The sequence below is a fragment of the Aythya marila genome (assembly GCF_965140915.1).
Source record: "Aythya marila genome assembly, chromosome: 1".
Classification (NCBI taxonomy): domain Eukaryota; kingdom Metazoa; phylum Chordata; class Aves; order Anseriformes; family Anatidae; genus Aythya; species Aythya marila.
This window is the reverse complement of record NC_139042.1, coordinates 122,817,522-122,927,793: the sequence shown is the minus strand read 5'-3', so window position 1 is coordinate 122,927,793 and position 110,272 is coordinate 122,817,522. Positions and strand designations below refer to the sequence as shown.

Genomic DNA, 110,272 nt, shown 5'->3' with positions numbered 1-110,272 from the left:
CCAAACTTAGGGAAGAGCAGCATTAAGAGATGTATTTCAGCAGATCTGCTGGGTTTGCAACGCTCTGATTTTAGGAGAGCTTGTTCCCTTCACCCCAGGGGAGGGAGGATGCATCTCCTGGGTTTGTGTGCATGCTGCCAACGTATAGCTGGGGAAGCAGCTTCTCTGAGGAGGAGGAAGAGGCAATTTCTTGTGAGGGCACCTGCTAATGTGCAGATTGCTGCCTACCACTTGCCTGGGTACCTTCCTGAACAAAACAAGTTTGTGCCATTGACACGGGGAACGCTGCTGCCCCGGGAGTAACCTCAGCCCCAGGTGCGTGTCACTGGGGTCTCGTAGCACTGCCTGGGGAGCCGGGCTGGGGACAAAGGTCTGACTGTTGGTCACTGGGGAGAGGAATGCTGCTCTAGTGTCAACAGCGGGGGCTGGTTCTGGCTTTCTGAAGGATAATAGCCGGGTTGTTAAAGCAGAAATCTGTGCTGTCTGTTTGCTTGCTCAGACCTAGAAGACTGATGTGTTGTTCTTCCCTCCTACAAAGCCAGTTTGGGAACCTCTTCCTCCCAGCACAGGAGACAGATAGCCTTATGCAAATGCTGGTTATAGCTGCCCATTAATCATCCAGAAAGGGCTGTCAGACAGGGCAAGGTTAGGCAGTTTAAGTCTCCAAGTTAGGCAATTTAAGCCCCCGAGCTGCTGACTCTGAAATTTCAAAGTGAAAGTTTAATTTGAGGCAATCTTTGATGGAACAAACCGTAACCCATTCTTGTCCTCGCTATGTGCTCAGAAACGGAAGATGTTGTAAAAAGAAATGTGGCGTTTTTTTCTGTGCCTTTCTATTTCTTACCCTCCCACCCGTGCATGTGTGTCGGTTTTAATTGGAACTTCCCAGCTGTGTTACAGAGGGAAGACATAAGCACAGCACTGCCTTCTCGGCACAAAAGTTCTGTCTAAAATATCGCTGTCCTCTCCAACACAGAGGAGCGTGGAGCTGAGGAACGTGTTTTCATGTTATGCATCTCTTATACACCCTGACGCTGACATTTTCCAAGAAGCTGATCGTGAGAATTACACCAGTGAACACAAAACCTTCATGAAACTGCAGCCAAAAAAAAAAAAAAAAAAAAGGAAAGAAAGTGATGAAGGTGAAGAAAAGCTTTCTGAGGCAGGAGGATGACTTAGTCTCCAGGCAGGGAAAACATGGGAGGGTAGCGGATCCTACTGTGGTGATTCTCACCCATTTCCAGCCCAGGGCAGCTCACCACCCCCCTGTTTTGAGGTGAGGGCTTGCTCTGGCTGCTGCTGCTTCCACCTTTCCTTCAAGCTGAGGTGAGGCCAGGCACAGGCAGAGCTGATGAGGCAGCACCAGGCTCTCCTTCCAGCCCCCAGGGTGGCTCCACCGGTGCATCCGTCTGCAGTGTCCCTCAGGCACCTCTTGACACCATTGTTAGTGGTGTGGGACACGAGGCTAGAATGGTCTCCAACATTTTGGGCCAAATCCCCAGGATAGCTTTCATCTTTTTCAGCCTGCTGACCGCCTTCACCTCTCTTGAACGTTTCATCAAGTTCTGCTGCTTGTCAGCTGGCTGCAACTGCATCTTCTCCTGGTTCTTCTCCTTCACAGATACCTTCCCCAGCTTTCCAGTGACGTTGAAATAAGGCATGAACGTGCTGTGAGGGAACTCTCCTGGAACAATTACTACTTCTGGAGTTGTACCACGAAGGGCATGTCTGGTTCTTGTGCCCATGCCTCCTGCAGACCACTGAATGTCTTCTTGCCCTTCCCCCCCTCCTTTTTTATTATTTTTTTTTCTTCCTGACCCACTTTCAGCCCTTCCTGCCCACACCGTTCCCTCGTGCGGGCAAGAGGCAGTGTGTGATGTGGCCAGCTCTGGGGCCCAGCAAAACCAGTAACCCTTTGGGCCTTCTGCAGCCTCAGCCAAGGAAGCCGATGTCTCTTCTCCAGACACTCACCAGCTTTCAGACCATGTGGGACCAGATCCTGCCATCATGTCTGGTGGGATTATCACTAATAAATCCAGAAGTGGTAAGAGCTGAAAGGATTCTGTTACCACAGATCCTTATTTTTTTTTTACGTCAGATATCCTTAATAGCTCATTTTTTACCTTACAAACGTATGGAGAGGGGGAGTTTCCAGCCTGAGAACTACTCTGTAATTAACGTGATGTTACCCCGGGTGAATGGGACCTGCCCTGGTGCCCCCAGCGCTGCCTGTGCCCGAGCCAGACCTGTTTTTCCAAAGTGGCAGTAACCTGATCGTCGCCCCAGAGTTAACCAGTGCTGAAAGGGGACGCCTGGTTCGCGCAGTGCACCAAGGGCAGCTGTAAATCAGGTGTCACCGAGGGCAAGAGGATGTTTCTTCAAGTTTATTTTCCACCAGATGGGATGGCCTAGAGATATTCTTAGCTTCTGGTAATGCCTAGCTAATCTGCAACAAGTTTGGTGATCAGCAGAATGCTACAAAATGAATCAGACTAAAAAGTGTTATTCCTTGCCAAAGCAGAGAGGAAGTGAAAACTGTATAAAGTCTGCATTTTAAGTTTAAACTATCGCAAACATCACGGGGCATAAGTGATTCTGAGATGTCCTTTCCTCAGTTCCATTCAGAGGCTGTACGATGAAGGACGAGCTTTCAGTAGCAGCCCGTATTGGAGCATTAGGAGTAGACTTTGCAGCTAGTTTGGTTACTGATGAGTGTGGATACTATGCTGCATCTTCATCTGAACCTCTAATGTTGTTTTTTGGTGTTGGTGGTGATTGTTTTGTTGTTGTTTTTGGTTAGACTGGGTATAGGGCTTGACTGTTCCCAGTTCCTCCAGACATCATCATTTTTGCTAGCTCCCACCAACCACCGAAACTCACTGGTGATGTCAAAGGACTATCAAAAATTCCCCTTTTACCATCTTTCCTGGAAAGCAGTCCACACATAGATGATAAAATATGCAGGTTCCCTTTTGGGAAACCAAACAGTGGTGAAAGCTGCCTTCCCTTCTCTTCTCTTCACAGTCTCTCTGCCCTTCTCAGCCTCTTATCCCCAAGAGTTACTCAGCCTAATCCCAGCCTCAAGTGAGACCAGACACTGAGGGAAAGGCTCGGAGAGTCTGCTCCAGTTTCTTCCCTTTGCATCCCCCCATGTCTACTGTAACGACTCTGAAAGCAGCAGGAGCTGGGCTCAGGGAAGAGAAGTAGGTTGGTCTGGAGGAGTTCAGTAGAAGAAAACAGCAGTCAGAAAAGGGGCCATCGCCACACCGGTGTGGTTCTTCTGAGCTCAGAGGAACCTCTTAGCACAGAGCAGAGCGGCAGGAGAAGCTGCGTGTTGCAAACGGGGCCAGGAAGGGGACCCACAGGTGGGACCTGTCTGCACCCCACCAGTGATGGGTCAGCTGCGGATCTGCGTGGGAGACTGCTGCACTCTGACCTCGGGATCATCCAGCTACCAGACCATGGACTGTGTTATATTTTATTTTAAATCAAATTAAATGTTTCCTTAATGGATGGTGTAGGAGGTCTCCCCTGTTCCCCAGTGACTTTAACCAGTCAAAGGCATGGCGGGGGGAGCTGAGATGCTCCATGCTTCCTCATTCCTGAGAGTTCACTGCTTGCACTCACCACCCCTTAGCTGAGTTCAGTTATTTAAGCAGGACAGCCTGGAAAATGCATCATGCAAAGGGCAGGAGCTGTGCTGAACGCTGCGTGGGTCCTTCGGGCACCTGGAGTTTGTTTTGTCTTCGTAGGTGCGGCGACCATGGCATCCCAAGGCCAGGTCATATTCTGGAGGTATGGCATTATCTGCGTCTGCTTCGGGACGGAGAGGAGGGAGGGAACTGCTTTTTCCAGACTCCTTGACTGCATCACTCTGCTGCCAGGAGCTTCCAAGAGTGCATTTCTTTGCAGCTTGACTATGTACTGCTACTGAAATACCAGAGTATTCACACCGTTGGGTGTGAAAAGATGAGTGCCTGCCCCTTGCTGCCCTGAGAGCAGTCCTCCAGCCCTGCCCGCGTCCCTTTTCTGCCCTGTGTGCAGCAGGTCACTGCAAGCAGCTGGCTCCTTCGAGGCCATTGCCTCCTCGGGCTCATCTTGAACTGCAGAAACGGCCCAGGGAGGGAGGAGACTTTCTGGAAGCTTCAGAGGAGCAGTGGGAGGATTTTGTTGACTTCAGGGAGGAAAAAAAAAAAAAAAAAGAACAGGAAGAAAAAATATCACAAAATAGAAATGATGGGCTGAGAAACGTAGAGTTCTGCAATCATTAAAGGCTCATGAGAACCCCAAATCCCATCCTTTTTGGCTACCCCTCTTCCTCACTGCACTGCTCTTGCTGGGAGGGTGAGGGGGTGCAGCAATTTTCCCCTGGGCTCAGGCAGCTTACAGAGCAGACAGCAGCCTGCTTGCCAGGTTGATATTTGTCCCTGGCTGCCTGCTCTCAGGGAAGGCAGCAGCTGGCAATCGGTCCTGGGTGCTCGGCCACCCAAAAACAAGAGCTGCAGCCCCCTGGTTATAAACGCAGCCTGGTGGAAACCAGGAGCAGGTGTGCCACCCTCCTCTCTCCCCTGCTCCAGCCCGTCTTCCCCTTCTCCCATCCCTGCTGCTTCATGCAGGAGGGACTTACCCGCATGGTGCAATTCCCTCGAGCTCCTTATCAGCCCTGCCATCGTGGCGTCTGAGGAGATTCAGGCAAGATTTCAGATTCAGGCAAAATTTCGTAAGCAACTGATGCAGGCTCATGGTAAGCGAGGGAGGAGCAGTGCAGTCTTACGCACACCACAGGCTCTCTTGCAGGAAGCTGCCGGATGCATTGGGAAAGTTGTGTTCTCCTCCCGAGGCTCTGATGCAAAAGCCACTGCTCCCTCTGCGCATGGGGCATCCCAGATTCAGGCAGCTCACAGTTTCCAGACCACCTTGCCTCCACCTCCTGCCCACCAGCAGCTCTGCGGAAACGTGCCGGGTGTGAGGGAGGTGGGCTGCATGGTAACGTTGTCCTTTTTTTTTTTCCCCCAAATAGCTTGACCATGGTCATTATCGTCCTGGCTGCGGTGATCGCCCTGATCATCGGGTTTGGTGTCTCAGGTATGTGGCTGCTCAGATTTCTTGCTGGTGCCAGGGGCAATGAAATCCTGCCCTGGCATCTCCAACCTCCATCCCGAGCATGGGTTGAGGTGTGGCACCGTGTGGAAGTGCCAGCTACCAGCCTTTAATTAAGGCTTGATTTATGGCGATTGCGTGCAAGGCGATCGAATGAGGATTTCATGCGTGACTTCAGTTCTGACATTCCTTGGCAAAGTATCTCTCCATGGCATTAAACCACATCCTGGCTCTTGCGTAGCCCTCCTAAAGTACAGAAGAAGGGAAAAGCTACAACACGTACCATTTCAGAAGCCACCTGCAAAGCATTGCTGGTCACGCTTGAACCCAGCCTTGCCAGTGCTGTGGTGCTAACTCAGGGCATTGTCCTCTCCAAGAGGACAAGAGCCTGAGAGCTCTTGAATGGTCTAAATAATGTTGAGATTTATGCACACGGGCTGAAGAACGGCGCTTGGCACTCAGAGCTCGGTGAGGAAATCTTTCTTGGCTCTGAATTTCCGAGAAAACTTGTCACAGGCACGCATGAGCCCCGTCTGCTTGGGGGCAGCTCTGATTTTGCTCCAGGAAGTGAATTCTTGACCTGTGCTTTCGCAGTAGAATTACAGACAATTTATTTTTTTCTGTTTTGGTTTTGTTATCTTATAAAAAGGGGGGGTCAGCGTGGAGCAGCCTGGGCTGCTGGAGGTTTGGTGCTGCGTTAGCTGGAATTGCTACCACCCTACCCTGCTTTCTCCTCGCAGGAAAGCGCTCCATCAGCGTCACCGCCTTGACGTCCCCCGGGAACATCGGCCAGAGCGGCCTCTTGGGCTGCACCTTCGAGCCCGACATCAGGATGGGCAGCATAGCCATTCGGTGGGCAAAGGCTGGAGTGGCCGGGCTGGTTCACGAGTTTCGAGGGGGGAAGGACCACCTGCAAGAGCAAGACGTGGAATTTCAGGGCCGCACGGCAGTGTTTGCGGAGCAGGTGATGGGTGGAAACGCTTCCCTGGAGCTGAGGGATGTGAAGCTGTCCGACGCCGGCACCTACAGGTGCTCCGTCACCACGTCCCGAGGGAGCGGGGTGGCGGAGCTGCAGTACCAGACGGGAGGTGAGGAAATGCTGCCCAGACATACAGAAAATAAACTCCTGCTGTGAAACGTAGGCTGGCGTGGCCAGGTCTGGCCAGTAGAGCAGGCTGCCAGGAGAGGTTGTGGAGTCTTCCTCCTGGAGATCTTCAAAAGCCACCTGGACGTGGCCCTGGACAACCTGCTCTGGGTGGCCCTGCTTGAGCAGATTTTTGGGCCAGATGGCTTCCAGAGGGCCCTGCCAACCTCAGCCATGCTGTGGTTGTGTGACCTGCCTGAGGTTACTCAGGCGCTGGAGCCGGTGTGAGCAGTGGCCACCACGGGGCCCTCCACACCTGTGTAGGACAGGGCTGATGGTGGCCATGAGGATCTCCTCCCCAAGAGGCTGGTTTCACCAAACCTCGCCAAAGGAATTGCACATGTCTTGGAAGGGGGGGAAATCCCAGCTGAAGACTGCTTGTGAGGTTTGGAAACATTAGTTTTGTGAAGTGCCAAATTCGGTTGTGTGGCTTTACCGTTTCCGTCATCCCATGGCGTGACACAAGCTGAAAGCTAACACTATTTTTTCCCACCTCCATGAAGTCCCAAAGGGCAGGAAGTGCTGCGTGGCTTCGTCAAGCTTTTTGATCGTGTCCCAAACTTCTGAGTGTCCAGAGCAGGAAAAATAATTACATGTAAGAGAATAGGATATTTTCTTCCTTTTCCAGAGGTGTTAATGGCCTTACTCTCTCTTTCCACATCCTTGTTTCAGAGAAAGATTATTTTAGCACTTTTAGGCATTTGCTTTTTTTCTTACATTTCCCAGACGTAGTCTACTGGCTACTTAACCGACTGCAAAAGCCTCTATTTTTAGAATGGGCATTGCCAAATGATTTTCCAAAGATCCGGATATCATGCCTGTTAAAGCCAGAAGTTAACCTTTTCTTTCTAGACTTAAGATAAGTCTCCAGCCAGAACTGCTGCATGGTAAAAATTCTAGCATATTCAGAACCTTTTCCTGTTTTTATAACTTATATATTAAAAAAAAACCAAAAACAAACACCACCAACAACAAAAAAAGGAAACTCTCAAAGCAACAAACTGCCCATATCATAGTTATATGAAGTATTACATATTTGCCAGATTGAACCAACCTTAAAAAGTGCACTGACACAGCTGAATTTTCACTTATGGGTGTTTAATTCTCCTAACACCTCTGGCCTTGGTCATCCCATTCCCTGCTGGCACAGAGCAACGTGCTTCTAAGCCCAGCGGTTTCACCTGTTTCTTGTTGTCTCTGGTTCTTTCTAGTGAGCTGGTGGTGAGTTACGCCAGCTACATGATGCAGACAACATGAGTCTGTTTCCTTTCTCTCCCTGTCTCTCTCCCCCAGCCTTCAGCACCCCAAATGTCCAGGTGGAGAACAGCAGCAGTGGGGACACACTGCAGTGCGAAGCGCCACGGTGGTTCCCTCGACCCACCGTGCACTGGACAGCCTACAGCCACACGGGCAAGTGCCTGCCCCGGGCTGCCAACACCAGCTACGAGCTGAACGCCGAAAACATCACCCTGAAGGTGGTCTCCCTGCTGCATAACATTACCGCTAACGCCACCTACACCTGCGTGATTGAAAACAGCATTGCCAAGGCCACAGGCGACATCAAGGTGACAGGTAGGGTTTAACACCACCCAGAGACCACGTGCATGGCAGGGGGGGAGAAAAATGCATCCGTGTGTGCTGGGGGGGCTCCTGCAGCACTGCCTTTCCTGTGTCGGTGAGAGGTTTTGGTAAAGGAAGGGAAGGCAGGGGATCACTGCTTGCTTTCCACTGCTGGATCCCAAATAGTAAAATGTGATCTGGCGGATTGGTCAATATTCTCTTATCCAGATAGGGAGATGCCTAAACCTACTGGATATGTCTGTAGATTGCATTAAATCTGCCACTAAATCCAGGCACATCTCTCTCCGGGGTGTTTGGTCCTTCTGTGCCAGACCTTCTCCACGGTATCAATCATTCCCTTGGCACGGGGACAGGACGGGCAGGGAACAGGAAGGAAGCAGGGACACACTTCACAGGAATGCATTCCTTCGTATCTTAACAAAAGCCAAACAACCCCACTCAACTTTTGACATTTTCTTTGGCCAGTTCAGTTTAGATCACTTTTTTTTTGTGACACACCAGAAGGCTGTTAGTTGGCACTGGTGACAATTTCTCCGACTGCAGCCCACTCCCTGTGTTTAGAAGTCCTAATTCACAGGAAAACAAACTTACCAAAAAAAGGCTTAGCTGGAATTTGTGGCATTCCACCAGTTGCAGTCATAGCTGAAGTGTTAATAGTAGCACGACTCAGGATTTAGCAAATGAACTAGATCTTTCCAAACTCATTCAGGCGTGTCTGCACCACACCGGTATCACTAGACTAATCATTTTTCCTGGCATTGGACTCATTTGTTAGTTCGGTTCCTACAAGGAAAAATAAAATATCAGTGCTTCTCTAGAAACATTGGGATAGACTTCACAATCCTAGCCGATCACCTTAACAATCAACTACCATCACTTTCACAGGTATATTAAAAAAAAGTAAGTAGTCACTTAGGTAAAATATCTGTGCTTTAACAGCAGGGCAATTGCAGAACAGAATCTGATCTATAAACTATGTGCAAACTGGGATTTGAAAGGGAATGTGCTGGGTTTAAGGCTGTTATTCAGTTATTTGTCATCTACATCATCCTAAATCTTCAGCCTCTTATTTTAAGGCAAACCTGTGTAGGCAACACTTACCAAGAGCATGGATAGGATTTGTAGTACCACTCATTAATAAGACCATCAGACACTTAGTACTGGCAATATTATATTGCATACATGACTAAAACATTTGGATTTATATTTCCAAGCTACGTATCTGTGCTCTGTACTGGTATTATCAGTCAGATGTCTCAGTCGTTCTGAAGAATTAAATAAGTTATATATAAATATAATTATACATTTAAATAATTAAATATAGGAACACTGCACTGGAGGGAACCCTTTGGATACTTGACTTCAGCTTTGCTACCTCAGGCACATATACCACAGAATCCTAAAAAATATTTAAAATCTATTTTTTCATCCTCTCTCCCACTAATTGGAAAACCATTCAGGGTCTTGCTGCTGTAAAATGGGTATTTGCAATCAGTTTTTAGTATCACAGGATATCCTGAATTGGAAGGGACCCGCAAGGATCATCGAGTCCAACTGTTGGCTCCACACAGGAGCACCCAAAAATCAAACCATGTGTCTGAGAGCGTTGTCCAAACACTTCTTGAGCTTGGATATCTTTTCATATTGTACGTGGAAAGGGTCATAGCTCTGCTGCAGCGAGGGCTTCATAGCAGCAAGTTCCAGCAAAAGAGGCAGTGTCCATCAGTATTCAGAAAAATGAGGAGGAAGAAATGCACTCATGTTGCTTTTCTTCCCTGTTCTCCTTTCTGGTAGCCTCTCACTCTTCTTCCGCTCCAGATTTCAGCATTACCAGGGGGACCAACCTGCAGCTGGTGAACCTGAACGCAGAGTCAGCGTCCTCCTCCCTTCCAGCCTGTCACTGGATGCTTCTGCTGCCCGCGTGCCTGCTGTCACTGTAAAACAGTTGGAAACGCTGCTGGACACAGGAGGTGAGCTTGGAAAGGGAAACCCATAGGCATAAATGCTTGGTGCCACACATGGTGGCTCTTGCTGAGCTCTGTCACAGCAGCAGGCTTAACTCAAGCCTGGCAGAACGGGAGGATGTCTTCCTCCTGCCTACAGCTCAAAGTTAGGTGGGACACATGGCTTGTCCCCACCACAGGCTCCCTGATGGCTTTTGTCATCGCTTTCTGCAACTCCAGATGTTCTGCTCTTACACTGTCTACACCATCGCTTATTCTTCCCTTCATTTTCCCTTCGTAATTCTATGATTTTATTTTCCTTCCCTCCTCAACCTTCTCTTTGACCCTAAACGTTGACTTCTGGCTTGCTGCTCTGAGCGCTCTCTGAGCCTCAAATACAGTTCATGGCTGCAAGGCCAGGTGCAAAAACAAACAACAACAAAAAAAAAAGAGCAAGTGGCTTCGGTATTGATTAGCATTGAAGCAAACTGGTGATGGAGAGCTACAAAAAAATAGCCATAAAATGATCATCTCTGTCCTTCCATGCAGTCATTACAGCTACCCTGATGCAGAACATGCTTCATGCTTTCCTCCCTCTTGGGGTGAGAAATTTTTAAGACCAGCTCCCAGTTCTGAGAGCACGGAGTGGCACAAAGCGAAGCCAGTTGATTTTTCCTTTGTATTTCTCACTCATGCCAACAACAGGATACTTTGGCTTCTGAACGAGACTGTGATAAAGGACAGTTGCATAAATAAAGGAAAAACTCTGATCATGGGAACGAGATGTGTTCTCTTGTCTGAAGTAACACAGTGACCAGAGCTCCGATTGTGGACAGAGATAAACAGGAAAAGGGTTACCTGTAACGGGCCTGGGAAATGGCCCTTCAAACCCAGAACACTAAAAGCAGGCAAATCAAAGAGCTTTATCTGTCTCATGTTTTGTGATTCCCTGAATATATTAATAAAACTGCAAGCCATCTATTTAATCTCCTCAGAAAACCATAACGAATCTCCTCTTCTGAAAAAGGCATTGTGATGGATTAGAAAATACCCAACAGGCTAACTGGTGGATTAGAAAACTGCTAACACTGGAGTAAGCGTTAGGTTTTCAACCTCGCAAAGGTAAACAGCCTCTGAAGTCCTTTATTAGGCCAGATGATGACATTTGTAACAGGAATTAAAAGAGGAGCAGGAGAGTAGTAATAGTGGGAGCAGACAGATGACTAAAAAAAACGAGGAGGAAAAGAGGGAGCACAATTTTACTGGAAAGTTCAAGTTCAAAAATAAACCCAGTTATTCAACACAGTTAAGACTACATGTACAAATTTGCCTTTTTGTTTTTTAAAGTCTCTTGTCTAGCACTTCCTATCTATTGCTGAAGCACCGTCTGTTACTACTTAATTTTACAGGATACTTTCAGTTGCACTTTTTGATCAGATTTTGATCTCTGCATCTTAGGTCCTTACAGTCAGTGTTTTCCTCAGGCTGAGATAAGCTTGTTTTTGTTTGGTTTTGTTTTTCTTGGGGGAGAGAGGGGTGAGCTTCAGCAAAATCTTTCACCATTTCCCAGAAAGCATCTACAGGAGGTGGGAAAAAAACAACAACTGTCAGAGCAAAACTTGTGCAAACTTTGGCTTTAAGCTGTTTTGCAGCCTCCTTTAGGAGGGAGTCTCAGAACTTTGCTGAACGAACAGAGGCATTGGTCAGGTCTTGGGCCATTTGTGCTTTGTTCTGGAAGTGCCCAGCAGGCCTTGAGAGTGAAGACAATTTATACATGCTCAATAAACCCATCACCTGGAGTTTAATTGTAAGGGAACACACGAAACCCAAAATAGAGTGGCTGTTCACGTATGCACTACACACTGAGTAAGGTGGGGCAGTAACTGCGTGTAGGATTTACTAACCTGTAGCACGGGATGAAGGATCTGGCTGTTATTTTGCCAAAAACAAGGCAGTACACTCAGCCATCACTGCGAGCAGGTATCGAGTGCTGATCTCCCTCCCGTGCGTCGTACCAGCTAGGCCGCCGTGCTGCTACGGATACAGGCACCTACCCTTGCAGTCATCCCCTTCCCAACCAGTGGCAAACAAACCTGTAGTGTGTCGTGAACTCCTACCAGAGCTCACTGCATCCTTCTTGTGACCAGCCCCAGGTAACGTTCAGGCCACCATTTAAACTGTAAAACAATGCTTGTGTAGTGCGGTGATTTAGTGCCACCACTTAGTCTCCAAACAGTAATTTGTTCGCTTCCCTTTTCCTCTCGGAGGAAGGCAATCCTTTAAAATAATTTTAATCATTTCAGGCAGGTGAAGGAGAATTTCCCCTGTGGCAACTGCAGTTTCCCATGAAGATAGCAAATGATTTGCAAAAGGCCTGGCTCTGGCTCCTAAACCAAGGATCTGCATTCTGCTTCAGTTCTCCATACAGCAAGTAAAAGAACATTGAAACAGACACTGTTATTTGAACTGCATTTTAATAGCTTTATTTAGTAGATACTACCACATAAAATGCACACATTGTGTGCCTTAGGCCCAGAACAATGGCCACCAAGCAGGAGACACCAAACACCTCTCCCCCAAAACGCAGTCCAAAACAGCCGTTGCAATGGTCCAGAACTCAAGAATTGTGTAAGTCACAGCAGCTTCTTGATTACACCCTTCATGCTGTGCTCGCCAGCCTGTGCTCCCCCTGGAAAGGGGCAAAGAATAAAGCTCCTAATCCCAGGGGGTGTTTCCATAACTCCCCTCCCGCTGGGGGAGATGTTAAGCCGTGGCTCCCTCTTGGCCGTGCCTTGGCATCCTCCCAATCCTCTCTCTGGTCAGATAGCACAAGGCTTTTTGTTCCACTTCTTCCACGTTCAGGCACAACAGGCTCTGGCGAGGTCCCGTCTGTGACACAAACTCCACTTCACCGCTCCGAAAATTTCTCAGCTGCAGGGGAGCTGAAGGGGAAGGACACAACCTGTAACAGCTCAGCGGATGGCTCCTGCCACGTTCGAGCAAACAAATGTAAAAGCTGCTGGGGGAGGGAAGGCCTCGCAGCAGCTGCTTAGCATCTGCTAGACCACAAAGGATGGGAAGATTAATGAATACAGGATTAAAGCATTTAGCCAGCATTCCTGCAGCTTAGAGGAAACAGACGTTTGCACGGTGGATTTGCTGTGAACGATGCGCGTCTCACAGAGCTGCGGCACTGAGCTTTGTGTCTTTTCTCACCATCAAGCTGGCCGTACGGTGTCACAGCCAGAGGACAGACCCAGGAGCACAGCATCCTCTGGTGAGCTCAACAAGCAGCCCCTGGACTCACACCCAAGTGCTGGGTGTTAGCATGAGTGGCCTGAGGAGGACATCCCCTTGATAAAACAACTGCAGAGCTGTGGCATGACGTGCTCAGACGCCGCCAGCCCTGAACTCAAAACTCTTCAGCACTGTACATCCTGTGGCCACGGTGAGGATTTCCAGACCTCCTCTTGACTCTACCTGACATCCTGACTAAGGCTGAAAGCTGCTTAGTTTGAAAGCTCACCCAGTAACTCTGGCTGGCCAGAACCCTTCCCATCCCAGGGCTGGAAAACTTGCTGTGAAGGTGAGGGCTTTTTTTAGGTATGAGGCAAACTGCTGAAATAAACTTGTTACCTCAGCTCTGGGGAATGGGAGAGTGGAAAGGGGTTGCTAATAAAACACGTTCTCAGCACCACCACATAAACACACACGCCTCTCATTGGCACCTTAGAACAATGACTATCCTGGCTGTTTAACCAACATGTTTTCCCAGAACCACACATAAAATGTTAACAGAATAGTTCCAAGTTCCTCACCACGACTGCAAGGCTAATTCAGTGCTATTTTTAAGCTTCTGTGTAAAGTAAAACCAATCGTATATAAAAGTCTCTTCATACAACAATATTCTACATTATTTCTGTATTTTTGTAACCATAGCTCTGCTGAGACATCTTTGCCCTGTGCTGCAGAGCTCACAATTCCACGGAAATCCTCCAGCGATCCTGTTCTACGGGCAGTGAAGGCGGTTCTCCTTCCCCGGCATGGTGAGCCGGCTCCTCCCTTCCTTCCCACACCCACCCAGCGTCACAAAAGCCAGCGGTGTTTGCTCACCAGGCTGCAGGATCTTGGAGGGCTTCCTGTCTAGGCTGAAATCCAGCAGGATGGGGCGGCAGATGAGAGGACTCCTGCAAAGGCTCCTTAGGTAGCAAGCGACGGGATCCTCGGGATCCTCGACACACTAAGGGAAGTGTGAGCTGTCAGTGAACGTGCTGAGGGAGGCAGGGAGCCACTAGAAGACCCGTGGCAAAGAGGAACCCAGTCCAGCTGAGGCTCAAGCCCCGCACGCCGCAGCCAGTGCCTGAACAAACCACTCACCCCCATCCCAGGAGCTTCCCCGTACTGAACGGACACTCTGCCCCTGCTCTGCACGCAGCTCTGCACGGCTTCCCAATCAGGAAGGCTCAAGCCCAGCATCGCCGCCACGTGCTGGTTCCTGCACAGCACCAGGGCCTCGCCCGTCCCGTCCTCCACCAGCACCCTGCGGAGACAGCGGGCAGGCTGAGGGGTGTCACATCCCAGAAAATGGGTCTCAGCCAGGAGAGAGGAGTGTTTGTTCACAGCCAGGACGTGAGGAATCACAGCTCTTAGCTTCGCTGTCCTGTCTTCAGCCCGTCCGTGATCTGCCTGTTCCCTCACGTTTTGTGTAAATCTTTCCCTCCTGCCCTCCTCTCCCCGGACCCAATCCTTACCGTGCACTGGCTTGCCTCACTCCCGTGTGCGATGGGCAGGGCGGGCTGTGTCGGGTGCACTTCCCCTGAAGGAAGAGGAAAGCCACAGCTATGCACGGGTGGGCACAGGAGAGAAGGGGAATGGCCGCTGGTTCTCTTAATCCCCCTAATTAAGGATGCAAAGGATTAAAGGATTTCACTGAATTTCCCGTGGATGCCTTGGGAAAAGTCTGCATGGGGTGAAAAAACATGCTGCAAGGTGATGAACCCCAAAAGCAGCACACAGGGGAAAAGCAGAGCACTGAAACGGGATTCTCCCCCTGAATGCCCTCACTTTACCCCCACTCCTGCCTGATATCAGATGCATCCTTCCTATCAGCTGTCATTTTGGTCCCTTCCCAGTCTGCACGTCTTTTTCAGACCCTGGAAAAAGAGGTGCTGGAATTGGGATAGGAACTCCCCCCTTCTACCCGGTAGCATGGGATGGATGAGTAGAAAGTCTGCAAGGCTCCTCCCGGATTATCCCCAGCAGCTTGAATACCTCTTTGAAGATGCTGCTGCACAGCGAGCAAACCCACTGCAGGGACAGGGTCAACACACAGGACAAGTGGCATAAAATCCGCGCCTGGGGCAGGTTTTGGAGGTGAAGTTGCAAGTTGGACAGAAACACTAGTGAGGGGGATGAGGCTTTTCCTGCAGGGCTAGAAGAAAAGGGAACACGACAAACGTGAAACAGAGAAACCTTTAACGGGACACTGAAAGGTGAGAACAGACCCTAAACTCACCTGGAAGGAAGAAGTAGGTGAGAAGCTGGCAGAGAGAGGACGGTGACACAGCTGGAGGCAATGTACGTGCAGTAAACGTTGTGGAATCTGCAATATGAGAGGGTAGATGCCAGAAACAGCTCAAAGAAAGTAAATTGACCAGTTTTTTGAGACGGCTGGTCTGGTCTTAATTGCAACATGGTAAAAAATCATTTGTAGTGAGGGCTGGGGAGACAGAGAGGCATGCAGAAGGGATCAGGAAAGCCCAAACCAGAGGAGAAATGGTTTCAAAGACAGTAAAAGGGAGGTCAGATCCAGAGCAGGACCAGATCAGGGACCTAAAGACAGCGGTACCTGGAGATTTTGCGCTCCAAGTTCTGGAAGAGGATCTTGGCTCCAGGAAGCAAACCCCACAGATGCTGCGTATAGGTCGCAGCGATGTAAACGTCCAGCACAGCCGGGGAGCCTGAAGCAACGGAGATGCTGAGCTTCACGCTGTGATCGCTGCCTAGCAGACTCCCTGAGGAGGCAGAGAACAAAACACACCATGAGCTCACGCACAGGCAGCTTAGTCTGTCACTGAGCTGAACCTATTTTCTCTCTCATCACAGTGAGGCTACTGTTCCATTTCCCAGGCAGAGGATTCCCACAGCCACCACGCACACTGTGCGATTTCCCTTCTGACATACAGTGGGACACTTCCCCCTGCCCTCAGATACACAGCCAAGTGCAGTGGGTCTCTGAAACAAAAACAAGCAAGAAACAATCCGTTACCGGACGAGGCTGTCATGAAATCTTACCTTTCTCCTTGAGAAGGCTGAGAGTCACAGAAGGCTTCTCGTTCTTAGGAGAGGCACACAAGATCCTCTCCACTATCTCACCAGAGAAAGAAACCAGGGAACCTCTGAAACTGAGAGCAGACCAGAATCATAGCATTTCCGTCTCGCCTGAAGACAAAGGCAGAGGAAAAAGTCCCGACCAAGATTGCAACAAGAAAGGTCAGTCGGGGTTAAGTGCAGTGCTGTTACTTCAGCCCAGCTTCAGGGGAACTCGCCCTTGGGCACCTGAACGACTGGATACAGGGCAGCTTGCTGCAGCCTACCCCACCCAGGGACAAGAGGCACCCCATAACTTGCTTTCTGCTTTTTCAGGTGAAGAAATAACAGAAAAGGGGAGAGAAATGACAGCTTTCCTTCCTGTTTCACTCCTGATTATTTCTCTTAGAGGAGGAAGTCAAGCAAAGAAAAACCCAGCTAACCATAGCACACTGGTAAAGGTTTTGGGGTGTGTGCGTATCACCCCAGATTAAACGTGCTTTGAAAAGGAAAGCTTCCAACCTCATTATTTATTTGAGCCCGTTGCATTAAAAACAAACAAAAGGAAACAAAAACCCTTCCACATTTTCCCTGCTGCACCTGTTTCCACTTCTGACAGGAATTTATTGTGGATCGTTGGCACCTACTCCACACCAGCAGCAGTGCAAGCTTTTTCTGGACACCATTTTGCAGACACGTAGCCTGCAATCCCTTTAGCTTTGATGATCAGGACAGAGTCAGCCTGGGCTACTTGCACATCGGAGTATTTCTAACCAATACTTGTCGGGCAGATAATTCGTTAGTCATTAATTATTCATTTATTAATGTTGTGGTGTCTCCAGCAAAGAAAAAAAACGACCCATTCCATAAGGCACAGCCGCATCTAGCACAGGGCAGACCAACAAACCTGGTGCTCAGTATTTCAGGAATGGAGGCAATTCTCTGGTCCATGCCCGTCAGCACTGCCTTGGCTGCCAGCTGGAATTGGGAGAGAGAGCGACTCAGATAGGTTGCAGTTTATCACAGCCAGAGCAGTCAAGAAACTCTGCATGTTTTGAGGTACTTTACATCAAACTGATGCTTCCTCCCCAGATTAATTCCGAGGCAGGCAAATACAAAGCCCAGCGGTAGCCCCTGATGGAGCTTAGAGCAGAAGGATCTCAGCGATGAGATATTCTACACTGATAAATCTCTGAGCCACTTCTGGAGAGACCCACACGTCACCCACGAAAGCCCAGGGCAGTAAGGCAGCGCGTACCTGGCGCTCGGCGGGGCTGGAGAGCCACGTCTCATGCTGTAAGTGCCAGGTGTCTTGGACAGGCAGGCATAAGGGGCAGGATGACCTGCCCCAAAACTCTGCTGGCACAGGTGGAAATCTGAGCTTGTCAAACACTTCCAAGTCCTGAGGAAAGAGTGATAAGGCAACGAAGGTGACTATCAAGGGAAGAAGGTGAAAGCTACACAGAAAAGAGGACTGCTGATGAACAGTGGTTTCAAGAAAGAAAAACAACCACCACTGAACTCAAAGCTCTGATAGTTTGAACTAGACACAGAACTGAGGCAGCTCCTTGGCAAGCCAGATGGGAATTCCAAGCCTAGAACAGAGAAGTCAGAGGGTGACTAAGCTCATCTCCCACATGCAATTTAGCAAAAACTCTCCAACAGGAAACAGCGAGACAACCTCCCCCTTACCGAGCAGCGGGGCGCGATGAAACGATACAGCCCGTCCAGGTGCAGGAATGGAAACCATCGCAGCGACTTCCCCATGAAGAGCAGCAGCACCTGGAAGGAGACGGGGAGAGAGAAAGGGAAAAGGTGATGAGAGATGCTAGGAAAAAGGTAGGAAATGGAAAGTAGAGCAGAAAGGGAACGGGCCCAGCAGAGAGTGTCTTGGTTGAATAGAAGGAACTCCCTTGGAGCAGCACAAGGAAGTTACCTGTATAAATACACAGCTGTACCCAAGACAAAACACTCTCCCATTGTTTAGCAATCTAGAGCTTTAAATTATCACATATCCAGCTCCCAGACATATCAAACCACCCCCAAAGCCTTCTCCCGCCTCACTTCTTGCTGTTTCACGCCCTCTTCTCCATCACAGCTGATCTCCTCCAGAGCTGGTAGATTCCCAATCTCTCTGGGGTGGTTCCACAGCACAGGTCTGCCCAGCCACAAAACCGTGGCTTGAAAACTGTTCTGTAGCTCGTGTCCTTCTCCACCTCCTTCTCTGGGTAGTTGGTAATTGCGCAACATCAGACCCTCTTTCTGGGTCACCAAGAATAGCTGAGATACACAGCTGCTTCTTCCAGTGCTGCTCGGGCCCTTCTGACACCTCTCTTCTCTGTCAGGATCCGGCTTGGGATCTTCCAATTTCAGTATTTTTGCCTCTGGGGTTTCCAGCTCAGATGCTGAGCTGCCATTACTCCTTTTCCTCAAAGAGGTGCTGTTTTCACCCCTGCGATCTTTCTGGATTTGTCCTTCCGCAGCACGGAGAACCTGAACGTCCTCGAAGTAGAACTGCACGTAGACACTGAAATGACAAATGGGAGCAATGAAACTCCCTGCTCCCCACAGGTGGCTGCCTAAAACAAATACCCATCTGGCAAAAACACTTCTGGGGAGTGCTCAGCAGGTATTCAGAAAGAGCAGCACGAGAGGGTGAACCAGAGGGCAGCTACCAGGCCGGACGTATTTTGAACAAAATGGAAATGGTGGATTTGTTGCTGATAAAAATCTCCTTTCCTGTAAGTAGCAAAGGATGGTTGCTTTGGCACTGAAATGCTATGCTGATAAGCAGCTCTACCATGACCCAAAATAGGTGTGGAACTGCAGAGTAATGGTTTTACCAGGGCACTGAATAGAGGGACCCACCTGCTTTTTTTCTCCCGCACGTACTCTGGATTTGCCAGCTGCTCCCAGGAGGGAAAATCACTCTGAATGAATCTTTCCACGACAAGCTGATAGTTCTCCACCTGCAAGAGCGATCCTGCAAAGAAAACAGAGAAAGGAGCTGAGCTAATGAAAAGGGAAGACAAAAACAGCAAGCTCAGTTTCCTCATTTACAGTCACGAGGCTGGGCAGTGACAAGTTCAGCATCTCCACACCAAATCTTCTCTTCCTTGTTTTGTAACCGGATGGCAGAACAGCAAAAGCCCAGCACCCTGCAGTTTGGCTCTGCGGGACATACCTACGAGAGCTGTGTTGGCAAAGGGGCTCCCATCCCTGTGGGATATCACACAGGGAAGGCTGCTGCTGTTGTCCTGCAGCTGGAGCAAACTGCTCCTGGAGGAAACTCTCAGCACACCTTGCACTATCTGCAACACAAAAGAAGATAAATCAGAGCGTGCACAGCAGCAGCCCAAACCCAGCCCGTGTTCAACACCACACAGCCGAGAAAAGCGGCCTCATTCCCTGGCACGAGGAACAGGGGAAAGGACAGCAGCTGTAAGGAGAACTGGGAAATCTCGGGGCGCAGACGGTAAAGGGAACTAGGCACTTACCGCTCGGGGCTGGAAACTTCCTGCCCAGAGCGTGCAGTAGGACCAGGCCAGCCTGCGATTCAGCTCCTGGGTGCCCATGTGTTGTGCCTCCACGGGGGAGAGCAGCTGCGAGGGACAGAAACCTTCCCAGCTCTTCTGTTCTGCCACGCCACGCAGTGCTGAGAGAGATGGGATCTGGCACGGGGGATCCAGGGTCAAATACTAAGAGAATAGGAAAAAAAAAGATAAGTAGTAACAATAATAATGATAAGAGCAGAGTTTCTTCCCATCAGATAAACAGAAAACAGCTCACAGAGCATTTACCTTCCTCAGTGGACACTGGTGTGTTTTTGCTAGGATTTCGTTACAGATATCTCTTGTTTCCTCTCTGCCGGGTACCACAGCCTGCAGAAGGGGGGCAAGGAACTTCTCTGCAGCTCCGGGGTTTTGGTGTACTGAGCTACGCAACAGTTGCTGGTGCCCAAAGAAACAAGAAAACCTGAAAAAAAAAAAAAAACGCATTAGTAGACCTCACTTTTCAGTGGGTTTTGCATGTAAGTCAGGTTAGATGTTAGGAAGAACTTCTTTACTGAAAGGGTTGTGAGGCATTGGGACAGGCTGCCCAGGGAAGTGGTGGAGTCACCATCCCTGGAAGTCTTCAAAAGACGTTTAGATGTAGAGCTTAGGGATATGGTTTAGTCGGGACTGTTAGCGTTAGGTCAGAGGTTGGACTCGATGATCTTGAGGTCTCTTCCAACCTAGAAATTCTGTGATTCAGGGATTCTGTCTGCTTGTTACAAGTAAATGTGCGGACAAGAATTAAGGAAAGTGCAAAAAGAAGGCAAAGTGATTAAAAAAGGAACATTTAAGGGTGATGCACATTGAAGCCAGGCGAGCAGACAAGGAACAGGAAGAGATACAGAAATGGACAGACTGGCAAAACCTCAAAAGTCAAGCGGACGAAAAACCCACATGAAGATAACCTCCCTCTAAGTCACACAAATGGACCTCCACGCAGTCTTCCTAAGCTTGATAATGATTACTCATGTTAGGCATACTTGGTTTTCTTTTACAGGATGCAAAAGTCACAAGACAGAACAAAACAACCACAGATTGCTCTTGTTCTGATATTTTCCTTGTGCTGGGTTCCTTTCAGAAGCCTACCTCACCGCTTTGAACACCTGAAAGTGATGGCACTTCCAGTCAAAACAAAGTCTTAACAACAGAAGGTGAAATCAAGTCAAGAGAGGGAGTAACTAACTCACTGCAACAACTTTCAGGCAGTAGCAGAACTTAGCAGTGACATTTGAAGCTAATGAAAACTAAAACTTATAGCTAGCATCATTCCCGGAGCAAAACCAAAGCTGTTTTATTGGAAAGCGTGGCAAAAAATCACAATGCCAGTAAAAGAGAGGAAGACAGAGCATTCTACAAACTGCTGTTTGTCTGGGTGATCAACCCTAACTATTCCAGAACAAACTGCTCCTGTGAGGAACTAGGACGTGAGAGTCTTTATATCGTCTGTGATTTGGTTCTAGCAGTTCCCAGCTCCAGCCTCAGTGCCCACGCTCATTTACCAAGCAACCCAGGTTGGAAGGTGCACGTCCCTACAGTGCCTCTGTGCTTCAGAGCAAGGCTGTGTAGGTGGGAGTCGGTCAGCACGTGCTCTGGAGCACTGCAGCTTCCAGAGAGCAGTGGGCTTACTGCACGTGGACCTGAAAAAAAGCCCGTCATTTCCTCTGTAAGGTACAAGCACCCAGCCTTGATGTGAAACCTAATAAATGGTTGGCTTAGGCCAGTTAACCAGAAGCAATTGGTGCTGCCATCAGTCTTCAAGCACGCAAATTTTGCAAACGTGTGGTTTCTATGATGCCCAGGTAGCTCAGCAAGCACATTTGCACAACGCCTGACTTGAGAACTACGCTCACCTCTGCTCAAACGTCTCCAGGAGGCTGACCAGCCAGAGGTAGCACGGCATGTCGAGACTATAGCGGAAGAGCAGCTGTAAGTAGAGGTTTCCTGAAGTGGCCGGCGGCTGGTAAGGGGTGCTGAGCCTTGAGAAACTCTTCAGCGTGACGGTGCTGTTCAGGCAAGCACCAAGTACAATGGAAGGAGAGGACACCACAGGCTTCTGTATGAGGTGGACATCGATGAGCTGAGAGACAGACATCACAATTTAAGATAGGAAATGAGCAGGCTGCCACGAAGCCATCACATGGAGCAGATCTCCATGCTGCAACCCCCCCATGGGTGGAGGAGCCCCCGGTGGAGCAGGTGGATGTGGCCTGGAGGAGGCTGTGGCCCACAGGATTAGGTTTTCTGACAGGAGCTGCAGCCCATGGAAGAGCCTGGAGCAGCCTGGGAAGAAGCGGAGGTGATGGGAAGGTGGTTTGAGTTTGTTTCTCACTTTCTCACACTATTTTTAATCAGCAATAAATGGATTTTTCCCAGTTTGAGTCTGTTCTGCCCGTGATAGTAATTGGCAAGTGATCTCCCTGTCCTTATCTCAACTCAAGAGCGTTTTCCCCCCATTTTATTTTCTTCTCCTGCCTGGCTGAGGAGGAGGAGCTATAAAGCAGCTCGGTTGACAGCTGGCCAAGATCAACCCACCAGACCTCACAACTTTACCTCCACGCATGCCCCTGGCCGCAGTCCACGCGCGGAGTTCAGCAACTGCTGGTAAGCGAGGCACAAGCAGACTTTGTTATCGAGTTCATAGAGACCAGCTTGGGCATTGAGTATTTTGGTGACGGTTCCCTAAATAAAAAGCAAACGGAAAGTTACAATTCAGGATTGTATCCCAGAGTATAAGAGACTCATAGGACTGAGTGACAAGGAAATAAATTCATGATGACGAGATCTTGCAGGCCAGGAGCTGAAGCCCTGGTGCATGAGTGGGTGAAGGCTAATGCTACAAATCCTTACCACGTATGAGATCATCTTGGACTTTCTGGTTGATCCTAGCCTCTCCTCTTCAACTCTCAGTTCTACGGAATCACTGAGCTGCTCTGTGGCCCCAAGGGAAGCAGGCAGAGAGGATTCTCCTTGCCAAGCACTGTCCAATGACTGCTCCTTTACGTGCTCCGCAGAGTAAGGCAGAAGGCAGGAAGAAACACCAGTGACAAACATCCTTTGCCCAGATTTCTTCAGGCCGGACACACTCAGGCCTGTTATTGTGTACCTGCGACCCAACTGGAGAGCATGGTGCCATGCCAGCTGGCTGGGCGTCTAGAGCAGAGAAAGAGAAAGCGGCATCAGCATCTCCTGCATGGGAAACATGTTATTATTGCCAACCCCACCTAAAAAATCTCTTCTTTTGAGAGGATCACCTCACACTCTTACTAAAAGGGTGATATCTGCAAGATGTTCAAGGGCAGAAGGGAGAAGGGTTGTACGTCTGCAGGGCATAGCAAGAGACTGTGGTACGTGGGCTATTGTAGGCTGCATGGAGTAAGACAAGAAGTGTCACTAGTAAAAGGACACGTCAATCAAACTGAGAAGTCAAGGGCAAGCTTCCAAGAATGGATTGACCAACAGGTACACAAGTGAAAAAAAACTGTGGGCAAACTCCAAGGGCTTACCTGCACCAGCACAGGGACGCTAACAGCTGAGGTGAAGCACTTCAGAAAGAGGAAGAAGAATGTCTTCTGGTGAATACAAAGGAGAGGGCTGCGCCTGGCCAGTTCACCTGCCACGTTGAGCTTTGGCCTCTTCTTACATGGAATCCTAGAGGACGATTGAGGAAGCACAGGACATCAGAAATGGAAGAACTCGAAGCATCTCAAAACCAAATTACACCAACACATAGCATGCACCTTCCGGCCATAAAGGATCTAACAAAGTCATGCGGGCCATTTCTCAGAGAGGTTTTCAAAACAACACGTGGCTACAAAATGCTTACTCTAACTTATCATATACTAAATCCCTTCGACATTTTTAAAATCCTTAATGCTTGAAGACAGCAGGATCATGTTGAAAAGATTCACGTTCCAAGACAAGAGCCAGATTACAAAAAGCCTTACCACAAACAAGAGGCCAATTATAGGTTGAAAGGGGAAAAAAGAAAGTCACAAGCAATTCTGCAGCAGAAAACAGAACTCGGTTTCGTAGATCCATGCAATATGAAACTCTGAAGTCCCTAAGCCTATAAACAAAAGCGGCCTGAAAGCAACATCAGTCTTATTGACAAACTTGTCAGACTAAAAGAGCAGCAAAACTGAAAGCAGATGAGAGGAGAAAAGGGTGGCATATATTTAGTCATTTCACAGTTTCATTTCAGAAAATGAAGGAAAAAGAAAACACACCAACAAACATTTTTCTTTTAAAGAAACAAATACTTACCATTTTCACTTAAACATCTACTGAACTTCAAAATAACCCTTCCACTTACCCTGAACAAAGAAAATGTTGATTCTTAGACAAAGAATATTATGTAATTTAATAAGTTTTTAAAAATAAACGCCAGGACCTCAACGTACACAAGTCCCAAGAACAATATTTGATGAACTTTATTAACATCTTTAAGGAAGGAACATGGAAAAGTGGTCAGATATCAGGGACCAGCAGAGAAGCTTGAGGTTAACCAAAGTCTAATAGCGTATACACTGAAACATGAAAAAAGTTTTCTTGTTTAAAGTTGTTAAGCTAAAACAAACACTTATGCTCAAATAAGTTGTTCACAAGCAGAAAGCCCATTAAACCAGAAGAACCTAAAGCAACCTCACTAGTCCATTTTTAGTGTTGCATCTGGAGTTGTCTGCTCACGAAGATAAAACATTATCTAGCACAACCTGAAGTGATGAACCCGAGTAAGACTTGCAATTCCTTTGGCTACTTTTTCCCCTGTCAGAAAAGGGGAAGAGCATCTCTGGTCATAGGCTTGCCAAGCTGGTGAAGAGGGCTTCAAACTGGAGTTGCCAGGGGAGGGGAACCTCACTCCATCCTGCTCCTCCCAGTTTGACACCAGTGTCAGTGATAGTGGTTGTAGTTTAGGGTCCTGAGGGCAGTGAGGAGGGAGCACAGCAAGCTCATTACCTTGGGCTTTGGGAGAGCAGATTTTGGCTTCTTCAGGGATTTGCTTGGTAGAGTACCATGGCACAAAGCCCCGGAGGGAAGAGGGGTCCAAGAAACCTGGTTAATATTCGAGGATCTCCTCCAAACTCAGGAGTGATGCATCCTGACAAAGAGGGAGTTGTGCAAAAATGCCAGGAGGCCTGCGTAGATGAATAAGGATCTCATGGCCAAACTCAAACAGAACAAGGAGGCCTACAGATGGTGGAAACAAGGCCAGGTAGCCTGGGAGGGATACAGAGAAATCATCCAAACAGCCAGGTTAGGAAAGCTAAAGCCCTATTAGAATTAAACTTGGTTAGGGACATCATGGGCAACATGAAAGGCTTCTGTAGGTACACTGGTGATAAAAGGAAGATTTGGGAAATTGTGGGCCCTCTGGAAGGAAACGGGAGACCTGGTCACCTGGATGCAGAGAGGGCTGAAGTACTCAATAGGGGAAGAGCAATGGACATCATCTACCTGGACTTGTGCAAAGCATTTGACACTGTGCCCCATGATATCCTTGTCTCTAAACTGGAGAGACGTGGATTTGATGGATTTGATGGCTGGACCACTTGGTGGGTAAGGAATTGGCTGGGTGGTTGTGTTCAGACAGTTGTGGACAATGGCTCGATGGCCAAGTGGAGATCAGGAACGAGTGGTGTTCCTCTGGGGTCAGTACTGGGACCGGCGCTGTTTAATGTCTTTGTCAGTGACATGGACAGTGGGACTGAGTGTACCCTCAGCAGGTTTGCCAGTGACAGCAAGCTGAGTGGTGTGGTTGACACGCTGGAGGGAAGGGATCCCATCCAGAGGGACCTAAACAGGCCTGGGAGGTGGGCCTGGGCAAACCTCATCAAGTTCAACAAGGCCAAGTGCAAGGTCCTGCACCTTGGCTGAAGCAATCCCAAGCACAAATACAGAGTGGGCAATGAATGAATTGAGAGAAGCTCTGAGGAAGACCTGGGGGTGTCGGTGGATTAGAAGCTCAACATGAGCCAGCAACATGTGCTTGCAGCCCCAAAAGCTAGCTGTATCCTGGGCTGCATCAAAAGCAGCATGGGCAGCAGGGCGAGGGAGGTGATTTTCCTCCTCTGCTCTGCTCTTGTGAAACCCACCTGGAGCCCTGCGTTCAGCTCTGGGACCCCCAGCAAGGGTATGGGGCTGTTAGAACAAGTCCAGTGGGCCACAAGCATGATCAGAGGGCTGGAGCAGCTCTCCTATGAAGACAGGCTGGGGGAGTTGCAGTATTTACTCAGAGGGTGGTGAGGCACTGCAACAGGTTGCCCAGAGAAGAGGTAGATGTCCCAGCCCTGGAAGTGTTCAAAGTTGGATGGAGCTTGGAGCAACCTGGTCTTTAAGGTCCCTTCCAGCCCAAACCATTCTATGAATTTCATGTACTGTAAGTACCATTTCCACTGAAGAGAACAGCTAACTCTTAGTATCAGACATCTAACTGGCACCTTTATCTCAGCAACCTGATAAGAACTTGACCAGTGGTATATACCAATTTCATATTTGAAATTAATTCTGGATTCTAATGATACTTTTGTTTCACTGTAAGTAAAAAAAAAATAAGGAAAAAAATTGTGCTAAGCAAAGTAGTGAACTTTAGCCTCAGCAAGAGTTCTTTCGAGTGATCATTTTGTTCTCATGCTTTTTCTGTAGTAGATAAACTGTAATTATTTCCTGATGTATTTTGACTACTTTGCCAAAATACATAAAAAAATAATCAAGTAAACTCCTGAAAAATAGCTTATGGATGAAAAGTGGCTTTATTCCGTAACATTTACTCCCATCACTTACCATCCTGCTCCCACCTGTGTTGCAGGAGCATAACGTGGCCCTTCCTAAGCCAAGCACTCTCCGTGATACCTGCTAAACCAGAGCAGCAGCACCACGTCACCAATGACCGCGCCAGGCATTTACCTGGAGGCAAGCAGCGGCTCAGCCGACGCCGGGTAGATGACTGCAGTGCTCTCAGGTACTTTCTTCGGGAGGAGATTTACCGGTATGGGATCCAAGAGGATTTCTAGGTACCCTGCTGCACCCTGGTCTGCCTGCGGTACGTATGCCCAGCTTGGGAAGAGGAACAGGGACTCCAGCCACTCGAGTTCAAAATGCAGGAGCTAAGGCAAAAGACAGAGAAATAAAACCTTGAGATGAATTACAGTGTTTTTCTCAGCATTGCTTACTAATTTGCCATTACAGACATCATAAACTGTACCACTGGGCTTCATTACTAAATGAGAGCAGTGTTTTCTACCCACTTCCCTGTCTTGCACAGAGAACTTCTGGCCTTCCAGATGCAAATCTGGTGCAGATTTGCTGAGCTCTACAACGAGCATTTCCTGAATGATATCATTCCCTCCGCGAGGCTTTCTTATTTCCAGGCTATTTTTCTAAAATTCTCGCTTGCCCTCCTTTGCCATGTTTTGCATTAGAAGTTGATACCAACACAACTAATTCACTTTGGGCTATTCTTCACTTCCCTGGCAGGTACAACAACCTCGCTGCTCTTTCATCGCCATTCTAGGGGTTACCTAGTACTTAGACTCCCCGTCCTATGACCTTTAAGAGGCTTTTTGTATGACAGCATTGTCACACAAGTTATTACTTCCTCAAAATATGTCATCAGTGCATCACTGAACAACCACTACAGTTCTCCAGAAAGTTATTTTCTTCACCGCTGGCTGAAATTCAACAAAACCAGGATTCTACGATCTCCATGTCTCCCAGGCCACCTCGTGCTGTTCAAAGCGTAACAGAACTGTACATCAGGCTCACTCATCTCTTTCTCCAGGCCAGTTTATTCAATATTTGCTCTCCTGGCAATGACAAATTTGACATGTTCCATCCTCTCCCCAGGATGTGAGCTTGCCGTTTTCATGTCAGTTACATAGATGTCTTATTTTTCTCACTACAGACCCTTGCAAAGCATTTGAAGCCTGTGGAGCTCTGAGACAGAGCCCCAGAAGCAGAAATAGACACAGAATCCCTCCGACAAACAACATACCTCACAAGGAATTATCCCAGTATTGTCCTTCACATATAGGCAACCATCTACCAACTTCTCTTTGTCCTCTTGCCTTCCATCTGTTAAATAGCCAACCAAGATCAGGTAAGCCCTCGGCAAAGAGCTGTGCGTGGGTAAAGCACCTTTTCCTTGACGAGCCCATTCTTTAAATTCTTTAGTGCTCCAGGTCAGGTGGCTGCAGCATGGCATGCACTGCTGGCTCTTTAGGTCAGAGATGGAGATGAAACTGGAAAAAAAATAAAAAGGAAGAACATAAAAGCATGAACTCAGCCTGCAAAGTTTAGGGATTACAGTGATCTTTGGAGTGGACAAAGCTTGGCCAAGTCAGAAGAGCCTAAGCCGTTGGCAGGGTTTGATGATACCACATGGCACGAATCAACCCATTCACTGGCATTTATCAAGGATCTCCCTCAGCCCAGCCAACAGGTCTGTTCTGCCCAAGTATCCCCTCCGAAAACAGACACCCTTTGCTGCTACAGACACCTGAGTAGGCAGAAGACCTGGAAAATGTAATAACTGAGAGCTGACAAAAGGGAACGTTTTCAGTTTTTTTTAGTAACGGGGGGGGGGGGGGGGGGGGGGGGGAGGTGGGAGAGAGAAGAGTTATTAAAGACGTTTTTGGCTTGAATGGGAGACTGAGAAAGCCAAACAACTGCTCAAGACACCTTACATGGCAGTAATGAACATAGGTAAACACCAACTAATTCCGTCATTTAGTGTGAAGAGGGCTGAACTGTAGCCAAAGCAAGGCTGAACAACTTCTAGATGAAGGCTGTGCCAGTTTCGGAACAGATTTGCTCCTGTGGATAACTTACACAATACAAAGTGGTGAGATAAGTCAGTAATCTTAGGCTGTGTCTTCACCTGTAAGAACACAGCCAAGTGAGCCCTGAATCTTTCCATCCACATGCTGAGCCTTGGCAGGGCGTGAGAAGGAAGAGCAACGCTGACATCAACCACAGTTGAGGCTCTCCCCACCTGAGCATCTATCATGCTTGGACTAACCACAGTATCGAATATGGAAGAACAAAATAGCATCCTCACTGGACTGTAAGCTGGCTGGCTGTGCTAGAGAATTAACAAAAGTCCTCTCTCCATGCTAACAGCAATACTGTAACAGTTATTACTATTACCAGTCTCCGGCTAGTGATTTGGTACTTGTTTCCACTGAGGCTGGCTGACAATTTCAGGTTGTGAAACTGCAGCTGTATTCGCAACACCCACTTCTTCAGGAGCAGGAGATAACCACATTCAGAGAATATGAATTTGAAAAACTTCACTTGGTAAGTCAGGTATCAATAGTTCAAAGCCAGAAACTAGTCTAGACGAGTGATGGGTCTGTGTAAGCTATAAATAGTACTTGTATAAAAAATTAATCAGAAGAGATAAACACATGCAGGTACTTGTGTATTTGGCACCTCAACTGGAAAAGGATGAGCTGAAAAGGATATAAGCAAACTGCTGCATCCTCAGAGATACAGCAAAATTGAGATTTATATTGATGCCTACGATCTACAAGCAGAACACAGGGTTGTTCCTGTTTTCATTACACATGCAGATTGTTTTTTGGAGAAATGAAAACTACAGGAGTACGCTGGATCCTGGTTATCACATTGATAATGACCAATCCCTCCTCTGGTGCTCCCGAGCTCAAAGGCTGACTGTGGGCACCATATGCTTACAAACAGCCCAGTAGCCTCACAAACAAGGGGTTTTAACAAACCTTCCCCCACCGTGAGTTGGAGATGGCAGAAATAGATCCAGGTGATCCAGACCGTCCAATGTGGACCCTTCTGAGCAAGCTGCATGCTCTTCATGACAGCAGAAATACAAAAGGCTTCTACCCACTAAAACAAGGAGGTAGTCTATCCTAGATTTCTGCTTCACAAACCTCAGCGGGCTAGCACCGACGGGTGCCAGTGCATCCCCGCGGGATCCATCTGTGCACCGTCCCGCTCTCAGCACCATGCCCCACTTGGCTTCCACACCCTCCCCACCGCAGACTAGTGGAGCCGGCGCTTCATCATACCCACAAGAGCAATCGGGGGCAGGTGGAAGCCAAGAGGACGCGTGCGGTTACCCGTCTGCAACAACAGCCCTCCCACCCCCGGCATCCGGGGCAAGCAGCGCAGCGCTGCTTTGGCTGCTGCTGCTGCTGCTGCTGGAGGTGCTGGTGATGCTCCTGCTGGTCGTGGTGGTGATGCTGGTGGTGCTGGTGATGCTGGTGGGAGTGATGCTGGTGGTGGTGATGGTCCTGCTGGTGGTGATGCATGCTGCTGGTGGTGGTGGTGATATTGGTGGTGATGCTGCTGATCGTGATGCTCCTGCTGGTGGTGCTGGTCCTGCTGATGGTACTGGTGATGCCGGTGGTGGTGCTGGTCCTGCTGCTGGTCTCAGTGGTGGTACTGGAGGTGCTGCACCCCCAGCCCAGCCCCGCGCCCCCCGGCTGCACCCGGAGTCTGCTGTGGGGGTGTCTCCACCTCATGCCCGACCTCCTCCCGTCCCCTGTCCCCTGTCCCTCGTCCCCTGTCCCCGTCCCGTCACCTGTATCCGAGCGGCAGCTCCCCGCGCCCCGCTCCCCTCAGGCACCCCAGCACCGCGGCCAGCTCTGGTGATGGCGGCGGCTCCGCTCCGCCCGACCCCTGTCGGCTTGGCAGCGCTCGGCGGGCGAAGTCCTCGGCAGCCTGCAGCCAGCGGAGCTCCTGCGGAGAAGCAGACACACGGGGCCTCAGCATGGCGGGGCCGGGAGCCCCGGGGGGACCCAAGGGACCCGGGGGGACCCGAAGAAACCCGGAGCTCCCTCACCGCCGCGCTGGGCTCCGCCATGATGGCGGCCGGGCTCGGCACCACGGCAACGGGGCGGCGGCGGGAAGCGCGCGGGGCCCGCCGGGACCCCCCCCTACTTTGTTCGCCTCAGCTCCGTGTGTGGAGGCTTGCGGGGTGGGGAAGTTTTTCTGACATTGGTGTTGTTTTGTTTTTAATTTTGTTTTGTTTTTGGAAGGCCCAAGGGCCGTGCAGAGCGATGCCTCGTGCACTCGTGTGGTGGTGTGAGGTGAATGTGATCGCTCCGTGAGAGCTGTGGTTCCCCCCCCCTCCTCGTTCCATCTCTCCCTTTAGGAACTGTTTTTGTGCTGTTCTCGGTCAAGGCAAGGGGACGAGACAGGCAAAACTTGATGAACCTCCTCCATCCCTACCCCTGGAGGTGGCTGCTGCCAGGTAAAAGGCAGCCTGGCCATCTCCAGCCCTGCTGACCAGCCAGAGGCTGAAGGAACGGAGCCATGAAGCTGCGCTGCTCCGGTTTCCTGGTGCTGCTGCTGGTTTCTGTACAGCAGATAAGCAAGACCAGAGTAAAAACAGGAGCGTGGAGGTGTTTGGTTTCATCTGAAACAATTCAAGGAAGGCCCAGTGTTGATTTTATGCACGTCTGGGGCTTCTGCATGTGAAACGGGAATGTTCTTCCAAACCAAAGCTTAGTAGCTCAATCGAAAGACCTCTGAGTGCAGCACAGAGATAACTGCAGAAAATGGGAGGACGGTGCCCTGTCACAAACCTGTCCCCTCTCCCTGCTAACTGGGTGCAGCAGCTGTCCACTTGTGGTCCCTCCTGCTCATGACACCCGTCTCTTGAAGTAGCAATGGCCAACGCTGGTCATCCTCAGCTGGCAAGGGGCAGGAGTAGATACCTAACATGCACAACGAATAAAAGTTAACCCAAGAGAAGAAATGGTTCCGCAACATGAGGGCGAGGTCTTAGGGGCAGCAAATAAAATAGAGGTCTTCATCATTTAGCCACCTACTCCTCGCTGTATATGTTATTTTTCATTATATTTAAAACACTACCTTTAGAAGCACGTATTAAGCAGAGCTCACTGCCTACGCTGCATCGTCACATTACTTCCCACCGCCCCTGCAGCTGCTTCATTGAAATGTACAGGAAAACATGTTTTAAATTAAAAGCTACAGGGCGTATACACTCTAAATATGCTACTTTGGGCTGATAAATGCATTTCTTAAAAGTACGTGTGTGCTTACAATGCAGTTAAGGGGCAACGAGTTCCCTTAGAGCTGCAGGCTGCAGCTCCACACGAACCTGCGCTAAGTAAGGCCGAAAAGGTTGTGTGTCAGGAAATGTTAAGATCACAGCGAGCCTCCTTTTCCGTGTGTTTTCCGGCAGTTTCGGTCACACGCCACCAAGCTCCGATTTTTAAGGAACACGCGTGCAGGCAGGCACCCCGGCGGCGCGCAGCCACCTCCGCTGCCCGCGCTGGACTTTGCCCGATGCCTTCGGAGCTAAAGCTGTCCCGGGAGCCCTAAAAGGGAGCCGAACCCTAACAGGGAGCCGAGCCCCAACACAGAGCTGAACCCTAACCGGGAGCCGAGCCCCGGCTGCCCGCCCCCGGGGGCGGCCCGGGGGGTCGGGGCCGCCCTCCTCGCAGCCGCCGAGCGCTGCCTGCGGCAGGAAGCGGGAGCCGGGCCGGGCTTGCTCCGTGCAGCTCCGCCCGGGTTTGGGCTGGGTTGATTTGAGCTGATCTGGGCTGGGCTGGGCTGGGGCCGCTTCTCTGATCGCCGGGACCCTGCCATGGGGACGTAGCGGGCGGCGGAGCCATGCCCGGCGCGGCGCTGCCCCGCAGCTCTCTATGCACGGTAAGTGCACGGCGGGGCTCGGCAGCGGGCAGCCCCAGAGCTGAGGGGCTGGTGGGGTCCGAGGGGTTGCGGGGGGGGTCTCCGTGTGCCCTGGGACCGCGCCCGGTGTCGGGGCTGCCTCTCCTCGGGGCCCCGCTGGGCGCTGCCCGGGGGCTCGCCGTGCCCCGGGGGAGCCATTTTCTCCCTCAGGGGGGTTGAAGGCAGTGGGAGGTGCGGGGCCGGGGCTGGCGTGCCCGGTGGCGGTTCCGGGATTTCTCCTGACTCAGGGATAACGCCGCTGGATTTACGGGAACGGCCGGCGGGTTCCCGGAGCCCCTGAGCTCCCCTCCCCGCCTAGCGAGGTGCCGGCTCCGGGCAGCCCCGGGGGCCGGAGCCCGGTGGTGCCGCGGTTCCCTCAGGGAGAGGCGGCCGGGAGCCCTCAGGCGGGGACCCGAGACGGGGGAGTGCTCCCACAGCGGGTTTTTGCGATTTCAAGGGAGAAAAGGTTTGTTTGTTTGGTTGGTTGTTTTTTTTTTTTTTTTTTTTTTTTTTTTTGAAGGGATCGGACAGTTTCGTGACTAGGCTGACAGCTGGGGGTGGAGGACAGGCGTGTGGTGATGCCGCGGCGATGCGGGTTTGGCTGTCTCTGGGGAGTTGTCCCGTGTGTTCAGGCTGAGAGCCTGCCTGTCCTGCAGCTTCTGGCCTGCCTGTGTTTAAACAGCATCTCACAGCTTTACATTCTGCCACGGAGCTTGCGAAACCGACCTGCTTATCCCCGAATACCCGAGCTTTCTAGTGACAGAGGCTTGCACTTGTCTCCTCTAGCCTTATAACGCCGGGTAACTCCTTCATTTGCCACCAGACACTCGTGTTTCCCCATCCCAAAGCCACCTTCTTCCAGAAGCTTTCTGCACGTGGAAGCTTTCGGGAGCCAGTTACACAACTGGTGCCGGCGAGGCAGCGCAACCAAAGCTGTGGGCTGGGAGCGCTCCTTGCCTTGACCCCAGCTGTGGGTCATGTACATCTCGGGACCTAGACAGGACACGTGAAGTCACTCGCATTTAGATTTTAAAGGACTTAATAATATGTTAGAGGAAGAGCGCCCTTTAGTAGGATTTCTTTTTCAGGACATTTTTTCCCTGCCTATTTGCATGGGGTCATTTCAAGTTCTTAATGACACCGCACACTCATTCCAGATAGTCCACGTCCTTTCCATAAAACCATACTATTTTTATTAGTGTTACAATTCCCGCTCTGTTGCATGCCCTCCTGTCTTCCATTTACTTTCCATATCCTTCCACGTTTGCCCTCGTGGCTTTTCTTACTTCCTTGATGCCTCTGTTCTGGGGTTCTGATTCTTTTATGTTTCCTCTGATTCTTCAGAATTTCCTGTGATTTGTTCCTGTGCTTTCTCTCTTTCTGCATGTCCTTAGCATAATTTCCTTGTCTGCTGTGTTTTCACCCTGCCCTTCCAGCTTTTACAGCAGAAAAAAAATGGCAGCTGCCTTCACTGAGCCAGTGTGTTTCCTGTCTCATTGAAAAAATAAGTTTATATATAAGGGTGGTTTCATTTGTTAAAGGCAGTCCAGATTTATGAGGCCAGCAGCAGGCCTCTGTTGAGGATTTCAGACCATGGCAAGCCTGGCAAGTAACAAACAATAAAACCACTTTCCCAGCTTCCAGGGATCTGTGATTGTAGAAACTTTGGAGTCATAATGGTGTCTTTGTATTTGGGAGTCCTGTGTGTGTTTCTCCTTCTGAGGGATGTGATGGTCGCTTCTGGAGCCCAGACACACCGCTGGCACCCCGGTGCTGTGTCAGGGAGCCCCACACCTCACCTACCTGTTGGCCACACAACTACCTTGCTGTGTTTGGTCTGAACCTGTCCCCTGCATGTTTTGGGTGATGCCAATTAGTTCTTTCTTTGGAAGAGAAAGAGAACAGCCATCCCTGCTCATCATCTCCAGCCACCATAGTTTATCTTCCCCGTGGCATTCATGACGTGGGGCCCTCTGGATTATCCTGTGCTTGGTTGCCTCTTCTACAGGCCAGTGTTTTTAGTCATTCCTCTTATGGCAGCCATTCTGTACCACTGATCACCATTCTTCTTATAATTTATGTATCAATTTAAAGTAAGATAATTACGTTCTCAGGACTGGAGACCAGTACGGTTATCTGGATTCCAAGTACAAGATCTGAATGGATTTACATGTTGATGTACCAGCACTCTCTGTTTTGTTCTCCAATCCTTTCCTAATCGTCCACAGCACCTGATTGCATTTCTGATTGCTTTGTCCAACCAGACTCTTTCCATTTTTTTTATCTGCTTATTAATCCAATTTTAACTTGTATCCTTGATGACTGTCTACTTCCAGCCAAATGAAGCATGCTGTTATCTGGGCCTGTGCCGATCTGAATTACGTGGTAATTTCAGTTCTCGCAAGTAACCAGTATTGTCAGTTTGGGTGCCTTTCCCTTGCTTTTTAAGTGACTTTTTTATTTTTTTTTTTGCATTAGCGTTATTATTTGGGTTAAACAATCATCATTTGGGCTAAATATTGTTATTTTGCTCCCTCTTATCTATTTCAAGGCATTTTGTGTTACAACCTCGGCCTTGTCCCGTGGATAGCCACCAGCTTCCCTTGAATGCCTGGGAACACGGGCCCTTCTCTTGCAGGCTTGGGAACCTGACAGCAGAACGAGGATCACAAAGCTATGTTTTTCTCTTAAAGCAAACAGGAGTAAGTCAGATCGAATGAATCACACTCGGTGTGTGGCAATCACCTGAAGCTTAAAGAATCCACCGAGTGAATCACTGACAAGGGGCGTGAGCGTGGCTGCAGCTCACCTCATGCAAGGGCCAAGGGCTGGTGCCCAGCTTTGCAGCCATACTATGTGAACACATCTTAGGATGTGAAGTTCATGGTCTTCATTAACATACACATTTTTAAATAAGATTTCTAAGGCTTCCCTTCAGAGTAGTGTAAAAGCTCTTCTCAGTCTCCTGGTTTTAGACAAGGCCTACGATGTAGTATTCCGCTCTCCAATCTTCATAAAACGGAGGATTATTTTAATATTAGCTCTTGTATCCTTCTTCTGACCTTTCCAGGTTTTAGTGAGCAATGAGAAAAGCTTCCTGTAAATGTTGCTTTAATACACATTTCTCAATGCTTAAAGGAGAAGTTCTGGTTTCCCGTGCATCTTCACATATCAAACTGAAAACTGCAGCCTCAGAGAGCTTTTGGAAATGGATGAAGCAACCAAAGAACGCAAAGCTAATCCTGCACCCTGATTTCTTTTCAGTCTTACCTCTCTCTATTTGCTTCCAAACTTCCAAGCCTGCAAATTTTTATGACTCACCGAAAGGGCTAACCGCTGACTGACACGTAGGTTGCTTGTGCATCGGTGTATAATCCTGCTGAGCCCTAAAGCAAAAGTAAGCTTCATCCTTAATAGAAAGAAGTATACAGTATATGTTAAGAAGTATTTGAGAAGTTCTGATGGCTTGCACTGCCTTTTATTTGCAGGTATTTCATCAGCTTACAAGTGGAATTTGCAAAATGGAAGCTTGCCTTGAGAAAAGCAGTCGAATAAGTTTTTGGAGGCAAACGCTTTGTTACACGTTCAGTTTGTTAGATGTGTACAAAAAAGGAGTAAGCCTCCCAGTTTCTGGATTTCAACAGTGCCTCTGGATTTATCAAATTGTTTTATTCTGAAATTTTCAGCCTAATGCTTCTGTCTCAAGGAGATGTAAACTCTGGATGTTATTAATGTGGGGTATTTTAAGCACTTGCCGGGTGGTGAGCAATGCTGTCTGAATGGTTTGGGATACTCATACCCAAGGCCTGATCCCCTCCTTCCCACCCAGTTTGCTTTCTCCGAGTGGCCTTCCCCTTGTGCTGACACCTCTGGGCATCCACTGGCTTTTTGGAAGGGGACAATCTTGTTCCTTACACGATCATCCCCATCATGACCCTCTCCAAGGCCCTCTTGACCATAGCTATCAGCCAGTAAGTGCATGGAGGTGTGAAAAGGAGCGAGGGTTGCCTCCCATGTGATTTGGGGATATGCAGCTGTCACCCAGAGGAATGGGGTGGCTTGAGGAAACGGTGCTTGTTTTCATCCACAATGTTTTGTTTATTTCTGCAGCACTTTCAGAAGTGAAGCCTCGAGTTTCTGCTGACTCTTTTTTCCTGGGCAGTCCCCGCTAACTAAAAACATGAATCACCGGTGTGCATGATGTGGTTTGGTGGTTTGAATTATCATTTGGCTTTGGTAATCCAGGCTGCCCATTTTTCTGAGCAGCGCTGCTTCGTGGCTGCTTGTTCTCTCTCCTGGCAAGCGGAGCTGGAGCTGAGAGTTGTAAATTCAGTGATGGAAAATCATTTTGCTTCTGTTGTACAAAACCTCTAAACTCTGCCTTGGTGCCCTGCTATCTGTGCCTCAAGGCTTCGGTGCTTGATAATTTCGTGTATTTTCTGAACTCTGTTAAGTTTATCACGGGTATAACCTAGTGTTAACAGCTGAACGGTTTGGGAGCTGCTTAAAATGGTGTTTTTTTTTTCCTGTGTGAATGTTTTTTCTGAAAGGCCAAGTCATCGGTTGTGAGTCATCTTCTGTGGTCTGTGACTCTCCATTCCTCAGATTTCAATCAGTAATAATGAATGTGCTGATTCTGGTTTGATTACACATATAGACACACTTTCACTTAATCTAATTAAAAATAAATCAGGAAAGGTGTTTTCGATTTCTTTTTCTTTCTGGAGATGTTTCTCACCAAGCTTGTATGTGCTTTTGGCTTGGTCTTCGATGCTTTCCTCCCTTGTTTACATTACTGGATTGTTTGACTTTGGGGCCAGCTGCATATATTCCCTTGTTAGAGGATTTATCATTGGCTAGAGAATCTTTTTTTTTTATTTATTTTTTACTATGGTCTGTTATTGTCAGACCATCTGTGTAAATGATCTTTTACCCATTTTCCTGCAGGCAATCAATCTTGTAAGACTGTCAGCTGCCGAAACAAGGTTTTTTTTTTTTTTTTTTTCTTTTTTCTTACATAGTGTTGGACTGCTTGCATTTATCCTGCGGTCAGCTAATTACATCTGAAACGACAGCTATTTAAATATGTGATTCTTTTTTTTTTTTTTTTTTTCTTTCCTTTCCTGTTCACCGTTTTAGCATCTGGTATATTGAAGATATGTGTCGCATGACAAAGCGCTCTGAAATTCTTGGAAAAAAATGGGTTTATTGCCTTGTCAGAGTTGCAAAGACTTATTCTTAAAGTTTTAAAAGGCTTTCAGGGACGTTGCTTTCTCCTACAAGGCTTCAATATTGAGAGAGAAACAGGGCAGCATGGAGCTGTCACAGCCATCTCGTTTTTCGTGCCCTTTCTGAAGACTGCAACCACAAAACTGGTATCAGCGTTGTGGTTTACCCTCTTTGGTTTGCTTTTCTTTTGCTACAGCTCTCCTAGCCAAAGAAGCACAAAGAAAACAGAGCTCTGTAGCTGTGCCTCTACAGCCAGGTACCTCACCGCTTTCATAAATGCAAGCTGGGAAGACATTGCAGGGAAGTTAGCGCAATAAAACTCAGTGTGAGGTTGCGTGGACAGGAGAAGAGGTATTTATTTGAAGAAAAAAAAAAAAAAAAGAGTTGATTTTTATGCATTCTCACTGCCTGATGCATAGACTACATAGGCACACACTCTCCCCAACACCGTCAGAAGCACTAACATGTGCACGTCCAGGTGACGTGGCCAGGTCACTTGTGTGATGCAGAGGACGAGGGATGCTGGCCATCAAGACTTTACCACGCTGCTGGGGTTCTTCATGGCACTGCAAACTAGTTTTTGGACAAGTGCTTCATGGCCTTCAGGAGTCATCAGCTGGTATGGGATCTTTGCTGTAGGATCTTGCTGAATTCAAGCTCTGCAAATCTTGGGCCAGGTTGTTTCCTGGTTTTTCTTTTTCCCCCCTTTTTATTTTATTTTTTTTTATTTTTAGTTTTTAAGTTGTCTGAATGCATGTTTGAAATACACACCTAGGGTCTGTTTTTCAGCTGGGCCAACAGGCAACGGATTTGTTCATGTGCTGTGCTGCAATCTTGTTACATCCTCCCGTGCAGGGTCTTTTGTCGATGAGTCATCTATGCTGTGGTCTTAGCAGAGTGTGGACCTTTTGGCCATGGCATTAACAGCACATTTCTCAATCTTACTGCTGGGAATGGTGTCCAGGGAATGGTGTCCTTCATTACCAACACCCGCTGTTCTTTTAACTCCCTCTTTGCTCTGCTGTTGTTCCCAGTGTGTACGCACACTTAGAGTCATAATGCAGTCGCACCAACCTTAATATTTCTGTTAAAATTCTTGACAGCAGTCATCTTCAAAATTAAAACTGGTAAGAAAATCTTAAAGGAGTGAAAAAAAAAAAAAACAAAAAATTTACAGCTTTGTGGCAGACTTTTCAGGCTGGATGCTAACAGTGTCAGTTCAAAAAGAAAAGTGTGTTTGTTGGGGAGAAGTTGAAAACCTAACTTTCCCACTGCTCTTGGGCAGGCTTGCTCAAAAAAAAGTTTTGGAAGCCTGTCTGTACTTCATATTGCTGTGAGATCAGCCTTTTTATTCCAAACTTGCCATCTGGTTTATTTATTCAGTGAAACTGCAAGTACTGGATGCATTCTTCTCCCTGGAACAGTTTCTGGACGGACCGACTTGCTGTGTTCCCTTAATGAAACATTCCTTTGCTCTTGAGTAACTTTCTTGCAAGCTGCAGCATTTTCAAGGCATTCCATCTTCAAACTGAACATCACAGACAGTGGTGGCTCTATATACAAACAGCTTATCATCGTCTGGCATATTGGCTGCTGTGTGGCATATTAATAACGCTGGTGACAGGCATGGCTTTGATTTTTTTTTTTTTTTTTTCCTAAATAATCTCCCTCCCTTGCTCTTTTGTCAGTTGGAGGTCCTGATTTGGTCGAGTCAGTTGAAAGCACTGTCACAATAATCCTTAATCATAAGGGCTAAAGTCAGCTGCGCAGCCCGTCAGGGAATATGAGGCTTTCTAACCCTGTTTTTTTTCTTTCTCTCTCTTTTTCTCGCTCTGTATTTACAGGTAATCTTAACATTCGTCTGTATGTTGACGGAGGAATCTGTAGAAATTGCTCCAGTGCCATATACACTGCAAGCCCGCCGGGTGGCTTTGGATAGAAGAGATTCCTTTAGCCCCTTGAGGAGAGAAAAGAGGGAGGTGCACTGTCAGCTTGGACAATACCTACATCCCAGTGAGACTCACTGCTGCATGAGGTGCCATGCAGGTACGGTACTATAGAATAAGTACATTAATAATGGCCTTTGCCTCAGAGGCATTCCTCTGTCCTGCTCTCTCAAACTCTGTCTTAAAGCTACATCCAAACTCCCTTTCCTTGGTAGAAATTCTTACTCGCTGCCTCTTCTCTTCCTCTGTCAGACTGTGCTGGTGAGAGGAGGAGTACTCAGTCCTTACCCTGTCAGCTCCAGGGTTTCTCTGAGGAGCCAGTGACTCCCAACCTCCCTAAGACAACACATTTGTCTTCCTGTCAGATCTCTGCTAAGTGATTTTTGTTGCAGGTACCTACAAGGCAAAAGACTGTGAACGGGCTGACCAGGCACCCGTCTGTCTTCCGTGTGCTAATGGCACATTCACAGCTGTTGACAACACCATGTCTAAGTGCTTCCAGTGTAAACAGTGTCGTACAGGTGAGCTGCAGCATTTTTTTTGGGGGGGTTAGACTGGGGGCTAATAATACCTGTCATTGTAACGGTGGTCTCAGCTGAAGGTGAGGTTGGAATAGTCACTTTTTTTTTTTTTCTTTCCTCAGAGCTCAGTCAGATAGTAGAGACCCAGTGCACCCCAAAGCACGACACTGTATGTGGCTGTCGGAAGAATCAATATCAGGATGGCGAGGCTGATTTCTTCTACTGTAGGAACTGCAGCTTGTGCCCCAATGGGATTATTGCCAACTGTGAGTATGGCATACTCAAGTATGGCTCGAGTACAGATGTACCTATAAGCAGCTGCCACTAGGATAGACATCTGCAGCTCCAGTTTGGGCTGAAGTCCAGCTCTGCGCATGTCTCTTGAATGCTCCTGAGGTTGTTGTCCTGAAGCTATCCCCTCTTCCTTACAAATTCAGTATATCCTGTCCCCTTCAACACCTCTTACCCTGCCTAGCATGAGTTTTATTGTCTCCCTGGTGAACGCATTCCCTCTGGCATTCAGTGATCTTTGTCAGCTTCCCATGCTTACACCTGTCCTCAAGGGTCATCAGCTTGCACTGTCCTTGAGCAATTTCCTTCCCTCCTGTCTGATGCAGAACTGTTTTAGTCCTGTCTCTTGCTTGCCACAAAACGTATACTGCTTACTCTAGTGTCTTTTCCCTCCCTTCATGTACCCGTGTCCTTCCTTCACTACTCTTGCCTCCTTCTTCCCACATTTTTTTCAGTGTCCGTGCTGTGACTTGCTGAAAAGCAAGAGCTTGCTCATCGCTTACACTCAGGGCACAGCAGATCACAAGAGTGGATGTGTCTGTCCCATGGCTTGAAGTGATTTCTCCCTGCCCCAAACGGACTTCCTCACCAGTCCCAGCTGCTCGGGGACCACATCTTCCTCATTTTTGCCTAACTACTGCGATTTCCCCTTCCTGTCATGCTTGAACTAGGGTGACTTTTCCCCCTTTTGTACTGGAACTATCCTTATCCATCAGGCCAGTCTCAGCTGCACCGTGACTTTATTCCCTTTCCCAACCTCTGCACAGGTCTCTGACCTACCAGGACAGTGATACCCTCACCTTTGTTTTTATTTATTTATTTTTGCCCTCCCCCAAACCCATCCTCAAAAATAGACCGAATCTTCTTTCTCTTCTCCAATAGCAGTTCTCCAGGCTCTAAGAAGAATAATCTCCCGCCCATCTCAAAATGAATTCTTCCCTTTTTGTTTTCTTCTCTTCTCTGTCCAGATTATGGCAACAGTTTCTCCTTTTCTCTGCAGGTTCAAAGAACAGAAACACGATTTGCAGGTGTAAGCCTATGTTCTACCTGGCTTTTGATAACACTTGCAAGCATTGCAACAGGTGAGCTTTTTTTCCCCTGTGTGTGAGCCTCCACTGAGTAGGAGAGAGAGCAGATGCAAGTCCCACAGTGGGGAGGGAATTTTTCTCAAGCTTTTGTCCGTTTCGATTTTACAAAATTCTGGCTTTCTGGGGCAATTGGTGGTGTCCTCCGCTCTGGCCCTCTCCACATGGCATCATGGTGAACCACTGAGGACCCGCAGTCACTAGGCACACCGCATTGCTCTGCTTTGCAGGCTCATCTTGATTTCTCTGTTATTTAGGATTGTGCAAATGGCTGGTGTCTCGTTTCATGCACACTCATATCTCTCCGATTTGCTCTTTCAGCTGCTCTGGAGAAGAATGCTCGCAATGTCACAGCCCAGTGACTACCTCACCAAATTCATCTGGGCTGAGTGAGTACTGGGGGAACTGGGAGACAAGGGAATCTTTCCAGTGTGGGCTTTTGTTCTGTTGACACCTGTCAACCCGTTACTTTCTCTTCCCTTTCAAATCATTATTCTTTTTCTCATTGGCATTTGCATGTGCTCACTTACCATTCTTTCTCCAGTATTTAACTCCTCCTTTCTTGGTCTCTCACTCATTTGCCCTCTTCTTTTTGTCCAGATGGGAACCTCGTCCTTGGCATCATTGTTGCAATATTTGGAGTTATCACTGTCCTCTACATTGTAAATAAAGTAGTGAAGCTGGTTCAGGAAAATGGGATAGCCTCTTCTTTCTACTCCTGTGGTGAGTACAGCAGCATCTGCCGTGACGTTCATTGTGATGGACATCACTCTGCTGGGTGAATGGATGTATGCATATGTGTGTGAGGGAAACAGTGGGATCCCATTACTCTGCCTAGCTGCAGAAATGCAGCTAGAGGAATGTGAAAGCTCAAACAGACAAGCTTGTTGATGCAGTTCTTGCAGCTCTGCTGCTGTGCTGTGACTGGAAGTGCACGTGAGCTCGTTGCTGGGAGATGGGCATTTTGCTATAAAACCTTTTGAGGTCAGGATCGTGAGCTGCTTTCCTGTTTTCTCTGGGAAGAGAGGAAGTGAAAATAACTTCTGCTTTCTTTCTTTTTTTCTTTCAAGTTTCTTCACTGCAAACGAGCAAGGAGCCAGTATCTGAGGTGAGCAAGATGATGTTTATAAGAGCTTCCCTTCCTTTTTCAACCACGTTAACCTGGAATCCGGAGTAATGTTGCTCCCCTTGGGCTGTTTTCAGGCCTTGTGTTTTTAAATAAGTTGAGTAACAGGGTTGTTTAATTCAAAAGTTTTTCATTCCAGAGGGTGGATCCATTAACATTTTACTTCCTCTCTGCTAGGGGATGCTTTTCAAACTTCTGTCTCTGTGTTCAGTTTTTTCCGGAAGCATTGTTTTTTGAGACAGCTGATCCTTAATCCCTTTTTCTCTCTATATGCCCCAAGTTGAGAGAATTGAAGTAATTTTATTTTGCTTTAGATCTTGAACCCAGAAGCCCCTGAGTACTGCTTTACAATGTTTCCTTAGGTCCACTGTTCTTCCCCAATTAAGAGGGCCCAAGCAATAGTCCAGGAAGGTTTTCCACAGGTCATTTGACATACAAATGATTTGGGGTCCCAGGCTTACTTGATTTTTGCAAAAAATTATTTCTTCCAGACTGCCATTTTTATGATTGAAAACAAATAAAAATCTCCTCAGGAAATAAATGGTTAGTACCTTCTGCTCAAACAAGACATGTTGGAAGAATTAAAACCTCATCACCTGCTCCCTACCTATCTTTGCTACATTTTTGTATATAAAGCTAGTGATTCCTTGCAGGAGATGGGTGCTGTGGGTGATTCTGGACTAACGCAATGTCTCTTTCAGGTTGAGGTTAAAAGGAGTGCAATTTCTACCCTTCCTGAGGCCCAGAAGGAAACAGAACTGTTGGTGAATGCGGTGCCACCATCTGCACCCCTGCCACAAAGTTCACATGAGCTACCAGACTGTGTCAGACCCGCCAGGAAGACACAGCTTCCAGACAGTAAGTGAAACTCCCCCATCCCTCCCTAGGCAAACCAGGACTTGATTATGCAGATGTGGCTGGGAGGATGTATGAAAGCGTACCAGGTGTGCGTGACCTGCGTGCATACTTCATGCATGGCACAATACAAATAAACACACCCAGACCCTGCGAGTCTGTGTATGTTCAACATCAACACGAGGCTTTCTTGTTGTTGCCTTTTTTTTGCTACCAGCAAAATGGATTCTTATAGGTGCTATCATGGTGTCAATCTTAATGCCTCTGGGATGGTGACACAGAGCTTTTTTTTCTTTTTTTTTTTTTTTTTTTTTAGGGGGTGGAGGGGCAGGATTGTGTGGCAGCAAAGCCCTGAATATGTATGCTTAACTCTGCTCATAACCCTATACAAGTGCATAGGGAAATACCACATTGTTTTCTGAGGGATGAGAGGGAGTCTGGACATCACATGAGCCTGTGCAACTACCCTGTAGAAGACCTGAACAGGAGGGGGCAATGCACAGTCCCAAGGCACCATCTAGCCTTTCAATGAATGACATTCCCCTATCCTGGTTCTCACACTTCGTTTCTTCTCTTCTCCCAGATCCTGCTATCCTCTACACCGTGGTGGATCATGTCCCGCCATCTCGGTGGAAAGAGTTTGTGAGGCGGCTGGGGCTGAGTGACTATGATATAGAGCGAATTGAGCTGGAGCATCGGCGTTTACGAGATGCCCAGTACGAAATGCTCAGACTGTGGAAACTGCAGATGGGCCGTGCTGCAACTGTGGAGCGCATCAGCTGTGTTCTCAACCAGATGGAGCTGAGTGGCTGCAGTGAAGCTATTCAGGTGGCTTTGCTAAACCAGAACTCGCCTCAACCTTGCAGCATCCACAGCCATCTTTGATCTATTTCTACTTTAGTCCCCCTTGCTGTGACTGTTGAGAGAGGATCACATCTCCCTTCCTTTCCTTGTCTCCCCTTTCCTATGACTCCCTAATCTTCTAACCCTCCTTAAATGGGTTTGTTGGAGACAGCAGCAGATTATGCTGGAGGAAGGCCAAGGTTTGTTTGCAACCACCGAGTTCAATGTCTTTTCAACCAAGAAAGACCTCTGCAACAACTCCTTTCCCAAAAAGGGAAAGCACCTCATAAAGGAAGTGGCGTGCAGACTCGGACCAAGGTGAAAACAGGAGCTCAGAGTGACTTGATAGCTCAGCTACTCTACAGACAAGTTGTCGCTGGAACAGGAGCTTCACCCAGCATACAGCAGGCTAACTTGGAGGGTGACTTGGTTGAGCTGGCTGTTCAAATGCTAGAATGCTTGCTCTCTTCTTGCAGATCTATTTTTCTGCAATATCAGACAGTTAAGCTGGCTCACATTGCAGCCATTTGATTGTGAAATCTGACTGAAGGGAAGTTGTGGGAGGACATGCTTATTTCTGGGAGTGGGAGAGGACTGCACCCTTTTGGTATCAGCTGGTTAACAAAGTGCTGTACCTTCAGCCCTCTCACTGTGGCAGAAGTTGCGGAGATTCAGAAGGGGTGGCTCTGTGTGAAACAGGGTGACATTATCCTTTCCACACCTCCCATTGCCCGCTGGTGCAAGAGGAATAAGGATTCTGAGCCAAGGGGTCAGATGAAATGGTTGGTGCTTTTTCTAATGTTTTTTTTTTCTTTTTTTTTTTTTTTTTTTTTTCTGCGTGTAGAAACCATATAAGACAGCATTAACAAAACACCTGCCTGCGTTTGTCCTAGTGCAGAGTGGAAAAGAATGCATGTGTCCGTGTGGGTGGGGAGGTACCTACGTACCTGGTAGTATGAGTGCCTCTGCAAATCTGTGCTTCCACACAGGTCAGCAGGCTTCTGTCTGCTTTTTTTTTTTTTTTCCCTCTAAATGATTTGCTGAATCTGACCTAACTGCAAATGGGACTGTGTATGTGTACATATATATATATATATATATAAAAAAATATTTTAGTAGTTGTTCAATAAAATCACACTACTTCCTGGCGTCCATTCTGTGAGCGCTGCTTGGGTACCATCTTGAGGCTCTCAGTATTCCTTTCTCATGGGTATTATTACCCTGGGTGAAGTTGAAGCAGCAAAAAGCAATAAGCCTGCATCAGGTGCAGGTTGTCCACACATTTGTGAATGTGGATTTTTTTTTAATCTCTTGTCCTTTGACTAGACAGAAGCTTTCTATTGTAAATACACTAAATGTTTCAAATTAAAATTTGTATTTTTACCTTTGCCTCTGTTCTGCTTTTGTCCATGTGAACTTAACTTCTTTGGCTTGTGGGTAGGAGCAGAGAGTGGGAAATGACTTCTAGAAGTGGTAGGAGTGGGTTGCACCTGAGCTGGGATGTTGCTGCGCTGAAAAAGTTTGTATTTAAAAAAATAAGTTACGGTCTTTTGAAGATAGAGCTTAGCTGCTTTCAAGTCACAGGAAGCCCTGAGGGCAGGAAGTGGGACTGAAAACAAATCCAGTTGTAGGTCTTTTAAAATATTCGTGAGTCAAATGGAATGCCTGCATATTTAAAGTGAATTTTAAAACAATAGGAAGGAGTCTTGTTGATAAGTATTTGGATTTTTAATGAGAAAAATACCTATAAACAATAGTCAATTATACTTTAATATTGCTTTGCAGAGACATGTTTTTATATGATGAACATTGAGACAGTAAGTTCCTCCTGTATCAGTGAGAAAGCTTGAAACTTGGAAGTGAAATGTGTCCAAACTGACAACAGGCAGTGACAAAGCCAGGTTTTAATTCCCAATTTCAGGCTTTGCTTTTATATATTTAAATCAAGTGAGATGGTACAAAAGCCCATTATAATCCACCTTTTCTTTCACAATTTGTGTTCGACAAACATATCAGTATAATAATAGCTAGAAGTACATGCTCTTGATATTATAGAAGTGAAACTAGGAAACTCAGAAAGCTTTTCCTGGAGTGCTACCTAAGGCTTTTTCCCCCACATCAAACTGCATTTAAAACCCAGGTACACTGGAGTTCAGCGTGCCAGGTAAGCCAAGAGCAGCCCACTACCCCACCGTTAGGCTTTCCACACCCCAAATTCAGTACATTTAAAAAAAAAAAAATAAAAAATAATTCAGGATGGTGAGAAGCTTCAGAAGGCTTTGAAGGTGTTTTCAGCGTAACGGAAGTCAGTTTGGCATGGCATGGGTGGTGCAGCTGCGAAAAGAGAAGACTAGAGGGCAGCCTTGAGGAAAAAAAAGGAAATTCGACCTGTTAAACGTGTGTGCTTTTTATTTATTTATTTATTTATTTATTTGTCACAATTTTTCACCGAACATCTCAATCCCCAGTAAACTCCCCCAGACTTTAAACTCCCCCCTCCCCTTTCTTTAACCCATCCCCTCAAGATGGCGGCTGCCCGCTCCTCCCTCACAGCGGACCGCCCCTCCCGGTGCTTTCCCCCCCACTCCCCCGCGGGCCCGCCTTGGTACGGCCCGGCAGCCCCCGGGGCCCGTTGAGGAGCCGCTTGGGCGAGCGCACGGCGCTGTGGCGGTGGGGGGGGGGGGAGCGCCCCCCGTCAGGCGGCCGCCATGTCCCTCAACAAGTCGATGCACGCCCGCAACCGCTACAAGGACAAGCCGCCCGACTTCGCCTACCTGGCCGGCAAACACCCCGAATTCCGGCAGCACGTCCAGACCACCCTCTCCGGCAGGGTGAGGTAGGAGCGGGGGGCCAGGGGGAGAAGGGCCGGGGGTGGTGCCGGAGCCGCTGCCGTTCGTTGTTTGTTGCTTGCAGCCTGAACTTCAAGGACCCTGAGGCGGTGAGGGCGCTGACCTGCACCTTGCTGAAGGAGGACTTCGGGCTGACCATCGACATCCCCCTGGAGAGGCTGATCCCCACCGTGCCCCTCAGGCTGAACTACATCCACTGGGTGGAGGACCTCATCGGCCACCAGGGCGCCGACAAGGCCGTGCTGAGGCGGGGGATCGACATAGGTAGGCGGGGGTTAGCTCGGCCTTTGCTGGGGGTGAAAGGGGCCGATGAGAGCGGTTAGGCATCAGTAGCGATGAGAAACAAACAAATTTGCTTTTGAGAAGCAAATCTGGAAGGTCATGGTGCTGAAACTGGCAACCTAACCCCATTAGTAGTTCATTTGGGCAGTATTTCTCTGCACTCACACATGGATGACTAGCAGGCAGTGCTTTGGCTCCTTGTGGCCCTGAACTCCCTTGAACGGCTACATTTTTTCTCTTTATTGCCAATGTAATTCTTTAATTCTTTAATTTTTAGCATGGTTTCCAATAGACAAGCTCTAAGTTTATCTCATCATGTGGTGCATGCACATCTGCTTTCCTTTCAGAACTCTTAAACTTGTTACCCAGCTTCAACACATTTGCTAATAGGTAGCGTTTTCAAAAACAATTTCTAATGACTTCATTGTAGCAAATAGCTAAGTAAAAGAGAGATCCTTTAACTTACCTAATTATTGGAAAAAGTTTGCAGTCAGTTTTGATATTCTCATTTAGGGAAAGCAGTAGGTCATCCAAGAATAACATAAGAGGTGCTCTGGAAATAATTGTGCATGCTTTTGCAAGCTTACTGATTTTTTCTTCTATGCTTCAGTAAGTCCATATAATAGTAGTCTCCTGCTGTACCTCTGAACTCTGTTTTTGTAGCGGTGAGATATTTATTCTTTTTACCCATGTCCATTAACTTTAATCCTAAGTTTGACTGTCACTGGTAATTGGACTGCCAAGATGTGCCATGAATTTTAAAAGAATTCATGTTGTGCTAGAAAGTTTTTTTCTTTGTTACCAAGTTATGTCTGGATATTTTTTTCTAGATACCTTAATTGAACCCCCCCCCATTTTATTGTTTTAGGCTTTAGGAGAAAAAAAAGTCTCATGTCACTTTTTTGTGTATATGTGTGGTTGCTGTATGCATAAAAGTAAAATTATTCATGATAGATAATAGAAAAATGCAGAAGAATTTTTTTTACTTTCTTTTTTTTTAGTAAAACCATATATTTAACTTTCACTGTATAAATTAATTATTGTCAAATAATAGCTTAAGAAAATAAGTTGATTGTTTACTAGAAAACTAGTTCCAGGTAGGTTTGCAATGTTCTTTACTTATAGACGTATCTTTGACAACGCTGTGTTTTAAACTACTTAAGCTTCATTAAATAACCAAGTAATGGGTGATCAGTGGTCAATGTTTTCTTGAAATTACTCCTTTTTTGTTGTAAAAAGTACATAGTTAACAGCTACGCTGTGTATAACACTGTTTTGCCTTGTTCATGGCTTTTTGCATCCTCAGGGACGGGGGCATCTTGCATATACCCGTTGCTTGGATCAACTTTGAATGGCTGGTATTTTCTTGCAACAGAAGTGGATGACATGTGCTTCAATTATGCCAAGAAGAACGTGGAGCAGAATAACTTGTCGGATCTTATAAAAGGTATGATGTAATAGTATATGTACTAACATACAAATATTGTGTCCTATTTTTCTGCAATGTTCAGGGGCTTATCAGATTTAGTATTCTTGCCAAATAACATGCTCTGTTGTTTTTCCTGACACAGAGTGTTTTCTAAGGTCTGCTTATGCTTAAACCAGAAAATCACAGCTTATGTAGAATGGAAAGTGTGAATAAAGAACTACTCATCTTTACAAAAATTGGAAAGTTAAGCTTTATCCTAGAGGGTTCTTCTCTCTTCATGTTTTTTTTTTTTTTTTTTTTTCTTCTTTCCTGCTATTGAAGTATTTCTTAAGAGTTCATGCTATTTCTGCTGCTAGGAGTTGCTCCCCTCAAATAATTCTCATGATACTGGTACCTACGCTTTGCTTGTACAGAGTAAGGCCTCAGACCTCATTTCTGAACGAGGTCTTAACAATACCTGTGGTAGTAGTAGAATGCAAGAGGATGGAAAAAATTCTGTGGGAGCCCTAGACACTATAAAGCCAGTCCATGATTCATCTCTGAAATAAAAACTTCGATTCTGCTAGTTTTTGAAACATTTTTACCTAAATGTTTTCCTCTTAGCCTGTCCTCCATGTCAGTCTTGAGATCCAAGTCTCGATGTGGGGGAACAATGGCAGTATTCTGTTACGGCTCTTAGGATTCCCAGTGGTGTGGTGGTATTTCACTTTACTGGTAAAATCTCTGGCAAAGGGAGATATCTCAGGTGAAGCTGTAGTGCCAAAGGTGATAAGCTGGAGTGACTGACTGCTGTTGACTAGAGCTACAGGCAAAGCAGTTCCCCTGAGGGCACCTGTAGCAAGCGGCTGCCTCCAAACTACCCACCCTGCAACTTCTTAACTCCTGGGTCTGAATTGTTAAGCTAGAGCTGATATGCTACTGTAGTCAGTAACTTGATTTCCTGATTGTATTGTATTTTTTTTTTATTCCCAGAGGAAAAAAAGTATTGTTTTTTTGTCTGACAGTGAAATACTGCTGTCAGTAACATTCTTCCAAAAATAATCTTTTCTATATGTGCAAAACAGGAACTGATAATCCTGGGAATTAATTATAAATGCTAAAGCTTCAAAAGCAAACAAACACAAAACATGTGGAGTTGCATGTGTATTTTATTGGAATGGGTTGATGTGCAAGATTTATTGTCTAGTTTAAAAAAAAATCAGCACCCTCTATATAATGGTAGGTCAAGGTATTTTAATAAATTTGATCTCTGATAGCTTTTAAATTTGTGGTTGTATGTGAGAGCTCAGTGTAACTCATGCAGTTCCTATTGCTTTAAACTAATGTCTCACATTACTACTGTGTCATGCTTAAAGGCTGTTTATATGCTAATCCTTAACGTAGTCTTTATTTGCATGCTGATGTTATGTTTTTTGTAGACATTGTTAAGTGTCTGTATTGTTAAGTGCAGTTTTAGTATAATACATTGTTTGAAGAAAGACTGAAACACAAAATGCACGCTAGATAAAATACAAAGTTCTGTACTGACTCCATCTGTTTTCTATTAGTGGTTAAAGTACCACAGAAAACTCTTCTAATGGATGCACTGAAAGAAGAATCTGAGATCATTTATGACTTCTGCATGTGCAATCCCCCCTTCTTTGCCAACCAGCTGGAAGCGAAGGTAAGCTAGCAAACTAATGCAAGCACTTACTCTAGTAATCAGCGAGTGGGAGGATAGCAACAATTTAACAGCATCTCTTGGGGAAAGTTCAGTGGAAAATCCCAAACCATTGCAAAATAGCATTGAAGTTTTCTCCTTTCCTACCCCCTTGCCCCAAAGAGATATTGAAAAACTAACCACTACCCCATCTGAAGTGGAGGGTGACTAGTAGACTTTTTTCATGAGTTCTTGCCATCTTATAGAGTAAGTTTAGAAAATAGAGCCTACCCAGCATTTCATTACAGTCACTTCAACTGTTTGTTCTTATCCAGGGAGTAAACTCTCGAAATCCACGGCGTCCTCCTCCAAGTTCTGTAAATACAGGAGGGATTACAGAAATCATGGCGGAGGGGGGAGAGCTGGAATTTGTCAAAAGAATTATTCATGATAGTCTGCAACTGAAAAAGAGGTTACGGTAGGTGTTCTGTTCCAGTTAAAACTTTTATCTGCTGCTTTGGTTGAAATAGTGCGGAAGTGATATTTTAAGTAAGGAATGGAGCCGTGTTATCTGTTTAGTTTCTTTAATGATATGTACACAGCAATAATTTGGTCTCAGTTTATATAAAATTAATTGTTCCTGAACATCAAACAAGTACTGGTTGATATGGGAAATATTTAAAGGCAGGAGATTAAAAAAAAAAAAACAAAAACCTGTAGAAGTGAAAGTTGTAGCTTGCTGCTCAATTAGCACACGCGTTTGCTGAAGATGGTCAGTGTGTATTCTTAGGGGCTTCTGGGATAGGAGGTTTTATGTCATTGTCTAGTAATCTGTTCGTTGCTTAGAAGCTTCTGTCTTTTCATGGTTGAATTTGGTAACTGCAGCTTTACCTACTGAATGGCAGTGTTGTACTGGATGCTATCTTGGGTGAACATAAGCTGAAATAAAAATCACAGTAAGACTCCTTTTGAACAAGAAAAAAATGTAATGTCTTCAGTTTTTTTCCCTTTTTCTTTTTTTTTTCATTCCCCTCGTGAAATATGGGTTAGGTGATGGGAACCCAGATAATGAGTTATGAATGAGCAGAATTGGTGGTCAGTAGGTCTGCTGCTTAGGCCAAAATGATTATCAATAACTGAATATTCCTTTTCACGCTGATTCACCTCCAGAGAAAGTGGAGAAATTAAAACAAATTATTTTAAGGGGCAATATCTTCCACATGAAGTCACTGTTCAAGACATGATTCTTGTTTTTTAGATGCCATTTCAATATTAGTCTTACTGCATTTTCTAAAAATCAGCGTTTCCCTTACCATTTTTTCTCCTATCCTGATTCATGTTGTACTTTGTCCTAGTCACTGTTGAAGAGTGTAATTTTGTTCTTTGGTTTTGTTTTTAAATCTTCAATTGTTCATGCAGATTTCCGATCCAAGTTGTTCTTTTTGTTATTTTCAGTTGATGTATGTTTATAAAACACTTTGTTAATATATTGTCTGCAGATGGTACAGTTGTATGCTGGGAAAGAAATGCAGTTTAGCACCATTGAAAGAGGAACTTCGAATCCAGGGGGTAAGTTCTTATAAAGTCCTGTATATGTTCAGTTCAATATACACTGTGTTCCAATGTGTGTGTGTAATTATTATTGAATGATATTTTTGAATCATTTACAAGAAAAAAAATGTGATCCTTGTTAGGCAAGCACTCAAAGCAGTTGAGATTTAATTGCTGCAAGATCAAAGATGATAGATAAATTGTCCTCTATCATCTTTCTTTTTTTTTCTCCTGTTTCGTCTGTCATTTGTAGAACTGTCTTCATCCTTCCTAGAACTTAAAGGGCTTCTGTTTTAAAAGTCTTAACAAAGTTGTTGTAAACATTTTTTTGCTTTCTTTCCTTTTAGCTAGCATGCAATCTATCTATTTGGTTGACAAAATAAATTGCAACATTTATTTTTAAAGATGTAGTTTTATTTGTTTAATTCGCTAACAGTTGAAACTGGTGTTAGTTGCCAAGACAAAGAACTGGAAAGACCCGGAAAAGGCTGAATGAACTTTAGTTAAAGAAATAAGTCTCATGTTTAGACGTAGAGCTTAGGGATATGGTTTAGTGGGGATTGTTAGCGTTAGGTAGAGGTTGGACTCGATGATCTTGAGGTCTCTTCCAACCTAGAAATTCTGTGATTCTGTGATGTCTTCTTTCCTGTATGTTGAAGAGCTTGCTGTTGTTATGGCCTCTGACATCCTCCATCCATCCTTTTTCTGAGCTAATACTGTAACCTCCCCATTTAAAAATTCCTGCTTTGCTCTGACAAACGTTTTACAACCTAGCCTTTTCTCATTGAATCACCTTCTGAATGTTGGAATAGTTTCAATGAACTGAAGGATCCTGTTCAACCGATATATACAGTTTAAAGTTAATTACCAACTTTTATGTTCTGTCATTGTTTTCTCTGTGGTCAATTCTGGCACCAGATAAAACGAAACCTTGTGCTAGTGATATCTCGTGCAAGAAGGGTGTGCACAGGACTTTTTTATGGCTTGCTGGAGGAAGGATAGTCTTTTATGATTTCCCCTACACAGAAAATGAGTTATGAGATCTCTCCTTGCGTATGTATGGTGGGGAGCAGAAGGAAGGAGAATGTGTGGTGACATCAATTATCAGAAAGATGAACTACAACCCGTAGAGAATCCCTAAACTCAGTGCAAAAAGCAAACACTGAAGTAGGCACCAAATTTGACATATCTGACTTTCTTCCCTATTCTTGCATTGTTTGCACCTCAGTGAAATGAGAGAGATCCTTGCCAACCATTTACAGAAAAGCTGAGGTTTTGCTTTTGTATTCTTGATATTACCAATTCATTTTTTTTCATAATCTCTATTATAATAGCATTGGTATTACATTTGTTTCAACCATGCACATGCTATTTTGTGATTCAGGTTAGAATGTAGCATGTTTCAGGAAGAATTTTGATAGAATTAGAAATATAAACCTTGGAGAAGTTCTAGGATTGAGATTTTTCCTCTTTTTTTTTTTTTTTTTTTTTTTTTGAAGGCAGTTCTCAAAACTAAGATTATTTTGCTGTGCAGAGCTGGGGCTTATGCTCTGGAGCTGATGATACTTCAGAGTCAGCTGGAATTGTTGATATTTATCCTTGCTATTACGTAGCACATTATCAATACCATACATAAATGCCTTACAGCATATGTGGCAAGTCTAGTTAAACACTATAATTGGATCTAAGTTTTATATTTAAATACAGTATAAGTTCAAACTTGATTTTTTTTTTTTTTTGGCAAAAGAGAGAGAAATGTTACTGAGCACATTTCTGCCATCTGCAGAAAGTGAAGGGCTTGGGTTTGCAGCCCTTCGTTCCCTTTGTTCTGTGTTCCTTTGCTACAGCAATGGGTTCAGCATTCAAATGTAGAACAGGAGCAGGTCCTGAACAAGGAGAAAGGATGTGTTTTTCCAGAGACAGAGTACAGATGTGTGCAGGATCACTGCACAGAAAGACTAGTGTTGCATGTTTCTGAACTTGAACTGGGAGCCCTCAAAAGACACAGGTGAGAAATTTTGGTTATGGGTATGAGCCTGGGTACTGACCAGCTTTAAGTGGCACTAACATCTATGAACTACGCCAGAAGGAATCTCCATTCCTGTCATGAGAAAATAATTATGCTAAATTCATTTAGTTTGAAAATGTGCAAAGTAGAACAATGTTTTTCATTGATATAAAATAAAGTTTTATATTGCTGTTTTTGCATAGGTTCCTAAAGTTACTCACACAGAATTCTGTCAAGGACGCACCATGAGATGGGCACTGGCATGGAGTTTCTATGATGACGTACAAGTACCTGTAAGTAGCTTGATTTTGGCTGGCTTGTGATTGTCTGGGCCTCTTATCTGAGGAAGTGCCTCATGGGCTGTGAATGCACCTGCTGGGAAACAAGCTGTTCTTCAGAATGGAATATTGATGGGATGGGCTGTGTGGACAGTGGCATTTCTGTCTTGGCTCCCAGTCTGTTAGCTGGTGTTTCCGACAATTCATGTGTATCTGTGTTTAGGGAGGAAAAAAGAAGCCTGCAGGGAATTCCTGTGTGTTTCAGTGAAAGTAAGGGTCACTTATAAGACAATTCAAAAAGCTATAATTTTTTATAAAACTATAAAACTATAGTTTATAGTTTATATTTTTTTAATAAAAATTATAAAAATTATAGTTTGTAAAAAGTTTATATTTATTTATAAAAATTATAGGTTATAATTTTTATATAGTTTATAGTTTATAATTTTTTAATAAAACTATAGTTTTATAAAAAATATAAACTATATTTTATATAAATATATAAAACTATACTGAGGTTTGGCCTAGATTTGAACTTAATATTTCCCTCTGAGAACTTGTTTTTAAGTTGACATATAGATCGTTACCAAATAGATGGAAACACTTTTAGCTGCTTTAGACCTGCCTACATGATTTTAAATGGAGCCTGTTGACTTTCAGTAAGGGGAGTCAGTTGGTTTTTGATACAAATGAGTGCATACTGGAAAATAAGTATAGGGAATAACCAACCTTAGAGAAGATCTTCCAAGTAAACATTCAGTAAACTTGGATCATGACGTGGATCTTAGGAATAGAAATCAGGTGTGGATTCCCCAGAGCAGCCACACTTTGTCAGTACACAGAGGGATAATAGTTTGAAAGAACCAAAAAAGCTTTTTGCTTAACATCTGAAGATAAAATCCCTCCCTCTGTCCATCATGCCCCTGTCAGAGGTTTCTAATAACTCCTTGTAGTGAAGTGGAGCACAGGCTGTGTCAGTGACAATTTAGTGGCTATACTCTTAATCCACATGTATTCTGAGTACAAGTCATCCCGCTAACACTGCACAGCATGTAACTTTTTGGTGTTAATGCTGGTTTTCTTTCTTCTAGTCACCTCCCTCTAAAAGAAGAAAGTTAGAAAAACCTCGGAAACCAATTACATTTACAGTCTTGGCTTCTACAGTCAAAGAGTTATCCACCAAAGCTGCAACTATGGGCTGGGATGCTGTAGAAGCCATTGCTGTTGTTAGAGCCTGGGTAGAGAAGATTCTTGCTGACCTGAAGGTAAAATATTAAATATTAGATGTTAGAACAACATCTTACTTTAAAGCATAGTATGGATAGTATGAATTTCTGCTGTCTTCTGCAATAGGTTCAGCATAAGCGTGTTCCCTGTGGAAAAGATGAAGTTAGCCTGTTTGTGACTGCCATTGAAAACTCCTGGATTCATTTGAGGAGAAAGAAGCGAGAGAGAGTAAGGCAATTACGAGAACTTCCTCGAGCTTCTGAAGACGTTCTTCAAGCAATGGAAGAGGAAAAAAATGGCCAGAAAAGGGTGAGCAACAGTTCGGACTGTGAAAAACCCAAGACTGAAGACTCTGAAACAGGGTTTATGGCACCCGATGAGGATGTCCACTTGACCGCAGATGACAAGCTAACGGAAGAATCTGCTGCCAAAGAAGAACATAGTGAGCACATGGAGGAGGAGGAGACAGAAGCAAAGCAGGCAGAAACGTCATGTAACAAAGGTTCCAGTAATGCGAAGGAGGAACCTCAGCCTTCAGAGGAAGCTGGCAATCCAGCAGTTGAAAAAGGGCAGAGTCCCAAAGAAACTAGTAGATGTTTTCTTTTCAAGTGTTTAATGAATGTGAAGAAAGAAGGAAATGATGTACTAGTAGAAATGCACTGGGTTGAAGGACAGAACAGAGACTTGATGAACCAGCTGTGCACATACTTACGGAACCAAATTCTTCGACTAGTTGCTAGTTAGCCCTTTTTCCCATTTTGGTAGAATGAGTCCTTAAATTTTGTAAACTTTGTAATAGTTTAACATTTTCAGTCAGGAAAAAAAAAAAAAGAAAAGAAAAAAGTAAAGTGGAGATACTTTAAATATATTTTTTTAAACGTGCAAGGAGTACATGAAATATCACTTCATGTCCAATGAAATGCTGGGAAATAATCTCTTGTGCTTCAGCTGTAAAACAAAATGTTACAGTGCAACGTGTCTATACTGTGACCATTTCGAATATCAACAGTGCTCATTCTGGTCTTTTTTTCCTGATGCGAAATATATATATATTGTTACCAAGTAAGAATCTTTACTGAAGCATTTTCTTCAATCTTTTTCATACTAATGCAGGAAATTGTTACCTGCCTTGGGAATTGCCGTCTGCGGCTGAGTCCTCAGCTGAGGGTTTAAGTATGCCTCTGTTCCCTTAATGCATTTACCTGTTGGGCTACAGAGCAGCAGGATGGATATATCCTCCAACTATCAAATCAGATAAAAAATCACTTTAGAAAAATCACCTTAGAATACATATGATGCATTTTTCTGGTGTTTGGGCTTTGAAACACTGAAGAGCTTACTTTAAGTGAGCACCTGTTTGTATAGACTTCATTCTAATGCCTGAATATTGATGTCTATGGAGAAGTTAAATTAGTTGTACACTTTCAGAATCTGAAGAGATTATTTCTGGCTAGGTGACCTATTAAAAGCATAGAAGGCAAGTCTGTTTGTGCTATCCTGTGCTTATCTTTTCAGCTTGTTTCATGCAAGGATGCTGAGCCTCACAAGGTAAGCCTGTGTGCCTGTGATGCACTTGTTATTCTGAGGAAGACTGCAGTGTCTTGCTTCGTTAATTACCTCCACCTTCCACTTGTAAAACATGAGTAGCTTACACTCCTCAGTAACCAAAGCTGTTACACTTCCAAAAAGAAAACCAATAGCGATTAGGATGGAAGAAGAGTAATAAAAGCGGTGTTACTGGTGTAAAAGCAGGTTAGTGTCATTGCGTCTGTAGCAATACGGGAAGAATCTCAAGTCACACTTGCGTACAGCTCCACAAAAGTGTTAGGGGCATGCCAGGAAGAGGCAAAAGGTGTCAGTGGGACCGAATTTGTTTTTTGGGAACGGACGGGAAGAAAAAAACCACCTCAGGGAGCCGCCCGCTGCGGCCGCTGGGGGCAGAGGCCGCCGTTTGAATGGCGCGGCGGGAAGATGGCGGCGCCCCCGCTAACGGCGGCGGGGCGGCCGCTGCCCCCGGGGCCGGGAGGGGGGCACCGCTCGGCCCTCATGTCCCCGGCCCGGCCGTGCTGAGCCCCCCGCCCGGCCTCCAGCGCTCCCTGCACGGCAGCGGCTCTCCAGGTAGCGGCTGGGAGGGCAGCGGGGCTGCCGGCGGCGCGTTGGGCTTGTGGGCGCCCTCAGCCCATCGGGCAGGGCAGGGGGGAGCGCCCGGCGCTGCCCGGTTCTCCCTGAGGGAGGGGAAGGGAAGGGGCTGCGGCTGAGGGTGCGCTCCGGGGCCGGGGGGTGCTTTGGGGCTCCGAGAGGCTTCCTCGGCTCTGCTGCCCCGCTAGGGAGGTGAAGGGAGGCGGCTGGAGGCGGGCACGGTGCTGCTGGGTGCTGCTCTACGGCGGGTCCTGTGCTTGGCTTGGCCTCTAGGTGCTGCCACAGCACAGCGATCCGTACGGCCTGGGTGCGGGGAGGAGCGCCTGGCTGGAGTTGATTCAAGAGCACAAGAAGCTGGTGAAATGGACTAGATATAAAAACATGGCATTAAGTGTTCCTGTGTAGTGCCCTGATACCTGCAAAGGCAGGGGAGTGCGGTAGTTTTGCTTGATATCTCACCTATATGCGCAACATGTTTGACACAGCTGCTCCTAACTTCATCTCACAATATTTTTATCGCTCTCTAAACGATTTTCATCTCCCAGCCACTTCTGCAGTCAGGTAGCGTCTTCTCCCCAGCGTGGCTACGTGCTGCAAGATGCAGTTTTGTCAGCTCCTGTGAATGGAGCTGAGCGAGGCGATGTGCGTGTCTCCTCAGGACACCTCCTCCAGGAGGACTCAGTGTGTCCCCCTGACCCCACATTCTGCAAGGGTTTTCCTTCAGATACATCTAAATGCCCAGTATTTAAATCCAGCAGTGTGTCTCATCCTCATTTTGACTTTCTTAGCATTTTTCTAGTGGGTAAGAGAGGTTAGTGCAGTAGTACGCTTGTATACGTGGGTCTTTAAAACTTGTTTCCTAAGGCACAAGTTTTGAAACTTATGTTCGGTGCTAATCTCAAGGTATTCTTCCAACGCTAGAATCATGTAATCCTTTACTCAAGCTGTCTTTTTACGCATTGTTCACTGTTTTTAACTTTAGGAAAGAAACTTGAGATCCCTTTGTGCATTTTGTTTGACTCTTTTATAGGGTTACAAATCCTAATTCTGCCATACTGGTGGCAGTCAAGGATAAACAAACCTGATCTCCTTTAAATGCCCTATGAGAAGCCTGTTCTCCTTGTGGCATGCTGTTATTCACTTCCAATAGTGCTGAATGTTTTGTTCAGTATTTGTACAGTGTTTTGATTATCACAGACCTGAGCTATATCATCTTTTTTATGTATTTGTGCACAGGACAGTGGTCAAGTACCAGTGATTGCTAGGTTGGGGTTAACCTCAGGAAGGTGGTTGCAGTTTTTCATACGTTAAATGTAAGTTCTAGATGCTACACAGTACATAGTACTACAAGCATAAGCAGGCAGTGTTTTTCTGATCTACCTTGCCCTTCCACTGTTACAACAATGGTGGAAAATTCCTTTTAGATTTTTTCTTTTGAATGTGCTGGTAGAAATCGGTACAGTAGAGCCAGTACACACACTGACTTGTTTTTCAAATAGCTTCGATGAGGTCTTTTGCAAAATGCTGCTATGGGAACTAAGTAGTCGTGGATGATAGGGGAGGCATCGCTTTGGATCAGAAATCTGTTTTCTGTCTCAGGTGAGGAAAAGGACAAAAGGTTTGAGTTATCCTAATGATTTGGAAAAAAGGAGAGCCAGGGATGAGGCAATATTTGTAGCCAGCACAAAGTTATCTAGGGTTATAAAGACAAGAAATAAGCAGAAAGGAACTTAATTAAGCTAGAGGAACTGGCAATGTGGTAAAGATACCAATCAGTGTTGAAAAACAGAAGCAACACATTGTACAGAGTAGCTTGAGCTGCCTGTTTGTTTTATGTTAGTTATTTTAATTCATCTGTAAAGCAAAAAAAGAGCTTGGGCAGTTCTATAATCTGCATGGATTACTGGAGGATCAGTAGCAATAATCTAAAAAGGAAACAGTCTGAGTAAGGATGAGATGGCAAATACTTTGTAATGCTGTTACACTAATCACAGCTGAAATTCTGCTTGAGTCTGTATTTGGTCATGGCTATTCTGTCTCAAAAGCAAATATCAGAGTGAGAGTTTGGTGAAGAAATTATTTGAACGTGGAAAACCTAATACGAGGAGAAATTGACAAGGTGATGTCAGGAGATAAGAAGAAGGGTAAAACATTCATAGGAAATATTGAAAAATATGGGGGAGATAGTTTCTCGTTACCTTTCCTCACAATACAGAGCTTGTAAAGAAGTTTGACATTTGAGTATCTGACCTAAATGATGACCTCAGATTGAAGGAGGATACAGGATGATACTTTTTGTTTGTTTGTTTTTCCCCTCTTCCCACCCAAAGGGAAATACCAGCAAGTAAATGTTCCTGAAGACCAAGCAGACAAGTTGCTCCTCGCAAGCTGGGGTCTTCCGAAAGCAGTTCTGGAGAAATATCACAGTCTGGGAGTAGTGCAGATGTTTGAATGGCAAGCAGAATGCCTAATGCTTGGACAAGTTTTGGAAGGAAAGAACCTGGTTTACTCAGGTATGCAAACATCTCACAGAAGCGATCCCCCTGACTTTCCCAGTGCCATTCACAAGAACACGTTGGGGTGCAGGGAGCAGAAGAAGCAGGACTGGTGAGCTAGAAATCTGTGGGAAACACCAACTTAGGTGTCTACTCTACATGGGAAGAAGGTCACGGAGCAGCAATGGGGTCGAGAGCAGCTTAGAAGTAGGGGCAGGGTGATTTTCTTAGGCGTTCATTTGAGTTTTATTACTTGGTTGCAGAAGACGTTGGGCCAGATTATTGAGTAATGCCTATGCCCCACTATGTTACACACCTTCCATGGTTCTTGTGATATCATAGTCCACATGATATCCTTGTCTCTAAATTGGAGAGACATGAATCTGATGGATCATGATCTCTTGACCCTTTATTGGGATAACTACAAGTGTAGTTGTGACTGTATGAGATGGGAATCAACTGAAGAGCTTTGCCCCAAATTCTCCTTGTTTTCTGTTCTGTTTTTATGATGCTTACTCTTTGGACAACTTTTTTTTCCTTTAAAAATTAATAATAATAAAAATAAAATACGTTTTTCAGCTCCTACCAGTGCCGGAAAGACTCTTGTTGCAGAATTGCTCATTCTGAAGCGAGTCTTGGAGACCCGTAAGAAAGCTCTTTTCATCCTTCCCTTTGTCTCTGTGGCCAAGGAGAAGAAATGTTATCTGCAGGTAAGTAACATGCAAAGAGAGGAAATGGCTGGCTTATAGTTGCTTTTTAAAATGAAGTCTTTGCATGGATTTGAGGGGAAAAATAATAATTTTGCAATATAGTTTCAGAAATGAATTGTGGTAGAATGAGATCAAATTTTAAATTAAGTTTGAGAAAAAAAAATGAAAGACTTAGCCATAAAGGGAAATTTCTAAAAATAAAATAAAACAAATAATTAAGGAGTAGATTAAAATATTTTATTTTTGACTGTTAGAGTATTGTTATTTGCATGCATTGGCAGATTTTATAATATGCAAGCTTAAAAGGAATTTTCTAATTAGAGATTGTGTCTAAAACACTGCAAAGGGGTGGTGTCAGCATAATCAGAAAGAAACTTTTTATTTTAGCTTTCCTTTGGGTGTTCCAGCAGAATGTTTTGCTTTTGATTTCACTTTGCTAAAAATACATTTTGACAGAATGTAGGTATGTCTGGGCTTCCTCATCTCAGATATTTAGAAACAAACATACAATGGAAGCAGTCTTTTTAAAACAAACAATTTTTTTTTCTGAAAGGTGTTCCTATCAAATACTGTTTCCATTAGCTAATGTGCCAAATAAAAATTAATAAAGGCGAGAACAAAATCAGTGGGTGTTTTTTTCTATAGTTTCTGACACTTAAGATATTTTGTATTTTATCGAACTGAGATGGCACCTTTACCTTGTAAATTGCTAGGAAATGTTACCAAGTGCAGAAGCTACTTTGTAGTGGTTGATAATGGAGAAAAGCTTTTTCTTTAATCTTGTAAAGCTGGAAAGTTATCTATGCTGTGTCCTCCTACTTCTGGCCTAAGGTTTGGCTTTAGCTGCACACACTTGGAATCGTATAGTATCCTACCCATCTGCTTCATAATATTTGTACCTTTTGTTAATGCAGAGCATAATGTGCCAAAGCTTTGGCAATGCAGTAATACTCATTGGAAGAAAAGGAATCACTCTTTTTTGACTTTCATCTGGGAGTCATGAAAATTTCATTTTTTTCATCTGTCTTAAAAAAAAAAAATGACAGTGGTGTGTGGGGTAATTAGTAATAATTGCCTGAGTTACAGTTTTAACCTGATTAGTTGGCATTATAAGTGTTAGGGATTGTGGTTGTAGAATGCAGTCTTTATGTGATTTCAGCAAGCATTGGTCAAAATTCAGTTGTAACCTTGGCAGAACATTCTGTGTCATTGGAAAACAGGCCCTGTTTCAGGAGGTGGATGTGAAAGTTGAAGGCTACATGGGAAGCATCTCTCCAGCTGGACGTTTCTCTTCTCTGGATGTTGCTGTCTGCACCATTGAGAAAGCCAATGGCCTCATCAATAGACTAATAGAAGAAAACCAAATGGACTCACTAGGTAAAATGCTACTGCCTCACCACTGGGGGGATGAGTTTTTTCTTTTACATAATCTGAGTACATGTGGAATTATGGGATCATTTGTATTTGCTGTTTCCTATGCAACAGACAAGCTGTACAGGAAAGCAGAACAATTTTTCTTCATCCAGAGCCTGTCTGATTTGGATTTAGGAACTCAGTCTGGACTGTTCTACCTAGCTCAGTGACTGGGGAGTGAGTAGGTAAAATTGCAGCTTTAGTTTGTCTGACGTGGATGACAATCCACAGACAGATTATTTGCAGTAAGCAGTGATTCTCACAGTGAGAAAATATATTCCAATTAATGAAATTGAGTTATAAGTCTATGATGTGTTTGAGTCCAAGAATTTTCTGTTTGTTTGGGACAGAGGTTGTGTATGTATGTCATTAATGGTTTACCTTCAGTTAGCTCAAAGAAGAGGAGAAATTATTTTCAGTGCTTGTTGGGGTCCAAATAATGAATATTTGGAGCTGTGCTGGGTAGGCATGGTGACTAGAAGGGATGTGGCACTCATCTCTCTTTTGTAGTCAGCTCAAAAGCCCTGTCTTTGCAGTGGGCTACTACAGTCCTGATGACCACTAGATAATGGTGGTGTCCATTTAGTGCTTAGGAGGAGACATAAAACCTGAGGAAGCCCTGTGTTTCTAATACGTACTTGGAAAGTGTCATGTTTTCCTAGCCCAATTAGATGATTGTTCTCTTTGTCTCTTCAGTAAAACTCTATCCAGTTGTATTTTGCATAGTAATTCTTCCCATCTTTGATCTGGCCTGTAACATAGCTTTATGTTAAAAATACAAAAATTGGAAAGCTAGATGAGTGTCAAACTGCTCTGAGACTTCCACCTGTAAAACTGCTGTGCCATGTTCATCTGGTATCATAATATCCTTTACCATTGTATACCAGAAGAGTTTTTTAAACACAATAGAGAGTAAGGGAAAGAAAGCTTTGCAGATTTTTTAAGAGTGTGAGATCATGGGATAACACATTCACACCTGGACTACAGGGGCTGGATCACCATGAATTCTTAGGCTGCCAGTGGGCTGGAAGATGAGTAGATGACCATGGCTGTGCAGCATTTTAAAATCATTTCAATTGAAGCTGCTGCAGTCTGACCCAATTCTCAATTGCATATCTTCATCCCTTCCTTTGCAAGAGGACTGATGATCGTGCAGTTAGTTATTTAAATATATGGCTCAAAGTTTGCTACTTCATTTATTTTTTTGTTTGTTTGTTTGTTTTAAATAGGGCTAGTTTGATGCTAGGTCAGCACACTACGTGCTGTACTGCCAGCACAAGGCAACGAGTGGGGTCATAATATCCTCATTTATGTTGGTTTGGGTGCCTTACAAACATACCCAGTGTACTAAGATGCATTGTTTAATAATAGCATCTTTCAGAAGCTGGGGATATGCCAAATTCCTTTGGTTGGCACCTCCACTCCATCACTACATCTTTTTTTGTCCTTCGTGAGAAGAATGTGCCTGAGATGAGTCATATAACTCCGAGTACCAACAGATATGTGACTCTTCGCTGGCACATTCTTCTCACAAAGCAGTAGAACAAGGCACATGAACGCAGGATTTGAGTTTCAGTATTACATCCCCAGCACTGGTACCTCTTTAAAGTATTACATTTTTCTTACACCACTTGAAAGCACCTCTACTGCAACCCTCTTTTTCCCTTGTGTCCCAACATGACCATACAGCTGAAATAAGAGTAATTTTTCTTCTTTGTGTGCTTATTTGGAAGTAATTTTAAAATTCAATTTTAGTTTCAAAAGGCATCTTTAAAAACACGACAAATTTTCTATTTGGAGATGCATCTTCATAAAAGCTGTAAAATAAAGGCAGGAGCTGAAAATGCCTTTTTAACTCTCACCTAAAGCAAGCTTGTCTAATACTGGAAGATTGTACATTGCCTTCTAATTAATTCTAAATTTAGACCACTTCGTAACAAGGGTGTTTTATCTTTTGAGATGAGTTATTGGGAGATGACTGCAATTCTGCAATTCTGGCTGGATTCCATCTCAAGCTCGAGCTGTTCCTTTTGTTGATGTCAACCCCCTGCTGACAGCTCACGTTGCCTTTGGAAGTTGTTGAGAGCAATTCAGATCCTCTGCCTGGCAGAGCTCTCTTTGCTGTATGAAGCAGTTAAAAGCAATTCTGTGTTGCTAATTATTATATATCATGTGTCAGTTTTGAACGTCCAGGTACACAGGAAATGCTGTTCCTCTTGTTGTTGTTCAGCCTCTTGACACTGACGCTAAAGAAATTTTTGGGAGACCAGATTAGAGAAGAATCTTCCTTTTCAACATATCAGCTGGGAATAACGGATATGTAACATGGAGTTGTGATACTTGTTTCTTTTCTTAATTTAAACTTGAATAAATAAAAATAGGTTCTAGAAAAAATCAATTTCTCCCCCACTGTCTTTAAGAACTTTTTAATTTTAAACAGGATGCAGACTTAAAGAAGTCTAGTTATTCTAGAATAACCATGTGTGAGATCTTTCAGGTACTTCTAATATTTTATTCATTTTTTGTCAGCAGTCTGCTAGACACACCTAATTTGCAGACAGACAGTAGACACTGAAGGTGGCCTAATTTTCAGTAGCAATGCAGAATGATGCAATTATGGCCCTAATCGCACTCCTGAGCTCGTTGCTGAGTAAAAAACGCCATTGCATGCTGGGACCTGTAGTCTTCCTTGGCTGCAATTCCATTTTTAAGATAAGGATAGCTTTGTGAAAAATAGTTTGCCTGATGGCTCCTGCTATGTTATCCCAGTGGGTGCCTTCTGAGTACTGCTTGAAGAGAGAAGAGCTGTGTGCATCGTGTGACAGTCAGGTCTCATCAGCTTAGAGACTGCTGAGGTAACACAATGCTCAACTTTAGTGTGGGTATAAATATTTTTTTTTATAGCTGAGTAGCAGTAGAAAGTATAGAACATGTGGCCCATCTGAAGAACAGTGACATTCCCCTTGTTTTGGCCTGTAGATACCACTAGTCTTATACTTCATTTCAGGAAGCACAGTGTGTGCTGCTTGGTGCAAAGACTGGAAAGGTAAGCTGTATGAATTTTTCTTTAGGAGGTACCCCATTACACTGTTGTGTCTCAACTACTGGAAAAAAACAGTCAGATTATTGGATGGGAAAGCAGAGGGAAGCTTTTTTCTGGTAGCTGAATAATTGTCTCTTTGGTGACCAATGAATTGCAAGTTTTCATGAGTACAGAATAGAGGAAGTAGAGGAAGACGGAGGAGCTGGCTGGGTGGGAGTTTGTAAAAGGGGCTGTTGGAGAAGTGCAGTACTCTTCTAACTTAAGTGGCTTGAAAGAGAAGTGAAGAGAAAACAGAGAAGGAACATATGTAGGAAGGAGAGAAAAAAAAAATGAGAGGGAAAAATAGCATTGAAGTAGGTAATAGAAAGTCACTCTTGCCCTTAAGTTCCTGCTATTTTTGCTATATCAGAAAGATATTTCATAGCTCCAGCAAAAACAAAAGCTCCACAGCAGCAGAACTAATGAAACCCAGTGTCCTCTATGACCTGCTTTCTTTTATTTTTTCCTTTTTTTATTTTTTTATTTTTTGTTAAACCTTCCTTCAGCGTTTTCCATATCCCTGTGGCACTGTCTGCTGGTCAGAAAATCTACATATTGCTACAGGTTGGGATGTATGCAGGAGGTGTGCTGGGTGGCTCTGTGTTTTTTCCTTTAAGAAGCAAAGAGACCCCAATCTACTCTAGATGCTGATATTCAGAAAGCTTTTCAGTCAGTATTCTTTTCAGTATTTCTACCCATCTTTCACATTTTATGGAAGCGGCTGATAGATTAAAAAGGTATTTGCAGGAGGTAGGAGGACAACAGATATAACAGTCACATAAGGATTTTTTTTTTCACTAGAAAGCCAGAATTAAATAGCAGAGCTCATTCTGGTTTGGTGGGTGAGAAAAGATATAATAGGAAGCCATCTCTGCCAGGTCACCTGCTCTAGGTTTCTTTGCCTTTTTTACTGACATCACTGTATGGTGAAGGAGCGATGTTTTTAATGTGAGATCATGATGGCAACAAAGCTTTTGACTAGCTTATTAAGGGCATTGGAGTATTTCCTTCCAGATACTCTGAGGCCTTGGGGACTTTTACTTGCAAATGGTATGGATGCTTCAGTACTGTTTTGCATGGTGACCAGATTGTAGCAACTCAACCTATTTTTTTTTTCAGAAGCTGGGTATTTTGTATGGTAGGTTGTGGGAAGTGAAATGTCCTATCGTTGGTCATTATTTGTATCTCTTAAAAGAACCAGTGACAGAAGAAAGTCATAACTGTGTTGGTAAGCACAGCTGGGTTTGTGAATTTAAATTTCCCTTAATCATGTGGAATATTAAAGGAAATCTGAGGCTATCTGTTCTTAGTTTGGAGGTTTATCAGTTCTAACCTGAGCGCTTCTCTTTATAGGAGTTGTGGTTGTGGATGAGTTGCATATGCTGGGAGACTCTCATCGAGGATATCTGTTGGAGCTCCTTCTGACCAAAGTTCGATACGTGACAGAGAAGGCTGCAAAACGGTGGGTGGACCAGGATATTTTATCTTATAACACTAAAATATGGATGGCTTAAATATTTTGTTCTCTAGATAATTGGAAATTTGGGTTAGCTCCAGGGTTTTTATGTGAGTGATGACCTAGACTATTTTGGTTATTAAGGTCTCATCATATCACCCCTCCAGGGGCCTGCTGTTTTAGTCAAAACCTCTTTTCCTCATGGTTTTTAATTTGAATGCTATCATGGGATTCATTCTCTCAAAAAAAGAAAGAAGGTAAAGTTTTCCTTTATTTTTTTTAGCATATTTATTAAAAACAAACCCAAACAAACAAACAAACAAACAAAAAAAAAACCACAGAACTTCAGACTTCTTTTAATATTTTTCCTAGACAAAGGCAAAAGGAGGAAACGGTATATCAGTCATCTTCATTTTTACCAGTTAAGCTGACAGAAGGGTCAAAATCAGCTGTTCCTATGCACCAAAACTCAGATTTTGCCAGCTTTTCACTGCTGCTTCCTGTCTTGTGAGTTATGCTTAGCCCAGACTGCCTCTTCAGTTGTAGGGGAACTGTCTTTTTGACACTAGTCTCTTTGCTAGATCTTTTAACCAGCATTTCCCACCCTGATTTCCAGGATCCAGCAGTGTTCAGGGTTGAATCACCTCTGACTATTTTCTTGGTTTGGAAGGCAGTATACTTCAGTATACTTAAGAGCATCATGAGTTACTTTGCCACTGCTTTTCCCTTGGCTTATCATGCACCTGCAGAACAAATACAGGACAGTTCTCGGATTTTCTCCATTCCTCTGAAGAACCAAGAAGGAAAAAACATGTCAGGGAAGACCAGGTACATCAAGGAATGTTTGAAGGAAGATGAAATAATTCAGCCTTCACCATATAGGCACTAGGGCCCAGATTTTTTATCTCTCTGTCAAAGTCAAATTGTCGTACCACTTGCTGACAGGACGGAAGTGACCTTTTTGATGTTGTTTTTCTTTGATGCTTTTATTTTTTAACAGGAGACCCTTTATCCAAATTCTTTAAATGCTGTCCAGCCTGACCAGTTAGCAGAATGTCGAGTGCTTTTAAAAGCTTTTAAAGTGGTTAACTGGACATCCTGCTGAAGTATGGTGCTGTGTCATTGGACCAGAAAATATTATCTGATGGTCATGGCCAGCATGAGTGCCATTGCTTCTCAGCAAGGCTTTCACAGACTAAGATAAATTCTGGAGCAGATTTTTCACGCCTCCAGTCCAAAAGAATGTCGTGGAACTGGATTTTTTTTAATCCCTGGTGGGGGATTGTTATGCTAGCAAATGGTTGAAGAGCTTGGGAAAGAGGTTCTGCTTCTCCATATCTTCCTTATTTCTGTCTTATAAGCGACCAGGGTTTTTTATCCTAGCTTTGGGGTAGTCTTGTTTCCCCTGTCTTGCCTTTTCCAGGATTACCAGTATGTTCTAAGAAGGTTCAGGCCATCTGTGAGCTCACATTAATTTTTCTGGCCTTTTTATTTTTTGAAGTCTCAATTTGTGGCTAAGGGCATGAATGAATGCAAGTTAGTAGATGTAAAATGTTGGCTTAGAAGCAGAAAAAGAAAACAAAACAAAACACGCCTGTCATGTGAATTTAAAAGCCTGAATTAAAGTATACATTTGGGTGTCTAAAGCTTTGTGTTTTCAGGTCTGTTAAGAGTCGATTATTTCCCACTGACTTGAATGGAAGCAGTTGTTCAGCACTTTGAGAACTGAAGCTGCTTTCTTCTTTACTGAACTAAGGGCTTTGGTTCCCAACTCTAGGAAGACCTTAGTTTATTATTATTTATCCTAAAATTGAGACAAATGGGTATCTTAATTAAGGCATTTAGTGTAGACAGACTGCAGCAGAGACTGAGCCATGCTTTTATTTGCATGCTCTTATTAATGGCAAGGAAGTAGTTAATTTGTTTGTTTTCAGTTTCTCCAAATATGCAGTCAGTGTCTAGCTGTTATTGCTTAAAGAAGCTTAAGATTTAGATTCAAAATGACAAAAAGTTGAATTATCTTGTAATGATCGCATAGCTTTTCATTGTGTTCACTAAGAGTGGAGTATGACTTGTTTCTTTTTCATAAAGCTTAAAAACAAAGCTTTGGACTTTAGACTCATGAAGGAGATAGATTGGGTTCATTTTCTCTGAATGCTGTTTTGCAGAAGAGTAGCTTGACTTGTTACTAACTTTAATTTTCTTTTAACCACTTCCAGACGGACAAAGACAACCGGCCATGGTTTTGGAGGGGTACAGATAGTAGGCATGAGTGCTACCCTCCCTAACTTGGGAGTGCTAGCCTCGTGGTTAGATGCAGAGTTGTACTGTACGGATTTTCGCCCTGTGCCCCTCATGGAGTGGGTGAAAATTGGCAACAACATTTATGACTCTTCCATGAACCTGGTGCGAGAATTCCAGCCCAAACTTCAACTGAAGGTAACAAAACTCTGAGCAGTGTCTTTGGGACCTTTTCTACAGCTAAAGTTGAAAAGACAGCTTCTAGTATGTTTTTAATTTTTTTTGAACAAACACAGTCATGAAGTCCTTTAGGTTTCTTGAATCTGACTTGAAGAACCAAATGGATAGAAATGAAAAAATGTGCATTTCCTGCTTGTAGATTCCTCTTCTGTGGAGTCTCTGAGGTGTGAATTTTCTTCCCAGTCCTCCAAACTGCTCTGTGTCTAATAAACTAGTTGCTCTGTGTCTAGATAAACTAGTCTAATAGTTGGACAATATGTGCTAAATGGCAGCAATATTTTGAAAGTACCCAGCCCTCATGTGCACAAACATTAGTAGCATGGTGGCACAGCAAAAAAAAAGGATCCTGGAAAAAAAAAAAAAAGAAAAAAGAAAGAAATGTTTGTGACAAGAATATCTAGAAGCTTACATTTATGTAGCCATATTGATAAGGTGATGTTGTATTTCCTTCTCCAGATATGTTTTGAGGTAGTTGCTTTGGATAGGTACTAAATTGAGAGAAAGAACTAAACTAGGCTTATGACTCAACACTTTAAGGGATTTAACTTCTTTTATAAGACCAGGCAATCCTCTTGAGCTTGAAATCTATCACTGCACCTTCACACTGCTCTTTCTGGGCCCACTTTGGGGCACAGAACAGAACTTGATGAGCTCACCACTTCTGCTGAATTTGGATGAATCCTTATGCAACTTTCATATCCTTAAATACATATGTACAGTTCTTGCCTTTGGTCTCCTGTTTTCATTTGTATTTCACTGCTTTTTATTACTTACCTTACTCTTACCTTTTTTCTCTTCCTTCCTTTGGCCTTGCTGGAAGAGAATCTGGCTGGCTTAGCCAAGCAAGATTGTTGCAGGAACTCTCTTAGGGTCTTGTAACCAAAAAGACAGGCTGTAAATGGTAGGGTTTTGCATGCATGTCCATATATTTACCTTCAATCTTTAGTCAGCAGTGCTTTCTGGGTGCCTCTTACTGGGGATGCTCAGACTACTGCACCTCATGCTTTTAGTTTAGCCAGCCAAGTCTTCCTTTGTAGTTACTGTAGAGCAATGTTTTACCTCAGAGCTTTTCTGAAGTTTAAAGCAGTAGTTTTTGGTCTTGTCTGCAGGAGCTTGTTTCTTTCCATTGGCTGTAGGAGTCCTCAGGGGAGTAAGCAAGGTGCCTTTACATTGTGTGGTATGAAAACCAGATTCTCCTCACATATGACAGCATACAATGCATCCCTCTGTAATGTGCACCTTGTTCTTTCTCACTTCTCTTAGCCACGACATGGTAGTTGCAGTGTGGATTTCTGTGCACTGTGTAGCCTTCAATCAGAAACAGATTTAAAAAGCAAGACATAAAACCTTAGCTTTATTTGTGGTTAGGTCTAAGGTGGTCCCCAACAATAGGTCATACCAGCGCCTAGACTTCTGAAAGCAAGACAGAAACCAAGATGACAGTGCGCCATCTTCTTTACTTGTTCCTCTCTCCAATTTTTAATAGAAAATTCTTACTCTGACACTGAACAGTGGCAACATTTATGGACCCTGTGCAGTGAGAGATTGCATTGAAAATATTTTGTCTCTCACTTCAGGGAGATGAAGACCATATTGTGAGCCTGTGTTATGAGACTGTTTGTGATGGCCATTCAGTTCTGCTCTTCTGTCCATCCAAGAATTGGTGTGAGAAGCTGGCAGACATCATTGCCAGGGAATTCTACAGTTTGCAACAAGCTGAGAGTAAGAGAAAAGTAGTTAATAGAAGATTGTGGTACGTGCAGTGCCTTTAATGCAAATTAATTTTAGTAGAAACTATAAAGATATTTTCTCTCTCAAGGTTGTGCAAGAAACTCATCCCTTTCCCCAGTTGTTGTGGACAGAGAAGGAATAGATGAGGTCCTGGATCAGCTAAAGCGCTCTCTTTCAGGTCTGGATTCTGTGCTCCAACGTACTTTGCCATGGGGAGTGGCATTTCATCATGCAGGTATTCCTCAATATCTTGGTCTTGAATTCTGTAATTGTCAATTCATTTGGGTTCTTGGTGCTGTAGTTATCAGCAATTTACCAGTTTCTTTTTGAAGCATTACGTAGCTTATTACCTAAATAAGATACTTCTATTATTTCTCAGTTAGAGGTAAACTTGAAATTCTTTTACTGTGGACAAAGATTTAATTCACTAATTGTTATGATGAATCTTCTCTCTGTTGTGTTAGATAACAACTTTTTAGATACAACTTAAAAATTTACCTGGAATACCTGAAAAATTAACTGATTTGCAGCTCAGGCATTTTCAAGTCCTCCCTAAAGCCTCTATGGTATTTCAGAAAAATTTTCTTGAACTTAATACTGAAACAGATGAGTAAATAGAAGAAATCTAACAATGAAAATGAAAATAAAAGGAGAATGCACTGCTAGTGCTTCTGGCTAGATCTTTTTTTATTTAGGTAGTTAATTGTGCACGTAACCTGTTGATTCACTGAGAGAAAGGACCAACTGTGGAAGATACGATAGTATCTATGGCATTGAATATGTAGGGGGCATAACTCCAGATGCTTACAGAGTGTGTGTATTTTTTTTTCCTCTCAAGAGTAGACTTAGACTGCAGTCCCCAAGGAGTGTAGAAAGATGCATATTAGTCTTGTAATGCAGAATGGAAATAATGATGAAGGATTCCAGGGTCAGGACAGCAAATGACTAAATCCCAGTTCCTTACTGTGTGTTACATCAAGCTTTCTTCTTTGCATTGTACTTATGTATTTACTTGCAGTGCATGTAAATATCTAGTAGGTAGTTCACCTTGCTCCAATGTGTACAAATACCTTAGAAAACCTAATTTATATCCATTACTATCAATTAAATCATGAAAACTTCATAGAAATTTTGATTCAATTATGCTTTGAAAGAAGTTAACTGAGGTAGTGTTGCAAGTCTAGTTCCTAACTCGGAATGGTAAATGTTCATTGAATTTGTTTGTTCTTCTTCTTGCCTGACAGTAATATTATTAGCTCTTAAATGCAATTTCACTATTACTGGGTTTGCTAAAAGTTATCTTTCTTCAGGTCTTACTTTTGATGAACGGGACATAATTGAAGGAGCCTTTCGCCAAGGCTTGATTAGAGTTCTAGCAGCAACATCCACTCTCTCTTCTGGAGTGAATTTGCCAGCACGCCGAGTAATTATACGAACTCCCATGTTTGGTGGCAAACTGCTGGACATCCTCACTTACAAGCAGATGGCTGGCAGGGCTGGCAGGAAGGGAGTAGACGCAGAGGGTAAGCAGAGGCTTTATTAACATTCCCTAAGAACAGTGTTAACCTGATTAAATCCAGGGCAATGCTTTGCAATTAGTGACTAATCATGATGAATTCCTTTGGTATTCAGTATGATTAAGTTAATCAAGATGAATTTGTTTGGTATTAATGGAGTAAAAATTGCAATTCCCAGAGGATTCTTTTCACTGTATGAGACTGACTTTGGTATTTGCATGTCAGTTACTTCAGGAATGGGTTATTTTCTTTTTTGAATTCTTGTTATCTTCTAAGGCTCTGTTGAGTTGACTTAATTCTGTGATACATGGTCAGTTCACGAAAGCATTTACAATTTCAGTGAGAAAATTTACAGTTAAACTCCCAATGGACAGGCCTAAAATTTAAGAAATGCATTGAAAGTCTACAACCATAATTTGACAAATTCCTTTTGTTGTCTGAAGTTCTAATTTGGGTTTATTAAACTTCCACTAAACTTAACAGTGATTTTTATGGATCTTGAATGCTACAAAGAGACATTCTTCAAATGTAGAGAGTTGATCATAGATAACACGGTGTCTTCATGCATACAGTGGCACTAATTGATGTTCAACAGAGTGATCCTGCCTGTTACTTTAATTTGTGATGGAAATTTATCTTTCTCGATGCCATTTGGAAAAATTGTGTTCTACAAATGTAAACACAATGGAGAATACGAAGTTCAGTAGATGCAGGAAGTGAGATTTGTCCTGCTGATGGTTTGATTGGTGCTTGCTGGAACCCTATGTAAGCAGACTGTTCATATATTTAACTTTCTATTTTTGCTGGAGTAGCATAGCAACCCAGCGTTTTGTGACCTATATCTCTATGAGCTATCCCCATACGTTAAAGAAAAGGACAGCTGCATGCTGTACTTTGAAATTTTCCAGACTTTGTCATTTGAGCATAAAATAATTCCTTGAAGTTTCTTCTTTTTTCCCCTTCAAGTCACAATAATTAGTACCCTTTTTGACAGTTCTGATGTGACTGTCTGTTTTGCACAGTAAGCAGTTGATTTTATGCTGATGAGCTTCATGAATGTACCATTTTTTCCCACTCTGTGTAGTGTTTTGGATGAGAACATAAAGCTACATTACCAGCTGCTACTCTTCCACAGAATAGGGAGGCTGGAGGACAGCAACTTCAGCTGGAAAAAATGCCATATGTAGATATGAAATTCAGCTGACAGACAGAAGTTAATCAGAAGTTAATTGATGCTGGGTTGAAGTTTTTTTTTTGTCTTTTTGTTTTGTTTTTTTTTTTGGTTGATTTGGTTTTCCAAGCGTTGCAGTGTTGGATTGTTTCAGGTTTTGATTTTTTTTTTTTTCTGATTGGATGGTAATTTAAAAACATTATTTTAAAAAATGAAATTGGATTCTTTTTGCATTCATCAAAACTACCCGGTTCCCAAGGTGAAACAGGTAAAGCTGTTCAATATTGGTGAACAAAAGCTAGAAGTTAGGCTACAGATTCAGTTCTTTTCCATTCATAGGTAGAGAGATACATACGTGTGTTGAATGAGTTAGCTACAGAAATGCAAAATTATATGGTAAAGATAGATAAAACATAGTAGGGTCTTTTTGGTTTAATGGAGTTTTTTGTCTAGGTAGCCAGAGTCTTCTGGTGTTTGTTTAATCTGATCCTAATCTAGACTTCTCTCATCTGCAGTGTTCAATAAGGAATATTAGAGCAGTTTAGTTTCTTTTTATTGTGTCCTCTCTCTCTCTCAGCTGTTTGCTAAGTTGCAGTTATTGGCTTTAAGTTCTCAGTGGCATCTTGGGGAAGGGTTCTACGCAAATCTTAAATGGCTGTCAGATAATGTAGGGCCGAGTGGACACCCATCTTCTTTTATGTTTATCATGCTGAGGAGTCAAAGTTGTGATAGGGAGCTGTAGGTCACATCAGAAAGAAATGAGTTAAGGTTCATCATTGCCACCACTTCACAAAACAATGCTTATGGGTGGTTCGTTATATCTTCTATACTCTGGCAAAAGCACAGGGTCAACAGATGTCAAAAGTTTCACACGGCAGGATAAACAAATCCCAAAGAGACATCCTCTGAGCATCCTTTGGTGGCTACCGTATTACCCTAATTTAACATTCCTAGGATGTTACTAAGATAACGACAGCCAAAATGACTTTGGTGTCCAGGCTACGTGCACTTCAATCTTAAGCAGTTGTCATAAACCAAATTTCCTGTCCAGCTAATCCAAATCTAATGCTCTCTTTGTTAGTCAAAGAAAAGCTCATCTTGCCTGAAATTTATTTATTCTATACTAATTGACAAAGCTTCTCACTAGCTATGTCTCTCAGGGACCTAGTTTCTCTTAAATAGTTTTGTTGAAAAAAGACTTCTTTTTTGACCACTGCATTTTACCCCTGTGGTTTGTACTATTATCTCATAAATACATTAACTCATTATTTTTATTTTTGTTTCACAGCTCACCTTTTTTGTCTCCCACATTATTTCAGGATTAACTTTAAAATTCTATGTTAGACATTGTTAGGTAAGGTATATTCAGATGTACTTTCAGAGGAAACCATTCAGGATACCTAAGATTTCACATGTGTATGTATCTATATGCATATATATGCAAGCATGTATGCATTTATGAAAGTTCAAAGAATGTGTTGTTTCTTAGATTAATAACTTCAATGAATTTTCGAATTACTTTGGTATCTATGTTATTTCATTTTGGGAATGGAAGCTGGTTGTCTTAACACAAACTGCCAAAGTGCTGTGCAGCTTCTATGTTTTCTTCCAAATTTTGAGAATCTTTTCAGTTTAATAATATAATGCAAAATAAAATAGATGCCACTGTGCATCATTGTTCCAATCAGTTCCAGAACAAGAAGTGAGAGTGGTTCAACAGCAAAGCAGGTGCTTAGAGAATCTGTGGAATCCCTATCCCTGGAGATGGCAAAAGTTGGTTTGGGAAGACCCTGACCTGCCTAATGTAACTTTGTACTGCTCTGAGCTTTTATTTCTTAAGTATTATGCATCAGTGAGTCCTTAAATAGCAATGGCTATATTCTGTTCAAGATTGCAATAGTTTTTATCTTTTTTTTTCCAGCTTTTTCAATAGTAACTTAAGTGTTCCATTCCAATAATATGTCCTCAATGAACTGTAAGTAGCTATTACAGTGCTTAGATGTGATATGGAGGTCATTAATGTGTTTTTTTCTTTCATTTTTCCCCGTATAGGTGAGAGCATTTTAGTTTGCAAGCCCTCAGAAAGATCAAAAGGAACTGCTCTACTTCAGGGATCTCTCAAGCCTGTTTGCAGTTGTTTGCTTAGAAGAGAAGGGGAAGGTGTTACTTCAAGCATGAAGCGAGCAATACTTGAGGTACTGGACGCGGAGAGGATGTAGAACAGTGCTTGCAGTGTTAGGATGATTTCTTTTGTGACACCATCAAATCTTTTATGTGGCTTTTTTTTCCCCTCTCTTGTCAACGCAAGCAGCTTCAGAAAAAGTTACTTGGGTCTGCCAGCTTGCTGCAATATTAGCATTTTTTTTTGCATACAGCAGTCTCTGCTTGCCAGAGAGGTTTTGACATAAACATACTCCAATGAGTTATTAAGGCTTGCTTTTTCATTTATATATGCGCAAACCACAGGCAGAAGTGTGTAATTCTTAACCTTCACACGTGATCTGACAGTCTTTACTGGGAGGTGCTTGTACATTACTGTTTCCTGAAGCTTTGTAGACTGAATTAGGCCATAATGACATTTGTAGAACCTTAAAGAGTTCCTTATTTCACCCCACAAGTTATCTACCTCTTTTGCAGAAAATTGATTGAAATTTTGTAAATAAGTTTTTGCTAAACAAAGAGACATTGTACTACATTTGCTCCCTTTACCCTTGCACAGAAGTAAAAAGGAACAAAAGGGTTCGTGTAGGTGAGCTCATCTCCTTTTCCAAAGCTGCTTTTGGGCTTGAGCTGAACTTAGGCATTTTAAGAGTTCTTTTTGCTATTCTATTCCTATTTTTTTTTTTTAATTTTTTTTTGTGAAACTGCTGTGGTACTTAGAACTTGGTTGTGATTCCATAGGTTTAAAATTCTTACCAGACCAATGGAATTTCCAAATGCACTTTTTTACATAAGATCTATCTAAAGATGGCTTCTCTTCTGGTTGGGGGTGCTTTATTACATGAAAGAAATCTACTGAAACCTTGAAATAGAGTTTCTAGTTAAACACCTTGCTGTCTCAGGGAAGACACACACACATGTAAGTAACTCACAGGGAAAAAGCAGTTATGTGGAAAAAAAGATCCAAAGGAAAAATCACTCTAAATCAGGAAAACAATCATAGGATGTAGCACTCAGATTTATTAAGAGACAACTTCACTATACTGAAAGATCTGGGGAGAACTCCTCATTTTCAGTTACCTTTTTTCTTCAGAAAGTTGCAGTTTGTGTTCTAAGATTTTAAAGGAAGGGTTGGCTAAGCAGAATGCCTACATCTAGTCTTAGTTCTAAATTGCTACTATGTTTATGTTCACTTTCAAAATGCTAGGATTTTCGAAAACTCAGTCTGAGTTTTTAAGAGCTTTAATCTTTCACCATAGCTTAGCCCTTCAACTTTATAAGGTGTCTAACTTTTTGCCAAGGGAAGTCCTTAAAGGTTGGCAGTTGTTTTGCCTCATGTTCCTCTCTCACACTGGTTCTTTAAAACTTGGGTAGGTAATGCACCAATCTCTGTTTCTCAGATCTGATGTTCCATCTTGCTGTTTCTCTGGCAAGATGAACAAGTCACTTTCTTCAACAGATCATAGTGGGAGGAGTGGCCAACACTCCAAGTGATGTGCAGACCTATGCTTCTTGCACTCTTCTTGCATCCAGCTTGGGCAGTAGCAAGTGGAGAAACGAGAAACAGCAAGACAAAGCACAGACTGGACCTATTGAGGCTTGTGTAGCCTGGCTGCTGGAGAACGAATTCATTCAGGTTCTGGACTCTGGTGATGATGAGAAAGGTAATCACAGAATTGTCTAGGTAATGTTGCTGTTCCCTGTTCTGTTTCTTACCAGTGCCTGCAGTTAGCGGTTTGAATCAGTAAATCTTCTGCAGCTGGGTAGATATTGAATGTAAATTTATAATGAGAACTTCTGTGCATTTCTTTTATTAAAAATCATGTGTCAGGAAGTTATAGCTTTCAAGAGGGTGACTTTATACCCTCTTAATCATTTTTGTATGCAAGTGTTCTTGGAAGGCCTCTGCATGTCACCTCTAAGACTGATGCATCCTTATCTACAAATTCCCAAGCTATCTTTAAAGAAGGTGAAATTTTACTTCAGGATGTATGCACACTATAATTTTTGTCTTTATGGAGAAGAACTGGCACATTCTGAGAGAGTACAAGGCTCTTCTAGAACTTGTTATATTAGGCTGCATTTTGTCCTCTTTTGGGCTATTTTCTTAAGATGACTAATGATGCGACTCTTATAGTAATAGAAAGAACTCCTGTTACAGAATCATTGTATATCTTTTTTAATGAAAATGATATATTTGACACTCTCATGGAAGGCATGTTCAACAACTCCTTGGTGGGATTGTAGATGAGTTTCCATTTTTGGGGGGTTAAAATAGCTATCGTAATTGCTAGTCTGAGTAGTTAGAGGGATCCAGACTTGTGATCTGGCCTCTGAAAAAGGCTAGCTTAGACTCTATGCAAGATCTTTATTTTATTGTTTCCATTTTCCTGTCTTCAGACTGGAGAGATACTCCATTTCTTTTTGAAAAAGCAGTTGGGAAAAGTCAGTAGAATCTATAAAATGCATTGCAACCTGAAAGTGAGATATAAACTTGCACTTAAATTTCTCTGTATGTGTTATTTATTTATTTATTTATTTATTTTTTAACAGCAAAGGTTTATCATCCCACACATCTTGGCTCAGCTACTCTTTCCTCTTCTCTTTCACCAACTGAAGCCATGGAAATTTTTGCTGACCTGCAGCGAGCTATGAAAAGCTTTGTTCTGGAGAACGATCTGCATATTGTCTATTTGGTAGGTTCCTCGTTCTGCGTTTCTTATCTTGCGCTGCAGAAAATGAATAAAGGATTGAAAATACAGTGCAGTATTCTTGAGACCTCCATGGACGTAATTTTTCATGGCTTGCGTAGGTAATCCTAAATGAAGAAAAGTTTTGAAATTGAATGTTCTTCAAAACTAATCTGTTCCCATAGGGTCTATTGTGTAGGCAGATGCTCCATGTTCATCTAAGCCCATTTTTGTCACTCCTCACTTCAGAAGATTTCAGAAATTTGTGAGTTATGGTTCTAGAATAACGGTAATTTATCTGAGACTTTTGAAGTGCACTAAAGTAATTGCTTTTGATTTGTGTTTGGAATCAATAGGATGCATCTCAGATTACCTCTGTAGGCTCAAACAACTTTTGCTGTTTCAGCATCTGTTTTGCTTACAAAAAGCCTGAGAGAACCACACTGTTTTTTTTGTTGTTGTTCTTATAGATGGGCCTTTTATGGGTTCATTCATCTCTGATTTAGTTTACTTGCCTGGTGGTCCTGCCAGGGCTAAGGGAAGGATTGTGTTAAATCTTTTGAAGGGAAAGCGTCCAGAAGTTTGTTAAGAGTAATGTGTACATGCGCTTGAAAACTAAGCAATACTATTTAAGACTTCTGGAGAGGGAGCCACAGATCTGTCAAGATTAGTGAGGAAACAAGATGAAGTAGCAGTGAATATCCGAGGATTTACAGCTGCACGGCCTATCATTCAAACATAATCCCAAACTTGACAGTTATCTTTACTCTCCTGAAGTATAAAGCAAATTTTCTTAACCAGGCTGATAAATCAATGGCAAAATTTGAGCATCTTGCCTTGTGGAAAAAAAGAAAAAAGCTTGGCATTGCAGAAGTTGTTGGGAGATGCAGGAGACCGAGGATGCTTGTTTCTGCTTGCTGTGTTCATTAGCTTAGTTATTGACTGAAACTTTTTTTTTTAAATCAACTAGTTTTCCATGTGTACTTTTATCTGTGTTCTAGAGGACCACATAATATTTTGTTCTGTTCCTATGAGGCAAAGTGGACTATTTTGTGTCATGCACCAGTGAGTTTTTTCCCATTTCTGTCTCTAAAACAGAAAAGTAACAGAAAATTAACACTGTCTAGTGTTATTTTAAATCAAATTCACGCAAGTTCTCTTCCATTAATGAAGCCTAAAAACTTTCTTGCAAAGTCTGTTAATTTTTAAGGCCAAAGAAGGTGTTTTTTTTTTTTTTTTTAAAGATTTGTTCTCTGTGTGTTTCTTATGAATTATCTGCTATAATGCTTTATAATTATTAGACTTGAAACTTTTACTTGTACAAATATGAATTCTAAGACCCTGTGTTTTAGGAAAGTTGATTAAAAGGAAGAAATATTTCTTAGACTAGGAAAAAGGGTTTTCTTTCAAGAAAAAACCAAACCAAACCAACCAAACAAACAAACAAAAAACCAAAGCAACAACAAGCAAAACACAATCCCTATCGTAATAACTCTTGTTTTTCTCAGCAGATGAACAGGAATGGACAATTTACAACTGCGTAGGTGTCTGGTATTCTGTGTTCCATTAAATGCTCCCCAACAACTGTTAGTTATTTCAAAATAATTAATCTTGCAGTATGTCGATACAGATATGAAGACATTTTGTCTCCTCATACTGAAACTAACTGTGCTGACTGAATGACAACAGAAATGTTTTTTTGTCTAAAAGTGTGTGAATACTTTGAATGGCTTTTTTGTTAGTGTAAAAAAAATGTTGAGACTTAACTGTACCAAAGTTAAATTATAACTTTGATAAGCTCTGGCAAAACTTATTTCCCCTCTTGCTTTATCAAATGTCGTGGTAGTGGTTAGTGTGCTTGCTAGTGGCTCTAAGAGGCTGATAGGTAATCTGTCAATTTTGGTAAAAAGAGAATGAAGTTTTATTCTGTTAAAGGAGGGTAAAAATACAGCCTAAAATATCTTATAGGGCTTGGATTTGGGGAACAATCTGACAAAGTTTCTGAATTGTTTCATCATTATGAGTCACATCACATCTCATCAGTACAAATATTAAAAAAAATGGGTTAGAAGAGCTTTTACTTTCTTCAGGGTACATGGTTATGATTCAGTGCCTCTGAGTTGTGTGTGGGATGCTCTAACCACATTCTCTAGACTGCATTTGTTTAGCCAGAGCTCTGCTCTGTTTGTTTCTTTGAAATAGCTTTTTACATTATCTTATTTTCTTTAGGTTACCCCGGTGTATGAGGAGTGGACCACAATTGATTGGTACCAGTTTTTCTGCTTATGGGAGAAGCTGCCTGCCTCAATGAAACGTGTGGCTGAGCTGGTGGGGATCGAAGAAGGCTTTCTGGCCCGCTCTGTAAAAGGCAAAATCATAGCTAAGACAGAGAAACAGCACAGACAAATGGCAATCCACAAAAGGTAGCCACAAATGGATGTGAATGAGCAAAGACCAAAGCCTTTAGCACAAGGGGTAGATAGGCTTTTTTCAGGAACTGGTTTTCTTGATGTGTGAGCTCATAGATACACTTAGAGAGAACCTGTGCCCAGTTCACTCTAGAGTGAGAGCACTGTTATCACAAGATGCTTGTGCTGATGTTATTTGGAAGCCATCTTCCATGTTTCTTCCTGTGCTATGCTATAGCACCATTCTGTCCTGTGCTATCACAGAGAATTTTGCCTGTACTCTAACGTGCCCTGGATGATGATTATATTTTCATGTATACTTCTTTTTTTTCTTCCCCTCTAGGTTTTTCACTAGTCTTGCCCTTCTGGATTTAATCAGTGAGGTTCCCTTAAAAGATATGACCAAGAAATATGGTTGCAGTCGTGGCCAGCTTCAGTCCTTGCAGCAGTCTGCTGCCACCTATGCAGGTAAGTTATGTGGGCAAAGAATCCACAAGAGTCTTAGGTTAGTCTGTTTTCTTTCCTTCCAGACAAGGGGATAAGATAGCCACAGTGTGTAACAACAATCGGTCTTGTAAAACCACTTCCAACTTCATGGCTTAATCTGTGGTTGCCCCTGCTTTGAGATGGAACCACAGAGCATGCTGCGGGAATGGGGCCAGCTGGGTGGAATCAAGCAGTGCTGTAGCATGCTGATGTCTGTGGAAACCATCTGCGTACTGTGCAGCAATGTAGTTTGTTCAGTATTAAGTCCAGAAATTAAGTACAAGTCCGTTCTGAATCTTTGCCATGTTAGGAAAGAGTATCTTTCAATATGGGTAAAGTCCAGGGTCTCCTAGACAGCGTGCCTTTTTCCTGCTTGCAAAGTAATTGGTCAGAGAGTATAATTTTACAGTTTTCAAAAGGGTGAATCATTTCCAGGTCGTTTATCACCAGATAATGAGAGGTCAGAGAGCTGTCACCTTTACCATAGCTTCCTTATAAGGGCTGTGTAGGAGTATAGGTAGCAGCCCACTGTGTGATCGAGATACTTTTTTTTTTTTTCTGTTGCCTAAGTCAAGTCTTGCATTACTCCGTAAATGGATCTTCAATTTTTAAGACAGTTTTAGCTCAACTTGCGAAACCATATGTGTGGGTTGCAGCATGAGTCAAAGCCCCAGAATGAAAAGGTCACGCCAACTGATGCGGAGTAGTTTAAATTAATTCTGGTAGTATAAATAACTTCGTGTTAGAGCAGTTTCACAATTCTCTATTCCCAGTGTTAATCATTTTCAGCAATCAGGTAGATAAGTGCAGGAACAAAAGTAATTTGAAAAGTGAAATTAACTGTTGACATGACATATAGATAAGAGATATGATAAAAACTGTATTCTATAATCACAATAAAAATATGGCAGTGAGGGATGCCGTGTCTCTCAGTTATTTTAATACTCTTATAGATGCAATATATGAGTAAGAAATGGTCTTTTCCCTGCTCTTTTCCCCTCCCATGTTTTGGGGACTGCAGTTGTAATCTTCTCCATAGGCTTTGCTATCTCCTGCAGTACTCTCAGTAACTGAAGTTCTGCTGGCCAAGTTCTGCTCTTAGGGACATCAGTGCAGAGTGGCCTCTCTGAGTCCCTCTTACCATTGCTTTTGCTATCTTCTATTCATTGTGTTTGGTTCACAGGAATTCTGCTAGAGGATACGCACGTGCTTCACCTTTGCAAGGTTAGAGTCTGTGGAAAAGCAGTGTTGTTCAGAGTTTCTACCTCACTTATAACCTGTTTAATTCTAGATTATGTTGACTTCTGCAAGAGCAGCTCCTAGTCAGGATTGTAATAAACATGAGTTAGGAAATGGTGGCCTTTACTGTGAGTACTGGGAGGGTGAGAAACGGGAAGGAAGAGTCTGTTCAGCTGGGACAGAGATGGGAGTGGATCCAGCTTAGTAGTACTGGAGGTAGAGTTAAGATTTCTGTAACTTCTGTGTTTCAGGAATGGTAACAGTTTTCTGTAATCGACTGGGCTGGCACAACATGGAGCTGTTGCTCTCTCAGTTCCAGAGCCGCCTCACTTTTGGGGTTCAAAGGGAGCTTTGTGACCTGGTACGAGTCTCTCTGCTGAATGCCCAGCGTGCCAGGATGCTGTACAATGCTGGCTTTGTCACAGTGGCTGATCTTGCTAAAGCCAGTCCTGGTGATGTGGCAACTGCTCTGAAGAATTCGGTACCATTCAAAAGGTGAGTAATGAGAAAGTCCAGAAATCAAGAAGTTTGTTTATAAGGTGAAGGATTTCAGGATGAAACCTGTAATTAAATATGGCAACCTTTTGGGACTTGTTGCCAAATGTTACTTAAAAATAACTTGCAGGTCTCTGTGACTGATCACAGTAATTACATGATTACTTTGAAATTAATAGAAGCATGTTGTATTTGCAGCATGACTTTGTGAGACCTAAATTTTCTTCTTGTTCCTGAATTGTTAATGCTTTTTGGAGATTTTTTCTGCCTCTAAAAGGTTAACGCTTTCGTGCTCCACCATATGAACAAATGAGTTCATGGTTTATTACTGTATATCATTTCAGATTCTCTTGCAATTTTCATGTTAGTGCAATGACAAACTTTCTCTATCATATACCTATTGGACTGTGTCATGGTACCTGTCTGGTTCGTGCTCCTGAGGTTACCTTTCTTTGCATGGAAGTGTGTAAAAGGGGATTGATTCAGTCCTGGATCTTGCCTTATTAGGGATTTATCTGGGCACATATTTGGTTACAGAAACATGGAATGCTTCTGAGGAATGCAGCGTAGACGAAGCCAGTAATATCTTTCTTTCACTGATATCAATCTGAATGTGGAAAACTGAAACTGTTCTTTCCTATTAAGCATGGTACATTTTGGACAGAGTGCTTCTCTGAAGCTGTGATGCTATCTGAAATAGGAGCAGAGCAGAATAGGGCCAATTGGCCCTTGTATTGTTTGCTGTTTTCTGCATTATTTTTCACATCTGTCTGTTACCTCTCCTGCAGTGGTCGTAAGGCTGTGGATGAAGATGAAGAATCAGCAGAGGAGCGTCGGACTGTGCGCAGCATCTGGATGGCTGGAATGAAGGGTTTAACTGAAAGTGAAGCAGCTTTCCTCATTGTGGAAGAAGCCAGAGGACTTCTCCAGCAGGATTTGGCACTGATGGGAGTGCAGTGGAACCCAGAGTCTTTTCTTGAGTCTGATTCATCCTCTATGATCAGCAGTGCGTCAGAGCTGGAAGACAGACCGTGTAGATCAAATGGAGAGCAGTCTTCTGAGTCTTCTAGGGTGTTAAACAAAAAAGTGTGCAGAGATCAGCATCATAATAGCCTTGGTTCTCAGGTTGGAAATGTATCAAATATTAAAAAGGGATGCAAAAGGCGACTAAGCGGTAGTACAGCAAACTCCAGATTTGAGAGCCAAGTCCCATGTAAGAAACAAGCTCCAGCAGAGGAAAGAAATGATGACACTGTGCACAGTGCTAGAAAACGTCTCAATATGAGCAAAGGTATTGAAAATGGGGAAGGAATTTCTCAGGTCAAAAATGAGGTAGGTTCCAGGAGAGCAATTCCAGAACTCCCTACCGAGCAAGGAAAGACACCAACACTGAGAAAAATGTCTTCAGCTTCTAGACTGATAAGAAGTATGGATGCACATTTAAACCGGACTAGGAACAAAAATACTGTTTCAAAACTGCAGAGCTCACTACTTGAAGATTCAAGTATGCTTAACATAAATAAAGAAAAGCCTTCTACCTTCCACCCCAGCATTTCTAAAGATAATTTTTTTTCAGACCAAAATAATAAGGAATTTTTAGAAAAAAGGTCCGTAGCTCACAGAGTCTCAAATTCTGTACAGATTAATGGTGGGAGGAAAGATAAAATGGAGGAGCTGTTTACAGAGCCTTCCACCTCGAATGAAGGTGTGCCTAAGGGAAAAGGATGTTTTCAGGCAACTGTTATATTACAGGGTACTCCACGTGTCAACACGGAGATGCACGATGCTGTAGAAAATCCAGTAGTACCTGCTACTGCTAGAATGCAGAGAAACAAATATATTGATGATAGGCAGAATAAAGTCAATAAAATGCAAAAAGATGTGAGCTGTGCTGAGGCAACAACTGCTAAGCAGCACTCTGCTTTAGGCACAGATCACTGTAATGTGTGTGCTAGCTGCTCTGGAAATGAATGTGTCCATAACAGCAGCAGGAAACAGAAGCCTGCACATTTTTGTCCTGGTGGTGCTAAATCCTGCCATGTTCAGATCCAGAGTGGTGCCAAAAATCGGAGTGAAAAACCCAATGGAATATTGTTACAAGCTGGAGTACTACAGAAAGGCAACAGTCATCCTAAGGATTTTCTGAAAGACTCTTTAGTAAATTCCAGAGCTGTTTGTGATGCAGATGGTGTTCAAAATGGTTCGTCCTCTGCTCCTTTTTGTGACTGTAGAGACTTTGAAGACAGCTTACAGTTGGATACTCAGACTGAGAGCATAATAAAACAGGCAGCAGCTGGAATCACAGGACAGCAGGGAACAGAGGGTTCAGAGCTGGCAGCAGTACCACAGCAGGAAACCTCCAGGAAACTAAGGACTTTGCAGACTGAAAATGCTACTGGTGGAAGGCTAGCTGCAACAGTAAGGAAACTGGGCTTATCAAGTCTTATCACAACGAGTAATATTATAAAAAGCACAGATCAGCACTGCAGTAACAAAGTTTTGGAGTCTGGAGACTCAAATGTACTGCCCATAGCAAAAGAAACAGAACCTGCACCTTTTCTTAAAGAAAGTGATTTCTCGGTGACTGACTCCCAGCTGCACAGTTTCCTACAAGATTACCAGACCCAAAATTCAGTGAAAGAGGAAGGTGCTTCTAAGGGTCCTAATAAAGCAACCTCCCCTCTTGGTAGGGAGCAAGAACAAGTCAAATGCCATCCTGTCACTGAAACGAGCCTGAATATGAGTGACAGCTTGCTGTTTGATGATAGCTTCAGTAATGTCAGTGATCTTTCAGCTATGCAAGCCGTGGAAGCTGACAGAAAGGAACCTGCGGGAAGGCAGGGGGCTTTGCTTCCTGCAGATGGTCTCTTGCAGAACGTAAGGCCTGCTCAGAATAAATCTGATGTCAGTAACAATCAGAAAGAGCATGAGGATCCAGCACAGTGTAATGATGCCTCTCTAGCCTTCTCTGATCTCATTGCTGAAGTGCTGGATCATGAGAACTCCCCATCTTTTCTGGGAGATCCTACTTCTCCATTTCACGGTCAGTCCCGATTAAGAAACCCAGTGATTTGTAACAATGACCCCAATCCAAAGGTTTTAGTAGTGGATCAAGGTGAAAAGCTCCAGAGCAGCCAGCAAACTTTGGAAGAGAAAACCCATCCAGTGGCATGTACTGACCACTCGTTTGAACTGAGCCCAGGACTGCAGGATGTATTAGACAAATGGCCTAGCCCTTCAGGCATTGAACCAGTTTCAGTAAATCTACAAAGCTCCTGTTTGAAAGGGAAGTTGGTTGCTTCTATTGCTAAGCAAGAGCCAGATGCAGTGTTTGAATTTGATCATCGTCAGGCAGAGCCTTTGCCCAACTGCCAGGATTTAAAAGACCATTACAGAATTAAAGAAAACAAAGCAGAAGACTTGGATGTTCAGAAATCAGACTGTGTAACACTTAAGCTCAAGGGAAGCAACAGAACATCCTGTCCTCCACCAGATAACTGTAATGGCTTTATTCCTCCAACACCCCCCAAAGAACATTTTCCCCAAAGTTCTGGATCTCTCTCCGTGAAATCTACAAGGAAGAGACAAGTTGCCTGCGTGAAGGAAGGGCAACTGATTGAGCCACAGCAGAATAGCAAAAGTGATGCAGAGCAGCAGGTAAAAAAACTCCAGTTCAATTTGGAGAGCGTAGACCCAATTGAGACTGATGAGATAAGAGACGATTCCACTATAGACCAAGGCTTTTCGCTGCAGCTGTCTCAGGATGCTTTTCCACTCATTCCCTTAAGTGCTGAAAGTTTCACTATCATTGACGTAGCTAGTGACAAAGTACTTTTCCAGACTTTTCTTGCAGAGTGGAAGGAGAAAAGCAGATTCTCCATCTCAGTGGCATGTGAAAGGACAGAACGTCTGGTGTCGCCCAAATCAACGATTGGTGGCAGATTCAAACAAGGTTGGTTCCGTGTTCTAGCATGTTATTTGTGAACAACAGGGTAGCATCTTCCACTGAAAGCAGGGATGAAGAAGGAAAGAATTTGCAAAAAAAAAGGAGAAGAAGGAAAGAATTTGCAAAAAAAAGGAGGAAAATTACTGACATTAACTAAATATCGTCAGCCTCAGTAAAGCAAAGGAGCCGAGTGTTAGTAAGGGATGGAGAGCTGGTGTCAAGCATTGCACTGGTAGGTCTTTGGGGACTTCAATGAAGCCTTAGCAGATTGTTTCTATGAGAAAACAGCTGAACATACTTAACGTTTCTTATCTAATTTTAAATGGATCTGTGTTGTGCAGTCGCTTTGACATACGTACCTTTCCATGTCGTAACTTTTAGTATATTTTCAAATAAAAAATATACTGAACAGTGAACTGTATGGATTGCTCAGGGTCTCCACCAAGCAGTATTACTTGTGGGGTTGCCTCCTAAGCAAGGTTAAATATTTTCCAGCTTGTGAGATGTTAAGTTAGTTCAGTATTTCTATATATGAAATTCAGATCAGTCTCTGGATTGTTGCAATATTGCTTCATGTTTTTCCCCACAGAAATACTCATTTGCTGCAGTTTGTTTGCTGCTGCTGCTGTATAAACACACTTTTCTTTTAAAAACACAAGATGAAGCAGTTACATTTTTTGCTATCATATGGTCATACTAACAAAAAATCTCAGCTATCAAAATATAGTTTTGACAGACAAAATTGTAATGTTTTACAGATTGATAGGAGGGAATACAGTTCTGCCTGAACTTTTGAAGAGATTGCTAGAAAAGGACATTTTGCAGGGATGTTATATTGTTGATTGTTTCTGCTAAGAGATAAGAGAAACTGTTGCTGTTGTATTTTTTTTTTTTTCAAAAAGAAATACAGATATTTTCTCCATGCAGATAGAAATGAAGGTATATATTCACTCTCAACAAATTTACACTCAATTGTACATACTTATATTTTCAGGAGTAAAATCCTCTTGCATTTACGGATGCTGTTTTATAATTGTAACTTAAAAATATTTCCTCAGGAAGTTCTCCCCAGAGAATGCAAGCTAAAGATGATGGATTTCCCATCCAAGGCTGTGAAGACATCTTGGTAGTTGGACTGGCAGTGTGTTGGGGAGGAAAAGATGCCTACTATATCTCCTTACAGCAGATGCAAGACCAGAATGGTGAGTGAGCAGACGGGCTGTGCTGCATTACATGACGCTGCAGTTCAACAAAGTACTCATGATAGATTTTTGGAAGTACAATGATTATCCCTAACCCAGCTCAGTGATTTAGCCATATTATGGATCAGCACTTTTAAGTATTCAACAGACTTGAACAAGTTGCTGTGAATATATCAGTGCTGCCATATACGTGTAATAGGGCCAGGTAATTGGCTCAAGTGCTGAACTGTTGCTCATGTGTACTGCTTACATGTTACTCCCGTGTTCCCTCTAGCTTACATGCTTTTCTCTTCCAACCTCTTCCAACTTCCATTCTCTAGAACAAATCTCAGGCTAGAATGCTGAATACAGTCTGTGCTAATGGCTAGGTTTTGATTCCTGGCCTTCCTTTTTTAGTAGTATAGACATGACACACTGTTTCTTGGGAGCCCTTTCTGGTGTGATAAAGTATACAAAAGAGGTGTAGATTTATTGTTATTTGTTTGCTGTCCTACTGTTGTTTTAGTTGATCATATTCAAGGTTTTCTCTAGCTTTTCTTATGCAGTGGGCATAAAGTTGATTTTGCTTTTATTTTCTGCCTTAGAAATCAGCCTGAGTTTGGCACCACCGCCTTTGGACAAAAACCTGTCTGTAACAGAGAGATTGCAGCATCTGCAGCTCTACCTGCAGAAGAAGCAGGAGCGCTCACTTGTCGTGTATAACTTCATTCAGCACTACAAGACCCTGGTGATGGCTTGTGGCATCTCCTTGGAAGGAAGTTTTGAGGACCCAAAGGTTGGCAGGATTAAGTAATTTATCTTGGGTAAAACTACTAGTTTAAACACACAAATGCAAAGACAGGAGTTACCTTCTGGTACTTTTCTTCTGTAATTTACATTTAAATATGCACCTCTGCCAGGGTGTTTAGGGAAATTTTCTTCCAGTGGAAAATCTGGAATGGTATTTAGAGGAGACTTTTTGTACTGTGTGTGTTCATGGTGCCTGCAAGAGAAACAGGGCAGATTCAGTGATATATTAACTCATTATTCTTTCATGCCTGAGTACTTAAGTGGGAAAGATGAGTGTAAATCCCTGGATGGGCATGAACTCTTGGCTTGTTGCTTATAAGAAGCTACCAACTGAAATGGCAGAAATGCTTCTGGGCAGATTATTAAATCTGAGAGCAGAAGACTGAAGGATTTACCTGCAATTTGTATGGACCACTTTGCTACTGCTATTTCCTCAAACAAAACAAAATTTACATGTAATTTCAAAAGGTATGGGTACCATCTGTTGTTCAAATGAAACTCTAGGAAGAGGTAAAAGGACCTTCTTGTCTTTGATAGAAAAAGCTCTATGCATGGAAATTTCTGGTTTTGATTTTTACAGCTTACATCACATGTAGGCTGAATACCATGATGGCAATATTGAGGTCTGCAGGTATGTAGCCAAGCTGTTCACCACAAGGACAAACTTAGCTTTTCGTACTGAAATCTAGTTTTAGGATGAAAACGAAGAGCAATAAAAGTAGCACCTTTCCCCATACTGTTCCGTGGATGAAAAGAAGTCATACTCGTATTTGTTAAATTTAGTGATGCAGTGAATATATACATACACACACATTCACACCTCCACATCCCCCACATCTCCCTACCTATATATGTGTTTTTTACCTTCTGCTCGTGTGGCAGAGACAATGTAGAAACCTGTGCTTCATCCTATTTTGACACAACAAATTGAAATATAGCTATGAGCAAAATTGCTTTGAAGACAGTGGGAGGTAGGAGGCTTACTGAGAATAAAATTTGCCATGCACTATTCTTGCTACTAGTGCTGATATGCAGAAAATAGGAGAGCTCAGCTTGACTCATATTCTAGATCAACAGCAAGTCTTGAGTTTTACAAGGTCAGTTTTCAGAGTAAACATGTTTTGATCCTGATTGTCATATTTAATCACTTTTATGTTAGGATTTAATAAGTTAAAAAATGAAGGACAGCATTTTTAGATGTGTTAGGTTGACAAAGGGTAAGATTTTCAAATGTGCAGAATTAACTTTCAGTTAAAATGAAACTTTTCGTTGATTTATGCCATCTTAAAGGTTTTAGCTGAAATCATGTAACTTTTCCACAGATTCTTACAGTCTGCCAGACAAATCAAGAAAAATGATCTGCAGTAAAACCTTGCATTAACCCCCAGTCAAATATTAATATTGTGTTATGATTAAAATGGAAGAAAGGTCTCATGGAAGTCTCTCTTTTCAAGGTTGCATGTTGGCTGCTTGATTCTGGCTCTAAGGAACGTACACTTCACAGCATGGTGACTACATTTCTACCCAATGAGCTACCTCTACTGGAAGGAGTAGGCACTGGCCAGGGAGTGCAAAGCCTGGGGCTTAGTGCCAGCAGAGATCATTCAGGGCGGTACAGAGCAGCAATAGAATCTGTGCTCATCTTCAACGTCATGAACCAGCTCCATGATGAATTACAGAAGCAAAATCTGACAGGTAAAGAGAGCTCCTCCACTTGAGGGCAAAGACAGACGGTAAGGGTAGCTATACTACCATAAACTGAATGATCAGTGGAAAAGAGAGGAGGCTTGGGAGTTCTTATCTAAGTGTTCTGGAGTAAGATGTTGATCTTTTAAAAGAAAAGAGGAATATTCCTTTGGAAATAATTTGTTTTGTCAAAAAATTAACCAGGGGAAAAATTGTGAGTTCCTTATAGGATTTAAGATGATTTTGTATCCCAAATATCCACCAGTTCCACTCGTTCAGGCAGCTACCTGAGATTAAATAGACCTGAGTCTTATTTAAAATCTTTGAATCAAACAGATCCTTACCTCCCAGGTTAGTACCCTGGTCACTACGAGGGCACTTCTGGGTCTGTCTGTGGTTTCTCATCAGCATTTTGAAAAACCCTTTCTTTTCCTTGTCAGATACATTTTTTAAAATCCTCAGATATTATCTGAAGGAGATTTCTTGCTCTTTGGCCTGCTAATGTAGCATTCTTTCCCTTATATGCATTGTGCCAATGAAACTTCTGTGATTCTATAACAAATGATCTGGTGCTTTTGCACTAACATTTGCTGAGTGTTTGTCCCTATTTGAAAAAAAAACAAACAAAAAAAGCCCATAGCGTGTACATATTGGTGGGCTGTGTGATGTTATTTCTGCTAAATTGCATCCAGAGCATCCAGATTAAGGTCTGTCCAGTCTTACCAATTTCTTTTATTTCAAGTTTACCACATCATTTATGACTGTGACAACTAAACCTTAGACCATTTTTAAATAGGTGGGTGTTGGAATGAAAGTGTATCAAGCTAGAAAGCTTTACGTTAAGTACATCTGCTTAATGTAGATAACCAAGGAGATGTGTATTTCTTAGGGAAAAAAAAAACAGCACATTTTTGACAGAAGTTAACTTAAATACTTTTGTGATAAACGTGTTATCGTGAAATATTCCAGAAATAGAAGTATTTAAACTAAATCTATTAAAAGATATCAGTGTGTCAGGACATTAATTTTTTTAAAAACCAAGAATTTCCCTGTGGCTTTTTTATGAAATGGTTGCTGTTGATCTGTTTTTGATGTTACAAGTTTTTCTTGTCATTTGTACTTACTACAGATGTGTTTTCTAAAGTGGAGATGCCCAGCCATTATTGTTTGGCTCTGCTGGAGCTGAATGGCATTGGCTTTAGCACAGCAGCATATGAAACCCAGAAACAGGTCATGCAAGCTAAACTGACTGAGATTGAGACCAAGGCATATCAGCTGGCTGGCCACAGTTTCTCCTTGACCAGCCCTGATGACATTGCAGAGGTACGTGAGGGTTAGGGTGGGAGGGAGAAGGCCTTCTCAGAAGTTACTCTCAAGATGCTTTTGCTTATATGTATGTGCATATGAAGAAAGGACAAAACACAATTTAACTTTTCTCAGAGTTGATTAGTCTTTAGGCTAGTTATGAGCTTGCTGCCTGCAAGGTGCATCTTCTACTTGTTCCTGATCATTGTGATTTCTGCTAACTTCAGCAGAACTAAGGAAGGTAGAAGTTAAGTGGAAGTAAACATGTCTGTATAGGACCTTGGCTCCTCATGGAGCATGAGATGGTCTGCCAATCAAATGGCTTTTGGAATAGTTTGGATTAATGGTGCAGGACTAGACCAGCTTTGTTGGAACAGCAGTATTTTGCATACATTAGATGTGATATCATGTAATATCAGTCTAAACATAGTTGTACTGAATAAGCTGAGCTGTTGCTCTTGTCCCTTCACAGGCATGAAAGAGAAGGAAAGACTGCTTTACAAGTTTAGAATGCATTACTGTTGTGTTTTTTTTTCAAGAACCTGTCAATTTTTTAAAAAGCCTAGGAAACAGATTTGTATTTAAATTACTGATGCTTTTATTCCTGAAGAACATTATTTTCTGTTTTTTATGTATACTACATGGTATCACAGCAGTAGTTTAGGATTGCCATGCATACAGTTTTTTCAGTTTAGTTCATTAATTTATTTTTGAGGTGCTATACTTGATATGGAAGCAATCAAAACTTGCAAGCAGCTATCACTAAAAGAAGTTCACAGAAATATTCCTGCTTTGTTGCAAATGCTGAAGTTTTGCTCTGTAGTATTAGTCTGAGATACAGCTCCTGAAATAACGCTCAGCTCTAATTTTACTCTGCTTCATGGAAAAGGGGAAGAAAGGTTTTTCTGAAATTCTTTGAACTATGGAAGCTTGTTTTTCATGTAGAAATTTTGTCAAGAATCATGTGAAGTATCTTCTACAGATTAGCAGAGCTTCCCTTTTCTAATTTTGTGTCAGTAAAACTTTTATGCTACATAAATGTGTGAGATAGAAACTTTTATTCCTTTCTGCCAGCTGTGACATGAAATACAATAGCTGTTAAATTGTGTACAGTGCCACACAGAATGAAAAATGAAGAACTGTGTTGTATATGTCAACTAGTGAGCACATACTTCATTTTCCAGCTTTTGACAATTTGTTAGAAAAACTAGTATTCTGGCTATACTATAAAAAGTATTTGTGACCACCTCCTTCTGTGCCATTCATTTTGCACTGAAGCCTGTTCCCTACTAACACTTCTTTTTCTTAACCAATGTTCTTCCCACTTCTAGTCATCTTAACTCCATTTTATTACAGCTGACTATCAGCAGTAACCTCACCGATTGGATGGAGTTGATTACCTTCCCTAAAAACATACCTCTGAACTCAAACTTACAGTATTTAGGAGATGAGATTTTAGATTGCATTTGGTAGCTAATTAAAACAAGAAGGAATGACTTTGACAGCAGAGGTCTTTAATCAGCTTTTTAATTACCTGAAGCATTCCTACTGTCCTTTGGCTGAAATAAGCTGTTTAAGTGCTGAGTCCCTTTTTGTCTTCTCCTGGGAGTAGCATGCAGAAACTGATTTGCAACTTTGGCCTTTTTCAGGTTTTGTTCCTGGAGCTGAAACTGCCACAAAATGGAGATGTGACAGTTCAAAGAAACAAGAAAACTCTGGGTTACACCAGAAGAACATCTGCTAAAGGAAACCTGGTTAGGTTGAGCAAGCAGTTCAGTACAACCAAGGTACAGTAAAATCTGGGTCTAGTCTAAAAGTAGTTGTAAAAGTAACTCCTTCTTCCTTCACACATCCACTGCTTGGATACCTTGGAGTTAGGTATGCTGACGTAGATAAAAGGAAACTTATTACTGCCTTTCCTTTGCCAGTTACCACTGTAAATTTGAACTGGATTCAGCCTTCTTCGTTAGCAGTTATTAACTACTCCTACTCGTCTAAAGCCCAAGTATAGCGACGACGTAACTTCAAATAGCAGGTTTCAGTGAGAATAGTCAGGCAGAATTTGATTTCTCGAACCAAATGTAAGACCAAAATAGTATAATTATTTTGTAAAACCAATAGCAGAAGAATGTTTCAACATCAGCTTGAAAGATACTTAAATATCATGGTGATTAAGTACGCTATTTTTCCTACCGGTTACCAAAATACAGTCTGTATTTTGTGCTTCAGAGAATGCTTCTTCAGAATGGTCGCTCTTATGGTTCACCAAATTTAGCATTTCAAAAGATTGTATATATATGAAGGTGATCAACTGCTGCAGGCTAATGGGTACTCTTGTCAGACAAGTAACATTAGCAGATAGATATGTTCCCCGTTTTCAGGACTCATTAATGTGTTGTTTTCTTAGTTTCACCTTGTTCAGTGTAGTCAGTGGCCAGAAAAGAAGTATTGATTTTTGAAACTGAAGTGGCTGTGAATAAATAAGTGTGGTAGTGGTGGCAGAGCAGGGAGCAAGAGGCAAAGTGAGGATTCCTTCCTTTTGTGATGTGGAAGGCAGAGGTTGTAACTGCCTGCTACATCAAAAAAATGTTATATCTGAGAAATGTTTGTGTAACATTGTCTTTTGAAAAGAGCTCTTAGCATGCAGATAGGAGAGAACAGGGAGACAAATATGCACGAAGATGGAGGAGAAGCAATAAGCTGGGCAAAAAGAGGAAACAGGAGTCCCATCGCAAGTGATGCCACGATCATTTCAGGTGACTTGTTGGGTGGTGCAGACTAATGGTAGTGATAAGGATGCAAAAGTCCAAAGAGAGGTGATTGCCTTGTTTGTGTGTGATAAAACTGAAGCTGTATCTCGTGGTGTTTTCATTGTCCATGTCTAGGCAGTACATGTGGAGAAGATAGCCATTTGATTTTAAGGCAGTGAAACTGGGAATTCACTGTGGGTGAAGGAGTTACTTTTTTCTGCGGAACTGCAAAAACTTCTTAAATAAAGCTTTTAAGGCAATTAATTATAGTTGTGCTCTTTTCTTTCCACAAGGATGTTTTGGAGAAATTAAAGACACTTCACCCTTTGCCGGGGCTCATACTAGAATGGAGGAGGATCAACAATGCCATTACAAAAGTGGTGTTTCCGCTACAGAGGGAAAAACGATTGCATTCAGTCCTGGGAATGGAAAGGATATATCCAGTGTCACAGACTCACACAGCTACAGGTAAAGAAATGTGTGCAAAATTTTCCCTTATTATTTATTATTTATTTTTGGCAGTGTTTGTGTAAGGTAAAGATCAAGGAAATCAAGACTGTGCTTTCTTTCAAAACAAATGGAAATACAGAAATACCTCTGTCACATTAATCTGCACTAGAAGTCTAACTGTGTTAAAATATATGCTTTTTTTGTTCCCTGATAAGTATTATTCATTTCTTCCATGTATTAGCATGTAAATCTCTGACCCTGGAACAGGTTCTGGATTTAAGGGTTTCTTATTGGTGACAAGGAAGTGCTGCAGTGGAACCACCTTAATGAGCTGGAGCTCATTAAACCAAAACTATTTTTCCTTTTCTTCAATTTTCTCATTTTTTTTCCCAAAACATCTGGTTGTTGGAGATGCAGATGTGTGTTCTCCTGTGTTAGGTTAAAGAGCCTCCTTTTGGACTCTCAATTATGCCTTGTCTTCCTTCTCAGGTCGAGTAACTTTCACGGAGCCAAATATCCAGAGTGTGCCAAGAGATTTTGCCATTGAAATGCCCACTGTGGTTGAAGAAAGCCCACCCTTTCGAGCTGTTTATTCTCGTGCTGTTTGTGGCAGCAGGTAAGGAGGATCTTAGCAAAGCTTCTGTCTACTTGCCTGATCTTAATGTGGTCAAGTTGTCAAATTTCTCTTTTCTGACTTTGCCTGTGGCTGCTGTCTTGTCAGTGTGGCTCATTGCTCAGTGTTTCCCTTACACTTTGAGAGGAATAAATACCAGAGCATTCAGTGACACATGGAAGACATAATACTAATAGCATGTGGCTCCACGTAGTCACTTGCTTTTTGTAGTTCTGTATGAAACCCTACTGTTGTTGGATGGAAAGCCTGAGTCTAAGGAGTAACTGAACTGTTTAGAGTCTGGTTTCTGAACTTAGAATCTGACTTCCTAAGAGCTACACTTAAAGAGGGTGGGATTTTGTGGAAGGAATAGAAGAATATTCAGACGTTCTATGCTGTGCAGCTCACTGCAGCTCACAATACTAAGGGAACATGCGTGAACATATTTTTTGTTCTTTGCTATTAATTTCATTTGTGGTAAAGCACCTTCTTCAACAGCATGCAGATAGCACCCTATTTTGACATTATTACACACCAGCGATCAAGCAGTTGTGTGGAAGTCTAGTGAACTATCAAGGTGGATTTTTTGGCAGCTAGCTTGTGAGCCTTCATACTTGGTGGTGTTTTTCTCTCCTTTCAGTTTCTCTTCTTCTCCCACTCAGGCTCTTGTTCCACATGTTCACTAGGAGAAGAACCAGGACTAGCCATGAAGGCAGAAGTGTCATTTTCAGAAATAGCTCTGGCAATGCTTAGGCTTGTAGCAGTTTTGCAGGACTGTTGGAGAGTGAGCCCATCAACAAAAGGAGTCCTTGCTGAACTTTGAGACAGGCCTGCTTTTCAGACTGATTGTTTGGAAATACGTTCTTTATTTAAACCACTGCGTTAGGAAGCTGTGCAATTGCAGAGGCACAGAAATAACTTCTGGCACAGAAGAAGCTGTCTTGTAGTCCAAATCTGATAGGCCTTGCAAACTTCAGTCCAAAGTGTCTTTTTTTTCTTAGTAATTATCATACATGTATGTTTTCTTCTTTTTACTGTAAGAAGCTTCTGACCAAAGAAATGTAACTAAATTAGATAGTGATTAAAAGCCCTTACTCACACAAAGAAATTGGGAACTTCTGCTGGACAGTGTGATTATCTGTAGTTCCTGCATGTTGTCCCTCACCTTCATTTCTTTTGAAAATGTATTTCTGTGACTGTTGTGCTATCCTTCATCTCCTTGATCCCTACCATCCCTGAAAAGACAAGGTATAAGAAGAAAAGGGAGTGCCCAAGGGAAGAACAGGTGGTGTTTTCCATGCTTTGCTCTGCAGAATTGTCATGGATCTCAAAGAGATACCTTTTTCATTTTAATAAACAAGTTGCTCAGGATCCTGACCCAGATTTCAAGGGCTTATAAAGGCCTTTCACCGGACAATTTTTTGCTCAGTCTTTAGCAAGGAAACATGCAGGGTGCTATAAGCATATCATCTGCAACTTTTGCTCTGTTTTTTGGTTTTGCACATGTACTTATGATGCTGGGGGGAATCTTTTCTGTCTATTAGCAGTTGGTTGGAGTAGATGTTCTGCATATGAGAACAATGTTGAGAGAAGACTTGGCACTCAAGGTGCAGTGTTGAATTTTTAAGATTCCTGTAGGACTCCTTTTTTGCCTTTTTTCAGAATACTTTTGTCACAGATCTGGGGTCAGTAAATCCCATCAGTTGTACATATGGTCTCCAATTCTCCCATGGTTAAATTAGGCACGGGTTGTCCAACAGGGTGGAATAGAGGTTTGCTCTCTTTCACTGATTTTTTGGTGACAAAAAATGATTATGCATCGTTAAGTGTTTTAAACATTGTTGAAGAAAAGTCATTCTTTGTCTCCACAGAGGTAGAAGGCATTCCAGTATGTTGCCTAATGGTGTAAATATTCAGGATGAAGACAGATCTAAAGGAAGAGGAATCCCATTTTCTGTTAGCATGCGGCATGCCTTTGTTCCCTTCCCAGGTAACAGCCAGATCCTGCTCTGTGCAAGCTACTTGCTAAGAATATAGTTAACAAAAAGTCCTAGATCTTATGAAGAGTTAAGAAATGGTGATGGTACATATCTTGCAAACATATCTTGGCAAACAAATGCAGTAGTTATTGTGCTCTCAAAAATATTCACAAGAAGACTGTAAAGAAGAATGTTTTAATTTGGTAAAGCATTCAAATGTTTTTATTCCAATGTTCGTACCTTTATTCCCTCTCTAAGAGGGAATTTTTTTTTAAGGAGCTGTACCTACAGAGCTCTTAATGCACAAATTGCACTCTGCTAGGATTCTCTCTATCCCAATGTCTATTCTCTGTGAGGTTAACTCCAGGAGATGAGGGGACAGTTCTGTGGTTTAGGAGTAGATGTTTTATCCTCTTTGCTGTTACTGCATGGACATCAGTGATGGCAACAGTCAAGAAGATGTGATTTGGGCTTTCAGTCTGAAGGGGTGGAGAGTCATGTGCTTGGGATGTTGTTGGAGTAATTTATAAAATAATGATTTAGCCTAATTTGTTGTCTTCAGGTGGCTTAATCTTGTCTGCTGATTACTCTCAGCTTGAACTGAGGATCCTTGCTCATTTGTCTCATGACTGTCGACTCATTGAAGCCTTGAACAGGGGTTCTGATGTCTTTAAGAGCATTGCAGCAGAATGGAAGATGATTGATCCTGAAGCTGTTGGAGACAGCACCAGACAACAAGCTAAACAGGTAATTTTTAGGAAAAAAATCAGCAAATTTCTTGGCAGGAAGGTTTAGTGTTCAAAACATCAGGAGTCACAATAGTATGGTTTTCTGTTTGAGTTTGGCTGTGACTTTTCAGTAAATGTTTTGTAAGTCCTCCCGATCCTAGCAAGTTTTAGCTGGGGCTGTCTCGGTTCTAGGGGATGAGAGTGGAGAAAGGCAGCATGAATGGCTTGGACTTGAAGCATTCTCTCTTCTTGAATGCTTGCCCTTGTTACCATACCCTTGTTTTCTAGTGAATCACACCGTTTTGGCTCAGGTTTCTCTGCATGGCTCACCATATGTTTGTGGTTCTTTGCACTGTCCTCTGGCAGATTTGCTATGGAATCATCTATGGAATAGGAGCGAAATCTTTAGGCGAGCAGATGGGGATTGATGAAAATGACGCTGCCACTTACATCGAATCCTTCAAATCAAGATACACAGGTTAGGAGAAGGCTACATGGGAGCTGGGTGTCTTGTGGAGGTGGTGATGTTTGATTATTTTTATTTATTTATTTATTTATTTTTGGATGGTGGGGTGTGTGTTTGGCTTGCTTTTGATTTTTAAATCCCTTCACTTCGTGTCTCTTCAAATCCTAAATTTGTCTCAGCACTCTACTACTCCTATCTCTTTCAGAAAAGCTTTTCATTTTGAAAAAGTCCAGTGCATGAGCAGAGCAGTTTGATTCTCCAATAATGTTTTACTCTACGCTCCTGTTTTATTCATCTTTAGGACACTGTTGTTTGGTTATTACATTTATCAGCTCTGGGAATTCATTTTAAAGCTCTCAACTTTATGAAGAAACATTTTCTTTATTAAAACACAATTTCAAAGGATATGTACTATGACTTTAGATCACACTTCTTGCAATATCTAAATATAACTGTTGATCTCTTTTGTCTTCTGATTTCATTGAATTTTAAACTGCTTTGCTTATAACTTATATTTTTATCCATCTGCTCAGATTAGCTCTCTCGTACTTTGTAAAAAGATATTGTTGTGTTTCTAAGAAGTATGTAAGCGTGTTAATTTTTAGGAAAGCTAAGAGTAGAGCTACAATCAGAAAATGAACAGAGAGCAAGTGGGAGGAGACACAGGTAGCTGTAATCATAAAACTTAGAAATGAGCTGGAAAATTATGTTCTGAAGATTCAGGATTTGCTTCTTTAGGAGACAAATGATGAGGAATGGTTTCCTATTATGAGTGTGTTTAGTCTCCAGTAACTTCTGGATAGTCTCTCCTTCAAAGACCACTAGAAATGACTTGCTGCTTCCTCCCCCATCAGTACACATTCAGTCACACAAACCCTGCAGTGTGCAAAGACCATAGATTGCAATTTCACTTCCTATGAATTTTCACTTCTGTGTATTGCCATTGCTAAATTACATACCTAATGGATTGACTAATGCTGTCAGTCTTGATCTCGAATAGCTCCTTTTATGTTTTATATTTTGTAAACCTTGGAAAGTAACCATCTGAAGTCAACTTTTTCCACTTCAGTGCATTTGTTACCTGAGCTTGCAGTGATAGAGACTCTTCCATGTCTCACCTTTCATTGACCTAAGTTTCTTTTTAACACCTTTGATGGATTGGCTCCTTCCCTTGCAGAGCACAGGTGGGTGAGTTTTTCATCTTAGAATTTGAAGCGACACAGCCTGAAGTCAGGCAACATGAGGCAACAAGAGCTCTGACTTCTGCTTTAAACTTACCCCCTTCCTGCTACTTGTCCTTCCAGTGCTGTTCCAGGTCCTGACCTCTTCATTAGCAATAATCCATGTATGATTCTCTGTGCCTGGCCACTGTGCAGAAATGACTTCCTACCTCCTTTTGCACAGCCAGATATCCTGACACTCTGCACTCTCTTCCACCTCAAAAGTCTTAATAAGTTTCCCAGCAGAGCTGAGAACAGGCTGAATAAGGGATCGTGTGCTTTTGACCCCGCCACTGACAGGGTCTAGGAAATGTAAAGAAATACCTTTGTGCTGCTTGGGTTTTCCAGGCTGCTTTCACTGACCTCAGTGAGGAGTCAAAATGGAACATCAGCTGTCTTGGTGAAAACTTTCTCTTTCACAGGGATTCAGAAATTCTTGAGGGAGACAGTAAGGAGCTGCAGAAGAGATGGGTTTGTGCAGACCATCCTGGGAAGACGGAGATACCTGCCAGCTATTGGAGATCCAAATCCCTACAGTAAAGCTCACGTATGTTGAGTGCAGTACTTTCCTTTTTCTTTTCATGTTAGGTTTTTATACGTATCCATAACTGTGTTTTTAGAGGGTCTACGAGCCATTTTGGTCATGACCTTCCACTTCTCACGTAGTTCATTGTTTCCTCAGTTGTTCTCTGAATAACAAAGCTTTTGTCATGATCTGTTTGACGTAAGTCTTCTGTGACTAGGTGTGCTGCTGTCATCACTGTGCTAACCTCACTTCATAACTCCCATTTGGAACTAGAATGAGTAATTTACTGATGTAAGCGGACATGATTTTAAAAAGCCCCCACACAGTGATGTGGTTTAACTCTTCCCACTCAGAGGTCTTTGCATGTTATACTCTTTCAGCACTTGAATAAGGGATTTAAAGTCCTACATTGGGGTATTTGTTTTTTTTCTTATATACTCTCAGAGGAAAATTGCTCTACCTTGTTAGATAAATATTTATTTAATATACACCTACACGTTGGCATTATTCTCAAGGTCATTTTGGACACAGCTGTCATAGATGCTGTACTTCAGTAAGAGTGAATTGACTCCCTGGAGAGGCGTTGGTGCATTTCTGTGGGGAGGAGGCATTATATTTCTCAGTAGGAAGATGAATCAGGTTGTGTGGAATTAAAGACTAGAGTGGAAGATGGAGAGGGTGGAGGAGTTTGTACTCTGAGTAGTTGAAAGGGAAACAAGGAGATGTTTAAAAAAAAAAAAGTTTTTTATTTTTTGAGATGATTTGACTATTTCATCTGAAGGATACTTCAATATGAAGCTTTGTAGATATACCTTCTGTTCAACTTCAATAAGATTTAAAAGAATAAATCAAAGACCAATTAATGAATTATCTTCACTTTCATTTCAGTTTCCTCATAACGTTTTGTAAACATTTCAGTTCTGATCTGAGAGACAGAGAAGACCCTGTGAATACAGATTTCTTGTCTGAGAAGGGGAATGGCAGAGAGTTTTCTTGTGTGGAAAAAAACACTGTCGTGTCAAAGTGGTCTGGTGTGGTTTTGTACAGCTGGGAGTTATGGTTTGATGCAATATGACTGATAATTATCCATTCCTAATTGTTTTGAAGATAGGCAGAAGTGTCTCATGGTCCTCAGATTTGCAATGAGATTTTTCTGGTCCTCATGAAAGGCTGTAACCATGTGTATATGCTTCTCCCTCTTCAGGCTCATGATTTTTCAGACTATTGCCCCTGATGCCAATACATCTTAAATTTGTGGATATGCTGCTCTTTTCAGTCATCTGGAGAAATACTGTGTATGAAACTAGTCTGTAATGTCTTGTGCATATATGATAAACTCTGGAGGTTTTACCATGCCTGTACTTGGTCAAATATTTAGTATTTTTAATGAAGTATGTGTGGCATGCTGCATTAGATTTATTTTTTTGGGTGGGTTTTGAGAACAAGTGTCTTTGTTTAGGCAGAGCGTCAGGCTGTAAATACAACTGTTCAGGGATCTGCTGCAGACATTGTCAAAACAGCCACTGTGAACATTCAGAGACGCCTGGAAGCTTTCTCTTCTGTGATCAAGTCCCATGGGCACCTGGAGAGCTCATTCCAAAGAGATAAAACAGGTATATGGACCTCTTCCTTCCCCCCTGAGGGAAACTTTCAGTGTTTACAAATGGAAAAAAAAATCACCCAAAAAAAGCTTAAGGGCATTGGGTGGGAGACAGATTTTATTTTCTGACTGTATTAAGTTTCTGCTTAATGGGCAAATGAGTTGTAAGGAGAGAGGGAGAAACCCCAGTTGTCTCAAAGATGATGTTGTAAAGGTTGGTAATTGGAGTTCCTTTGTGATACAGTCTGTGATGCCACTACAGATTTGTTCAAAAGTAGGAAGGAGAAACTGAGCAGATATACTGGCTTCAAAAGGAGTAAGAAGATGGAATGAAACAACTTCTAGTTCCAAAAACACATATTTTTGTTTGTTTGTTTAGAATTAAGTCTGGCATTTGTTAAACTTTGATGTACTGAGGCTCCACAATATTGTTATAATAAAGCATTTACCAGCATAAATTTATTCTGGCTGCAGATAATAAAGCTGCACTTGGGTACTCATTCCCAGAGGAGTGCTACGAGGCCTCTTTTTTTTTTTTTTTTTTTTTTTAGCATAGTGTAGACAGTGAATCAATCATATGTTTTTAGAAAGATAACATAAGGAACAGAATTCTATATTTTCTTGATAGCTCTTCAGCCTGAAGCACAAAGCTGTCTTAATATGAAGACTCTGATTTGTAGGCATGAGAAGGAAAAATAAATAGTTGTCAAACCTCTAAAAACATCAGGGAGTTTTATTTTAGAGAGGCAAGATTCAGAGGTCTGCAGTGTATGGAAAGCATGTGCCTACCAGCAACATACCTCTCCAGGAGCAGAAACTCCTGATCTTTGGCCAGGGAGAGTAGATGCATTTGTGACTCTTTTTCATCCTCTAATATTAGCTGTTTTAAAAATTTGAAAGAATTCCCTTTCAGCAAGCTGTGATGCCTTTCCCGTCAGAGATGCGTGCTGTGTCATGTGTCTTCTTGAAGCAGCTGTGTTGAGAGTGAGGTTTGTGTGAGGAACTGATGGGGTGAAATCCTTCCTGTAGTTGTGAACTGGAGTCCTCCTGTTAGCTAACCTGAGAAATAAATAACTTTTGAGTCTGATGCATGTGTGGTGGATTTTTGTTTGTTTTCAGCTTTTACTATGGAACTGTTTGTTCTGTCTTATTTTTGGCAGGCAAGATCTACCAGGATCCTGTTTTTGTCAGCTGCTTATTGCTTATTCAAAAACTGCTCTTTTTTTTTGTTCTCTCTCTCTCTCTCTCTTTTTTTTTTTTTTTTTTTTTTTTTTAACTCAGGAGTAGTAGCTACAGTTTCAGATAACTGCATTTGGGAGGAGGCTACTGCCTTTTAGACTAGCCATTAAAATGATTTTGGAAGAAAAGCAGAATCCTAATTCAATGCCAGGGAACATTATAAAGCAACTTCTGATTAAACTTGACATGATTTTGTTTAAAATTTACTTTTAAAACAGATGGTTCAGGAGACACGACTGCCTCTTGTTTTTGTTCTGATTCACATCTTTATAAATTAAGGCTGAAATGTTTATATCTAAAATGTTTTTCATTTAACGTTTTTCCCTCGGTAGCTGTACAAATATTGATAGGATAGTAATGTTTTCTGTTTTTATCTTTAGGCATGGGCTTTTTCATTTTAAAGTTCCTCGTGTTCTTTTTCTTAGCATTAGGAATGTGTGAACGTTTTTTGATTACAAAAACACGCCTCTGCATGGTGATATCTAATGAACCGTGCTCTTCATCTGTGCAGGAAGGCTATCCAGGAAGAGAAACAGAGGGATGCTACATCCCATCACCGGAGGTTTCTTTATCCTCCAACTCCATGACGAGCTCCTCTATGAAGTTGCAGAGGATGATGTGATCCAGGTACAGCTGTGCAGTTGTATTTTTTTTTAAACTATCTGCAGCATTACAACGTTTCAAACAGGCCTTCTTACTAGGATGGATTCTCTTTTCATGTGTGCTAAAAGGTCTGTGAAAGAAATGTTAAATTGGATGAAAAACTATGTCTGTATTCTTGATTACTTTATTTTCAGACATGAACTATTCCCATGGGTGAAGTTCATAGCTTATTTTCCAGTGTGTGCTTTGCTGCCCGTAGCAGCAGTTCATGACTCAGTGAGTGAAATAGCTCAGTATCGTGGATAGCTGCAAGGGGAAGATTTTCTCATGTGGAAATTCCCTGAGTTTGGAGGAGTTTTTGTATTCCTCTTTATTCTCCTGTCTTCTGTTGCCTAACTCAGTATGTGTGTTGTTACCGCTGTAGTTTGTAGTCTGTGTAAGGATAGGAGGATTCTGTGCTTTTGGTACTGTTTCCTTGTTCCCTATGTGTCCATCTTTCTGGTAAGATTATTATTTTGTTTAGGCTGGATGTTAGGAAGAACTTCTTTACCAAAAGGGTTGTGAGGCATTGGAACGGGCTGCCCAGGGAAGTGGTGGAGTCACCACCCCTGGAAGTCTTCAAAAGACATTTAGATGTAGAGCTTAGTGGTATGGTTTAGTGGGGACTGTTAGCGTTAGGTCAGAGGTTGGACTCAATGATCTTGAGGTCTCTTCCAACCTAGAAATTCTGTGATTATGGTTAGCAGCATGCTAGATAAAGGAAGTATGTTGCGTGGACTTAAAATACATTTCATGTGCGTATATATCTCTGTGTGCTCTTCCACTGTGTAGGCACTCTGGTGCCTGGGTACATCAGTGCCTGTGATAGCTTTTAGTAGCAAGCCTGTATGCTGGCATCTAAGTGTTTTCACAAGTCCAAAGCACAAATCCAGGAAGGCTCGCAGGGTGAGCTCCCGTATCTAGGGGATGTCATTCTCCTGCTTTTTTTCTGCCCATACACATTTGTAATGACAGAAGACCATTTCCTGGTGCCAAGCAATAACTTAGTCTGAGAGAGCTTTCAGTAGTAGTGACTGGTCTGAGCAATTTTTTTTCAACTTTCTGAAGAACAAAGGGTTTAATATTTTTCTTCTGAATCCCAGCTCTAGATTCTGTTCATTTTGCCAACTGTGATCAGACACCTGCTTCTTCAATCCAATCAGGCTATTTCAGAGATGAAAAGGCACCTAATTTTGATTCTGTAGAAAACTGAACTCCCTCTGGAGTATAGGCTTTTACATCTTTAGATGCTAAATCCAAGTTATCATGGTGTCCCCAGCAGAACCAGGTCCAAGTGAGTGGGTTTGAATATTATTTATTTATACTTACTTATTTTATTTTTTCAGTAACAGCCTTAACTTCAAGGACAATTATTACCAGCTTCTCCAGTTTCCTTTAGATATACTTCAGCCCATATAGATTCTGTGGACAGTCACTTAAAACAGAGTATGTACATATTTCCCAGACTTGGACTTGTGTTCCAGATTTAGCTTGCATGTTTTTCAAGTTTTTTTTTTCTTTCTAGCTGAAGCAACACTGTACTTCTTACCCCTTTGTTTAATTGCTTTTAGGGCCAGAAAGGATCTTTTTTTTGTGATAATACTGCCTGTTCTCCCTTCAAATGCACCATTAGAATTGTGCTATAGTGGAAAGTTACAGGTTTGAAAGGATCTCTTAAATCTCTGCCTCTCAAGCCCTCACTGGAAGCAGGGCCTGAATTCATTATCCCTTTTGAGCTGCAATATTCATTTTACTAAAAAGTGGGCATTTTTTGGTTTCTGTGTTGGTGAGGTTTTTTTTTTTTTGATCTTGCTGGCACAAAAGTTTTATTATACTGTAAGTAATGCACAAGTATTGTACTGTAAGTCAAGGGCAAGAAAGAAGACCGTGGTAATTACAGACCTGTCAGTCTCACTTCAGCGCCTGGTAAAATGATGGAGAAAATTATTCTGGGAATTATTGAAAAACACCTGAAGGACAGTGCAGTCGTTGGTCACAGCCAAAACGGGTTCAGGAGGGGAAGGTCCTGTTAATGAACTTAATTTCCTTTTATGACAGGATCACCCATCTGGTTGACCAAGGGAAGCCATTTGATGTAATTATTTTGGATTTCAGTAAAGCTTTCAATACTGTCTCTCACAGTTTCCTTTGATCCTTTTGATCGAGGCCAAGCTGAATCTGAGCCAGCAGGGTGCCTTGGTGGCCAGGAGGGCCAACCGTGTCCTGGGGTGCATCGAGCACAGCATCGCTAGTCAGTCATGGGAGGTGATTGTCTCGCTCTGCACTGCACTTGTGTGGCCTCACCTCGAGTACTGTGTGCAGTTTTGGGCACAACACTGTAAGAAGGACATAAAAATATTAGCGAGTCTCCAAAGGAGGGCTACAGAGATGGTGAAGGGTCTGGAGGACAAGATGTATGAGCAGCAGCTGAGGCCCCTTGGTTTGCTCATCCCAGAGCAGAGCAGGCTGAGGGGAGGCCTCATGGCGGCCTGCAGCTCCCTCACGAGGGGAGCGGAGGGGCAGGTGCTGAGCTCTGCTCTCTGGGGACAGCGACAGGACCCGAGGGGACAGCATGGAGCTGGGACAGGGGAGGGTCAGGCTGGGGGTTAGGGAAAGGGTCCTCACTGAGAGAGTGGCCGGGCACCGGGATGGGCTCCCTGAGGAAATGGGCAAGTCACCAAGCCTGATGGCATTCAAGAAGCATTTGAACAACGCTCTCAGACATATGGTCTGATTTTTTTGGTGGTCCTATGTGTATAGCCAGGACTTGGACTCGATGATCCTTGTGGGTCCCTTTCAATTTAGGATATTCTGCGATTCTGTGCACCCCTTGGGTGCAATAAGGGTTTGTATTCAGAAAAGTTGGTGTTGTCCCATGGTTGGTGCTGGCTGCATCTTAGTTTCAGCTGCAAAACTGCACAAAAGAAAACTAAAAATATCTTTCCATATATCTAGGAATTTGTCTTCCAGTCAGCATAGTATCCTTACCATTTATTGTAAGATAAATAATACTAGTGATTATTCATTTGATTTGCAGTCTATCAGTGAGCTAGGTTGCCTCTTTTAGAGAACTAAATTGGAGTAACACCTGTTGTTTCTTGTGCTAAAGGTGTGGAAAAGGAAAAGGAGGTATGAGGGCTTTCCTGGTCTGTGCAGAATGTCAAAGTGAAAGGGGGGAGGTTTCAGAGCTTGTCACAACAGCAAGATTGTGGTAATATTACCACAGATGGTAGAAATTGGCTTGTGAAGCAGGCCCTGGCAAGGAGGAGTTTGAAGGAATTTGATGTTTCTTGCTGGACGTGTGGCTGTTTTCAGAGAATCTCCCTCTGTATGGTTCATGTTTCTTTTGAAAATACTGGGCCCAAAACTTAATCAAGGCTGTAGTAGTTTTGGGTAGAGTGGGAAATTGGTGTGTGTATCACACAAGCAACATTTTCTTTTTCCAACTGCATTTGTTTTCTTTCCTACAAAGGTACGCCTTGCTTAAGGCCTGTTCAGTTTTTAATCTCTGGTAACTCCTTTTTTTTTCCTGTTCAGACAGTTATTTTTCATCTTATTTTTGGACAGTATATTATCCTAGTTTTCTATTCTGCTCCCTCCTACTCTGTACTTGTCTGTACTGAATTACATCCTATTTCAAAGCATTTTTCTAGGTTATCGGGATGATTTTGAAATGTGATATGTAAGGTGTAGGATTTCGGAAGACAGATCTCCCTCTACCTAATAACGCTGTTGTAAACTTGTGCTATGATCTCCTCTGCACCTCCCTCCATTCCCCTGTAAAAATTTACGAAGAAATTTCTCCTTGTGGGTACCAGTGAGGGATGGGATGAGTGTGGATTGAAAGATTCATTCTCATAAGCAAACAGGGCAGGCTGGACTCCACGTGGGTCTTGGGTTAGGAAGAGTGTCCTTTTATCCATGGTAGGTATTTACCGTCAGAAAAAAAAATCCAGTCTCTTACAATCCTAAAAGTCACAAGCAAAAATATCTTCCAGGCCCTTAACTGTGCACTTAAATGAATGTTTTCTTAGAAATACCTTTGGGGGGCAGCAAGTTGAAGTTGCCTCAACAAAACTGAGGGCAAACCTGAGCAGTTTCTAACATTGCACGGAGTGTGATCTGCTTTCCCAGCACTTTGTAGTGTTTGTTTCAGAGTGCCTCTCATGCTGACATGATGAGGAGGAGCACAGTTCTTTGCCTCTGGTTTATTTGGTTTGCGTGTTGCTCTCTGAACACTGATGTTTTCAGAACAGACTCCATGAAACACTCAGAATTATGCAGCTGGGTGAAAGAGGAGAGTGCAGAAGTCTCAAGTATTTAATGGAAACTTATTCATGCTTTTTTTTAAAGTAATCTTAAACAATGTGGAGCCAGTCCCAACTCTGTAATGCATAAAATGTTATTTGTTTTGAACACTTATCTGTCCATAAACTCTAATAAGGATTAAAATGTTCTGTTACATTTTACATTCCCATCAGTACAAATAAATGGAAGAGCTGCAGATGTCCACCCATCTATTGACATGAAAACAGAGCATTGAGGTGGTGTACATTGGGCTTCTACACAACACTGCAACATCTGATGTGTGTTTTCTTACAGGTAGCTCAGATTGTCAAGCACGAGATGGAAAACGCTGTCAAGCTCTCAGTAAAACTGAATGTTAAAGTGAAAATTGGACCTAGCTGGGGAGACCTGCAGGACCTGGAGCTGTAGACATGAAACAGCTTTCTTGGATGTGGAAGATGCCATGGACTGGTTGAGGCAAGGACCAGCACACTCACAGGCAGTGAGAGACCTGCTCACGGTGCAGTTCTCCTGCTTGGGTTACTATGGACATCGTTGCAAACTGTCATCTGGCATGGGTTGTGCAAGCTGGTATGAATTCTCTGAGCCAAACCTTTCAAAAGTCAGATGGTGCTGTGAGACATGTTTACAGAACTGTGGAAATTATTATTGCTAAAAGCACACTATTTAAATTAATTGTTAAAATATGCTTGTTCTTGTAATTTAAAACAAAGCCCAAAGCCTAATGAATTTATGGCGTATGAAATGAGCTGGATTATTTAATTAAAACAAAGCACAGAGATTATTTGGAAGTTCTTGTGTGTAATTGTGTACAGGACAAAAATGTCACGGTGTTTGCAATTAATGTTGAATTTTGTAGGCATCTGCTAGGATCATTCTGTAATTAATTCTGTTGCTGGTATTCACGTGCAGAAATGGCTTTATAGCTACACTGAGCAGCTGGTGCCTGGCTGGCCTCTGACTTTTAGGAAAGTGTGTTGGTGATTGACTAGTGTAAGTCATCCTACTGCTACCTTGCAGGGATATTGTTTGGACTCTTGTAGTTAACACAAATTCTCCAGCAAAATCCTTCATTTTGAAGAGTGAAACCCAATTTATTGGTTAAAAACTTAACTGCAATTCATGCTGTAAGAAAAACAGCTCAGTCTGGCTGGCTCAAGCGACAGCCTCGCCTGGTGTTTGAAATCTGTTGTGTTAATGAGGTTTCGCTGACTGGTGGGTGACCTGTGGGTCTTCAGAGGCCAGTCTCTTCGGGCAGCCTCACCTTGGTAGCCTTGCTGAAAGTTGCTCCGATTTTATCCTGTGCTTTGCTACAGTGCCTCTGATGGTGTCCCTGTGGTCAGGCAGGGAGATTTTTCTGGGAGTTTGGGCTTCTCAGACGGAGCCAGCCCCGAGGCTGACTCAGAGCAGCAGGATCAGGTGCTTCAAAAGAGGGGGGCAAGGAAGGAGCTCGCAAGGAATTAACCTGCCAACGTTTGGTGTTACTCTCCTGGTCCGGCTAAGCCTCATGTTGTGTGATTTCGTTTTCCTTCCAGATTTGTGCAATAGCTGTACAAGCTCAGATATTTTTATTCACTTTCATGCAGTGCCTTATCTTGAGTTCTGTTACCTTCATCGTATGGCCATTGTGTGTTACAAGGAAGGGGAGGTCAGGTGCCTCTTGTCATCTTCTTTGTCTCTATTTACTT

At 43.1% G+C, this 110,272-nt stretch overlaps 5 protein-coding genes across 11 annotated transcripts; 4 read left to right on the top strand and 1 right to left on the bottom strand.

Moving 5' to 3' along the window:
• Positions 1 to 5,012: 5,012 nt before the first annotated feature.
• VTCN1 (V-set domain containing T cell activation inhibitor 1) lies at positions 5,013 to 12,124 on the top strand. The gene is made up of 5 exons (XM_082752074.1): positions 5,013 to 5,085; positions 5,841 to 6,188; positions 7,538 to 7,816; positions 9,644 to 9,795; positions 12,072 to 12,124. Exons 1-4 carry the CDS (start codon positions 5,028 to 5,030, stop codon positions 9,763 to 9,765), a joined length of 807 nt encoding a protein of 268 aa, XP_082608200.1. The 5' UTR covers positions 5,013 to 5,027; the 3' UTR covers positions 9,766 to 9,795; positions 12,072 to 12,124.
• Positions 12,125 to 12,276: 152 nt separating this feature from the next.
• Positions 12,277 to 31,298, bottom strand: CTC1 (CST telomere replication complex component 1; the record flags this gene model as incomplete). 4 transcript variants are annotated; one of them, XM_082751491.1, is made up of 24 exons in its annotated part: positions 12,277 to 12,710; positions 13,882 to 14,008; positions 14,146 to 14,308; positions 14,520 to 14,584; positions 15,040 to 15,199; positions 15,284 to 15,370; positions 15,617 to 15,782; positions 16,063 to 16,172; positions 16,985 to 17,055; positions 17,336 to 17,479; positions 17,770 to 17,859; positions 18,142 to 18,604; positions 18,946 to 19,060; positions 19,262 to 19,388; positions 19,575 to 19,775; positions 19,878 to 20,052; positions 21,482 to 21,708; positions 22,182 to 22,310; positions 22,479 to 22,781; positions 23,135 to 23,279; positions 26,535 to 26,734; positions 27,622 to 27,868; positions 30,187 to 30,344; positions 31,193 to 31,298. In XM_082751491.1, 22 exons carry the CDS (start codon positions 27,829 to 27,831, stop codon positions 12,532 to 12,534), a joined length of 3,657 nt encoding a protein of 1,218 aa, XP_082607617.1. In that variant the 3' UTR covers positions 12,277 to 12,531. The 4 variants fall into 4 exon arrangements, with proteins under 4 accessions (XP_082607617.1, XP_082607616.1, XP_082607618.1 ...); XM_082751490.1 differs by lacking the exon at positions 31,193 to 31,298 and adding an exon at positions 30,448 to 30,468; XM_082751492.1 differs by lacking the exons at positions 30,187 to 30,344; positions 31,193 to 31,298 and adding an exon at positions 28,458 to 29,852.
• A 617-nt stretch (positions 31,299 to 31,915) lies between these two features.
• On the top strand, positions 31,916 to 45,565 carry TNFRSF1A (TNF receptor superfamily member 1A). 2 transcript variants are annotated; one of them, XM_082756335.1, is made up of 10 exons: positions 31,916 to 32,285; positions 39,377 to 39,578; positions 39,871 to 39,999; positions 40,122 to 40,265; positions 41,291 to 41,372; positions 41,697 to 41,764; positions 41,976 to 42,098; positions 42,446 to 42,483; positions 43,203 to 43,359; positions 43,940 to 45,564. In XM_082756335.1, the coding sequence occupies exons 1-10, from the start codon at positions 32,247 to 32,249 to the stop codon at positions 44,239 to 44,241; spliced, it is 1,284 nt and encodes a 427-aa protein (XP_082612461.1). In that variant the 5' UTR covers positions 31,916 to 32,246; the 3' UTR covers positions 44,242 to 45,564. The 2 variants fall into 2 exon arrangements, with proteins under 2 accessions (XP_082612461.1, XP_082612460.1); XM_082756334.1 differs by lacking the exon at positions 31,916 to 32,285 and adding an exon at positions 35,908 to 36,274 and having other exon boundaries at positions 43,940 to 45,565.
• Positions 45,566 to 46,827: 1,262 nt separating this feature from the next.
• Positions 46,828 to 57,204, top strand: METTL16 (methyltransferase 16, RNA N6-adenosine). The gene is made up of 9 exons (XM_082784665.1): positions 46,828 to 47,035; positions 47,113 to 47,312; positions 48,637 to 48,777; positions 50,307 to 50,422; positions 50,734 to 50,876; positions 51,898 to 51,967; positions 54,161 to 54,250; positions 55,327 to 55,500; positions 55,589 to 57,204. The coding sequence occupies exons 1-9, from the start codon at positions 46,908 to 46,910 to the stop codon at positions 56,204 to 56,206; spliced, it is 1,680 nt and encodes a 559-aa protein (XP_082640791.1). The 5' UTR covers positions 46,828 to 46,907; the 3' UTR covers positions 56,207 to 57,204.
• Positions 57,205 to 57,417: 213 nt separating this feature from the next.
• POLQ (DNA polymerase theta) lies at positions 57,418 to 109,313 on the top strand (the record flags this gene model as incomplete). Of its 3 annotated transcripts, XM_082758121.1 has the most annotated exons (30): positions 57,418 to 57,580; positions 59,932 to 60,114; positions 60,676 to 60,806; positions 62,027 to 62,183; positions 66,655 to 66,763; positions 68,977 to 69,196; positions 70,816 to 70,960; positions 71,058 to 71,204; positions 72,280 to 72,492; positions 75,710 to 75,852; positions 77,277 to 77,481; positions 78,371 to 78,513; positions 80,737 to 80,930; positions 81,259 to 81,383; positions 82,892 to 83,135; positions 83,924 to 87,087; positions 88,140 to 88,283; positions 88,868 to 89,058; positions 90,527 to 90,767; positions 91,888 to 92,081; positions 93,713 to 93,850; positions 95,107 to 95,281; positions 95,753 to 95,879; positions 97,748 to 97,866; positions 98,418 to 98,602; positions 98,950 to 99,061; positions 100,692 to 100,816; positions 102,255 to 102,408; positions 104,146 to 104,261; positions 108,879 to 109,313. In XM_082758121.1, 30 exons carry the CDS (start codon positions 57,418 to 57,420, stop codon positions 108,990 to 108,992), a joined length of 7,821 nt encoding a protein of 2,606 aa, XP_082614247.1. In that variant the 3' UTR covers positions 108,993 to 109,313. The 3 variants fall into 3 exon arrangements, with proteins under 3 accessions (XP_082614247.1, XP_082614248.1, XP_082614249.1); XM_082758122.1 differs by lacking the exons at positions 104,146 to 104,261; positions 108,879 to 109,313 and having other exon boundaries at positions 102,259 to 102,351; XM_082758123.1 differs by lacking the exons at positions 95,107 to 95,281; positions 95,753 to 95,879; positions 97,748 to 97,866; ... (4 more) ...; positions 104,146 to 104,261; positions 108,879 to 109,313 and adding an exon at positions 94,695 to 94,820.
• Between the last annotated feature and the right edge of the window lie 959 nt (positions 109,314 to 110,272).

Coding starts and splice junctions, on each gene's coding strand:
- VTCN1 (XM_082752074.1), top strand. CDS start 5,028: ATGGTCATTATCGTCCTGGCTGCGGTGATCGCCCTGATCATCGGGTTT. Junction 5,086..5,840: donor CATCGGGTTTGGTGTCTCAG/GTATGTGGCTGC, acceptor TTCTCCTCGCAG/GAAAGCGCTCCATCAGCGTC. Junction 7,817..9,643: donor AGGCGACATCAAGGTGACAG/GTAGGGTTTAAC, acceptor CTTCCGCTCCAG/ATTTCAGCATTACCAGGGGG.
- TNFRSF1A (XM_082756334.1), top strand. CDS start 36,083: ATGGTTTGGGATACTCATACCCAAGGCCTGATCCCCTCCTTCCCACCC. Junction 39,579..39,870: donor CTGCATGAGGTGCCATGCAG/GTACGGTACTAT, acceptor TTTTTGTTGCAG/GTACCTACAAGGCAAAAGAC. Junction 41,373..41,696: donor ACTTGCAAGCATTGCAACAG/GTGAGCTTTTTT, acceptor TTGCTCTTTCAG/CTGCTCTGGAGAAGAATGCT.
- METTL16 (XM_082784665.1), top strand. CDS start 46,908: ATGTCCCTCAACAAGTCGATGCACGCCCGCAACCGCTACAAGGACAAG. Junction 48,778..50,306: donor CTTGTCGGATCTTATAAAAG/GTATGATGTAAT, acceptor GTTTTCTATTAG/TGGTTAAAGTACCACAGAAA. Junction 51,968..54,160: donor AGGAACTTCGAATCCAGGGG/GTAAGTTCTTAT, acceptor GTTTTTGCATAG/GTTCCTAAAGTTACTCACAC.